At 47.0% G+C, this 144,179-nt stretch overlaps 1 protein-coding gene across 2 annotated transcripts; it reads left to right on the plus strand.

The window, feature by feature from the left end:
• The first annotated feature begins 4,409 nt into the window (after positions 1-4,409).
• On the plus strand, positions 4,410-88,508 carry acss1 (acyl-CoA synthetase short chain family member 1). Of its 2 annotated transcripts, none has more exons than XM_055639940.1 (14): positions 4,410-4,957; positions 21,755-21,851; positions 28,465-28,664; positions 33,168-33,343; positions 38,404-38,556; positions 44,692-44,839; positions 54,939-55,076; positions 56,304-56,396; positions 60,028-60,140; positions 63,734-63,860; positions 66,740-66,867; positions 73,876-73,939; positions 77,508-77,629; positions 88,022-88,508. In XM_055639940.1, the coding sequence occupies exons 1-14, from the start codon at positions 4,597-4,599 to the stop codon at positions 88,034-88,036; spliced, it is 1,935 nt and encodes a 644-aa protein (XP_055495915.1). In that variant the 5' UTR covers positions 4,410-4,596; the 3' UTR covers positions 88,037-88,508. The 2 variants fall into 2 exon arrangements, with proteins under 2 accessions (XP_055495915.1, XP_055495914.1); XM_055639939.1 differs by lacking the exon at positions 88,022-88,508 and adding an exon at positions 82,073-84,272 and having other exon boundaries at positions 4,413-4,957.
• The last annotated feature ends 55,671 nt before the right edge of the window (positions 88,509-144,179 follow it).

Consider the following 144,179-nt stretch of genomic DNA (forward strand, 5'->3'; position numbering starts at 1 on the left):
CGCCATTCAATGTGATCATGGCTGATCATCCCCAATCAGTACCCCGTTCCTGCCTTCTCCCCATATCCCCTGACTCCGCTATTTTTAAGAGCCCCATCTAGCTCTCTCTTGAAAGCATCCAGAGAACCTGCCTCCACCGCCCTCTGAGGCAGAGAAAGGGGACATGGGAATGGCATAGAGGGCTGGGATAGTGGAAGAAATGAGTGTGATGCACAGACAGTTATTGAAAAAGGTAATATGCAAAGTTCATCTGCTGGAAGGCAGAACGGGAGGCCAGGCAATATTTTGGGTCAAGTCCTTGGTTCTTGGTCTCCAAAATATTCCGAATGGAATTGAAACTGGAGGACAGAATGTCACTCACAATAATTCCCTGTGTGTAAAAGACATTCTCATCTCTCCTTGCTTGTCCATCATCCTAAATCTGTGTCCTCTGGTTACTGATTATCTTGCCAGTGTAACACACAATTATCAAAGCTCATTTAATTTGGAGGGGCAACTTCATTGAAACTTACCGAATAGTGAAAGGCCTGGGTAGAGCATACAACATCTTGAACGTTGCAAGCTCGTACAGGAATCCTACTCATCGGGTCACTTACTTCTGAGAAGGCAAGGTAAGCTGGATGGAATTGGGGATGTTTCTCTGGTGTAGACTCTATGTGAACCTGGTTGTGATGTTACCAAAGAACACCACTATGGATCTCAAACGGGGGATTTACCATCACCTGATGCTGAATAAACCAGGATCAGGAGGCACTTGAAAGGGAGTTGACCATATCTCAGTTACGCATGAAACTGCAGGCACTGGAATCTTCAGCAAAACACAAAGTGCTGGAGGAACTCAGTCTGTCAGGTTTACCAATGAGTACAAATACCTGGGAGTGTACCTGGACAGCAAACTGGACTGGTCCAGGAATGCTGAGGCCCTGTACAAGAAGGAACAGAGCCGGCTGTACACTTTGAGATGGCTCCGCTCCTTCAACATCTGCAGTAAGATGCTGCAGATGTTCTACCAATCGGTGGTAGCCAGTACCATCTTCTTCACTGCCGTGTGCCGGGGCAGCAGGGCAAAGGCCACGGATGCCAATAGGATCAACAAACTCATCGGGAAGGCTGGCTCCATCCTGGGGGCGGAGTTGGAGTTGGAATCACGGGAGGTTGGTCTTGGAGGGGAGGGTGCTCCTCAAACTGCGGAGCATCCTGGACAATACAGCTCACCCCCTCCATGACACACTGGTCAACCTGAGGAGCACCTTCAGCAACAGACTGGTTCCCACCAAGATGCAGCACAGAACGCCACAGGAGATCCTTCTTCCCTGTGGCTATCAAACTGTACAACTCTTCTGTCGTAGGTTAGATTGACTCCCCTCCCCAATCTTTGCACATCTCCAATCCTTTCCACTCGTCACTTTAATTTAATGTTTCATGTATTTTGTGTTTTATGACTGTTGGCAGATCAATTTCCCCCCTGGGATAAATAACGTTCTAACGGATCGTATCGTTTCTGTGGAGAGATTGAACAGATGACTTTTCATGACGGGTCCCTTGTTCAATGAATTTATTGAAGTGTGGAAGAGTCCGTGAGGTGTCTTGGATGTTGGTGGTAAGGGACTGGAATAGAGGGACAAGATTGAATGGAAACATAGAAACACAGAAACATAGAAAATAGGTGCAGGAGTAGGCCATTCGGCCCTTCGAGCCTGCACCGCCATTCAATATGATCATGGCTGATCATCCAACTCAGTATCCTGTACCTGCCTTCTCTCCATACCCCCTGATCCCTTTAGCCACAAGGGCCACATCTAACTCCCTCTTAAATATAGCCAACAAACTGGCATCAACTACCTTCTGTGGCAGAGAATTCCAGAGATTCACCAGTCTCTGTGTGAAAAATGTTTTCCTCATCTCGGTCCTAAAAGATTTCCCCCTTATCCTTAAACTGTGACCCCTTGTTCTGGACTTCCCCAACATCGAGAACAATCTTCCTGCATCTAGCCTCCACCATCACAGCTACTGACCTCCCCACCATGGTAGGGATCTACAGGTGGTGTTGCCTCAAAAAGGCAGCCAGCATCATCAAAGACCCACACCCGCCTGGCAACTCTCATCTCACTGCTACCATCGGGAAGAAGGTACAGGAGCCTGAAAACCATGTCCTCCATGTTCAAGAACAGCTTCTTCCCAACAACCATCAGGCTCTTGAACACTGCACACAGCAACTGTGATCTTCTATGGACCGTGGCTTTGGTTGCACTAGGGACTTGGATTTTTGCACCAGTATTATGGTTATTAATTCACTGCATTATTGATCGTTGTATATTTATCTGTGTTATTGTATTTATCGGCATATAAAGTTGCAGCATGTAACAATTTCATTGTTCTATTGTAATACATATGATAATAAACCACACTTGACTCTCTCGAATGCGATATTGCATCAGGAATAAATATTGTCCAGAGAAAGTGTTAATTTGGTTACTTCAGATTTGCACTATTATGGTTACTTAATATTACTGATTATTAATTTTGAGGCATAGAATGTTAGAACCTTACAATGAGGAAACAGACCCTTTGGCCCAACTTGTCCATGCTGACCAAGAAACCCCGTCAAACCTAGTCCCATTTGCCAGCATTTGGTCCATATCGCTCAAAACCTTTCCTATTCATGTACCTGTCCAAGTGTCTTTTAAATATTGTTGTATTATAGATGATTACTATATATTTATCTGTGTGTTGTGTTTACAGGACTGTTATGCTGCAGTAGCTAAGAATTTTGTCGTAATGTAAGACCTAAAGTGCTGGAGTAACTCGGTGGGTCCGGCAGCATCTCAGGTGAAAACATGGATGGGTGACATTTTAGGTAGAGATGCTGCGTTACTCCAGCGTTTCGTGTCTTTTTTGTAAACCAGCATCTGCAGTTCCTTGTGTATACAAAAATGTATTTGTTCCTTTGTCTGTACTTGTGTCAATTATCACTCTTGACTTTGGAAGATGGATTCTGGCCGAAAAGTTACCTATCCATGTTCTCCACAGATGCTGCCTGACTCACTGAGTTACTCCAACCCTCTGTGAAACGTCACCTATCCATGTTCTCCAGAGATGCTGCCTGACCCACTGAGTTACTCCAACACTCTGTGAAACGTCACCTATCCATGTTCTCCAGAGATGCTGGCTGACCCACTGAGTTACTCCAGCACTCTGTGAAACGTCACCTATCCATGTTCTCCACAGATGCTGCCTGACCCACTGAGTTACTCCAGCACTGTGTGAAACGTCACCTATCCAAGTTCTCCACAGATGCTGCCTAACCCACTGAGTTACTCCAGGACTCTGTGAAACGTCACCTATCCAAGTTCTCCACAGATGCTGCCTAACCCACTGAGTTACTCCAGCACTCTGTGAAACGTCACCTATCCATGTTCTCCAGAGAGATGATGCCTGACCCGCTGAGTTACTCCAGCACTCTGTGAAACGTCACCTATCCATGTTCTCCACAGATGCTGCCTGACCCGCTTGACTTTGGAAGATGGATCCTGGCCAAAAAGTTACCTATCCATGTTCTCCACAGATGCTGCCTGACCCACTGAGTTACTCCAACACTCTGTGAAACGTCAACTATCCATGTTCTCCAGAGATGCTGCCTGACCCACTGAGTTACTCCAACACTCTGTGAAACGTCACCTATCCATGTTCTCCAGAGATGCTGGCTGACCCACTGAGTTACTCCAGCACTCTGTGAAACGTCACCTATCCATGTTCTCCACAGATGCTGCCTGACCCACTGAGTTACTCCAGCACTGTGTGAAACGTCACCTATCCAAGTTCTCCACAGATGCTGCCTAACCCACTGAGTTACTCCAGCACTCTGTGAAACGTCACCTATCCATGTTCTCCACAGATGCTGCCTAACCCACTGAGTTACTCCAGGACTCTGTGAAACGTCACCTATCCATGTTCTCCAGAGATGATGCCTGACCCGCTGAGTTACTCCAGCATTTTGTGTCTATCTTCGATTTAAACCAGCATCTGCAGTTCCTTCCTACACATGTCTACATCTTCTGTTGTGCTGCTGCAAGTAAGAATTTCGTTATTCCATCTGGGACAAATGACAATAAAACACTCTCTCTTGAAGTCTACTGCGCCATTCAATCATGGGTGATCTATCTTTTCCTCTCAACCCCATTTTCCTGACTTCCCCTAATTGATACCCAGTGGCTGGACCGCTGCGTTCCTCCAGCACTCTGTGCCTTGTTCTGTAAAAAGCAGCTTCTGCAGTGGCTTGTGTCTCCCTCTCTCTGGGCTTCAGGAGGTGTTTGTGAAGTCACTGTCATTGTGATCCGGCTTCCGGGTGGGGATATCCAAGGCGTGAGTGGGACTTCTCACATTTCAGTAGCTCAGTCATGTTGCATAACGCTGCAGCTCAGCCTGGCCTCTGTAGCCCAGCCTTCTCGCTGTACCGTTTCCTTTTCTGGGTTGGCCACCCTTCAAGACTCGGCGCCTCCTCTTCCACCCAGTGCGGGCTGTGTTTACAAGCAGCGTGAGTGAGGAGACTGTTGGTCGGGGAGTAAACTGCTTGCCTTTCCCCGGGGGAGGGTGGACATGGTGACTGTGGCAGGGTGCAGCCGGGTGCTGAGGAGCGGTGTCAGGCCATGGTTGCTTCCAGCATCATGGGTGGCACAGCGCAGGGCTCCCAAAGCCCAAAGCCCTGGCCGCATCCGACCCTTCCACGTCGCTAGTCCAGCACTCGACATCAGCTCCTTCATGCCCGAAGCCGGCTCCTTCCCCGGGGTCAGGTCGTACGCCGAGCTGCTGGACTACTCCATGGAGAACGCCGACAGCTTCTGGGGCACCCTGGCCAAAGAGAGACTCTCCTGGGACCGGCCCTTCCAACGGGTCGACGACTGTGACTTCAGCAGAGGCTTCAACTCGTGGTTTGTGGGAGGACAACTCAACGTCTCAGGTACCACGGCTGCTGCTGAACCGCTGCTATTCCTTCCCTTCCCTCCATGTTTCACATCACCCATCAATATCTCAACTCTGTCTCACATTGATACTCGTCCAGCTGTACAGCAAGCAAACACGCTGACCAAGTTGGCATTGTGGACCACTCCCATTTGCCTACGTTTGGCCCGTATCCATCTAATATAGCAAAAGGATTTGAGTATAGGAGCAGGGAGGTTCTACTGCAGTTGTACAGGTCCTTGGTGAGACCACACCTGGTGTATTGCATACAGTTTTGGTCTCCAAATCTGAGGAAGGACATTATTGCCCTAGAGGGAGTGCAGAGAAGGTTCACCAGACTGATTCCTGGGATGTCAGGACTTTCATATGAAGAAAGACTGGATAAACTCGGCTTGTACTCGCTAGAATTTAGAAGATTGAGGGGGGATAGAAACATAGAAACAGAAAATAGGTGCAGGAGGAGGCCATTCGGCCCTTCGAGCCAGCACCGCCATTCATTGTGATCATGGCTGATCGTCCCCTATCAATAACCCGTGCCTGCCTTCTCCCCATATCCCTTGCCACCACTAGCCCCTAATCTTATAGAAACTTACAAAATTCTTAAGGGGTTGGACAGGCTAGATGCAGAAAGGTTGTTCCCGATGTTGGGGAAGTCCAGAACAAGGGGTCACAGTTTAAGGATAAGGGGGAAATCTTTTAGGACTGAGATGAGAAAAACATTTTTTACACAGAGAGTGGTGAATCTGTGGAATTCTCTGTCACAGAAGGTAGTTGAGGCCAGTTCATTGGCTATGTTTAAGAGGGAGTTAGATGTGGCCCTTGTGGCTAAAGGGATCAGGGGATGTGGAGAGGAGGCAGGTACAGGATACTGAGTTGGATGATCAGCCATGATCGTATTGAATGGCGGTGCAGGCTCGAAGGGCCAAATGGCCTACTCCTGCACCTATTTTCTATGTTTCTATGTTTCTAAACCTATTCACTGGAATTTACAAGGATGAGAGGATATCTTATCGAAACACATAACATTCTTAAGGGTTTAGACAGGCTAGATGCAGGAAAAATGTTCCCCATGTTGTGGGGTGGGGGAGTCCAGAACCAGGGGTCACAGTTTAAGAATAAGGGGTAGGCCATTTAGGACTGATTGAGGAAAAACCTTTTCACCCAGAGAGTTGTGGAATTTTCTGCCACAGAAGGCAGTGGAGGTCGATTCACTGGATGTTTTCAAGAAAGAGTTCGATTTAGCTCTAAGGGCTAATGGAATCAAGGGGTATGAGGAAAAAGCGGGAACGGGGTACTAATTTTGGATGATCAGCTGTGATCATATTGAATGGTGATGCTGACTCGAATGGCTGCATGGCCTCCTCCTGCACCTATTGTCTATGTTTATATCCATTTATCTGTCCATGTGGGCAATTGTATCCACTTCTATAGCTTCCACTGGCAGCTCTATAGCTCTATAGCATCACTCAGACAGCGCTCCCCCCGCTTTCCCTGTCCCCTGCCTGCATAACGGGCTGGTGAGGGAAGGGATGTGCGTGTGTGTGTGTTCCACTCTGACAGTTGCCATTCCAGTCGCTGGTTTTCCAGCTTCCTGCTACAACTTGACAGCCGTCGGCAGTCGCCTGAAAAATTGCCTAAGTGGGACCGGCCCATAACTCAGTGGGTGAGGCAGCATTTTTCGAAAGAAGGGACAGGCGACATTTTGGGTCGAGACCCTCCTTCAGTCTGAAGAAGGTGCTCGACTCGAAACGTCGCCCATTCCTTCTCTCCAGTGATGCTGCCTCACCCGCTGAGTTACGCCAGCATTTTGTGTCTCCCTTCGATTTAAACCAGCATCTGCAGTTCTTTCTTGCACACCAAAGGATAGATGCCAGACTGGGGCTGTTGGAAGTAGTGGGTGAAGCAACATACGAGATAAACCGACTTGACCCCATTTATTTAATATTTAACCAAAAATAATCTATTCAACTATTTACAATAATATGTACAATACACTGTAGACTGCAGGGAATGTCCACATTACAACAAGCTAGGGTACTATCTGATTCATCTCTATCCCATTGTGGCCATTGCACTGTGTGTCTGGGACTATTTCTCTACAATGCTGCAAACTATATTTTGCACAATGCATCGACCCCTTTACTCTATCTGTTGTACCTGAGCTGTACTAGATTGTACAGTATTTATGTGTATAATTAGAATGATACAGTGTGAAAATGGGTCCTTCAGTCCCAACTTGCCCCAGCTGCACCAGTCCCACCTGCCTGCGTTTGGCCCATATCACTGCAAACTTGTCCTATCCATGTACCTGTCTAACTGTTTATTAGACAGAACTACCTCATCTGGCAGCTTGGAAGGATATATGGATAGGACGGGTTTAGAGAAGCCCATATATTAATTTGATTGCGCGAGACAAGATGGGCCGAAGGGCCTGTTTCCATACAACTCTGTACAACACTGGACAACTCTGTGGCCGCTGAGAGAGAGGTTCCCACGCAAGCTGTCATCTGTCCAATCCCTCCACAGACACTGCCTGATTGACTGAGATCCTCCAGCACTTCTGCTTAGTAATTTGAGCATGGATGATTTCATCAGCCAAAGATAAATAAATGCAAAGCCAAATTCCTCGAAGCCATGAAACTGGAATTGTTTTTAAACCATAACTCAAGGGTTTGTGGAAATGAGACAGATGGAGACATACAGTCCCTCTCATTGTACAATGTGGAAATTATCTTATTACCTTCTCATCAAAACTATTATCTTTAGTTATAGCTATAACTTCTTCACAATGTGAACACTTTAAGTTGCATGATGTTTCACTGTGGAATCACTGGAGTACTTTTCCCAGCATGGTAAAACTCTATAAAATTAGTATATAAAATAATGAGAGGCATAGATAGGGTAGACAGTCAGAACATTTCCCCAGGATGGGCTGCAGCGGTAGAGTTTCTGCCCGCCAGCGCATTCAGTGCCTAAGACGAGGGTTCGATCCCGACTACTAGTGCTGTCTGTCTGTATGGAGTTTATACGTTCTCCCCGTGACCGCGTGGATCTTCGGTTTCCTCCCACACTCCAAGGGTGTACAGGTTTGTAGCTTAATTGGCTTGGTTTAAATGTATGTGTAGGATAGTGTTAGCGTGCGGGGACCGCTGGTCTGTGCGGACCTGGTGGGCCGAAGGGCCTGTTTCCGTTCTGTATCTCTAAACCAAACTAAAGGCCATAGCTTTAAGTTGTGAGAGGGGCAAAGTTAACAGGAGATGCATAGACGTGGCATCGTGTAGGGCACAGACATTGTGGTTGAAGGGCCTGTTCCTGTTCTATGTTGTATGTAACACTACATAGTGCTTTACAACCAATGACCATCTCTGGGACGCATGTTCATTGTTGGTGTGTAGAAAGTGCGGAGTCGGCGAATATCCAGCGAGATCTGCCAGGCTGCCATTTTGGTGCCACCCTCTACTACGTTGAATCTTCAGCAAAACCGATGGCCAAGTCATCGTCTCTCTCTCTACTTGTGGGATCTTGCTCAGCAGAAGTTGCTGCATTTCCTTCCTGAGCAGTGATTATACTTCATGGCTACAAGGTGCTTTGCGATATCCCCTGTGACATGTCTACGGAACTGGTGCGCTACAATGCCGAGATCTGTATTGTGCACGCTGTATAGAAGGGACTGGTTTAAACCCGAAGATGGACACAAAAAGCTGCAGCAACTCAGCGGGACAGGCAGCATCTCTGGAGAGAAGGAATGGGGGACGTTTCGGGTCTGAAGAAGGTTCTCGACCTGAAACGTCACCTATTCCATTTCTCTAGAGATGCTGCCTGTCCCGCTGAGTTACTCCAGCTTTTTCTGTCTATCTTGTGCACTCTTTATCTTCCCCTTTGCTCTAAATCTTTCTCCTCTCACCTTAAACCTACAGGTCAGTACAAACCTCCCGGTCAGTGCTTCATGTTTTTTGTGTATGTGTACGTGTTGTTTTGTGTTTTGTGTACTTACTGTCGGGCGAACAACGCCTACGGCCGGCAGGACCTTCTTAGGATCGGAGCCGGTCGCGAACGGGAGGTTACCGCCGAGTTTGTCCGCTCATATGAGATCCCGGCGGACATAGCAAGGAGCCCCGACTCTCCGTGGATCACCATCCCCGCGGGGAGGAGGCGAAGACGGCGCAGAGACAGAAGGCAAAAGCGAGGCTGCAGGGCCGGCGCGCTAGCGAGGCTACGGAGGCAGCAACTGAAACCACCGCTGCCCAGCCTGTTCCTAACGAACGCCAGATCCCTCGCTAACAAGATGGATGAGCTGAGGCTACAGACTGCAGCAAACAACGTCGTGAAGGACAGCAGTATCCTGTTGATCACGGAAACCTGGCTTCATTCTTTCATTCCGGACTCTGCTATCGAGCTAGCAGGCTACACAGCACAGCGTCATGATAGGACAAGAGACTCTGGTAAGAGCAGAGGTGGAGGGCTCTGTGTGTACGTGAACAACACCTGGTGTACAAACACAGTGATTGTGGACAGTCACTGCTCTCCGAACCTGGAGTATGTGACTGTTAAATGCAGGCCCATTTATCTCCCTAGAGAGTTTACTGTTGTCATGATAACTGCTGTGTACATACCACTGGATGCTAATGCTAACTCGGCTATCGGTCATTTGTATGGTAGCATTAGCAGCCAACAGAGCATATATCCTGACGGTGTTCACATCATAGCAGGGGACTTTAACCACGCGGACTTGAAGAAAATGCTGCCCAAATTCTACCAGCATGTTAAATGTGCTACAAGAGGAGCTAACACCCTGGACAAGGTCTACTCCAACATCAAGCTGGGCTACAGGGCTAGACCACTACCACACCTGGGCCAGTCTGACCATATGTCCCTGCTCTTAATTCCTGCATATGCCCCCCTCAGGAAAACCGCTCCTACTATTACAAAGACCATCACAACCTGGCCTGATGGTGCTTCTCAGCAGCTGCAGGACTGTTTCGACAGGACCAACTGGGAGGTGTTTGAACACCGGGACCTGGAGGTGTTCACAGACAGTGTACTGTGTTACATTAAAAACTGCATGGACACGGTCACAGTGGACAAACGCATCCAGGTCTACCCCAACCAGAAGCCCTGGATGACCCGGGAGGTCCAGCGGCTGTTGAAAGAGAGGAACACCGCTTTTAGGTCTGGCGACAGGGCTTTATACAGCACGGCCCGAGCTAACCTGAAGAGAGGCATCAGAGAGGCCAAATCAAACTACAGGAGGAAGATAGAGGACCACCTGGACAGTAACAACAGCAGGCAGGTGTGGCAGGGGATCCAGTATCTCACCAACTACAAGACCAACCTTGGAGCTGTTGAAGGTGACGCCTCGCTGGCAGAGGAGCTGAACCACTTCTTTGCTCGCTTTGAAGTGGAGCCACCCGAGACAACCACATCACAGCACATGGTCCACAGCAGCCTAACCCTCAAGATAGAGGAGCATGAGGTGAGGCGCAAGCTGCGGGCCATCAATCCAAGGAAGGCTACTGGACCCGACGGCGTCTCTGGACGTGTGCTGAAGGACTGCGCAGACCAGCTGGCTGGAGTCTGTACGAGGATTTTCAACCAGTCTCTGGCCCAGTCCACTGTTCCACCCTCTCTGAAGTCCTCCACCATAGTCCCCTTGCCCAAAAAACCCCACATCTCCAGCCTCAACGACTACCGGCCAGTCGCACTCACACCAGTGGTGATGAAGTGTTTTGAAAAACTGGTCCGGGGTCATATCACATCACTCCTGCCCCGAAGCTTTGACCCCCACCAGTTTGCGTACAGAGCGAATAGATCTACAGAGGACGCTGTAGCCACAGCTCTCCATGCTGCACTGTCCCACCTGGAGCAGCAGGGGAGCTACGTGCGGATGCTCTTTGTGGACTACAGCTCTGCTTTTAATACCATCCTTCCCCACAAACTGGTGGACAAACTGGGGGACTTGGGACTTCCACACTCCACCTGCACGTGGATAAACAGCTTCCTGTCGGGTCGCAGCCAGAGAGTCAGAGTGGGCCATCATACATCCACGGCCCTCAGCCTCAGTACCGGCTCTCCACAGGGCTGCATACTGAGCCCCCTGCTCTACACCATCTACACACATGACCCCCGCCCACCACAGCAACACCATTGTCAAATTTGCGGATGACACTACAGTGGTGGGACTCATCTCCGGGGGGGACGAGTACGCCTACCGGGATGAGGTGGAGCAGCTGACAGTGTGGTGTGAAGAAAATAACCTGCTCCTCAACACCTTAAAGACAAAGGAAGTAATAATAGACTTCAGGAAGAACAAAACGGACATGGTACCATTGACTATCAGAGGGGACTGTGTAGAGAGGGTGGCGGATTTCCGCTTCCTGGGAATCCATATTGAGGAGGACCTGACGTGGAGCGTGAACACCACTGCGCTGCTGAAAAAGGTCCAGCAGAGACTGCACTTCCTGAGGGTGCTCATGAAGAATAACATCACTCAGAGACTGCTGCTGTCCTTTTATCGGTGCTCCATTGAGAGCATACTAACATACTGTGTATGCGTGTGGTACACCAGCTGCACAGCGGCTCAGAGGAAAGCGCTCCAGAGGGCCATTGACAACGCCCAGAGGATTGTCGGCTGCTCTCTCCTTACCTTGGAGGACTTACACAGTTCCCGCTGCACCAAAAAATCCCAGAATATCATAAAGGACATTTCCCACCCCGGACACTCCCTGTTTGAACTGTTGCCGTCAGGCAGACGGTACAGATCTACAAGGACAAGGACAAATAGACTAAAAAACAGTTTTTACCCCACTGCTATAAAAGCACTAAATGTAGCCGCCAAGGAACGCAGGGGCGATACAGACTAAGGGACTGTGGTAACTGTGGAATCGACAGAAGGATGGAGGGTTGGGTGTGTATGCGTGCTTTGTCCGTGATATTTATTTAGTTGTTTATCTTTAATATATATTTAAAATGTTTGAATGCTGCACTGACTGGCTGACATTTTAAATTTCGTTGTACATGGTTCATGTTACAATGACAATAAAGAAACTATTCTATTCTATGTCCTCTGGTTCTCGATTCACCCTACTCCAAGTCTTCATGTGCACTTCGCAAGGAAGAATCTACCAGCATACAATTCACCTCGACACCATTGTCCGATTCACCTCTGCACCATTGAGGGCATTGGACCGTCTATGCTGTAGCACATAATATTCTACACTCTGCATTTTCCCCTTTGCTCAATACAATACGGTTTTATTCGTCACATTGCACATAAAGTGCAAGTGAAATGAATTTGCCAGCAGCGGTACAATGGTAAAGAACACACAAACACACACTAAAAATGTAACACAAACATCCACCACAGCATTCACCACTGTGGTGGAAGGCACAAAGTCTGGCCAGTCCTCCTCCGTTTTCCCCCGTGGTCGGGACCTCAACCCTCCGCAGCCGCCGCTGCGGGCGTCCAGATGTGCAAGACAAGGTAAAAAGTCCAGGCAAGTCCTGAATCGGTGCTTCCCCCACCGGAGACCGCGGCTTCAGGCTGGTGTAGGCCGCAGGCTGGTAGTCGGAGATTTAAAGTCCCCGCCACAGCCAGAAGCACTATCTATTGTACTTGAATTTGAACTGATTGTGTCTGTGTATGGGGTATCTGGTCTGTTTAGATTGCTCTTCACTCTATCGGTACACTTGACTGTAATAAACCTGAACCAAGCCTGCAAAGTTTGGCTAATTGCTTCATGTAACAATCTCCTAACCATGCAACGGACTATAAAACATGTCCGTGATCACAGCTGAAGGTCACAATTTATTCCAGGCCAATTTGCAGAAATAAAGTGTTTAAGAAGGAACTGCAGATGCTGGAAAATCGAAGGTAGATAAAAATGCTGGAGAAACTCAGCGGGTGCAGCAGCATCTATGGAGCGAAGGAAATAGGCAACGTTTCGGCCCGAAACGTTGCCTATTTCCTTCGCTCCATAGATGCTGCTGCACCCGCTGAGTTTCTCCAGCATTTTTGCCTACTAGCAGAAATAAAGTGTTGCCTTGCTTAGCACAATCATCATGTGTCGAGCTGCTGACTAAGCCACCGCCAACAGGATGTGCACATCACAGAGGGAGTGGGAACTGGAGAACATGCAGAAGTATACCAAAGGTCACTGGAGCTGGCACAGTTAATAAGCCAAAGACTGTTCGTAAATGAACAAGTTGTTCTGAAAACAGAAGTAATAATCTCAGCCTACATTTAATTTCTGTTGACTTTAAAGCGGATTTGGAATTGTTTTCGAAAACAAGGGACTGCAGATACTGGTTTACAAAAAAAAGACACAAAGTGCTGGAGTAACTCAGCAGGTCAGACACGGATTGGCGACGTTTTGGGTCAGGACCCTCCTTCAGACCCAACTTTGAAACGTCATCTACCCATGTTCGCCAGAGATGCTGCCTGACCTGCTGAGTTATTCTAGCACTTTGTGGCGTTGTTCAGAATCTATTTCTTCCTTTTACTGTTACAAGTGTGGTGTGAAAAGGAAGAAACTAAATAGAAGAATTTTCCGTCTAACATCTTTCCAGATTCTCCCCATTTGCAGCTGTAGGAGTCTTCCCTTCGCTGTCCTTACTCAGCTGTTCTGCCGCTGAGCCCCTCCTGATCTCAGAGCAGACTTAATCAGCCCAGTGCACACTCTGGTATCACCGTTCAGAAACCTGAGCACATGCTAAATTTGGCAGCTCAGATATTCAGTTCATCTGCTCTAATTGATTTACATATGCTGACACATCAGCTCTCTGCAGAGCTGTTCCATCAGACCTGTTCCACTTGGAGTCAAAGAGGAATAATTATATATAGAGTCACAATTTTGATAGCATGCAACACAAATGCTAATGGGACTGGATGGATTAGAGGATAGCTAATATTATCCCACTTTTCAAGAAAGGAGCAAGAGAGAAATCGGGGAATTACAGACCAGTTAGCCTGACTTCGATGGTGGGAAAGATGCTGGAGTCAATTATTAAGAGGTAATAATGGGGCATGTGGATAGCAGTAAAAGGATTAGTCCAAGTCAACATGGATTTATGAAAGGGAAATCCTGCATGACTAATCTTCGGGAATCTTTTGAGGATGTGACAAGTAAAATGGATGAAGGGGTGCCAGTGGATGTAGTGTATCTAGACTTTCTGAAAGCCTTTGATAAGGTCCCGCATGGGAGACTGGTGACTAACATTAGAGCACATGGTATTGGGGGTAGGGTGGTGATATGGATAGAAAATTGGTTGGCAGACCGGAAGCAAAGAGTAGGAGTGAACGGGCCCTTTTCAGAATGGCAGGCAGTGACGAGTGGAGTGCCGCAAGGCTCGGTGTTGGGGCCGCAACTGTTTACCATATATATTAATGATTTGGAAGAGGGAATTAGGAGCAACGCTAGCAAGTTTGCGGATGACAAAAAGCTGGGTGGCAGTGTGAACTGTGAAGAGGATGTTAGGATGTTAGGGTTAGGTTAGGTAAGGGGGAGGTGCAGCGAGACCTGGGCATCCTTGTACACCAGTCACTGAAAGTTGGCTTACAGGTACAGCAGGCAGTGAAGAAAGCTAATGGAATATTGGCCTTCATAACAAGAGGATTTCAGTATTGGAGTAAAGAGGTTCTTCTGCAGTTGTATAGGGCTCTGATGAGACCACATCTGGAGTATTGTGTACAGTTTTGGTCTCCTAATTTGAGGAAGGACATCCTTGTGATTGAGGCAGTGCAGCGTAGTTTCACGAGATTGATCCCTGGGATGGCGGGACTGTCATATGAGGAAAGATTGAAAAGACTAGGATTGTTTTCACTAGAGTTTAGAAGGATGAGGGGGTTCTTATAGAAATAAATAAATTATGAAAGGACTGGACAAGCTAGATGCAGGAAAAATGTTACCAAATTTGGGCGAGTCCAGAACCAAGGGCCACAGTCTTAGAATAAAGGGGAAGTCATTTAAGACTGAGGTGAGAAAAAACTTTTTCACCCAGAGAGTTGTGAATTTATGGAATTCCCTGCCACAGAGGGCAGTGGAGGCCAAGTCACTGGATGGACTTAAGAGAGAGTTAGATAGAGCTCTAGGGGCTAGTGGAGTCAAGGGATATGGGGAGAAGGCAGGCACGGGTTATTGATAGGGGACGATCAGCCATGATCACAATGAATGGAGGTGCTGGCTCGAAGGGCCGAATGGCCTCCTCCTGCACCTATTTTCCATGTTTCTATGTTAAAGCTTTTCATTGCCCCAAAGGGCATTTGACATATACCAAAACCTAAGCCTAGAGCTCTAAACTACAGGAACAGGCCCTTCAGCCCACCAAGTTGGCTTACTAGGTTAGTCCCATTTGCTGTATTTGACCCATATCCCTCCAAACATTTGCAAAGACTAACCCCTGCTTCCAATTCCTCCGTCTGTGCCGCATCTGCACCCAAGGTGACGTGTTCCATACCAGGACCATCCGAGATATCCTCACTCTCTCATTCTTTAGGGAACGGGGGTTCCTCTCTCCCATCATGGATTAGGCCCTCACACGGGTCTCCTTGGTACCCCGCAGCTCTGCTGGTGCTCCTCCCCCCCCTAGTCGCAACAGGGACACAGTCCCCCTAGTCCTCACCTTTCACCCCATCAGCCGTCGCATACAACACGTAATCCTCCAACATTTTCGCCTCCTCCAACAGGATCCCACCGCGAGTCACATCTTCCCATCTCCATCCCTTTCTGCCTTCCGCAGAGACCATTCCCTCCACAACTCCCTGGTTAACTCATCCCTTCCCACCCAAACCACCCCTTCCCCAGGTACCTTCCTCTGCAACCGCGGGGGATGCAACACCTGTCCCTTTACCTCCTCCCTCAACATTGTCCAGTCCTTTCAGGTGAGTCAGAAGTTACCAAAGGGCCTGTCCCACTTTGCGATTATTTCGGCGACTGCGAGCGTCAGTGACTGACGCACATAAAACCATCAAGTTGTACGACATGCACGCTGACGTATGCTGTTCTGCGGGTGACGCCCGGTTAGGGTTATGGTCAGGGTTAGGGTTAAGGTTAGGGTTAGGGTTAGGGATAGATGTGGGACGACAGATGGCGCAATGGGCTAAGTGTTCGGCTGGCGACCGGAAGGTAGCCGGTTCGAATCCCGCCTGGAAGTGCATACTGTTGTTGTGTCCTTGGGGCAAGACACTTCGCCCACCTTTGCCTGTGTGTAAAATGTAATGTAATTATGTGAAGCACTTTGGGGTCAATGCAAGTTGACTAAAAATGTGCTATATAAATAAGATTATTATTATTATTATTATTATTATTATTATAGAGCTAGGGTTATGGTCAGGGTTAGGGTTAAGGTTAGGGTTAGGGTTAGGGTTACGGTTAGGGTTAGGGTTAGGGACCACAGATGGGCGGTAAAATATTCTTCCTTCAATGCACGGATTTTAAACATTAATAAATTAAAATTAATACAATAAAATCAATTGTGCAAATGAAAAGATGTCTGAGTCGTTCAGTTTTATTTACAGATGTATTGGTCCACTACCAGATCCAATCACTGTCTCTAGCTTTTCACAGGGATGAATTCAGTGAGTGTAGACTGAACTGCCCTATCCTCTCCACCTCCCTCTTCCCCTATAGCTCCTTCCCCGTCCCCCCTACCCTTCTCCCCTCCCCTCTCATCCCCCCCTTCTTCCCTTCCCCTCTTCCTCCCTTGTCCCCCCGCTCCACTCTTCTCCCCCTTCGCCACTCCCCTCTCCCTTCCCTCACATCCCCTTCTCCCATTCTCCAACCCCCCCCCCCCACCCCCACTTTCCCCGATGCCCCCCATTTGTGGACCCAGCCTGCGACTAGCGATCGCACGCACATTATCCCACACACGCTAGGGACAATTTTTGCAAATCTGTGCGTCTCTGGAGCTTGGGAGGAAACCCTAACCCTAGCCTAACCCTAGCCCTAGCCTAACGTTAACGCTAACCCTAACCCTAACTCTAGTCCTAACCCTAGCCCTAGCCTAACCCTAACCCTAACCCTAACCCTAGCCCTAACCCTAACCCTAACCCTAAACGCTAACCCTAACCCTAACCCTAACCCTAACCCTAACCCTAACCCTAACCCTAAACCTAACCCTAACCCTAACCCTAACGCTAACCCTAACCCTATGCTCTCCTCAAAGTCCTCAACGACCTCCTCACCTCTGCTGACACTGGTTCCCTCAACATGCTTATCCTCCTCGACCTGAGCGCAGCCTTCGATACAGTGAACCATAACATCCTTCTCACCAGACTCAAAGACCTCGGCATTGAAGGCTCTGCACTCAGCTGGCTCCGTTCCTACCTTTCCAACAGATCCCACTTCATCTCTCTCCACAACCACACCTCTGCTACAGCCACAGTCACTCAAGGCGTTCCCCAAGGCTCCGTACTCGGCCCCTTCCTCTTCATCATCTACATCCTCCCCCTTGGTCAGATACTCCGCCACTTCAACCTGGACTTCCACTGTTACGCCGATGACACCCAGATCTACCTCGGCACCAAATCCCCCCACAACCCCCCCGCTCTCCCATATCAACTCCTGTTTGTCAGCTATAAAAACCTTGATGCAACATAACTTCCTCAAACTCAACAGCGATAAGACAGAATTCCTCCTCATAGGCTCCAAAGCCACACTCAGCAAAATCAATAACCCCACTCTCACCATCGACGGCACCACTGTCTCCCCATCTCCCCAGGCCCGCAACCTTGGCGCGATCTTTGATTCCACCCTCTCCCTTGAACCTCACATCCCCATATCTCACTGACCTCCTCTCCCCCTACCAACCCTCACGGTCTCTCAGATCCACATCAGCCGGTCTCCTCTCCATCCACAAGTCCAACCTCCGCAGTTTTGGGGACAGAGCCTTCTCCAGGGCAGCTCCCAGTCTCTGGAACTCCCTCCCCCAACTGATCCGCAATTCCGTGTCCCTCACCATCTTCCAGTCCCGCCTCAAGACCCATCTCTTCACCTCTGCCTATCCTTAGCCCCACGTCCCCCTCCCTTTTCATCTGTGCATTAATTGCCTCATATTGTGTTTTGAATTGAATTCTGTCTTCACTTTGTGTACTAGTCATGTCTCTACTATTTATTTCATTCCCCTTACATGTTTTTCCTCTACCTGCTAAATTTTTGTAAGGTGTCCTTGAGACTCTTGAAAGGCGCCCATAAATAAAATTTATTATTATTTTATTATTAAATGTGACACAGGGGCCCCAGGGGTTGGACTCAAAACCCCAATGTTCTGCCTGGTCCTCATGGGAACTAAACCGTTGGCCACGACTTGTCCCAGAGGCAGATCTCTCTTCCAATGGTCTCTCCAAACCCCCAGAGGCAACGGGCTTTTCAACTGGGTACAGGCAATGGTGTCAATGTACCAGTGCCAACCATCTGCTCCGGTCGCGGGGGGGGGGGGGGGGGGGGGGAGGGGGGGGGGGTGGAGGTGGAGGGGGGGGGGGGGGGGGGGGGAGGGGAGGTGGGTGGGGGTGTTATTCCCAAAGTCTTCATTTATCCCATAGTCAATGTTACTAAAACAGAGGATTACCTTAGTGCAGAACTATCAGTGGGATCTAGCTGTCACAGGCTGGGTCCACAAATGGGGGGTGTCACGGAAATGGGGGGGGGGGGTAGTTGGAGAATGGGAGAAGGGAGGGAGAGGGGGAGAAGGGGATTTGAGGGGAGGGGGGGCGAGTGTAAAATGGGGAAAAGCGGGGGGAGAGAGAGGGGGGAAGGGAAGAAGGGGGGGAGAGGGTAGGGGAGAAGGGAATAAGAGGGGGGGAGCAGGAGGGATGGGGGGGGAAAGGGGGAAAGAGGGGGATGGAGGGGAGAGGGGAGTTCAGTCTACACTGAATCCATCCCTGTTAAAAGTTAGAGAAGGTGATTGGATCCGGAAGCGGACCAGTACATCTGTAAATAAAACTGAACGACTCAGACATCATTTGCACAATTGATTTTATTGTATTAATTTCAATATATTAATGTTTAAAATCCGTGCATTGAAGGAATAATATTTTACAGCCCATCTGTGGTCCCTAACCCTAACCCTAACCCTAAGGACCTGTGTCACCCGCAGGACAGCATACGTCAGAGTGTGACAGGGCACACGACACGATGAGAGGCCCAGATATCGCCCCTGGATTCTGAACATTCCAAAATCCAGGGCGACAGGGAGACACCGTGCATCACTACATGCGTCACCCCACATCACGTCACGACCCGACCGCAACACAACAACCTGTTGTCAGGCTGTCCCAAGTGGGACAGGCCCTTTACATCTCCTCCAACCTCATCTACTGTATCCATTGTTCTTTCTATATGCGGACTCTTATACATCGGCGAGACCAAACGCAGATTGCAATTGCTCATTCCGCCTGGACCTACCTGGTCACCCACGCTTTAATTCCCCTTCCCATTCCCACACTGACCTTTCCGTCCTGGGCTTCTTCAATTGTCAGAGTGAGGCCCAGCGCAAATTGAAGGAACAACAAACAGCTCATATTTTGCTTGAGCAGCTGACAGCCCAGTGGTATGAATTTGATTTCTCTAACTTCAAGTAACCCTTGCATCCTGTCTCTCTCCGTCCATCCCCCACCCAAGTAGCACCAGCTTCTCATTGTCACCTAGCAGCTAACAATGGCCTTTCCTTTAATATCATAACTTTTTTGCTTATCTTTCATTCATTTGTTCTATATCTCCCTACATCACTGTCTATGTTTGGACACGCTAGAGGCAGGAAACATGTTCCCGATGTTGGGGGAGTCCAGAACCAGGGGCCACAGTTTAAGAATAAGGGGTAAGCCATTTAGAACGTAGACAAGGGAACACTTTTTCTCACAGAGAGTTGTGAGTCTGTGGAATTCTCTGCCTCAGAGGGCGGTGGAGGCCGGTTCTCTGGATACTTTCAAGAGAGAGTTAGATAGGGCTCTTAAAGATAGTGGAGTCAGGGGATATGGGGAGAAGGCAGGAACGGGGTACAGATTGGGGATGATCAGCCATGATCACATTGAATGGCGGTGCTGGCTCGAAGGGCCGAATGGCCTACTCCTGCACCTATTGTCTATTGTCTCTTGTTTCCCTTTCCCCGACCAGTCTGAAGAAGCGTCTCAACCCGAAACATCACCCATTCCTTCTCTGCAGAGATGCTGCCTGTCTCACTGAGTTACTCCAGGATTTTGTCTATCTTCGGTTGAAACCAGCATCTGCTGTTCCTTCCCAAACATTTCCTATATCTTACCAATAACCTTTGAAATGTCGTAATTGTATCCACTTCTATAGCTTCTCCTGAATTTCCCTGTACTCCACATAATTATTTTTCACATGTTCTATATTAACCTCCGGACTTGAGTATCTTAACTTATAAGTTCAACTTCTTGCTTAGCCTATCTCTGCCATATCTTATAATCACACAGTATGGAAAAAAGCCCTTTGGCCTGACTCGTCCATGCCGACATTCTAAGCTAGTCCCATTTGCCAATGTTTGACCCATATCCCTCTTGATCTTGCCTATCTCTGTAATCTCCAGTAGTCCGACAATAGAACATAGAAAAGTATAGTACAGGAACAGGCCCTTCGGCCCACAATGTTTGTGCCGAACATGATGCCGTTAAACTGATCTCATTTGCTCATATATGATCCACATCACTCTATTCCCTGCACTTCCATGTGCCTATCTAAAAGCCACTTAAACACCACTATCGTATCTGTTTCCACCACCATGCCCAACAGCACGTTCCAGGCACCCTACTCTCTCTGATGTACCCTTGCATTCGGCCCTTCGAGCCAACACCGCCATTCACTGTGATCACGGCTGATCATCCCCAATCAGTACCCCGTTCCTGCCTTCTCCCCATATCCCAAGACTCCACTATTTTTAAGAGCCCTATCTAGCTCTCTCTTGAAAGCATCCAGAGAACCTGCCTCCACCACTCTCTGAGGCAGAGAATTCCACAGACTCACCACTCTCTGTGAGAAAAAGTGTTTCCTCGTCTCCGTTCTAAATGGCTTACTCCTTATTCTTAAACTGTGACCTCTGGTTCTGGACTCCCCCAACATCAGGAACATGTTTCCTGCCTTTAGCGTGTCCAAGCCCTTAACAATCTTATATGTTTCAATGAGATTCCCTCTCATCCTTCTAAACTCCAGAGTATACAAGCCCAGCTGCTCCATTCTCTCAGCATATGACTGTCCCGCCATCCCGGGAATTAACCTTGTAAACCTACGCTGCACTCCCTCAATAGCAAGAATGTCCTTGCTCAAATTAGGGGACCAAAACTGCACACGATACTGCAGGGGTGGTCTCACCTCTTTGCTCCTATATTCGATTCCTCTTGCTATAAAGGCCAACATGCCATTCACTTTCTTCACTGCCTGCTGTATTTGCATGCTTACTTTCATAGACTGATGTACAAGGACCCTCAGATCCCATTGTACTTCCCCTTTTCCCAACTGGGTCAGGCAGCATCTGTGGAGAACATGGATAGGTGACGTTTCACACAGTGCTGGACATTTCACAGAGTGCTGGAGTAACTCAGCGGGTCAGGCAGCATCTGTGGAGAACATGGATGAGTGCAATTTTGGGTTAGGAACCTTCCTCAAATTCACCTTCCTCTCCTCTTTAGGACCTTCTTTCTAATATATTTCTTTGAGTAAGCTTTAGCTCATCATTCCTCATAACACCATTGGTTTGGTGCCAGATTTTGTTTGGTCATTAGTTTATTTTTAATGTTTGTGATTAAGATGCTGCCTCTGATGGTCTATTACTAATTTGCATTTATTCTCAGTGAACTGTCTAGATCGTCATGCTATCCAGTCCCCCAACAAGGTGGCTCTGATCTGGGAGAGGGATGAGCCAGGCACTGAAGTAAGGATCACATACAGGTATGACCTAGAGTGCTTTCATAAGAGCTTAGTTCCTCTCTCAGCTAAGAATCCTACATCTGGTTCAATAAACCTGGTTTAGTTCAGAAATACAGTGCGGAAACACTGCCGAGTCAAGTCGTCAAGTTTATTTGTCACATACACATACAAGATGTACAGTGAAATGAAAGTGGCAATGCCTGCGGGATTGTGCAAAACAACAGAACAACAGAACAGAACCAGTATTTACATTAAAAATAAGACACAACAGTGTTTACGCCCTGGTGAGATCAGAGTTTACAGTCCTGATGGCCTGTGGGAAGAAACTCCGTCTCATCCTCTCTGTTTTCACAGCATGACAGCGGAGGCGTTTGCCTGACCGTAGCAGCTGGAACAGTCCGTTGCTGGGGTGGTAGAGGTCCTTCATGATCTTGCTGGCTCTGGATCTGCACCTCATGGTGTATAGGTCTTGCAGGATGGGGGGGGGGGGGGGGGAGTGTAGTTCCCATGGTGCGTTCGGCCGAACACACAACTCTCTGCAGAGCCTTCCTGTCCTGGGCAGAGCTGTTCCCAAACCAGATTGTGATGTTGCCGGAAAAGATGCTTTCTACAGCCCCAGAGTAGAAGCACTGGAGGATCCTCAGAGAGACTCTGAATTTCCTCAGCTGCCTGAGGTGGTAAAGGCGCTGCCTTGCCTTACTCACCAGTGCGGCAGTGTGTGTTGTCCATGTCAGATCCTCTGTGATGTGGACTCCCAGGGATTTAAGCAGCTCACCCTGTCCACAGTAGCCCCATTTATCTCCAGTGGCGTGTACATCCTCGGATGTTGTGCCCCATCTAAAGTCCACAATCAGCTCCTTAGTTTTACTGACATTCAAGAGGAGGCTGTTGTCCTGACACCAGAGTGCCAGGTCAGCCACCTCCTCCCGGTAGGCCTTCTCATCATTATCGGAGATCAGGCCCACCACCACAGTGTCATCAGCAAACTTGATGATGGAGTTGGAGCTGAACGTGGCCACACAGTCATGTGTGTACAGGGAGTACAGTAGGGGGCTGAGGACACAACCCTGGGGGGATCCTGTGTTCAGGGTGAGGGTGTTGGATGTATGTCTTCCCATCTTGACCACCTGGGGCCTGGCGGTGAGAAAGTCCAGGACTCAGGCACACAGGGGGGTGTTCAGTCCCAGTTCCAGCAGCTTCTCCGCAAGTCTGGCGGGGACTATGGGGTCCATGCCGACCAGTGATCCCCGCACATTAACACTATCCTACACACACTGGGGACAATTTGCACATACACCAAAGCCAATTGACCTACATACCAGTACGATTTTGGAGTGTGGGAGGAAACCGAAGATCTCAGAGAAATCCCACACGGTCACGGGGAGAAGGTACAAACTCCGTACAGACAGCACCTGTAGTCGGGATCGAACCCGGGTCTCCGACGCTGCAAGCGCTATATGGCAGCAACTCCACTGTTACACCACCATGCTGCCCGGTGAAAATTTTGAAAACAAATTCATAGTCATAGCCCATTGGCCCACTGAGTCCATGCTGGCTTTCGTAAGCACCCATTTACACTGATCACAACACGTGGTGGACCCAGTCCATCACACGCACTGACCTTCTTCCCAGCAACCATCAGGCTCTTGAACACAACACAACACAACACTAAACTGTGAGCTATGAACGGCCTTGGTCGTGCTGAAGACTTTGGGATTTTTGCAATAATATGGGGGTTTGGAATTTATTGACTTTGTGTTTTGTTTATTATGTTATCCATGAGTACTCTGTTTGCAGGCCTGTTAAGCTGCAGCAAGAAAGAATTTAATTGCCCCATTTTTAGTAAATACTAGGCCAAGTGCAGACCCGTTGGGTCTGCTTCCCCAACGCAAGATTCCACCACTCACCCGTTCCCCCAACGCAATATTGTACCACTCATGCATGGCCCCCAACTGCGCAGGCACGGCTCATTTCTCCTCATCCCCAGCAATCCCTCCCCTCCCCAATCCCTAGAGAGGGAGGGGGTAGAGAGGGAAAGGGAGGGGAGGGGAGGAGAGAGGGAGGGGGACAGAGAGGGTGAGGGGGGGTAGAGAGGGAGGGGGAGGGGGGAGGAGGCGGAGCGGGGAGGGTTAGAGAGGGAGAGGGAGGTGGAGGGAGTAGAGAGGGAGGGGGCAGAGAGGGTGGGAGTGAGGGTAGATAGGGAGGGCGGAGAGAGCGGGAGGGAAGGTGGAGAGGGAGGGGGTGAGAGAGGGAGTGTAGACATGGCAACTACCCTCCCTTCCCCCCTCCCTCAATCCCCCTACTCTCCCACCTCACCTCCCCAGGATCTTTCCCCTCCCCACCCCATCTCCCTCCTCTTCATTTCCCTCATCCTCCTCCCCTCACTCCCATTCCCTGCCCCAGGACCTACCCGTGTCGTACAGCAGTGCCAGGGCCTGGAACTCGGCCTGGTTCTCGAATTCGGCCTGGCCCTGGCTGTAGACACTTGATCCTACCTGAACCCATCTCATTCTGCCCATTTTCCCATCAACTCACACTCTTTCCCTCACTACAGATTCTGCCACTCCCTTGTACACTGGGGGCAATGAACAGCGACCAGTTATCTATCAAATCCTTTGCACATCTCTGCAATGTGTGAGGGAACCGAAGGCTAAATGATTTCCCCCTTATCCTTAAACTGTGACCCCTTGTTCGGGACTTCCCCAACATCGGGAACAATCTTCCTGCATCTAGCCTGTCCAACCCCTTAAGAATTTTGTAAGTTTCTATAAGATCCCCCCTCAATCTTCTAAATTATAGCGAGTACAAGCCGAGTCTATCCAGTCCTTCTTCATATGAAAGTCCTGACATCCCAGGAATCAGTCTGATGAACCTTCTCTGTACTCCCTCTATGGCAAGAATGTCTTTCCTCAGATTAGGAGACCAAAACTGTACGCAATACTCCAGGTGTGGTCTCACCAAGACCCTGTACAACTGCAGTACAACAACCATCCCCCAGCCTTCTGGCTACTCCTCCTTTTCCCTCTATGGTCAAGACCCAGGTCTTTCCTCAGATTAGTCTGAAGAAGGGTTTCGGCCCGAAACGTTGCCTATTTCAATCGCTCCATAGATGCTGGTGCTCACGCTGAGTTTCTCCAGCTTTTTTGTGTAACCTGCAGTAGAACCTTCCTGCTCCTATACTCAAATCCTTTTGCTATGAATGCTAACATACCATCCGCTTTCTTCACTGCCTGCTGCACCTGCATGCCTACTTTTAATGACTGGTGTACCATGACAACCAGGTCTCGTTGCATCTCCCCCCTTTCCTAATCGGCCACCATTCAGATAATAGTCTGCTTTCCTGTTTTTGCCACCATCGGGAAGAAGGTACAAGAGCCTGAAAACCCTGACCTCCAGGTTCTTCCCAGCAACCATCAGGCTCTTGAACACTGCACAACACTGACCTCAGCAACTGTGATCTGCTATTGTCTTTGTGTTGGTTACAATACAGACTTCGCTTTTGTGCTATAATGGTCCTGTTCCCTATTATTGCTGATTGTTAATTTAGTGTATTATTGGTGATTGTATATTCATTTATGCGTTTGACATTATTGGGGCCATGAAGCTGCAGCAAGTAAGAATTTCATTCTTGTGTTGCCGGTACATTTGACAATCAAACACTCAACCTTGTGCCAGATGAAACCGGAGCAGCCGGAGAAAACTCATGTGGTGATAGGGAGAATGTACAAACTCCATACACACACCAGCCGAGGTCAGGATCGAACCCATATATCTGGTACGGTGAGGCAGCAGGTGTACCAACTGCTCCACTGTGTCACCCCGACCCTGGGAAATTCACTCCTACCTATTCTAATCAAATTGGACCAGGACTGCTATTTAATCCACACCATTTGAACTGCCACCATTTGAAAGTCCAACCCTGGCAGCACCTCCAACACCACCCGCCCTTATTTTTCTTTTCATTTATCTTTTTTAAATTTTATAGCAAAGATAAATGTAATCAATTATTGTAATAATATATACAATACAAAACAATACCAAACAAAGCCCTCTCCATATTGGATTGGATTTGATTGGAGAAAGGCTAACTTTGAGGAGATGCGAAAGGATTTAAAAGGAGTGAACTGGGACATTTTGTTTTATGGGAAGGATGTGGCGGAGAAATGGAGGACATTTAAAGATGACATTTTAAGAGTACAGAATCTTTATGTCCCTGTTCGGTTGAAAGGAAATAGTAAAAATTGGAAAGAGCCATGGTTTTCAAGGGAAATTGGACACTTGGTTCGGAAAAACAGAGAGATCTACAATAATTATAGGCAGCATGGAGTAAATGAGGTGCTTGAGGAGTATAAAGAATGTAAAAAGAATCTTAAGAAAGAAATTAGAAAAGCTAAAAGAAGATATGAGGTTGCTTTGGCAAGTAAGGTGAAAGTAAATCCAAAGGGTTTCTACAGCTATATTAATAGCAAAAGGATAACAAGGGATAAAATTGGGCCATTGGAGAATCAGTGGACAGCTATCTGCAGAGGCAAAAGAGATGGGGGAGATATTGAACAATTTATTTTCTTCGGTATTCACCAAGGAGAAGGATATTGAATAATGTGAGGTAAAGGAAACAAGTAGAGTAGCTATGGAAACTATGAGATTCAAAGAAGAGAAGTACTGACACAATTTTGAAAAATATAAAAGTGGATAAGTCTCCAGGTCCTGACAGGATATTCTCTAGGACATTGAGGGAAGTTAGTGTAGAAATAGCAGGGGCTATAACAGAAATATTTCAATTGTCATTAGAAACGGGATTAGTGCCAGAGGATTGGCGTATTACACATGTTGTTCCATTGTTTAAAAAGGGTTCTAAGAGTAAACCTAGCAATTATGGATCTGTAAGTTTGACGTCAGTGGTGGGCAAATTAATGGAAAGGATACTTAGAGATAATATATATAAGCATCTGGATAAACAGGGTCTGATTCGGAACAGTCAACATAGATTTGTGCCTGGAAGGTCATGTTTGACTAATCTTCTTGAATTTTTTGAAGAGGTTACTCGGGAAATTGACGAGGGTAAAGCAGTGGATGTTGTCTATATGGACTTCAGTAAGGCCTTTGACAAGGTTCTTCATGGAGGGTTGGTTAAGAAAGTTCAATTGTTGGGTATTAATGGTGGAGTAGCAAGATGGATTCAACAGTGGCTGAATGGGAGATGCTAGAGAGTAATGGTAGATGGCTGTTTGTCAGGTTGGAGGCCAGTGATTAGTGGGGTACCACAGGGATCTGTGTTGGGTCCACTGTTGTTTGTCATGTACATCAATGATCTGGATGATGGTGTGGTAATTTGGATTAGTAAGTATGCAGATGATACTAAGATAGGTGGGGTTGTGGATAATGGAGTAGATTTTAAAAGTCTACAGAGAGATTTAGGCCATTTGGAAGAGTGGGCTGAAAGATGGCAGATGAAGTTTAATGCTGATAAGTGTGAGGTGCTACATCTTGGCAGGCCAAATCAAAATAGGACGTACATGGTAAATGATAGTGAGTTGAGGAATGCAGTTGAACAGAGGGATCTAGGAATAACTGTGCACAGTTCCCTGAAGGTGGAATCTCATGTAGATAGAGTGGTAAAGAAAGCTTTTGGTGTGTTGGCCTTTATAAATCAGAGCATTGAGTATAGAAGTTGGGATATAATGTTAAAATTATACAAGGCCTTGGTGAGGCCAATTCTAGAGTATGGTGTACAATTTTGGTCGCCTAATTATAGGAAGGATGTCAACAAAATAGAGAGAGTACAGAGGAGATTTACTAGAATGTTGCCTGGGTTTCAGCACCTAAGTTACAGAGAAAGGTTGAACAAGTTAGGCCTTTATTCTTTGGAGCACAGAAGGTTAAGGGGGGACTTGATAGAGGTCTTTGAAATGATGAGAGGGATAGACAGAGTTGACATGGATAAGCTTTTCCCATTGAGAGTAGGGAAGATTCAAACAAGAGGACATGATTTGAGTATTAAGGGACAGAAGTTTAGGGGTAACATGAGGGGGAACTTCTTTACTCAGAGAGTGGTGGCGGTGTGGAATGAGCTTCCAGTGAAGGTGGTGGAGGCAGGTTCGTTTTTATCATTTAAAAATAAATTGGATAGGTATATGGACGGAAAGGGAATGGAGGGTTATGGTACGAGTGCAGGTAGGTGGGACTAGGGGAGAATAAGTGTTCGGCATGGACTAGAAGGGCCGAGATGGCCTGTTTCCTTGCTGTAATTGTTATATGGTTATATGGTTATATGGTCTGAGTGCAGGTAGATGGGACTAGGTGAGAATAAGTGTTCGGCACGGACTAGAAGGGCCGAGATGGCCTGTTTCCGTGCTGTAATTGTTATATGGTTATATAATACAAAATCACACAAGTTTCTGAACCAATATTCTTCAATGTTACGCTCTTAAACAACTATATTACAATCCTTCTCAAGGTCCCTGAAATCCCCCAGGGTGCCCGTGGACAGCGCGTGGTCCTTCTGAAGTACCATCCGGGCGCGGACGTAACCCCGTAAAGGGGCCGGGCCACCGGTTCGGGCAGAGCCCTCTTCCGCCTGGAGCCGTGACTTCACCACCTCCCTTTATGATTAGTCCATGGTTGTGTGTTACAGGGAGCTTTTGGAGACCACGTGCCGCCTGGCTAATACCTTGAAGCGCTACGGTGTACAGAGAGGAGACAGAGTTGCGGTCTACCTGCCAGTGTCTCCACTGGCCATAGTAACAATGCTGGCGTGCGCTAGGATCGGTGCCGCACACATGGTGGTCTTTGCGGGCTTCAGCGCACAAGCTCTGGCTGGAAGGATCCAAGATGGTACGTGATCTTTCACTCTTTTCATTGCTTATTGGTCTAATTAAGTGTTATGTTAGTTGTCTGTTCGAGCGTTATGTATCCAGTTAGGTTCAGGTTTATTATTGTCAATTGTACTGAGGTACAGTGAAAAGCTTTGGTTCTTACTATCCAAACAGATTAGATTCACCATACATACATACAATCAAGTCCGACTCAAGTACAGCAGATAGAGCAAAGGGGAAGAAAATAGTTCTCAGCATTTGTAGCACATCAGTTCCAGAGACAAAGTCCAATGTCCGCAATGGGGTAGAGGTGAATCAGACAGTACCATAGCTAATGGTAGGACCGTTCAGAAGCCTGATCACAGAGGGGAAGAAGTGGCCAGTTGACTACTCAAACGTTAGGTGTCCACTATTATTGGCTTGGTTTATTTATTGTCATTTGTACAAAAGGGCAGTGAAAAGTTTGTTCTGCATGCTACCCAGTCAAATGTTTATAGATACAAAGCACTGGAGTAATCAATGGGAATGATTCCAATGACATGGATGGGCAACGTTTTGTGTCGTGACCCATCTTCAGAAGAAGGTCGAGAGATCGATACAATCTCTGTAACTGATTGAAACTAAAAAGCTGACATCTATCTATCTACTTAACATAATCCATGTGTCCCATTCTAGTTGTCATTTAATACATAATGAAATCTATGCTATTGTGTGTGGCATAAATAGAGGGAATATGAATTAGGGGATTCTTATGTACTTTAGTCATTGTGAATTAGAGATTGATTTTGGATTGCTAAATCCTTAGTTTTATTATAGAAACATAGAAAATAGGTGCAGGAGTAGGTCATTCGGCCCTTCAAGCCTGCACCACCATTCAATATGATCATGGCTGATCATTCAACTCAGTATCCTGTACCTGCCTTCTCTCCATACCCCCTGATCCCTTTAGCCACAAGGACCACATCTAACTCCCTCTTAAATATAGCCAATGAACTGGCCACAACTGCCTTCTGTGGCAGAGAGTTCCAGAGATTCACCACTCTCTGTGTGAAAAATGTTTTTCTCATCTCGGTCCTAAAGGATTTCCCCTTTATCCTTAAACTGTGACCCCTTGTCCTAGAATTCCCCAACATCGGGAACAATCCTCCTGCATCTAGCCTGTCCAACCCCTTAAGAATTTTGTACGTTTCTATAATATGGGAGAGTATACAATGAACAATTTTCCAAGTGTTGCCCAGAATCTGCTTTCCCTGTCAGGGCAACAAGTTCTATTTAGAAAATAATCAAGTCAAGTTTATGTGTAAATAAGCCAACAATCAGTAATACATTCACATTTTTTTCTGTGAAGGCAAAGGTGGGTTGACAAATGTTCCTCAATGTCCACATGGATATTGCTGTCCGCGGCACCACTGACCTTTCTTGGCATCTCATATCGAGGTCGTAAGGGGGCAAGCTGCCTCAGTCCCAAGGTTTTTAAATAATTAATTGAACTTTTTAGTTTGTTCATTATGTTATTTATGAGTGTTCAAGTAGGAACTGCAGATGCTGGAAAAATGGCAGGAGGAACTCTGCGGGTACGGCAGAATCTATGGAGCGAAGGAAATAGGCACCATTTTCCGGGCCAAAACCTTCCTCCAGAAGGGGTTGGCTACTTTATGATATTTATAAGAATTGTTCTTAGGCAAATGAACTATTTTATCAACATCTATAGAGCGGTCCCAAGTTACTATCTACGTCATTGGAGACTCTTGGACAATCTTTAATTGGATTTAGCTAGATTTTATCTTGCACTAAACGTTATTCCCTTCATCACGCATCAGTTCACTGTGAATGGGTCAATTCTAATTATGTATCATATTTTCACTGACTGGTTAGTACACAACAAAAAGTTTTTCACTGTATCTTGGTGTACGTGACAATAAATAGGCTAAACTAAACTAAACAATGTTTACAGATCTGTTTTGCTACAGCAGGTAAAAGTGTCATTGTTCTGTTTTTGGTACATATGACAATTAATCACCCTCGATTATCTTGACTTGAATTAAGAGTGTTTATTTGTCCTATGTCCTGGCAACAGAACAATGACATTATTATTTGCTGAATTAGCTGAACAGGTCCGTAACTGCAACAAATATATGATAATCAATAATATAATAAATTAATAATGAGTAATACCAGGTAATAAGACGATAATAGCGCAAAGAGTCACTCATACAACAAAAACAAAGTCAATAGAAGATGATAGTTGCCAAGGTAGTGGGTAGTGTTGTGCAGAGGTTGCTTTGAACCTGGAGAGCCCTTCTTTCCAATGTTAGCAGTGAGGCAAGAGTGTGGCCCCTTTTTGAGGCAGCATCTCAATGGTGTAGAGGTCAGTGCCTGTGATGGAGCGGGCATTGTCTATCGCTCCCTGTAATCACCTTCATTCCTGGGCATTCGAGTTGCCGAACCAGACCATGATGCAACCAGAAGTTCACCCAGTGTCACCGATAGAAGTTTGATAGAGTATTTGGCAACACACCAAATCTTCTCTATCTTCTCTGGAACCAGAGGCTCAGAGGAGCCAGATGAGCTCAGATTGCATTGGTGTTCATCAATGTGAAAGGTGATCCCTTTCCATATCTGCAGTTTGCCTGTCAAATGTAAATAAAGCCATGTCTCCCACATCATAGTGAACTAATGCTTGAAACCAGATGTATAAATGTCATCTGTTCTCCAGTGCTCACAAAATGGAGTACGTTTTGAGTACGGTCAAGAAACTCGAGTTGCTGGTTACAAAAAGAGACAAAGAGTGCTAGGGTAACTCAGCGGGTCAGGCAGAATCTCTGAAGGACATGGATCGGTGACGTTCCGGGTTGGGACTCTTCTTCAGACTGATTGCCGTAGAAGGAAGGAAGTTGGAAGAGAGCTAGGGTTAGGACAAAGCCTGGCTCGTGATATTTGGATACAGGTGAGAGGGGTTTCATTGTCAGATTTTTGGACAAAGACCAGCGATGAAAAGACAAAAGGTGGTGAGATAAGTAACGAAGGTGCATCAAATGGGAAGCAATGTGAAGAAAGGAATATGTGGAATGGGACGGGGAAAAGGGAAAAGAAAGAAATGGGTGCGCACCCAGGTGGGGCACAGGGAAGAGAAAGCAAAAATGTGGGGGGTTAGTTAGTTACCGAAATTGGAGAATTCAACCATTGAGTTGTAAGATAGAAACATAGAAAATAGGTGCAGGAGGAGGCCATTCGGCCCTTCGAGCCAGCACCGTCATTCATTGTGATCATGGCTAATCGTCTCCAATCAATAAACCCGTGCCTGCCTTCTCCCCATATCCCTTGATTCCACCAGCCCCTAGAGCTCTATCTAACTCTCTCATAAATCCATCCAGTGACTTGGCCTCCACTGCCCTCTGTGGCAGGGAATTCCATAAGTTCACAACTCTCTGGGTGAAAAAGTTTTTTCTCACCTCAGTCTTAAATGGCCTCCCCTTTATTCTAAGACTGTGGCCCCTGGTTCTGGACTCGCCCAACATTGGGAACATTTTTTCCCTGCATCTAGCTTGTCCAGTCCTTTTATGATTTTATATGTTTCTATAAGATCCACACCTCATCCTTCTAAACTCCAGTGAATACAAGCCTAGTGTTTTCAATCTTTCCTCATATGACAGTCCCGCCATCCCAGGGATCAATGTCGTGAACCTACGCTGCACTGCCTCAATCACAAGGATGTCCTTCCTCAAATTAGGAGACCAAAACTGTACACAAAACTGAAGAAGAATCTTGACCTGAAACAACGTCTGTCAATTCCCTCCACAGATGCTGCCTGACCCACTGAGTTCCACCACTTTATGCTTTAGTGCCTGGTATCAGGTGAGCTAGCCTGAGGAAAGACATTCTTGCCATAGAGGGAGTACAGAGAAGGTTCACCAGACTGATTCCTGGGATGTCAGGACTTTCATATGAAGAAAGACTGGATAGACTCGGCTTGAACTCGCTAGAATTTATAAGATTGAGGGGGGATCTTATAGAAACTTACAAAATTCTTAAGGGGTTGGACAGGCCAGATACAGGAAGATTGTTCCCGATGTTGGGGAAGTCCAGAACAAGGGGTCACAGTTTAAGGATAAGGGGGAAGTCTTTTAGGACCGAGATTAGAAAAACATTTTTTACACAGAGAGTGGTGAATCTGTGGAATTCTCCGCCACAGAATGTATTTGAGGCCAGTTCATTGGCTATATTTAAGAGGGAGTTAGATGTGGCCCTTGTGGCTAAAGGGATCAGGGGGTATGGAGAGAAGGCAGGTACGGGATACCGAGTTGGATGATCAGCCATGATCACATTGAATGGCGGTGCAGGTTCGAAGGACCGAATGGCCTACTCCTGTACCTATTGTCTATGTTTCTATGTTTCTATGAGTCACTCAGTTTCAAGATTTGTTGCAAAGCTTGTGAAACGATCTCGTTTTGCATCTATCTGTTTGCTCGCTGTGGTTTCCTATCCCATTAATATCAACCCACTTTTTATTTTAATGCATTAGCCCAATGCAAGGTGGTTATCACCTGTAACCAAGGAGTCCGTGGTGGACGTGTAATCGAACTGAAGAGGACGGTGGATGAGGCAGTGAAAGAATGCCCCAAGGTGAAACATGTTTTTGTTGGGCAAAGAACAGACAAGGAGGTTCCCATGGGGGAGCTCGACATCCCACTTGAGGAAGTAAGTTAAAACCTCTACCTTGGGCAGCATTTAAATCATCATATTAAACCTGCCGTGATTAGAAATTGCTATTTTGTAAAGGTTTATTACTTCATGTTACATGAAATATCCATATTGTTCGGGCAGTGTTATAGATATCGATGGTAGACAGGTATAAAACACTACAACCTCAAATAAGCTTTGAACTACAATAGACTATTATTGTTATTATTGCACTATTATTATTTGTTGTTTGCATGTACGCATGTGTGTGTATATATGATCTATATATGTGTATTTGTGAATATGTATATATAGACACTGAACTTGTTTTTCTCTCTTGTTTATTATAGTGTTTACAGTGTACTATGTTTACATATCCTGTTGTGCTGCTGCAAGACAGAAATTCATAGAGTCATAGAGTGATACATTGTGGAAACAGGCCCTTCAGCCCAATTTGCCCACACCGGCCAACAATGTCCCAGCCACATTAGTCCCACTTGCCTGCGCTTGGTCCATATCCCTCCAAACCTGTCCTGTCCATGGACCTGTCTAACTGTTTCTTAAACGATGGGATAGTCCCAGCCTCAACTACCTCCTCTGGCAGCTTGTTCCATACACCCACCACCCTTTGTGTGAAAAAATTACCCTTGGATTCCTATTAAATCTTTTCCCCTTCACCTTGAACCCATGTCTTCTGCTCCTCGATTCCACTGCTCTGGGCAAAACACTGTGCATCTACCCGATCTATTCCTCTCACGATTTTGTATGCCTCTATAAGATTTCCCCTCATCCGCCTGCGTTCCATGGAATAGAGTCCCAGCCTACTCAACCTCTCCCTATAGCTCACACCCTCTAATCCTGGCAACATCCTTGTAAATCTTTTCTGAACCATTTCAAGCTTGACAATATCTTTGCTGTAACACGGTGCCCAGAACTGAACACAATATTCTAAATGCGGTCTGCAACATGACCTCCCAGTGGCTCAGCACTTCAACTCCCCCTCCCATTCCCAATCCGACCTCTCTGTCCTGGTTCTCCTCCATTGCCAGAGTGAGCAACACCGGAAATTGGAGGAACAGCACCTCATATTCCGCCTGGGTTGCTTGCGTCCGGATGGCATGAACGTTGAATTCTCCCAGTTTTGCTAGCCCTTGCTGTCTCCTCCCCTTCCTTAACCCTCGAGCTGTCTCCTCCCATCCCCCCGCCCTCGGGCTCCTCCTCCTCCCTTTTTCCTTCCTTCTCCCCCCCACCCCCCATCAGTCTGAAGAAGGGTTTTGGCCCGAAACGTCGCCTATTTCCTTCGCTCCATAGATGCTGCTGCACCCGCTGAGTTTCTCAGGCATTTTTGTGTACCTTCGTTCTTCCAGCATCTGCAGTTCCTTCTTGAACACTTCTATACTCAATACTCTGATGAAGGCCAAAGTGCCAAAAGCATTTTTGACCACCTTACCTACCTTCAAGGAAGGATGCACCTGTGCTCCTAGATCCCTCTGCTCTACAACACTACCCTGAGGCCTACCATTCACTGTGTAGGTCCTGCCTTGTTTGCCTTCCCAAAATGCAACGCCTCGCACTTCTCTCTATTAAATTCCATCAACCATTCCTCCGCCCACCTGGCCAATCGATCCAGATCCGGCTGCAATCTTTCACAACCATCTTCACTATCTGCAAAACCACTAACTTTTGTATCATCAGCAAACTTGCTAATCTTGCCCTGTACGTTCTCATCCAAATCATTGACGTAGATGACAAACAGTAACGGGCCCAGCACCGAACCCTGAGGCACACCACTAGTCACAGGCCTCCAGTCTGAGAAGCAACCTTCCACCATCACCCTCTGCTTCCTTCCATGAAGCCAATTTTCTATCCATTCAGCTATCTCTCCTTGGATCCCATGCGATCTAACATTCCAGAGCAGCCTACCATGTGGAACCTTGTTGAATGCTTTGCCAAGGTCCTTATATATATCTGCAGCTCTGCCCTCATCAACCTTTTCAGTCACATCTTCAAAAATCTCAATCAAATTTGTGAGACACGACCTCCCACATACAAACCTATGCTGACTATCCTTAATCATTCCTTGCCCATCCAAATGCCTGTATATCCTATCCCTCAGAATACTCTCGAGTAACTTACCAACTACAGATGTTAAGGTCACTGGCCTATAGTTCAAAGCATTTTTCGTGCAGCCCTTCTTGAATGGAGGCACAACATTTGCCACCCTTCAATCATCTGTATTTAAGGACAACTCATGAGTTCCAGCCAGGGCTTCCCGCAATTTCCTCTCTAGGTTCCCTCAATGTCTCTGTGGTGGCGTGACTCACCTATTGCAGCAGCCCTTACAGCCTGTCTGTCTTTTTTAATTTTATTGTCTAGTTAAATGTAGTTATTTGTGTTTTTTAATAGTGTTTTTAACTGTATATGTGGGGGGCGGGGGGACGGAAGGGGGAAACTTTAAAAATCTCTTCTCTGTACGGGAGACCCGACCTTTTCTCTGTCGTTGGGGCCTAGCACCGTGGAGCGGCCTCAAGCCTGAACGACCTGGGGGCTCCAGTCACGGAGCTGCGGAGCTGCGGACTTACCATCGTGGGGCTGGCCGGCCTCGGAGCGTGGGGAGCGGTGGTGACTCGCTGCTGCGGCCCGACTGGAGCTCGGAGGCTCCAGCTGCAGCCGCAGGTCCGGTGGACTGGGACATCGGGAGCTCACGGGTCTGGGTGGAGTCCGCTTTCCGGAGTTCCCGCAACGCGACTTCTCCCGTCCGTGTCGCGGGGTTAGAACGACCCGGGGCGGGGCCGTACATCGCCCGGCGCGGCTTCATGGCCGCGGGACATTCCAGCGCCCGCCGGGGGCTCCAACTTCGTGACTTTTAGACCTAGAGTGGGGCCGTACATCGCCCCGCGCGGCCTAAAATGGCCGTGGGACTTATCATCGCCCGCCTGGGGCTTCGACATCGGGAGAAAAAATGGTGCCGGGGAGAGAAAAGACTTTGCCTTCCATCACAGTGGGTTCACTGTGATGGATGTTTTCTGTAAATTGAATTGTGTGTATGTCTGTAGGAAATTGTCTTTGTTTGTATGGCTGTGGAAACGGAGTTTCGTTTGAGCCTCACTGAGGTTCAAATGACATGTAATAAATATTGTATTGTATTGTATGGTATTGTATGTCCTCGGATATATCAGATCAGACCCTGGAGAAAAATGAAGTAAGAAATTAATTGTTCTATGTGGGGCAGATGACAATAGAACACTCTCGTTCTTGAGGTAGTGCAAGAATCTCCTGTGATTATTCCCATATCTATCAGGATGAATGATTGGTACAGTGAAGAGGGCTGTCTAAGGTCACAACAGGATAATGATCAGTTGGGAAAGTGGACAAAGGGATGGGATATGCAATTTAACTTGGACAACTGCAAAGTGAGGCATTTTGGCACAAATAACCAGGCCAAGGGGTGTAAAGGGAATGGTAGAGTCCCGAGGAGTGTGGCTGAACAGAGACACATAGTTAGACAATAGACAATAGGTGCAGGAGTAGGCCATTCGGCCCTTCGAGCCAGCACCGCCATTCAATGTGATCATGGCTGATCATCCCCAATCAGTACCCCGTTCCTGCCTTCTCCCCATATCTCCCTGACTCCGCTATTTTTAAGAGCCCTATCTAGCTCTCTCTTGAAAGCATTCAGAGAACCTGCCTCCACCACTCTCTGAGGCAGAGAATTCCACACTCACCACTCTCTGTGAGAAAAAGTGTTTCCTCGTATCCGATCTAAATGGCTTACTCCTTGTTCTTAAACTGTGGCCCCTGGTTCTGGACTCCCCCAACATCAGGTACATGTTTCCTGCCTCTAGCGTATCCAAGCCCTTAACAATCTTATATGTTTCATATGAAGGATATCCTCTCATCCTTCTAAACTCCAGAGTGTACAAGCCCAGTTTCTCCATTCTCTCAGCATATGACAGTCCCGCCATCCCGGGAATTAACCTTGTAAACCTACGCTGCACCCCCTCAATAGCAAGAATGTCCTTCCTCAAATTAGGGGTCCAAATCTGCACACAATACTCCAGGTGTGGTCTCACTAGGGCTCTGTACAACCGCAGAAGGACCTCTTTGCTCCTATATTTGATTCCTCTTGTTATAAAGGCCAACATGCCATTCGCCTTCTTCACTGCCTGCTGTACCTGCATGCTTACTTTCATAGACTGATGAACAAGGACCCCCAGATCCCGTTCGGACAACCACGTTGTTCCCTGGAAGTGGTAACGGATGATGGAAAAGGATGGTGAAGACTCTGTGACACGTCCTCTTCTGTAATGTGGATCTATTCCAAGTTCCCCAGCATCCATGAAGGTGTCCACTGCCTTCACAGACCAGATACATTGTCAGTGATGCCCCAACTCACTGAACTCACACCCAGTCTCCAGGCATCATTGTTCTACCATTGTTCTCTCCTATTAAAAACAGGGGTTTTAAGAGATGAAAGACATGAACTGCAAGTTTTTTTTTCCTGCTCCCCCCCAACATCAGTCTGAAGAAGGATCTCGACCCAAAACGTCACCAATTCCTTCACCATAGATGCTACCTCACCCGCTGAGTTTCTCCAGCATTTTATTGTCTACCGTCGATTTTTCCAGCATCTGCAGTTCTTTCTCGAACGAATTGAACTGTAAGGTTGTTTTGCATGGATGTAAATGTGCTTTGTGGCTTTGCCTCTGCCGAATGCATATTGTCTGGAATAAAGCACCATTTGAAATGTCAAAGACTAGAGGGCATAGCCTTTCAAGGTGAGGTGGGCCAAGGTGATGTGCGGGGCAGGTTTTGTTAAACAGAGAGTGGCGGGTGCCTGGAACGTGCTGCCAAGGGTGGTGGTGGAGGCAGATACAGAAGTGGCATTTAAGAGGCTTTCATATACAGGCAGGTTGATGTAAATGAAGATAATGAAGGAATAGGGATTGCGTGCAAGCAGAGACGAGTTCAACCTGGCATTGTGTTGGGGGCGGATATTGTGGAGTCTGTTCCTCTGCTCGACTGTTCTGTGTTCTAATGTTCTATTTGTTAATGACAGCCTGCCTTCTCCTCTGTAGGAAATGGATAAGGAGGAGCCTGTGTGCAAGCCTGAATCTATGGACAGTGAGGAAATGCTCTTCCTGCTCTATACCTCGGGGAGTACAGGGCAACCCAAAGGACTGGTACATACACAGGCTGGGTACCTGCTGTACGCATCGCTGACCCACAAGGTATCCATTGAACAGATCGATTAACTCAGTGTTAACCTCCACACCAGTCCCTTCACACAAGCACGGGTCTCTCTCTCTCTCTATCTCTCTCTCTCACACTCACTCACTCTGTGAGGACAGGTGGGCAGAGGCAAGCAGTGTGCCTTGCATGCGTGTGTACCTCTGATACATGGGGCACATCTGAGGAAAGACATTCTTGCCATAGAGGGAGTACAGAGAAGTTCACCAGACTGATTCCTGGGATGGCAGGACTTTCATATGAGGAAAGACTGGATAGACTCGGCTTGTACTCGCTAGAATTTATAAGATTGAGGGGGGATCTTATAGAAACTTACAAAATTCTTAAGGGGTTGGACAGGCTAGATGCAGGAAGATTGTTCCCGATGTTGGGGAAGTCCAGAACAAGGGGTCACAGTTTAAGGATAAGGGGGATATCTTTTAGGACCGAGATGAGACATTTTTTTCACACAGAGAGTGGTAAATCTCTGGAATTTTCTGCCACAGAAAGTAGTTGAGGCCAGTTCATTGGCTATATTTAAGAGGGAGTTAGATGTGGCCCTTGTGGCTAAGGGGATCAGGGGGTATGGGGAGAAGGCAGGTACAGGATACTGTGTTGGATGATCAGCCATGATCATATTGAGTGGCGGTGCAGGCTCGTAGGGCTTTATGGCCTACTCCTGCACCTATTGTCTATGTTTCTATGTTTCTATGATGAGGTTTTCCATGCACCACCCTGCTCTGATCTCCAGCTGCATCCCACACCAGGCTTCAGTGGCCTGGACACCAGACACCTTTGAGATACATGCAGTGGAGTTTAAGGGATGAGTTAAACCAGCCTCCTGAAAAGGCCAGATGTGCGGTGATCCGGAGTATGGGAACGCTGGGAAAGGAGTTCCTCCCCTTCCTTCACCATTACATTGTCCTTCAACGCCAGCAAGTGAAGGGCAGAGGTTGCGTTGCCTCGCTGATCACCAGCCCATCTAGCTGATATAACTCACTCACATGGGAGCTATTTGTCGAAATCCATTTGTCTACTTTTCCTCAATATTCTTTTTCTATTTTGATTATCAAAAAGATTTAAAATTTAAATTTGACCTCTGGGGTCAATGGCTTTTATGGGGCTTGAGTCAAATTGCCCGATTATGCCACTGTCAAATGCCTTAAAGACATACAGCATGGAAACAGGCCCTTCGGCCCAACGTGTCCATGCTGGGCAAGATGTCTAAGCTAGTCCCATTTGCCCGCGTTTGGCCCATATCCCTCTAAACCTTTCCTATCCATGTTCCTGTCCAAATGTCTTTTCAATGTTATTATAGAACCTGCCTCAACTACCTCCTCTGGCAGCTCGTTCCATACACCCACCATCCTCTCAGTGAAAAAGTTGGCCTGTTAGGCTTCCTTTTCCTGTGAGGTTCTTTCCCCTCTCACCTTAAACCTATGCCAATTGATTATTGATTATCCAGTTATTGATTCCCCAATCCTGGGGAAAATACAGAGCGGTTATTTGATGTTTCATCACACTAAATGGGTGATATAAATACAAGTTGTTATTCCTAAATATGTCACAAACCCCTGGGAATGAAACCCAGCTATTCCCGGAGGGGGAGTGGGTGGTAGCTGTCTTCTGCCTTCAGTCTGCAGAAGAGTGGTGTCAGGGGTCATGAACAAGGGTGTCAGGGGTCATGAACAAGGGTGTCAGAGGTCATGAACAAGGATTTCAGAGGTCATGAACAAGGGTGTCAGAGGTCATGAACAAGGGTGTCAGAGGTCATGAACAAGGGTGTCAGAGGTCATGAACTAGGGTGTCAGTGGTCATGAACAAGAGTGTCAGGGGTCATGAACATGGGCGTGTCAGAGGTCATGAACAAGAGCGAGAGGTCAGAGGTCATGAACATGAGTGTCAGAGGTCATGAACATGGGTGTCAGGGGTGATGACAAGGGTGTCGGGTTGCGGGGAGAAGGCAGGAGAACGGGGTTAGGAGAGAGATAGATCAGCCATGATTGAATTGATGGGTCGAATGGCCTAATTCTGCTCCTATCACGTATGACCTTATTGCTTTAAGAGTCTGGATCCGAAATGTCGTCTGTCCATTCCCTCCACAGACGTTGCCTGCCCCGCTGCGTTCCTCCAGCACCGTGTGTTCTGCCTTGTGCAATGTGAATGAACACATAAGTGCTGCAGTCCAATCTGATTACATCGTCTATTATTGTCAGCAGTTCTGCCATCCAGCTGAAATGAATTATAAAGCCTTTGCCAAAAGTGTCCTGCAAAAGCATTCTTTATCCAAAGTGCACTCAGAGCAACTGTGAATTCTGTTCACCGTTCAGTTGTGAGCGGGATATTCCAGTTAGTTCTACTTCTCCATTTATGGTCAGGCTGCTGCAGTTTAGGCCGCTGTGTTTATATACGTGCCTTAGACTTATGTTCAGGACTTGCCATTGTTGGTTATGGGTGGAGCTAATCCAAATGTGGGATTTGAACTTCATGCTTGCCCGATTATGCCACTGTCAAATGCCTTAAAGATATACAGCACGGAAACAGGCCCTTCGGCCCCACGCATCCATGCTGGACAAGATGTCTAAGCTAGTCCCATTTGCCCGCGTTTGGCCCATATCCCTCTAAACCTTTCCTATCCATGTTCCTGTCCAAATGTCTTTTCAATGTTATTATAGAACCTGCCTCAACTACCTCCTCTGGCAGCTCGTTCCATACACCATCCTCTCAGTGAAAAAGTTGGCCTGTTAGGCTTCCTTTTCCTGTGAGGTTCTTTCCCCTCTCACCTTAAACCTATGCCGATTGATTATTGATTATCCAGTTATTGATTCCCCAATCCTGGGGAAAACACAGAGCGGTCATTTGATGTTTCATCACACTAAATGGGTGATATAAATACAAGTTGTTATTCCTAAATATGTCACAAACCCCTGGGAATGAAACCCAGCTATTCCCGTAGGGGGAGTGGATGGTAGCTGTCTTCTGCCTTCAGTCTGCAGAAGAGTGGTGTCAGGGGTCATGAACAAGGGTGTCAGGGGTCATGAACAAGGGTGTCAGAGGTCATGACCAAGAGCTGTGTCAGGGGTCATGAACCCAAAGGATGTCAGGGGGTCATGAACAAGGGTGTCAGCTGAGGTCATGAACAAAACCTTTCCTATCCATGTTCCTGAAATGTCTTTCATGAAACACCTCCTCTGGCAGTCAGAGGTCATGAAAAAGTTGGCCTTTAGGCAGTGAGGTCATTCCCCTCTCACAAGCCAATGATTATTGATTAGAGTTATTGTTCATCCTGAACAAATACAGAGCGGTCAGAGGTCATGACACAAATGGGTGTCAGAGGTTGTTATTCCTAAATAAGGGTGGGAATGAGAGGAGGGGGTAGCTGTCTTCTGCCTTCAGTCTGCAGAAGAGTGGTGTCAGGGGTCATGAACAAGGGTGTCAGGGGTCATGAACAAGGGTGTCAGAGGTCATGAACAAGAGTGTCAGGGGTCATGAACAAAGGTGGAGGTCATGAACATGGGCGTCAGAGGTCATGAACAAGAGTGTCAGAGGTCATGAACATGGGTGTCAGAGGTCATGAACAAGAGTGTCAGAGGTCATGAACATGGGTGTCAGGGGTGATGACAAGGGTGTCAGGGATTGCGGGGAGAAGGCAGGAGAATGGGGTTAGGAGAGAGATAGATCAGCCATGATTGAATTGATGGGTAGAATGGCCTAATTCTGCTCCTATCACTTATGGCCTTATTGCTTTAAGAGTCTGGACCCGAAATGCCGTCTGTCCATTCCCTCCACAGACGCTGCCTGCCCCGCTGCGTTCCTCCAGCACCGTGTGTTCTGCCTTGTGCAATGTGAATAAACACATAAGTGCTGTAGTCCAATCTGATTACATCGTCTATTATTGTCAGCAGTTCTGCCATCCAGCTGAAATGAATTATAAAGCCTTTGCCAAAAGTGTCCTGCAAAAGCATTCTTTATCCACAGTGCACTCAGAGCAACTGTGAATTCTGTTCACCGTTCAGTTGTGAGCGGGATATTCCAGTTAGTTTTACTTCTCCATTTATGGTCAGGCTGCTGCAGTTTAGGCCGCTGTGTTTATATACGTGCCTTAGACTTATGTTCAGGACTTGCCATTGTTGGTTATGGGTGGAGCTAAATTTATCCAAATGTGGGATTTGAACTTCATGCTTGTACGAGTTGACAATCTACCCCGATCTATTCCTCTCATGATTCCGGAAATGTCCTCCGCACCCTCTCCAAAGTTTCTGTCTTCTGTCCCGATCTGCTGAGTTCCTCCAGCACTTTGATACTTGCTCAAGATGACAACAGCTGCACTTTCTCGTGTCTCCATGAGTCAGGAAGTGTACGGACTTTCAGGGCCAAACCAGGAAGCAAGGGCATGTGACAGTTTCTGTCAATGTAGTGGAACTGAGCTTGTAAAACCTGTTTAGCCAGCCGCATAATGGCCGGTAGTTCATCATGTTCCTTTCCTTCCCCAACCACTGCTTACCACTGCCTGCAGGAGCGCAGTGTAGGACAAAGATCATATCGTTAGCAGTTCAACCTTCACCCACCAGCCTAAACATGCACTGTCATTATTGGCAATTTTTGCAAAGAATGTCCTCTATGGAATGCAAGTGCAATTCACCAGGCTGTTTTAACAGCATCTCCACCTAGAGTCATAAAGTCAGAGCTGTACAGCACAAAAACAGGCCCTTCAGCACACCTTGTCCATGCCGACCAAGTTGACAAACTAGGCTAGTCCCATTTGCCTGCATTTGCCCCATATCCCTCTAATCCCTTCCAATTCATAGATCTGTCCAAATGTCTTTTAAACATCGGAATTGTATCTGCATGTATAACTTCCAGATATGGACTATCCTCTTAAGTGAAAAAGTTTATATTAGTTTGAGATATAGCATGGAACCAAGTGACTGAAGAAGGGTCTCGACCTGAAACGTCACCCATTCCTTCTCTCCAGAGATGCTGCCTGTCCCACTGTTACTCCAGCGTTTTGTGTCTATCCTCGGTTTAAACCAGCATCTGCAGTTCCTTCTTATACATGGAAACAAGCCCTTCAGCCGACCAAGTCCACGCCGACCATTCACTCTAATTCAATGTTAGTCCAGCACTTTGTTTTTTATGTAAACCAGCATCTGCAGTTCCCCGCATGTCTAGAGAGCAAGTTCATCCTGTGGTGGTGATCTAATATAGACACAAAAAGATGGAGTAACTCAGCAGGGCAGGCAGCAAGCATCTCTGGAGAGAAGGAATGGGTGACGTTTCGGGTCGAGACCCTTCTTCAGACTGGTTAGGGGTAAGGGAAACGAGAGATATAGATGGTGATGTGGAGAGATAAAGAACAATAGATGAAAGATATGCAAAAAAATAACGATGATAAAGGAAACAGGCCAATGTTAGCTGTTTGTTGGGTGAAAATGAGAAGCTGGTGCGACTTGGGTGGGGGAGGGATAGAGAGAGAGGGAATGCCGGGGCTACCTGAAGTGAGAGGACTCTTAAAGATAGATAAGGCTCTTAAATATAGCAGTCAGGGGATATGGGGAGAAGGCAGGAACGGGGTACTGATTGGGGATGATCAGCCATGATCACATTGAATGGCGGTGCTGGCTCGAAGGGCCGAATGGCCTACTCCTGCACCTATTGTCTATTGTCTATTCTCTATTGAGAGAAATCAATATTCGTACCACTGGGTTGAAAGCTGCCCAAGCGAAATATGAGATGCTGTTCCTCCAATTTATGTTTAGCCTCACTCTGACAATGGAGGGGACTGAGGACAGGAAGTTCAGTGTAGGAATGGGAAGGAGAATTAAAGTGTCCAGTAACCGGGAGATCAGGTTGGTTCACGTGGGCTGAGCCAAGGTGAGCCGCAAAACGATCGCCCAGTCTGCGTTTGGTCTCGCCGATGTATAAGAGTCCACATCCTGAACATTCTTTGCTCAACTTAGTTTTAAAAGGCTTTCACCCATTTGTCAGAAAGATTTGAAATGCATGCATTAACTGTTTATAAAACATTATCCGCGGATGTACTTTCAAGATTATTATGAAGGAAATGTTACAATAAGGCATGAAACAGAAGCCACTGTCCAAGTGTGAAGTAAAATGCAGCAACTTTTATCTTTCAGTACGTCTTCAATTATGAGGAAGGCGATATCTATGGCTGTGTGGCAGATATTGGCTGGATCACAGGACACAGTTATGTGGTCTATGGGCCGCTCGTCAATGGAGGCACCACTGTGTTATTTGAGAGCTCTCCGGTATATCCAGATCCAGGTGCGTGAGACACATCATTACAACACACTGTATTCTCTTTGACCATCATTCGACTGGTCATAAGGTCATGTCATAAGGAATTAGGCCATTCGGCCTATCAACTCTATCCATCTCTGCCTTCAAATATTCACTGAATTGGCCTCCACAGCCTTCTGTGGCAAAGAATTCCACAGATTCACCACCCTCTGACTAAAGACATTTCTCTTCATCTCCTTCCTAAAATAATGTACTTTAATTCTAAGGGTATGACCACTTGTCCTAGACTCTCCCACTAGTGGAAACAACCTCTCCACATCGGGTGCCTAGCAGCCAATTCTTCTGGTTGGATTACGCTAGCTTCCCATTTCAGTGTTGAAGATACAATTGGGATTTGATGACACAAAGTAGTGCCACTGGTAAAACAGCCTCACAGCACCAGAGACCCGGGTTCAATCCTGACCTTGTTTGCTCTCTGTGTGGAGTTTGCACATTCTCCTTGTCACCTTGTGGGTTTCCTCCGGCTGCTCAGGTTTCCTCCCACATCCCAAAAATGTGCAAGTCTGTAGGTTAATTGGCCTCCATAAAACTTAGCACAAACATGTGGGGAGCGGATATGAGGGAGTGAAAAAAATGGAACTAATGTGTTTGGATTCTGGAGTCTGGTGTACAATTTTACTTCGGAGTCACGTGAGTGATTCCGTGAAGAACCCGCTCAGCACGCATGCGCGGCATTACGTCCAGCAGAGCAACAGCGGCACAGCGGGAGTCAGGCGCTCCCGCTATGGAGGTGAAAGAACGGACCGTCAGGTAAGCTGACGTCGGGTTTTCTTTCACAGGGAGCCTTCTGCTGTCCGGCAGAGAAGAAAGGCTCTTGGACAAACCTGTCCCCCGCTCGACTCCACGGAGGAGCGTCCATCTGGGGGGCAGCATCAGGAGGTAGGATCACTTACCGGGCGCTCCGCTATCCCGACACCGTGCCGAGCCCAGCCAGCTAGCACTTAAGCAGCGGGCTGGAAGTAACGCCAAGGAAGAGGCGCCCGGCCGGTGGCTCCGACATCGGATGGGGACGTCTCTCCACCCAGGCGGGGGAGAGACAGCCGCCTGAGCCACATGGAGCGGCTCTTGGAGCAGGAGCTCCAGCGAGGTGCACCCCAGGAGGGGCGCTCTCGCAGAGGGGGGTCAGGCACTCCCTCCACAGTGCCTTGTGCACTGTCCATTGCTTCCTCCTTTCCAGAGGATAGCTTTGGTGACCAGGACTGGGCTGGTCAAGAACAGGGGCAATGGCTGAAGATCTCGGGAGTATGCAAGGGGTGCAGGAACAGGAAGAGCTGCTAGGTGTGGTGGACAGCTACGTGGAAACCCCACGTGCAGGAGGCCGTTAAAAGCCTGACGACAGCCATCACATCGTTTTTTCCTCGTTCCATGGACAAATACGGAGATGACCACAACCTTCGTAAACAAGTCATAAGACCTGCCATAAAATCCTACATTGCGGGGTTGTGCATACCCCAGCCACTGAGCCAGACCCACTGCTCTTTGGCAAAAACCTCACAAAGCATATGAAGGACATGCAAGAGGTTTTACAAAACTTTCGGCTCATGAGGGCAGGGCCGGGACGAGTAACCAAAAACAGTAATTCCTACGCAGCAGCACCCCATCGCATCCATCAGTCAACGTCTACCATATCGGACTGATGAAAGCTCGGGGTCCGCATTCTATCACCGAAAGTCTTCTTTAGACCAGGGCCCAGAGTGGACCCCATGGAAAATGTGCCACCCCCCAACGTCACCGCCACGTCAGACGACGTGCAACACTCGTTGGACCGGCAGGAAACAGAAGAATACCCATAACCATGGAGGTAGGTGGGTCTGGTTCCTACCAGTATATAGAGTAATACTAACACATGGGAGTCTATCACGAGTGATCAGTATATACTCAATGGCATTAGTGAATACAAATACAGTTCATACTAGAAAAATTGCCACCAGGTCAACGTTCACCCAAGAGGGTATTTTTTCCCCTCTCCGTTAAAGAAACAAGAGGGACAAGCTGAACTGGTGAGAATAATTACAAAGGGTATCATGGGAAAACCTGAACCCTTGCAATTCGTATTAAATATCTTCACTAAACCCAAAAAAGATGGTGGATGTCGCATCATCATTGACTTAACTTTACTAAATATGTTTGTTAAGTATATACATTTCAAAATGGAACCGGTTGTTACTGCCAAACAACTAAATTCCAAAGGATACTTCACGGCAAGCATTCATCTTAAAGATGTTTACTATTTAGTACCATTCACAAGGATCATCACAGATACCTGAAATTTACCTGGATGGGGCAGCTATAGCAGTTTAAAGCATTGCCCAATGGGTTCACATCAGCCCAAGAGTGTCACCAAGACACTAAAACTAGCTCTGGCAATATTCAGAAGACAAAAACATATTGTCATGGCATATCTTGATGATATCCTAAATGGTAGGCAAGACCATGAAATTGACTATGTTAGCTGTTCAGCTACCAAACAGTTATTCGAAACCCTGGGGTTGTCTTACATCCAGATAAATCTAAGTTGAAGCCATCCACTATCATGGACTACTTGGGCTTCACAATTAATTCAGTCTACGTGACTGTAACATTGCCAAGAGACAACATAGTTGAATTGGCACAATCATGCAACAATTTAATGGTCAACAAACTACCAACTACTCGACAAGTAACAGAGTAATTGGGAAAATGGTAGCAACATTTCCGGCTACATAATTTGGACCTTTGTACCAAAAACGACATACAGGTCATTATGATCATTTCATGAAGTTACCCACTGAAGTAATATCAGAACTACAGTGGTGGGCAAAAAACGTTTGACATAGTTTCAGCCTATTATCATCACTAACCCTATGTCAGTTATCCAAACAGATGACAGTGCTCAAGGCTGGGGAGCAACTAACTCTATATCCAGCGCAAGTAGTAGATGGACTAACCCAGAATCATCGTTACCACTTACACTGGGCATTAATTATCTAGAGATGTTGGGTGACTTTTATGAGTTTAAAAGCATATGCACAAATATGCATCACTTGCATGTACGGTTTATAAATTATAAATACTACGGTGGCGGCCTACATTAACCATATGGGTGGCATAAAATCGGTATCATGCGACAAGTTGGTCAACACAATTTGGCAATGGTGTGTCCAAAGACATATTTGGCTATCAGTAACTTATCTGCCAGGTAAGCTAAATACAGTGGCAGACACCAGGTCACGTAAATTTAATGACAACATCGAATGGATGTTAAAACCCCCCAAAACATTTTTTCACAAAAGTTATCAAGCAATATGGCACGCCAGATATCGATTAATTTGCATCAAGGCTAAATCACCAGGTAACTATGTATGTCGCTTGGGAACCAGACCCTGAGGCAGCAGCGGTAGATGCATTCGCGCTGGATTGGGGAAATTCTTCTTCTATGCATTTCCTCCCTTCTGCTTCATCAGTCGGGAACTACGCACAGTACAAATGGTCTCTGCTTCAGGTATTTTGATAGTACCCGACTGGCCTACACAGCCATGGTTCCCAATACTCCATGACATGGTTGTTGAAACTCCGATGGTATTCCTAAGTGACCCAGAGTTATTAACACCCAGTGTCGGGCACAAGCAACCCGTGCCATGAAAAAATCAAACTCCTGGGTTGCAGATTCTGCACAAACCACTTCTGGGACTGGGATTATCAGAACAAACCGTCGACACCATGTCAGCATCCCTCTGAACATCCACTAAAAAACAGCACTTGTCCAGCATCAAAATATGGGAGAAGTACTGCTTGGATACAGGGACCACCTACTCAACCGCTACAGTTACCAACGTACTGGAATTCCTGGCGAACCTTCACCACGATGAAGGACTCAGCTACAGAGCCATCAACACAGCTAGAATTGCCCTGCCTGTCTATTTAAAACCAGCTCCAGGACAACAGGCCATGGGGTCCCACCAGCTGGTGGTCAAACTAATGAAGGGTATTTACAACTCTAACCCCATAGACCAAGGTACACCCATATATGGGATGTCAGTGTGATCCTGACATACCTCAGGGGATGGCCACCAGCCAGATCCCTCAACCTGGAACCATCTATGCTCAAAACACTCATGTTGATGGCACTTGTATCTGCACAGAGGGTCCAGTCACTACACCTATTGCGACTGGACACCATGCTCACAGCTCTAGACCAGATCTCTGTCGTTATCCAGAGACTGATCAAACAGAGCAGACCAGGAACACCTAATCCAGTCGTGGAATTCCGGACTTACCCGCCAGAAACACGGTTATGTGCCATGACCCTACTATCCTACATAGACACAACCAAAATGTTCGAGGGAGATGAAAAGCCTTGTGGGTCAGTCGTAAAAAACCTTATGGTCAGGTGACGAGCCATTTCGAGATGGCTCAGGCAGGTGCTAAAAGCTGCTGGGATAAAAACTAACATGTACAAATTTCATTCCACCAGGGCAGCATCCACGTCGACGGCTAAAAGAATGGACGTGCCTATAAACCACATCCTGGCTACAGCAGGAATAGTCGGGGGAAAGACCGTTCAGAAATTTTATAATAAGCCGTTGGCAAAACCTGTTTTATTTGCAGGAAAGATTTTACAGACTGCAAATATTTAATTTAAGCCCAGGGGAGCAATTTAATTTCTTTGTTGTTATTGTTAAAAAATACCATTGTGTTTTTCTACAAACAGATTCATTGGTTGATTACGATAACACACTTCCTCCCTCAAAGACTTTGGCAGTGATGTAGTAATAACTGTGACACAGTTTGAAATCACATAGTTTTGAAATCTTCACGGAATCAGTCACGTGACTCCGAAGTAAAATAGTAAGATTAAACGAGAACTTACCAGTTTGAAGTTTGATCTGTATTTCATGAGGAGTTACGATGAGGGATTACGTGCCCTCCGCTCCCACCCTCAATAATATGGGTCAAATTCATAAACTGATATCTCCTTATCTTTACTATGACTTCAATATACTTCAATAACTGTGTCTATCTGTGATTCCACACCGCTGCTTTAAAGTATGCCGCGCATGCCTGCTGAACGGGTTCTTTACGTAATCCCTCATCGTAACTCCTCATAAAATACAGATCAAACTTCAAACTGGTAAGTTCTCGTTTAATCTTACTATTTTGGTCACCAAATTGTAGGAAAGATGGCAACAAAATAGAGAGAGTACAGAGGAGATTTACTAGAATGTTGCCTGGGTTTCAGCAACTAAGTTACAGAGAAAGGTTGAACAAGATAGGTCTTTATTCTTTGGAGCGCAGAAGGTTAAGGGGGACTTGATAGAGGTCTTTAAAATGATGAGAGGGATAGACAGAGTTGACGTGGATAAGCTTTTCCCACTGAGAGGAGGGAAGATTCAAACAAGGGGACATGATTTGAGAATTAAGGGACAAAAGTTTAGGGGTAATATGAGGGGGATCTTCTTTACTCAGAGAGTGGTAACTGTGTGGAATGAGCTTCCAGTTGAAGTGGTGGAGGCAGGTTCGATTTTGTCATTTAAAAATAAATTGGATAGGTATATGGATGGGAAAGGAATGGAGGGTTATGGTCTGAGTGCAGGTAGATGGGATTAGGCGAGAGAAAGTGTTCGGCACGGACTAGAAGGGCCGAGATGGCCTGTTTCCGTGCTGTAATTGTTATATGGTTGTATGGATGATCAATGGTCAGTGTGGACCCAGTGGGCCGAATAGCCTGTTTCCGAGCTGTATCTCTAAACTAATCTAAACAAAATTGAATTGTGGCTGTAGATTATGATTATGTTGCTTTCAGGCAAGTTGACACTCCACTTAGACAGGTTTAATGGATAGGAATGGTTTAGAGTGATGTGGGCCAAATGCAGGCATATGGGATTAGCTTAGATGGGGCATCTTTGTTGGCATGGATGGGTTGGGCCCAATGTTTGTGTCCACGCTGTCTAACTATGACCTGATTTCACACTGATGTCATCTCTCCAAGAGGTTGTTGAGGCTTTTTTCTTTGGAGTGTAGGAGGGTGAGGGGTGACCTTATTCAGATGTTCAGGACCATGAGGGCAGGGAGAAAGTGACCACTCACAATGAGTGAACCCAGAACCTACAGTAGTACACACCACAGAACTCACACACTCTGCCTCGCCTTTTTAAATCCATTTGGAGGATGTGGTAAAGAATGTATTCCCTCTACTTAATTGCCCTACCGTTTCGGAGCTTGCTTGACCACTTCCGTGTCTCTGGATCATTATATTACATTTGCTAACAACTTGACTTGCAGTCTTAAGCTACAGGGGAAGGTTGGTTAGGCTGGGACTCTTTACTTTGGAGAGTAGGAGGTTGAGGGTGACCTTATTGAGGTGTACAAGGTCATGAGGGACATGGGTACAGTGAACGCCACAGTCTTTTTTCCAGGGCAGATGATTCTAAACAAAAAAGGTCACAGGCTTAAGGTGAGAGGGGTGATATTTAAAAGGGACCTCAGGGGCAACTTTTCACTCAAGAGTAGTCTGTATCTGGAATGAGCTGGCAGAGGAGCCTAAAGAAGTGGATACAATTATCATTTTTTAAATACATTTTGGCAGATTTATGGATAGGAAGTGGTTATAAGGCTGAGAGCTAAATGCAGGCACATGGGACTAGCCCACTATGGGCCTGCATGGACAAGGTGGGCCGAATGGACTGTTTCCAAGTTATAGAACTCCATGACACTGTGACGTCGGTGGACAGTGTGTGCATCTGTTGGCATTGAACGTTGCCACAGAGGCGTACATGCACAATTGATGTTTTGATTCATCGTACACACTTATCTTATCTTAACTCTACACGCTGAAGCCTTCACCCTTAGATATGCTTCATGCAGTTAGCGGAACAGCGAGAAACAGATGTAGCAGGATTCACTGGTGCAATTAGCAACAGGGGTTATTCATGGTTGGGGCCACTGACAGAACATTGTGGTTCGGGCCACTGAGGCAAATGAAGGAAACAGACCCTCTCTCAGTTGGAAGTCAACTAGAAGCTGGAGTGAAGATAAATGATCCAAAGAAAATATAAGAAAAAACGGTTCAGAGGACAGTGATTTTTAAATTGAATAATGACATTTCTGCAGTTTGGCGAGTAAAATAAATACAGATCACTATTGGAATAAAAGCCAACAGCAAAACAGATTAAACTGGGGAATTATTAGGTCACGGTGAATTTTAGGAAACAAACAGTATTGACGTGGATAGGAAAGGCTTAAGGGCCAGTCCCACGAGCATGCGCTTGCATGCGGCGAGCGCGACCTAACGTGGTCGCTTGAGCCGTACGGCCTCGCGGGGCCGGTCCCACTTCGATCGCCGGAGCCATATGGAGTTGTGCGGAGCTGGTCCCGACATTGCGCGGGACTCCGAAAAACTGACACTGTCCAAAAATTCCGCGGCGGCAACGGCCTGCCGACCCGCAGCCGCATTAAGCTGCATTAAGGCGTGCGCAGCGTCTCGACGCCGTACGCAGTGTCTTGACGCCGTATGCCTTCGCTCGAACTTCACGTCAACTCGTACGGGATCACTCGACCTCCGCGCAGTCCCCACTTCCGGTTTGGTCGGGCTCGCCGCATGCTGGTGGGACCGGCCCTGTACGGGGATCACTCAACCTCCGCGCGGCCCCCGCTTCTGGTTTGGACGCGCATGCTCGTGGGACAGGCCCTTTAGAATGTGGACACATGGGGCCAGCTTATGAATTTACCAACATTTTAGTTGGCGTGGTTGAGTTGGCCGTAGAGCCACTTTCCAGGCTGTAAGATGAGACTTAGATTTAGCTCTTAGGGCTAAAAGAATCAAGGGATATGGGGATAAAGTACCAGCAACGGGGTACTGATTTTAGATGATCAGCCATGATCATATTGAATGGCGGTGCTGGCTCAAAGGGCCGAATGGCCTAATCCTGCACCTATTTTTCCATGTATCTATGTTTTTCTATGTTTCTATGACTGAATTGATACAATTGCATCTTTGTTCCATTACCTGAGAGAAATTGATCTAAGATTCTCCTGCTCACTTACAGCAGACTTGGTCAGAGTTACCGATCTATTAGCATATTAGCCAATCATCAAATTGTCAATTGAGAAATAATCAAAAGATACAATAATAATATAGACTGCAATAAGCAGAGTATGTTTTTGTGACACAAATAATTCCACAGATTCACATTCTGACCAAAGAAATTTCTCCTCATCTCCTTCCTAAAAGAACGTCCTTTAATTCTGAGGCTCTGACCTCTAGTCGGATACTCTCCCACTAGTGGAAACATCCTCTCCACATCCACTCTATCCAAGCCTTCAACTATTCTGCATGTTTCAATGAGGTCCTCCCTCATTCATTCTAAACTCCAGCGAGTACAGGCCCAGTGCCGCCAAACGCTCATCATATGTTAACCCACTCATTCCTGGGATCATTCTTGTAAACCTCCTCTGGACCCTCTCCAGAGCCAGCACATCCTTCCTCAGATATGGGGCCAAAATTGCTCACAATATTGGTACGTGGCAATAAACTGACCTTTGAACCTTTGAAATGCGGCCTTACCAGCGCCTTATAGAGCCTCAACATTACCTTCCTGTTTTTGTATACAAGCCGTCTTGTAATAAATGCTTGGAGTAGTGTGTGCAGTTCTGGTTGCTCAGCTATAGGAAAGATGTCATTAAGTTGGAAAAAGGTGCAGAAGAGATTCACCAGCGTGTTACCTGGGCTTGTGGGCTTGGAGAGGCAGGGGGATTTTTTTTGGACCAGAGGAGACTGAGGGATGACCTTATGTACAAGATCATAAGGAACATGGATAAAGTGAATGCTTACAGTCTTTTTTACAGGGTGGAGGATTCTAAACATATAAGATTGTTAAGGGCTTGGACACACTAGAGGCAGGAAACATGTTCCTGATGTTGGGGGAGTCCAGAACCAGGGTGCCATAGTTTAAGAATAAATAATGCCCCTGTCCCACTTAGGAAACCTGAACGGGAACCTCTGGAGACTTTGCGCCCTACCCAAGGTTTCCGTGCGGTTCCCGGAGGTTTTTGTCAGTCTCCCTACCTGCTTCCACTACCTGCAACCACCGGCAACCACCTGCAACCTCCGGGAACCGCACGGAAACCTTGGGTGGGGCGCAAAGTCTCCAGAGGTTTCCATTCAGGTTTCCTAAGTGGGACAGGGGCATAAGGAGTAAGCCATTTAGAACGGAGACAAGGAAACACTTTTTCTCACAGAGAGTGGTGAGTCTGTGGAATTCTCTGCCTCAGAGGGCGGTGGAGGCAGGTTCTCTGGATGCTTTCAAGAGAGAGCTAGATAGGGCTCTTAAAAATAGCGGAGTCAGGGGATATGGGGAGAAGGCAGGAACGGGGTACTGATTGGGGAGGATCAGCCATGATCACATTGATTGGCAGTGCTGGCTCGAAGGGCCAAATGGCCTCCTCCTGCATCTATTGTCTATTGTCTAAAACTACATAGCATAAATGTAAGGTGAGAGGGGAGATTTTTAAGAGGGACAACTTTTTCACTCAGAAGATAGTACAAATGTTGGGACATCACAATGGCTGGTGTAAGCTATAAAAGTGTATATAATTACGACTTTGAAAAGACATTTGGACAGATATTTAGATAGGTAGCGTTTAGAGGGCAGTGGGCCAAATGCAGGCAAATGGGACTAGATCAGTATGCTAACCTGGTTGGTAGGGCAAGGAAGATGAAGGGGGCTCTTGCCATGGTGTACAGCTGTGTGACAATGACTGCAAAGTTGCACCAATCAACACAGAAAACTGCAACAAATGGAGGATGGTGCAATTAAATATAAGCATGCAGTCAATTTCAAATGCATGCAACAGTGTAATCACCACTTGATTTGGAATGGTCCCCCATCTTCTTCACTCTTGTCACTGACATTGGCAATAAAACAGCCTTTAATAAATGGAATTGCGCATAGTTGATTTGCAACAGCTGATGTTCCAGTGTTCTGATACCAAGCAATGCTTTGAGGCAGTTGGATCAGTTGAGGTAGATTTCTAGTGATGTTAAGGTGAAGGGTGCAATTTCCCCCCCTGTGCTTTGTTCACCCAGGTAGATACTGGGAGATGGTGCAGCGGCTGAGAATCAATCAGTTTTATGGGGCCCCGACGGCTATTCGGCAGCTGCTGCAGCATGGAGACACGTGGGTGTCCAAGTATGATCGCTCATCCTTGAAGACACTCGGCACAGGTACATGCCCGTGATTTACAGCTTAACCCTACACACCGGCAACAGGTCAATGGATTGATCGCCCTCCAATTCAGTAATGGGAACCTAGATAAGCGGTGGGCTTGGCAGCTTTTTAGTTCATGGAAGAAATCAAGGCACAGAATTCCCATGGGATTTTCCAATCTGAGGTGAAGCTGGTGATAACGAGGGCCAATTTCATCCCCTCCATGTTTCAGTAAGTCAGAAACCTCTGCTGGGTATGTTGCACTCAATGTATCATTGATTGTTGATCTTGAACTTGGGGAATATGCAGGATTAGTACGTTGCGGACCCGGTTGAGGCTTGTGATGAGATGAAGGTGGGAGAGGGGGGGTGAGACTGGCTAATTAGAACCTTTGGGTGGGAAAAAGCACGTCTGACTTTAGTCAGGAACTGGGATTCAGTGCTGACCTCTTGAATTTCTGGGTGCAAGGTAGTTTAGAATGATTGGATTTAAAAGATTGGGGCCAAGTATTGGGGAGGGAGGCTGAGAATTGGGTTTAGCGTGATGGTGGTGAGGAGATATAACTGAGGCTTATTAATTTGTTTGATGGAAGAGGTTGTTGAACCTGGGTTATTCAAGGCCTGGAGTTGGGGTTGAGGAGGAGGTAGAGGGAGAGGACTAGTAGAGATAAGGACCCCCCCCCAATGGAGAGTTTGGTGGGTCACAGGTTTGGAGGGATCTTGGATGATTAATAGAATTGCATGGGCCTTGAGAATATTAGGAGAATGGGAGAGGCCTAAAAGATATTGGATGGGTTTGCAAGGATTTGATATTTTAGGATTTTGGAAGATTGGGAGGGGTGGCATTGTGAAGATTGGGTCCTGAGGGATATCGAGTGAATGAAAGCATTGGAAGCAATGGGGGAGGTGTGGCTGTGTGGAGCTTGAAAGAGCATTGGGAGGTTGAGGTTTCTGGGAGGGCATTGGGAAGGGTTTTGTCGGGGTTAATTAGTTGGTTAGATTCAAGGGGCTTCAGAGAGGGTGGTGAGGAATATTGGTGAGTTGGAGCTTGGATGGGTGTGAGCAACATTAGGGGCATGTGAGGAAGTGCCATGTCAACAGGGTGTGCCCAGTGGGATAATAGATAAAAGTTGACCACCCACCGCATCAATCAGGTTGTGTGGGAAGGAAGTTTCACCTGATTCTCAAAGCATCTCAGCTGTTTACATGTGCTGTATAGTTCCCTAATGATATTTCTTCTTGCAGTCGGGGAACCTATTAATTACGAGGCCTGGAAGTGGTATCATGATGTTGTGGGGGAAGGCCGATGTGCCATCGTAGATACCTGGTGGCAGACAGGTGAGGACCTCACTCAGCAAACCAAGAAGGTTGGTCACATAGAAGATCCAGTGCTGACATTGGATGCAAACATTCCTTCAATGTTCAGTTTGCCAGCAACCAACATCTGCCACCCACTGTCTGTGGATGGTCCAAATTCTAGACATCCCTTCCTCCACCCCTCCTCCTTAAAGCCTTAAACTGTCCTAATGTTCCTTTTTGTCTTGGTCAGATGAGTTGCCTTCATCCTGTTACAATGCAGAGTCCCTATTGATAATTCATTGTCATCCAATGAGTTTAGTTTAGAGATACAGCGTGAAAGCAGGCCCACCGAATGCGCACCGACCAGAGATCCCCGCACATTAACACTACCCTACTACACACACTAGGAACAATTTTTACATTCATACCAAGCTAATTAACCTATAAACCTGTACGCCTTTGTAGTGTGGAAGGAAACTGAAGATTTTGGAGAAAACCCACGCAGGTCACAGGGAGAAGATACAAACCCGTACAGACAAGCACCCATAGTCGGGTTCAAACCCAGGTCTCTGGCATTGTAAAGGGCCTGTCCCACTTGCATGCAGTTGCGTGCGTTTGGCGTAACCAACCGGAAGCGGAGTCTTGCTAAGTTCGCGCTAAGTTTGTGCTAAAGTTCGCTTGTGACGTCATTTACGTCATGCTTACAAATCAGCTGGGCAGGAGGCGGGCCAACTGAATTTGGGCGTTGCACGGCGTTGGGCAGTGACGTCATCACGCAATGCCACGCCGGGTGGTGACCTCATCACGCAACGCCACGCGCTAGGCGTACGCCGTCAAGACGCTGTATACGCTGTCAAGACGCGTATGACCGCAATGTGCCTGCATGTGTATCCGGGCCGATAGGCCATTGGCGCACAAAGATTTAGGCTATTGCGCGATGTCGGGACCAGCCCCGCACAACTCCGCGCTTTTAAGTGGGACCGGCCCCCTGCGGCCATACGGTGCCCGTACGCCTCAAGCGACCACGAGGTCGCGTAATTTGGGAGCCAAGGTCGCGCAAGTGGGACAGGCCCTTAAGGCAGTAGCTCTACCCCTGCGCCACCGTGCCGCCTTGAATAAGAGGTGAATATGAGAGATGTCATTCTGATCCAGGTTTATAGGGAACGGGATTTTACAGCAAATAGTATGAAAATAATCCCAGGAACATCTCGCAACCTACATGGTGTAATTTTTAGAATCACTCCATCACGTTGTCTTTGTCTTGAAATGATATTTAATTGTTTGCAGCTATTTGGTCACATTGATGAAGCAATACTCAGTGTTTTGTCAGGGAATTTTAGTGATGAGTTATTTATGATTGTTGCCAAAGACAAGGCAACAAAGAGGTCAATTTAAAATACACTTAATTAGATTACTTTAATTTATTATTGACAAGTGATACAGTGAAAAGCTTGTCCTGTGTGCCATCCACACAAATTGTAGTAGACAGGAATACAATCAGACACGAGTAAAGGAATGAAACATGTGTAGGCAGGAGCTGCAGATGCTGGTTTAAACCAGGGACAGACATTAAATCCTGAAGTAACTCAGCGGGATAGGCAGCATCTCTGGAGAGTGAAACAATTGGAAATAGATCCTCTTTAGTTTAGTTTAGAGATAGAGCGCGGAAACAGGCCCTTCAGCCCACCGAGTCCGCACCGACCAGCGATCCCCACACATTAACACTATCCTACGCACGCTAGGGACAATTTACACACACACACCAAGCCAATTAACCTACATACCTATAAGTCTTTGGAGTTTGGGAGGAAACTGAAGATCTCAGAGAAAACCCACGCGGTCACGGGGAGAAGGTACAAACTACATACAGACAGCACCCGGGTCAGGATCGAACCCGGTTCTCTGGTGCTGCAAGCAGCAACTCTACCATGCTCTTCTGGAACAGCACGCAAGGTGTTGATGGAATTTAACTCAGACAAAACCCAATATGTTGCATTTTGTTCAGTTAAAGCAGGGCAGGACGTACACAGTAAAAGGCAGGGCCCTAGAGAGTGTTGTAGAATAGTAAGACCTCATGATACAGGTACAAAGTTCCTTGAACTAGTATTCACGGTGGTGAAGAAGACTCTTGGCACACTCGCCTTCATCAATCAGGGCATTGAGAAAAGGAGTTGGGTTGTCGAGTTCCAACTCTAGAAGTCTCTAAACTTGCATATTGTGTGCAATTCTGGTTGCCCAACTATAGGATGGATGTCTTTAAACTGGAAAGAGTGCAGAAAGGATTAATGATGATGTTCGGCACTGGAGGGCTTGGGGTACATGGAGAGGCCGGATAGAATACGACTTCTTTCTATGGAGCATAGGAAATTGAAGGGTAATCTATAGAAACATAGAAAATAGGTGCAGGAGGAGGCCATTCAGCCCTTCAAGACAGCACCGCCATTCATTGTGATCATGGCTGATCGTCCCCTATCGATAACCCGTGCCTACCTTCTCCCCATATCCCTTGACTCCACTAGCTCCTAGAGCTCTATTCTAACTCTCTCTTAAATCCATCCAGTGACTTGGCCTCCACTGCCCTCTGTGACAGGGAATCCCACAAATTCACAACTCTCTGGGTGAAAAAGTTTTTTCTCACCTCAGTCTTAAAAGACCTCCCCTTTATTCTAAGACTGTGGCCCCTGGTTCTGGACTCGCCCAACATTGGGAACATTTTTCCTGCATCTAGCTTGTCCAGTCCTTTTACAATTTTATATGTTTCTATAAGATCCCCCCTCATCCTTCTAAACTCCACTGAATACAAGCCTAGTCTTTTCAATCTTTCCTCATATGACAGTCCCGCCATCCCAGGATTCAATCTGGTGAACCTACGCTGCACTGCCTCAATCACAAGGATGTCCTTTCTCAAATTAGGAGACCAAAACTGTACACAATACTCCAGATGTGGTCTCACCAGAGCCCTATACAACTGCAGAAGAATGGAGTCATGTGAGGTGTAGATAAGGTGGACGGTTACAATCTTTTTTCCAGGATAGGGGAGTCAATACCCAGCAGTTGTAGATTTAAGGTGAGAGCAAAAAGCTTTCAAGTGGGCCCTGTGTGGCAACATTTCACATTAGGTGTTAGGTAACTGTAAATGGAATGAACTACCAAAGGAAGCTGTGGAAGCAGGTGCTTAAAAGAAGTTTGGACACTTGGATGAATAGCAAAGGTTTGGAGGGATATGGGCTGAGACAGGCAAGTTGGGAGTAGCCCAGCTTGACATCTTGGTCGGCATGGATGAGTTGGGTCGAAGGGCCTGTTTTTATGCTGTACAACTCTATGATCAAAACACCGCGTTCCCCATCATCTTATTCACTTGTGGCCTTGCAACATATCCTCTCCCATGCTCACCAGTTTCCTCCTTTGGTTCCTTTGACATTTACCTGTGTGGAGAAGTAAGTGCCAGAGAACTACTGTCAGAAAGAAAAAGTATTTGCTGTTCTACTGGTGCACAGAAAGTTTGGAAAAATATAATGTCTTTATTGACTGGTTGAAATAATTTGCACTGAATTAGATTTCATAGTGAGACCCAACAGCCGTGGAGGCAATATCAAATTCTCATCATATTCTACAGTACTTTTGTGATTTGCAGTAATAAGATTTTTAACGTATTTCCATTCACAAACAGAAACAGGTGGAATATGCATATCACCACGACCTTCAGAGAAGGGAGCAAAGATTGTGCCTACAATGGCCATGAGACCATTCTTTGGCATTGAGCTTGCCCTGATGGATGAGAAGGTAAGATGTTGATTCATGTTCAATAACATGAATAATTCCAGCGTAACAAAGGAATTCAACCCCAGGTTTCCTCTTAACATAAGTGTCTGTGACTTCTGTCCGAATCACCAGTGGGCGAGGAGGTTGATCATGCAAAGACCTATCCTGTGATGTACAAAAATATCCATTGGCCATCAGTCAAGAACAACATATTAGTAGTGGTGACTACAGGGACAACCTTTCTGTGGTTTAGCAGGATAATTGGATAGGTGCCCAGACTCGCTCCCAAAGAAACAACCTACCATCGGAAAGACAAGAAAGAGTATTTGGTCTTCTGCTGGTGCTCAGAAGGTTTGGGGGAAAAAATTCTGAACTGGTTGAAATGATCCACATTGAATTAGATTTCACAGTCAAATCCTGGACAAAAATCTGACATGGTTGTAAGGCGATGTCAATCTCTCTTCACATTCTGCAGTGCTACTGTGATCTGTAGTAATAAGAGTTTCAGCATCCTCCAAGGGAGTTAGATGTGGCCCTTGTGGCTAAGGGGATCAGAGGGTATGGAGAGAAGGCAGGTACAGGATACTGAGTTGGATGATCAGCCATGATCATATTGAATGGCGGTGCAGGCTCGAAGGGCCGAATGGCCTACTCCTGCACCTAATTTCTATGTTTCTATGTTTCCACTTACAAAGTTCAGTTTAGTTTAGTTTATTGTCTTTGCGTATACCGAGGTACAGTGGAAAGCTTTGTGTTGTGTGCTATCCAGTCAGTGAAAAGACTACACATGATTATAATCAAACCACCCACAGTGAACTGAACAGATATAGAAACTGGTGGAATATGCATATCACCAGGCTCAATGACAGTAGATATTCTTTGGTCAGCAACTTGGCATCAGACAGCAGGAACAGTCACACCCAAGTTCTGTCACCATCCCTGGTTAAATATGTGTAGTTTTGGCAAAGGTTGTGGTGACAATCAGAAGTAACAACCCCTGGTCAAGCCTAAGGGACTGTTGCATCACCACATAAGGTTACTAACTCAGCACTGGTTATCCTCACTGTCTGAAGTGTCAGCTGTATTCAATTGGTAGCACTATCCCCTCTGTGTCAGAAGGTTATGGGTTCAAGGCTCATAACATGAGAACATTCTTGCCATAGAGGGAGCACAGAGAAGGATTTGAGTATAGGAGCAGGGAGGTTCTACTGCAGTTGTACAGGGTCTTAGTGAGACCACACCTGGAGTATTGCATACAGTTTTGGTCTCCTAATCTGAGGAAAGACATTCTTGCCATAGAGGGAGTACAGAGAAGGTTCACCAGACTGATGCCTGGGATGTCAGGACTTTCATATGAAGAAAGACTGGATAGACTCGGCTTGTACTCGCTAGAATTTAGAAGATTGAGGGGGGATCTTATAGAAACTTACAAAATTCTTAAGGGGTTGGACAGGCTAGATGCAGGAAGATTGTTCCCGATGTTGGGGAAGTCCAGAACAAGGGGTCACAGTTTAAGGATAAGGGGGAAATCTGTTAGGACCGAGATGAGAAAAACATTTTTCACACACAGAGTGGTGAATCTCTGGAATTCTCTGCCACAGAAGGTAGTTGATGCCAGTTCATTGACTATATTTAAGAGGGAGTTAGATGTGGCCCTTGTGGCTAAAGGGATCAGGGGGTATGGAGAGAAGGCAGGTACAGGATACAGAGTTGGATGATCAGCCATGATCATATTGAATGGCGGTGCAGGCTCGAAAGGCCGAATGGCCAGTCCTGCACCTATTTTCTATGTTTCTATGTAACTGCAAGTGCTGTATTGCCAAATGTCTATCAGATGACATGTCAAACAGAAGCCTTCTTTAGCTCAAGATTCCAGTATCTGCAGTTTCTTAGAAACATAGAAAATAGGTGTAGGAGTAGGCCATTCAGCCCTTTGAGCCAGCATCGCCATTCAATATGATCATGGCTGATCATCCAAAATCAGTACCCCGTTCCAGCTTGCTCCCCATATCCCTTGATTTCGTTAGCCCAAAGCGCTAAAGCTAAAGGGCTGTCCCATTTACGTGTCTTTGGCACGCAAATTTCGCGACCTCGTGGTCGCGTTGAGGCGCACGGGCATCGTGTGGCCGCGCGAGGCCGGTCCCACTGAGAAGCGCGGAGGGGTATGTAGTTGTGCGCGACATCGCGCGGGGCTCCGAAATTTTTGTAGCGAACAAAATCTTCGCCCGCCAACGGCCTGTCGCGTAACTGACGGCCAAAGTGGGACAGGTGCGAGGCAAAGACCCTGGCGCGATGCAACGTCTCACCTTCAACAGCAGCAGAAGCAGGCAAACCATCGCCGAGCTCGGCCTGGGGCTCACGGCCGTTGCGGTCCGGATCCGCCCCCACTTCTACTCCCAGAGTGGGGCCAAGAAAATTGAAGATAGACACAAAATGCTGGAGTAAGTCAGCGGGACCGGCAGCATCTCTGGAGAGAAACAATGGATGACGTTTCGGGTCAAGACCCTTCTTTCAGTCTGCAGAAGTGTCTCGACACGAAACGTCACCCATTGCTTCTCTCCAGAGATGCTGCCGGTCCCACTGAGTTACTCCAGCTTTGTGTCCATCTACTAATGACGTAACGCGCTCCAGACGGCTGTTCGGGCGCATGAATTCACGCGCGACCTTCGCGGGACCGTCGTGCCTCAACGCGACCACGAAATGAAGAATTTGGAGCAGAAAGAGAAGACTGGCAAGGTAGAACGTTTTTGTTAAGCATAATCATTTGCAATGAATTGATGAATCTCATGGCATGTGTATGTGTGTAACCCCATCAAAATGTTAAAGGCCACAATACATTGTCTAAAAAAAAAATGGCCTCCTGTCTGTGTGTTCTTTTTGATAGCTGTGCTTTATCTTCCTTGAATAATGACGTGTATTGATTCTATTGATGAGCATTTGATGGCTCTGGGCCTGTAGTCGCTGGAGTTTAGAAGGATGAGGGGGTACCTCATTGAAACATACAGTATGATGAACAGCCTGGATTGAGTAGATGTGGAGAAGATGATTCCACGAGTGGGAGAGTCTAGTACCAGAGGGCACAGCCTCAAAATAAAAGGACGTACCTTTAAAAAGGAGATGAGGAAGACATTCTATAGAAAGAGGGTAGTGAATTCATTGTCACAGATGGTTGTAGAGGCCTCATCTTTAGGTATTTTTAAAGCAGAGATTTTGAGATTCTTGATTAGTAATGCCCCTGTTCCACTTAGGAAACCTGAACGGAAACCTCTGGAGACTTTGCGCCCCACCCAAGGTTTCCGTGCAGTTCACGGAGGATCCCGGAGGTTTTTGTCAGTCTCCCTACCTGCTTCCACTACCTGCAACTTCCGGCAACCACCTGCAACCTCCGGGAACCGCACGGATGGTTTGGGTGGGGCGCAAAGTCTCCAGAGGTTTCCGTTCAGGTTTCCTAAGTGGGACGGGGGCATAAGGGTGGCAAAGGTTATGGGAAGAAGGCAGTAGAAAGGGATTGAGAGGGAAAGACAAATTGGCTTTGAATGAATGGCCAATTCTGGTCAATTAGACTTGATGGGCTGAATGGCCTAACTCTATTCCTATGACATGAACTTTTGCAGGGTGATGTACTGGAGGGCAATGGTGTTACTGGTGCCCTGTGTATTACAAAGCCTTGGCCGGGCATGGCCAGAACTATCTATGGGGATCATGAGAGATTCCTGACTACATATTTCAAGAAATATCCAGGTAAGAGACAAATATTTTCAGAGAAATATTTACCCTTCTAATGGATGTAGAACATAAAAATAAATTCATCTTTGATCAATTAGTCTTGGAATCTTAGAGCTGTTTGGCACAGAAACTGAACCTTCGGCCCATCTTGTCCAGTGTTGCAGTGCTCATTTTTTAGGTGCCGGGGCTGTCAAACGGGTGTCATTTCAGGATTTGTGTGTGAGGGGGAGAGGGTCAACACCTTCCGGTTTCTCGGCGTCCATATCGCTGCTGATATCTCCTGGACAGACAACACGACAGCGGTCATCAAGAAGGCTCAGCAGCGGCTGCACTTCCTGAGGGTCCTCAGGAAGCACAACCTGGACTCTAACCTGCTGCTGACCTTCTACCGCTCGTCCATCAAGAGCCTGCTGACATACTGCGTTACAGCATGGTACGGCAGCTGCACCATGGCAGACAGGGAGAGGCTTCAGAGGGTAACTAGGACAGCACAGAAGATCATTGGCTGCCCTCTCCCCTCCCTGATGGATATTTACACCTCCCGCTGCATTAGCAGGGCAAAGAATATCATCAAGGACAGCTCCCATCCTGCGTTTGGACTGTTCGACCTGCTGCCCTCTGGAAGGCGCTATAGGTGCATCAAATCTAGGACAAATAGACTCAGGAATAGTTGTTTTCCGAAAATTATAACTACTCTTAATTCACACATGCACTGACTTCACAGCCCAACACCCGGACTTCCATCTATTATATCCACGTAATGAAATTTGGAACTGTAATGTGTATTGTAACTGTAATTTTTAACATTTTTTAAAAACATTTTTAATATTTAATATAATCTTTAAACATCTCCTTCACCATTTTGTCTTTATAGATATGTATATAGCGCCGCAGAATTGTGCACCTATCCCCCCCCCTCTCCCTTTTGTTTTTGTTTTCTGTTTCTTGTTTTTTGTACTAAATTATATGTATGCACTGAGTACGAGCTGCTTTTAATCTCATTGTACATGTATAGTGACAATAAATGGCATATATCTATATCTTTGCTTGGGGCGGGCCGGAGGGAAACTCCTCTCCCACGAGGGTCAAACAAGATTATAGCCTATCACTACATCCCAGTGTATAGCTAGTACAATGAAACATATAATATTTAATTTAATAATACGACAAAATATTGCACGGTTGCACTCACTAATTATCATGAAATATAAATATCAAACAAGTTAAGATAAAGACGGCCATCATGTATTTTTACAGAGGTGGCGGCACGTCACCAACTTGCCCTGACTCTCCCACAGCTCTGGGCCCTCACACACACACACACACACTCACTCACACACACACACACACACACACACACACACACACACACACACACACACACACACACACACACACACACACACACACACACACACACACACACACTCACACACACACACACACACACACACACAATCAGACACACACACACACACACACAGACACACAGACTCACACACACACAAACTCACTCACTCACTCACTCACACACACTCACACACACACTCACTCACTCACTCACACAATCAGTCACACAAACTCACTCACTCACACTCACTCACACTCACCCACTCACCCACACACACTCACACTCACCATTCACACACACACACACACACACATACACCCACCCGCCCCAGACACTCCCTCCACGGACACTGCTCGCCGTCACCTCACCAGAGATCCAGGCTCAGCACCAGGCCCACAACCTCCGCCATGCAGACGGCACGTGGTCTGGCTCTGCTGGTTCCTGCTGCTCCCCCCCTCCTACAGGGACCCTCAGTAGTGATGGATCTTCCACTTCCCCCTCTTTTAATCAGCTTACCCCGACTACACACCCACTAGTTAAAATTCCCTGCTGTTTATTTTGGCTATTTTTTACCGAGGTGCCGGATCAGTGCTCTGGTGAGCTCCAGCAGTGCTGCACCCCTGATCTTGTCCTTGCCGACCAAGTTTGTACATTGGGCTAGTTCCGATTGCTTGCATTTGACCAATATTCCTCTAAACTCTTCCTATCCAAATATCTTTTAAAAGCTGTGATTGTATCCACTTCTATCCACCTTGATCGGACTTTGCTGGCTTTACCTAGCACTAAACGTTACTCCCGTATCAAGTATCTATACACCGTAAATGGATCGATTGTAATCACGTATTGTCTTTCCGCTGACTGGTTAGCACACAACAAAAGCTTTTCACTGTACCTCGGTACATGTGACAATAAACTAAACTGAACTATAGCTTCCTCTAGCAGCTCATTCCAAGATATAGAATACCCTCCGAGTACAAATGTTGTCCCCGAGGTCCTCTTAAATATCTCCCCTCAAATGTACCCTATGCCATTTAGGTTTAGAATCATCCACCCTGGGGAAAAGTCTGCAGGCTTTGCCCATGTCCCCCATGATCTTGTACAACTCAAACATGTCGCCATTCAGCCTCATACAACCCATTGAAAAAAGTCCCAGCTTAGCCTCCCTCTCCTTATAACTCAAGCTCAGGTAACATCCTGGTGAATCTGAAGAAGGGTTTCGGCCCGAAACGTTGCCTATTTCCTTCGCTCCATAGATGCTGCTGTACCCGCTGAGTTTCTCCAGCTTTTTTGTGTACCTTCGATTTTCCAACATCTGCAGTTCCTCCTTAAACACCTGGTGAAACTCTTCTGCACTGTTTTCAACTTAATGGCATCCTTCCTGAGGCTGGGCGACCAGAACTGTACACAGTGCTCCAAGCGTGGGCTCACCAACAACTTGTTCTCAATGTGTGCCACTGCACTGACTATACTTCCCACTGTGCATTTGCACAGCATACATACCTGGTGGAATGTGGTTATACCCTTCCTTCCCATCATCTTTCAGGATGCTACTTCACTGGCGATGGTGGTCACAGATCAAAGGAAGGCTACTACCAGATTACTGGACGGATGGATGATATTATCAACATCAGTGGACATAGACTGGGCACAGCTGAAGTAGAGAACGCACTGGTAAGTAGACTGTGGGGACACAGGAGGGTGCAGAGACTGTACACCTCCTTGCATGGAAGCATAGAAATCTAATATACTGCAGATGTTCTAATTAGCTTTAACACCAAATGACGAGTTACAAAAATAAATCAAAAATGTCTTCACTTTAAGAAAAGGTGATCAGGGTTTGTAAGCAGATATGAGCAGAGTTTTGAGGATTCTGATCAATGACGGAGGAAGGAGACAGCATATAAATGAATAGAAAGAAATATTTATTAAAACAATAGAACTAAACAAAACTCCAACTGAACAGTAAGTAACAGTAATATTTATTTATATAGCAATTTTAAACAAAATCACTTTGAACCAAAGTGCTTTACAGAGATTGATTAAACTAATTGAATAGATTAAATGTCAATAAATCCATATAAAATAAAAAAGAAAAAGAAAAAAAGACACAGAACAGTACACTATAGAAATCAACAAGAAACGTCCCCCCACAGCAGAATTCACTGTGAGGGAAGGCACTAAAAATATCCAGTTCTCCTCCTCATAGTCCACCCGAGGTCGGGGTCTATATGTGGCCTCCTCAGCCAACCCGGTGTTTTCAGGCCCTCTTGCCGCGAAGCTGGATCATCAGCGTCGGGTGAACATTCTTCAGCGGCTCGGACTGAAGCGCACTGAGTCTCACACATCGTTCAACTGCAAAAGCTGGTCAAAGTTTGTTCGGGAGCTCCTTAACACAACTGTGTCTTAAGATCTGTGCGTCCTGGAATCGTGGCCAGGGGTGAAGTCTGGTGTACAGCATGCACTTACATAATCAATAACCCCGTGATTTTACCCATCTACAAACAACTGATTCTGGAACCAGCTGGTGAGGGTGGCAAAGCTGAAAGCAGATGTGCGGGCAAGTTTTATTTCACACAGCGGGTGGTGAATGCATGGTACGAGCTGCCGGGGGTGGTAGATATGGTAGACTTTTGGTGCTGAAAACAAGGGCTATTTATGACATCAGGCACCGAGCTGATACCAAATGTCTTTGAGAAAGACAGGTTTATTTTATCTTGTCTTTGCAGGTGGTCCCTTGATTTACTAACCAAAGCCGAGCATTTTCTCAAGTATTTATTTATCTCTTTGAGCTTGGTGCTAGTACAGCACAAGAACAGGCCCTTCGGCCCACGATGTCTATGCAGAACATGAAGCTAAGACCATCACTTATCTGCCTGTACCTTTTGCAATTGAGCAGTGCAAGAAGGCCCGCTATGATCTTCACAAAGCCATCGCGGGACAAAACCAGGATATACTTGAGTCCCAGTATAATCACTCGGACTCACGGAGAATGTGGCAAGGTCTGAATAAGATAACTGGCTGCTAAGCGAGGTCAGGCAACATCGTTGGTGACAGTGCGACCCTACCCAATGAACTGAATGCTTTCTATGCTCGCTTTGACCAGGTGACACCTGGCCCTTCAGACTCCAGTGTGCCTCTCCCCAGGGTGACTGTAGCAGAGGTTAGATCGGCCTTGCTGAGGGTAAACCCACGGAAAGCAACTGGCCCAGACAGAGTTCCTGGCCGTGCCCTTAGAAGCCGCGTGGACCAGCTAGTGGGAGTATTCATGGACATCTTTAATCTCTCCCGACTCCGTTCTGAGATACACACTTGCTTCCAGAAGACCACCCTCATCCCAGTGCTGAAGAACAGCAAGACCTCGTGCCTAAACGACTGCCGTCCAGTGGCCTTGACATCCACCATCATGAAATGTTTTGAGAGGCTAGTTATGGAACGCATTAAATCCAGTCTACCCAGCGGCCATGACCCACTGCAGTTCACCTACCGCCACTACAGGTCCCACGGACGATGCCATCGCCCTGACCCTACGCTCATCCCTAGAACATCTGGATAAGAGAGACACCTACACCAGACTCCTATTCATAGACGACAGCTCGGCCTTTAACATCATTATACCATCCAAGCTCATCACCAAACTAGCGGGACTTGGTGTCACCACTCATCTCTGTAACTGGATCCTCGACTTCCTGACCAACAGACCCCAATCAGTGAGGATAGGGGACAAATCATCCTCAACACTGGTGCTCCACAAGGATACGTTCTCAGCCCCTTCTTTACTCCTTGTTCACCCACCACTGTGCAGCCGTGGCCAAATCTAATTCATGTTCAAATTCGCAGATGACACCAACATTGTGGGCCGGATATTAAATAATGATGAGACGAAGTACAGGAGGGAGATTGAGAACCTCGTGTCCTGGTGTGGAGTCAACAACCTTTCTCTCAATGTCAGCAAGACAAAGGAGATAGTGATAGACTTCAGGAAGTGAAGCGGTTCACATTCCCCAGTTTGCATTGACGGTGCCAAAGTAGAGATGGTTGAAATACTTAGGAGTCAATTTCACCACCAACTTCTCCTGGGCCACCTATATTGAAACAACGACCAAAAGCACACCAACACCTCGACTGTATTAGAAGGCTTAGGAAGTTTGCCATGCCCCGTACAACTCTCACCAACTACAGATCCGTTATTGAAAGCATTTTGTCAGGATGCATCACAGCTTGGTTTGGGAATATCTCCATCCAAGACTGCAAGAAATCGTAGTGAATTGTGGACGCAGCCCAGCCCATCACACAAACCAACCTTCCTTCCATTGACTCCATTTAGACCTCACGCTGCCTCGGCAAGGCCAGCAGCACAATCAAGGACGATTCGCACCCTGACCACTGCCTCTTCTCCCATCAGGCACAAGGTAGAGAAGTGTGAAAACGCACACCTCCAGATTCAGGGACAGTTTCTTCCCAGCTGTTATTAGGCAAGTGAATCATCCTACCACAACCAGAGAGCAATCCTGAACTACTATCTACTTCCTTGGTGACCCTCGGACTATCTTTGACAGGACTTTGCTACACACTGTAAATGGTCCGATTGTAATCATGTATTGTCTTTCTGCTGACTGGTTAGCACGCAGCAAAAGCTTTTCACTGTCCCTCAGTACACATGACAGTAAACTAACTAAACCACCGACAGCATGTTGCACGTGCTCACCACCTTCTGTGTGAAAACATTTGTCCAGCGCAACTCTTTTAGTCTTTGCCCCTCACTTTAAATCTGTGCCCTCTAGTTTTTGGTATTTCCATCCTGGGAAAAAGTTTCTGAATGTATGTTTTACAGATAATTCCTTCTTATCTGAAAAGCCTGTTTTAATCTTGACATTACAGGATTCTCTCCCATTTAGATGGTGTAGATAGTGCTCTCTCCTCCATTTACAGACAGCAGGCTGTCACAGTCTGCCCTCTCCTCATTCTCATCCACTTCACCTCCCAGTACTTTTCCACCGGTCCCTCCTTCTCCTCACCTGCCTGCCTGCCACTCCCCTCTCATCAGCCCAACTCTCCTCACCTGTTGCACTCAGTTGCCTCTGATCACCAATTAACCCGGTATCTAGACTCTCCTCACCGTTCACATAGTGCCAGATTGTTCCCAGCGTTCATGCAAGACTCTCCAGCGATTTCCCGACTGACTACACGGATTCGAACCTGCCTGCCCCTGACCATTCCGTCCTGTCGTCTTCCCGGATATCACCTCAGCCTTCTGTCCCCGACCACGGCCTTCATCCCGTACCTCCTGGTTTCTGTCTGCCTCTCTCCTGGGCTGTTTGGTGTATCCCTGCAACGGCTCCTCGACTTCCTGCCTGGCTTCGACTCTCCTTTCGTCTGTCCCTCGCTGGTTTGTTTGCATCATGTGTTGGATCTCCTGGTTACCGGACCTTCCGCTACCCCGACTACGTCTCCTGCCTGCCCCTCTTCGGAACCCTCACTCAATCCTGAGCCTCTGTGTGAGTACGGTATACCCATTCCTGTGTTACTACTCTGTGTTACAGTATCGGAATAAGGTTCATGACCAATTATACCTGCCTGATTCTGTGCTGCTATTGGGTCCAAGCTATACCCGTTACACAGGCACTAGTTGAGCTTGTGACTGTCGTACACACTGACTGCTGCGATGAGAGGAGGAGAAGGGCAAGGGAAGAAAATCTTTAAGTCACTGAAGTGCATGACTCTGCGATGCTCGGATCTGAGTTATAGAGCTACTCAGCACGGAATAGAAACATAGAAATTAGGTGCAAGAGTAGGCCCTTCGACCTGCACCGCCATGATCATGGCTGATCAGAGGGGGAGTATCCCGTACCTGCCTTCTCTCCAAAATCCCCTTAAGCCTGAAGTGCCACATCTAACTCCCTCTTAAATGTAGCCAATGAACTGGCCTCATCTGTGCCAGCTTCCAGTTTGCCATAGAAAAATGTTCTACTCAGCACGGAATCAAGCTGTGACTACTTGTCCATGACTTCCCCAACCGGGAATCGGGGCTACTTGTCCATGTTGGTATACTGGGCTAGCCCCATACCCCTGTAAACATTCCCTATCCAATATCCAGTCAGTGCTAACTGAGAAGAAAGGTCAGCAAATAAAACTGAATGTGGGAAAATAAATGTTTAAAAATAATCCCCTATCTGTGACCCTTTAATTCAGACGAGGTTTATGACTTGCTGCCAGGCTTGCAACTTGTTTTATATTAGTTTAGTTTAGTTCAGTTTACTTTATTGTCATGTGTACCGAGGTACAGTGAAAAGCTTTCTGTTGTGTGCTATCCAGTTAAAAGACTGTACATGATTACAACAAGCCATCCACAGTGTAAGATAAAGTCTGTTCAAAGATCTCCAATGGGCAGTCAGGACTGTATTCTAGCTGGTGAGAGGACGGTTCAATTGCCTAATACGTGCTGGGAAAATCAGGTTGCGCCCCCTCCACACACTCCTGGATCTACTGCCATCAGGCAAGAGATATCGTAGCATCAAAGCCCGGACAATCAGGCTGCTAAACAGCTTCCTGCACAGGCTGTGAGGCTGCTAAACAGTCACTCCACCTGATTCTGCTGCTTTTTTGCACTGACAATTTAATAATTGTCTGAGGAAAGACATCCTTGCCATAGAGGGAGTACAGAGAAGGTTCACCAAACTAATTCCTGGGATGGCAGGACTTTCCTATGAAGAAAGACTGGATAGACTCGGCTTGTACTCGCTAGAATTTAGAAGATTGAGGGGGGATCTTATAAAAACTTACAACATTCTTAAGGGGTTGGACAGGCTGGATGCAGGAAGATTGTTCCCGATGTTGGGGAAGTCCAGAACAAGGTGTCACAGTTTAAGGATAAGGGGGAAATCTTTTAGGACCGAGATGAGAAAAACATTTTTCACACGGAGAGTGGTGAATCTCTGGAATTCTCTGCCACAGAAGGTAGTTGAGGCCAGTTCATTGGCTATATTTAAGAGGGAGTTAGATGTGGCCCTTGTGGGTAAAGGGATCAGGGGGTATGGAGAGAAGGCAGGTACAGGATACCGAGTTGGATGATCAACCATGATCATATTGAATGGCGGTGCAGGCTTGAAGGGCCGAATGGCCTACTCCTGCACCTGTTTTCTATGTTTCTACGTTTCTATAACAACTCTGGCACTGGCCACTTAAATCAGCTGCCCTGGACAATTTATGACTGTTTTTACTTGTATTTTAATGTTGCTGTTTTTTACCTGCACTTTTTAACTATTCGTATTGTTTTTATCAGGGACTGGATTGTTTTTATTGTTTTTATTTATGTGTGAAATGTTTAAGTTTTATATGCGATGCTCTGGTATTCCCTGGGAAACGTCTTCTCATTTTGCAATGTACAATTGTTGCTTTGCAAGATGATAATAAAGGGTTGATTGATTGATTGAAGAAACGGTGCCAGAATCAGAAACAGATCTGAAATGGGCTATGTTCGGCTTGTCCGGTTTGATTTGGAGTGCACGTTCTGTCAGAGAGTAATTATGTGAAGCACTTTGGGGTCAAGTTGACTAAAAATGTGCATAAATAAGATTATTTTTATTATTGTCCTTTGATTCATGTTCTGTCAGAGAGAAAGCAACAAATACATGTGCATGCATGACAGTGGGGAACTGGCAGCTACATGTGCGTGATAGTGTCTGTTACTGATTTTCCAAAAGGCAAGACTTCAACAGGAAATGGGTTGCAAATGTTTTTGAAGTATGCTCCAAATGATTTTCAAAAAGATGCACAGCACAGCAACATGCCCTTCAGCCCAACTTGCCCATGCTGACCATGATGCCCCATCTGCGCTGGTCCCACCTACCAATGTTTGTCCCATATCCTTCTAAACCTCTCCTATCCATGTATCTTCCAAGTGTCTTTTAAATACTGTTCTAGTACCTGCCGCAACTACCCTCTTTGGCAGCTCGTTCCACATACCCACCACTCTCGGAGTGAAAAAGTTGTGCCTCAACTTCCTATTAAATCTTTCCCCTCTCACACTAACTATATTACATTTATTTTTAATCGCCTTACCCTATGTAAAAGACTATGCATTCACCCTATCGATTTCCTTCATGATTTTATACAGCTCTATGAAATCATCCCTCATCCAAACCGTTGACATAAACCAGAAACAGCAATGGGCCCAGCATTGATCCCTGAGATGCACCACTCATTACAGGCCTCAAGTCCAAAACGCACACCTCCATCGCCACCCTCTGCTCCCTTCCATAAAACCAATTATCTATCTACTGTTTAAGAAGGAACTGCAGATGCTGGAAAATGCTTCAAAATACTTCAGTCTGAAGAAGGGTTTCGGCCCAAAACGTCGCCTATTTCCTTCGCTCCATAGATGCTGCTGCACCCGCTCAGTTTCTCCAGCATTTTTCTCTATCTACTGTCATCTGCTTGGAATATCTGACAAGTATTGGGCTTCATTGATTTAAACTGAAGCCTTGACTTTTCAACATGCATACCAATAATTTAGAGGAAGCGAAAGGGAGTTGTAAAACCACGCATTGAGCAGTAAACCTCAAGAAAGATTCAGCAAAATGAAATTGGTAGCACCATCTTTCTGTAGAATAGCTGTTCGTGGTGAATGGTAGGGTGAAGCTCTTTCATGAGATGACATATCTCTGTTTAAATGGCCTTCAGGATGAACACCCTGATGTGCCAGAGACTGCAGTGATTGGCATCCCTCACGAATTGAAAGGAGAAGGTAAGTGAGAGAAATAGCAACTATATTTATGTTTTTTTAAATCCGCCAATGTGCATAGATTCAAGTGCTGGTAGCTTTTGAAATTAAATACAAATTTAATTTGTAAAGAATTTCACTTTGTTTGAAGGTCTCAGGAAGACATATGGGCCACACAGTGGCGCAGCTAGTAGAGCATTAGAGACCTGGTTCAATCCTGACCTTGGGTACTGTGTGTGCGGAGTTTGTGACCGCATTCTCCTTGTGACCGCGCTTTTTCTCCTGCATCCCAAAGACATGCAGGTTTGCAAGTTAATTGGCCTCATAAATTACCCCCAGTGTTCAGAGAAGATAGACACAAAAAGCTGGAGTAACTCAGCGGGACAGGCAGCATGAACTGAAGACTGAAGAAGGGTCTCGACCCGAAACGTCATCCATTCCTTCTCTCCAGAGATGTTGCCTGTCCCACTGAGTTACTCCAGCTTTTTGTGTCTATCTTCGGTTTAAACCAGCATCTGCAGTTCCTTCTTACACAACCAGTGTGCAGTGAGTGGATGAGAAAGTGGGATAGCATAGAACTAGTGTGAACGGGTGATCAATGATGGGCTGAAGGGCCTGTTTTCACGTTAGGTCACTGAACTAAACAAAACAGGAGTACAAAACTCAAAGTGCTGGAGTAACTCAGCGAGTCGTGCAGCATCTCTGGAGAACTGGTATAGACTATGGGAAAATGGTTCTGACTATCTACGCCTCATAATTTTGTACACCTCTACTACTATCAGGTCTCCCCTTAACCTCTGGCTTTCCAGCGAAAACAATCTCTCCAACCTCTCCATGTAGCTCATACCCTCTAATCCAAGCGGCATTCGGGTAAATCTCCTCTGCACCCTCTCCAAAGCCTCCACATCCTTCCTGCAATGGGTCGACCAGAACTGCACACAATACTCCAGATTGTTATGTGTTAAAGAATGTACCCGAGCTTACCTGTGCCTTGTTCATTCATAAGAGAAGCAATCTTGTCATTTTACCCGACCTATTTCTGTCTAGTCCTACACCACTTGGTTGATCTTGAAGTATTCTCTGAAGTAATAATAATAATAATAATAAGCCTTTATTGTCATTGTACTTAGAAATACACAAAATTAGGAGAGCTACTCCTGATCAGTGCAACCAAAACAAGTCCAAACAAGACAAAGGCACATCCAATACATTCAATGCGTTATTTTGCACCGGGAGAATATTACACTTTAAATTTAGTAAATACTTTTAAATAATTTTTTTTTAAAAGAGGAAATATTAACTGAGTGGTCTGTATTTTAGTGGAATTGATGACAGCATCTCTCATGTTGTGTGGATATTTGAGGAATTTAGAGTTCTACATAGAAACATAGAAAATAGGTGCAGGAGGAGGCCATTCGGCCCTTCAAGCCAGCACCGCCATTCATTGCGATCATGGCTGGTCGTCCCCTATCAATAAACCGTGCCTGCCTTCTCCCCATATCCCTTGATTCCACCAGCCCCTAGAGCTCTATCTAACTCTCTCTTAAATCCATCCAGTGACTTGGCCTCCACTGCCCTCTGTGGCAGGGAATTCCATAAATTCACAACTCTCTGGGTGAAAACGTTTTTTCTCACCCGAGTCGTAAATGGCCTCCCCTTTATTCTAAGACTGTGGCCCCTGGTTCTGGATGGCTCGGGGTTCTGGATGGCCCTGGTTCTGATGGCCCAGGGAAAGAAACTGTTCTTGAGTCTGTTTGCCCAGCTTTTGCTGCACCTGTACCACCTACCAGAGGGCAGGAGTTTGAACAGGAACTGTCCAGGATGGGAGGGGTCTTTGATTATATTCCTGGCTCTACAGAGGCATCGAGAGCTGGAGATGTCTTCCAGGGAAGGCAGAGGTCAGCCAATGATTTTCTGGGCAGTTTTGATCACCCTCTGCAGTACTCTCCTGTCTGCTGCTGAGCATACCACACCGTGCCAGCACACTCTCTATGGTGGAGCGGTAGAAGGCCACTAGTAGCTTCTCCTCTAAACTGTTCTTCCTTAGCACTCTCAGTACAGTAGCAAGATAACATTTGTATCATTTGCAGGATAAAGCACAAAGTGCGTAGCAGTTCAGGATGGAGGTTCAACATCAAGGGCAACTAGGAATGGGTGATAAAAAACACAAGCCTTTAGGTCATAAGGTCATGAGGAATAGGAGTAGAATTATGCCATCCGGCCCATTAAGTCTACTTCCCCATTCAATCATGGCTGATCTATCTCTCCCTCCTAACCCCATTCTCCTGCCTTCGTCCCATACCCTCTGACAACCGCTTCAGAGTGATGCAAGCATTTGAAGAATGAATGAAATAAGCTGATGTTAAAGCAAGATTCAAAAGTCAAATAAAGGTTTATTTGTCAAATGCACCAGTAATGGAATAATGAAATTCATACTTGCTGCAGCTTTACTGGCCCATTAACACAGTAACATAGAAATAAATATACAATAATCAATAATACCATAAATTAATCATCAGTAATACTCTGTAACCAGATCATAATAGATCCTGAGGAAGTGTCCCAACCCAAAACATCGCCTGTTCACGTTCTCCACAGATGCTGCCTGACCTGCTGAGTTACTCCACCACCTGGGAGCTTTTTTCATAATAGGGCAAACCTGAAGTCTGCAATGCATCCAAAACAGTCCACAGTAGATCACAGTTGCTGGGGTAGGGTTGTGGTTAGAGTTGTGCCCTGTGCAAGAGACTGATGGCTGCTCGGAAGAAGCTGACCCAAAACGTCACACATTCCTTCTCCCCAGAGATGCTGCCATTCCCGCTGAGTTACTCCAGCTTTTTGTGCCTAAGCTGTTCTTAAACTTGGAGGTCATGATTCTAGAACCTGAAGCACCGTTACTTCCCCCCCCATTAAAAGTCCCGTTGTTCACGCTTGTTCAGGAAATGCGATCAGAAATATTCATGGTAGACAAAAGTGTTGGAGAAACTCAGCGGGTGCGGCAGCATCTATGGATATTCCGCTTGGGCAGTCTGCACCCTAGCAGCATGAACATTGACTTCTCCAATTTTCCGGTAGCCCTTGCTGTGTCCGCCCCTTCTCAGCTCTCCCTCGGCCCTCTTGCTCCTCCTCTTCCATTCTCCTTTCTTCTCCCTTACCCCCCCCCCCCCCCTTACATCAGTCTGAAGAAGTGTTTCGGCCTGAAACGTTGCCTATTTCCTTCACTCCATAGATGCTGCTGCACCCGCTGAGTTTCTCCAGCACTTTTCTCTACCTTCGATTTTCCTTCTTAAAAACGTAGAAATATTTATAATCTCCTCAATGGTTGAATGAAAATAGGTTGTGGTTATGTTGATGTTGATTCTGATTTTCTATGGTTGAACACAAGTTCCCTGGTCTTCCTTTTGTGTAGGAAGGAACTGCAGATGCTAGTTTAAACCGTAGACACAAACAGCTGGAGTAACTCTGTAGGACAGGCAGCATCTCTGGAGAGAAGGAGTGGGTGATGTTTCGGGTCGAGACCCTTCTCCAGACTCGTGTGTCGATGACTCTTTTGACTATTATGTATCTAAGTCTCTTTTGTGATTTGTTTCAGCTGCATTTGCCTTTGTTGTTATGAAAGATTCTGAGGCCATTTCAAAATCAGCCATGGTTAAAGAACTCAAGTCACTCGTGGCATCTAACATCGCCAAATATGCTGTTCCTGACTATATTATGGTGAGTGTTACCTTCAACTCTCAGATCTAGCTCAAACCTCTAAGCACATTTCAGGGATTGTTCAGGGATTTAGTTTATGCGTTGACAACATGCCAATCATCATTATTGTTATTTTGCACTGCTCCTTTGGAAATATCAATGTGAAATAGTAGAAGTATATTCAGCTCAACAGCCAGTTGCAAGATATCATTGTCCATCTCCATCACCTTGCTTCTTTACCCCCGCACGATGCTCTCCTGTCATCAGTTCGGCACAGTGGCGCAGCGGTAGAGCCTTCTAGCGCCAGAGGCCTGGGTTTGATCATGACTACGGGTGCTGTCTGTACAGAGTTTGTACGTTCTTCCCGTGACCTGAGTGGGTTTTCTCCGAGATCTTCGGTTTCCTCCCACACTCCGCACATGTTGGAGATTAATTGGCTTGGTGTAAATGTAAAAATTGTCTCTGTGGTGTGTAGGATAGTGTAAGCCCCTGTCCCACTTAGGAAACCTGAACAGAAAGCTCTGGAGACTTTGTGCCCCACCCAAGGTTTCCGTGCAGTTCCCAGAGGTTGCAGGTGGTTGCCGGAGGTTGCAGGTAGGGAGACTGACAAAAACCTCCGGGAACCGCACAGAAACCTTGGGTGGGGCGCAAAGTCTCCAGAGGTTTCCGTTCAGGTTTCCTAGGTGGGACGGGCATTAATGTGCGGAGATCGCTGGTTGGTGCGAGCTCGGTGGGCCCAAGGCCTGTTTCTGCGCTGTATCTCTAAACACCGTCCATATTCCATTTTATCCCCTCTTTCCTCACCCACCCGTTCCCTTCCACCCAAATCCTTCACTCCAGCTTCATATTTCACTCATCCTCTTCTCTCCTTATCTGATGTCCTTTTGTCCCTTCACCTGACACTTACTCCACCCATCAGCCATTCACTCCCCACCCCCCCCCCCCCCCCCCCCCCCTAACCTCTAACCACCTATCACTTGCCAGACTTTGTCCCACAGCCACGTCTATTTTACAGCCTTCTCCCCCCCTTCTCCATCAGTCTGAAGGTAGATCCTGACCTGAAATGTCACCTGTCCATTCGCTCCACAGATGCTGCCTGACCCACTGAGTTCCTCCAGAACTTCTGTGTTTTGCTCAAGATCACATTATCGTCCGTTTTATTCTTCCTTCTTTAGAAAGTATTATGTTAATTAATGCAGGGATCAACGGAACCGAGGAACATTCTGACTGATTAGAATAGGCGTAGCCATTTTTTAAACTCAAGTTGGACGGAAGGGGGACGGAGGTTACAAGTGTTTGGGTCTCCAATAGCATTCTTGGGAAGCATTCTTCTAAATGTCATTCCTGAATTTGAAATTAGATTAGCAGTCTCTATCTGTGAGATTTGGCTAAAGCAAATGGGACTAGCAATGAGATCCAGGATTATCCATCTGGGTCTGTACGGATGGGTTGGGTTAAAGGGACAATTTTCTGAGCTGTATGACTCAATAAGTTTCCAACCCTGCTTTTTTCTGACAAGAAAAGTATCACTAACCCAATGCATATTTCTGAACCCAGGGCAGTATGGGGGAGGGAAAGGTTGGCAGATTCAGAGAGTACATGGTCAATCAAGTAGGATTTGCAGAGCAAGAAATGTAGCGAGCTGATGTTTAAGGCTTTCAACCTTTCATCAGGACAGGGAAAAGTTAGAAATAAACGAGTTTTGAGAAAAGATGATGCATGGAAAATGATTACAAAAGGGGACTCTGTGATCACAAAGAATTCAGGCAAGATTAAATATTAAAGTATAAAGTGTGAAGCACTTTAAGTGAATGGTAATGGGATATCTTGGCAGGACAAATCAAAATAGGACGTACATGGTAAATGGTAGGGAATTGAGGAATGCAGGTGAACAGAGGGATCTAGGAATAACTGTGCACAGTTCCCTGAAAGTGGAATCTCATGTAGATAGGGTGGTAAAGAAAGCTTTTGGTGTGCTGGCCTTTATAAATCAGAGCATTGAGTATAGAAGTTGGGATGTAATGTTAAAATTGTACAAGGCATTGGTGAGGCCAATTCTGGAGTATGGTGTACAATTTTGGTCGCCCAATTATAGGAAGGATGTCAACAAAATAGAGAGAGTACAGAGGAGATTTACTAGAATGTTGCCTGGGTTTCAGCAACTAAGTTACAGAGAAAGGTTGAACAAGGTGGGGCTTTATTCATTGGAGCGCAGAAGGTTAAGGGGGGACTTGATAGAGGTCTTTAAAATGATGAGAGGGATAGACAGAGTTGACGTGGATAAGCTTTTCCCACTGAGAGGAGGGAAGATTCAAACAAGGGGACATGACTTGAGAATTAAGGGACAGAAGTTTAGGGGTAACATGAGGGGGAACTTCTTTACTCGGAGAGTGGTGGCTGGGTGGAATGAGCTTCCAGTGAAGGTGGTGGAGGGAGGTTCGTTTTTATCATTTAAAAATAAATTGGATAGTTATATGGATGGGAAAGGAATGGAGGGTTATGGTCTGAGCGCAGGAATATGGGACTAGGGGAAAATACGTGTTCGGCACGGACTAGAAGGGTCGAGATGGCCTGTTTCCGTGCTGTAATTGTTATATGGCTATATGTAAAAGTTAAAACATTAGTGCAGGGCAGACTTAAAGGGGAGAAACAGAATTATTGTCGGATATTTCAAACGAAAATACAATGGACACTTGAAATCTGAATCTTTTATTTCATGCAAGAGATGTTGATTATGTGAAGTTGGTGAACATAAGGTTGAATCTGGAATATGCAAAGAGAAGGTTACACACAAAAAGCTGGAGTAACTCAGCAGCTCAGACAGCATCTCTGGAGAAAAGGAATAGGTGATGTTTTGGGTCGAGATCCTTCTTCAGATTACTCAGCATGTTTCTGAGGACGGATCTCAACCTGAAACGTCACCTATTCCTTTTCTCCAGAGATGCGTCTGTCCCTCTGAGTTACTCCAGCACTTGGTGTTCTTTTGTGTAAACCAGCATCTGCAGTTCGTGATTTTCCCTTCTTTATAAACCATTGGTTAAGCCACATCCAAAGTGCTGTTTACAGTTCTGATCGCCGTTCTAGAGCAAAGTATGGATTGCACTTGAGAGGATGCAGAGAAGCCTCATAGTTAGAAGCAGAGATTGGACAGACTGGATGTGTAGGAAGGGACTACAGATGCTGGTTTACACCGAAGATGGACACACAATGCTGGAGTAACTCAGTGGGCCAGGCAGCAACTCTGGATAGAAGGCATGCGTGACGTTTCAGGTCGAGACCCTTCCTCAGACTGAGCATCTCCTACACTTCCTTATCTCTAACTCCCTCTCCCCTGATGCTCAGTCTGAAGAAGGGTCTCGACCCAAAACATCACTCGTTGCTTCTATCCAGAGAAGCTGCCTGTCCTGCTGAGTTACTCCAGCATTTTGTGTCTATTACTGGATAGACTGGGTTTGTTTCCCATGCGTGGTGGTGGAGGCTGAGAGGGGATTTGATGGAGGAGTGGCGGTCCCGGGGGGGGGTAGGCCACTCCTTGGATCATCCCCCTCGCCGATTGAGGGACGGGGCGTTGGTCTGCCATGGGTTTTCCAGACCTTCCTGGGTGTGTGCTCTCGCTGTGTGTGGTGTGCTCTCGCTGGCCTTTTCCTGACCTCGTCCAGGCCACTACACTGGTGACCCCGCCATTCATCCACGTCGTGATGGACAGCAACGCTGTTGCACTTAAGCTCCCTACTCTGTGAACCGAAGAGTCTGACATCTGGTTCCAGCAGGCAGAGGCACAATTTGCTGTGCGAGGTATTACAGCGGATGAAACAAAATACGTTTACGTGGTCAGCGCGCTTGACCAAGCGACTGCGAGGCGAGTTAAGCCTTTCCTTAAAGTCCCCCCCCCCCCCTCGTTCACTAACAAATATAGGGGCCTTAAGAAATTCCTTATCAGGAGGTTTGGCCTTGGTGAATCTGAGCGGGCAGCTCGGATTCTCCGAATGGACGGCCTGGGCAACCGCCGTCCGTCTGCCCTCCTGGAGGACATGCTCGTCCTATTGGGGGACCACGAACCTTGTTTTCTATTTAAATTCGCTTACTTGCAGCAGCTCCCACCCGACATCCGCCCGCACCTCGCCAGGGATCCCTTCGCTGATATGCAGGCGCTGGCCGAGCAGGCCGACGAGCTGTGAATGTCTCGCCAGCGGGACCTGGTAGCGCTGACCGTCCTTCCCGTGACGTTTTGGCGGCTCGGAGCAGGTCGGGGCCGCTATCGACCGCGTCTCCGCTGCTCCCAATCAGCCCCTGCGGCAAAATCCGGCCGTCATCTAAAATTAATAGATAGATAGTAGGAAACCTTTGCCCAGAGCAGTGGTGTCTCAAACTAGAGAGCATAGGTTTAGGGCAAAGGATAAGAGGTTTAGAGCGGTTTCAAATGGTGCGTAAAGTATGAATGACTGTTAATCGTCCAATTTTCAGATTGTGAAGCGACTTCCCAAAACCCGATCCGGGAAGATCATGAGGCGGGTGCTGAAGAAAATAGTCACTGAGGAAACGACAGATCTGGGGGACCTCAGCACACTGGAAGACAAAAGCGTCATCGCAGAGATCATTGCCACCTACCAACAATATAAAAAAGATTCTGTAAGCAGCCAATAGGTTATATCAAGACTCTTATATACGTCCCCTCACTTTGACTCGTACATACAGTGCCTGCCGTTCAGGGTGATTATTCATTGTTGTACGGATAAGCTAATTAAACAGATTCCAATATTTATAAATCATTCCAAAACAAACATGTGACTCTCTTCTAGCCTATATTTGCTCTTCTGACCCATTATCTGAGGCTCAGAGGATTGCCACTCCATGCTGAGTGTGAGTATGTGGATTGATGCTACAGTTGGATCGGGTGGATAGACAATTGTGTTTCTGCTCTTTATTGATTGTAACATTTGGACTCTCACTCACTGAATAGAGATTGGGAAGAATCCCGAGTGGTTTTGTTTGTTCCTTTTCTTAATTTCCTTAAAAAAAAAGACATCAAGTTTCCTCCCAAAACACTGGATGTTCTCCTGCCAACTGATAAAAGCGATCCCTTTTCAGAATTTCCTGACCTTACACAGTTGGTGTTGTTGTTGGTTTATCATTATCATGTGTATCGAGATAAAGTGAAAATGTTTTTGAGTGCTATCTAGTCAAATCAGATCTAGTACAATCAATCTAACAGGTAGTGCAAAGGAACAGATACCAGAGTGCCGAATACAGTGTTAGCAGTATTATGAGTGGTTTTGGGCCCCATATCTGGGAGGGATGTCCTGGATCTGGAGAGGGTCCAGAGGAGGTTTACGAGAATGATTAGTTTAGTTTAGGTTAGTTTTGTTTAGAGATACAGTGCGGAAACCGGCCCTTTGGTCCACACTGACCGCACATTAACACTCCTACACCCATTAGGGACAATTTTAACATTTACCAAGCCAATTAACCTACAAACCTGTACGTCTTTGGAGTGTGGGAGGAAACCAAAGATCTCGGAGAAAACCCACGCAGGACACGGGGAGAACGTACAAACTCCGTACAGACAGCACCCGTAGTCGGGATTGAACCCGGATCTCTGGTGCTGCATTCGCTGTAAGGCAGCAACTCTACCACTGCGCCACCGTGACCGCCTGGGGCTGATTGAGTTAACGTGATGAGGGTTTCATGGCACTGGTCCTGTACTCTCTGGAGTTTAGAAAGTTAAGGGGAGCCTCATTGCAACATACCGAATAGTGAAAGGCATGGACAGTGTGGATGTGGAGAGGATGTTTCTGTTAGTGAGAGAGTCTAGCATCAGAGGGCACAGCCTCGGAATAAAAGGACGTACCTTTAGAATTGAGATGAGGAGGAAATTGTTTAGTCAGAGGGTGGTGAATGTGTAGAATTTGTTGCCACAAATGGCTGTAGAGGCCAAGTCGGTGGATATTTTTAGATAGATCAGCCATGATTGAATAGCGGAGTAGACTCAATGGGCTCTGAGCATTGGTGCATGATACTGGTGTTGCTCTTAAGAAAGGAGCAGAGGCTGGGGCCATCCTCAATTGTTCTCCTTGGGCTAAGATGACTATTGATCTGGAGATGATTCTTGCACACTTTCTTGGTCAATTCCCCTGGATGATACTAGTCGAGGTGAAATAACCCAAAGTGCTGGAGTAACTCAGCAGGCCAGGCAGCATCAGTGGAGGGAATGGACATATGACATGCCTTTTTCAGCGTAGGCATATTTTTTAGGAGATTTCACAACAAAGCAGTAAATGGAGACACAAAGAACTGCTGGAATCCTGGTCAAAACAAGTGCTGGAGGAATTCAGTGGGTTTAGTGTCTCCATACTCCACTCCAATCCAGGCTCAGTGACTGGTTTCTTATGGTGTCAATTTACTTGCAAAGTGTAGCTGCTTGTGTTGCTCAAATGTATTCAGTATTATTGTATATTACCAACAAAGTCTTCAAATAATGAACAGTAAAATACAAACATATACTCCGCAAATAACAGCAATAAATCTGCATTCTGAGACATTTTTAGGATATTTCCAATGATGTTTAATACTTAGAATGAAGGTGACTTTCTTATTTCAAATAAAATACTATGAGTTGTTTTTTCATAATGTTTACCTTCAACAATAAAATGGAATTCCACAAAACTGCAACATGCATGGCTCAGACTTAGTTATTATTCCAGTAAACCACTTTACAACATCCTAAGGCAGGGGTGGGGAACCTACGGCCTTCTAGGCCATTAAGTGCAGCCTTTTGAATGAATCCAAATTTTGTAATTGGACAAATAAAAGATGTCACGAAATGGAGAATCTCTGTATTTACAAAGCCTGCTTGGCCTCTTTCTGTGAAAGTTGCAAGCTGTGAGTCACTGCTCCAAGGAGTCTGGACCCCAGATGGAAGTTGAGGATGAGGTGAGGTCCAGATGTCCTTTCTTTTGTTAATATGTATGAGGGTTTTGCAGAGGAGCTGAGCAGGGGTGCAAATGCATGATTAGGATTGGTCATAGGATGGGGTGTTGAGTATTGTTAATTATGTTGCAGAGTGTTTGTGCCGTTATCTTGTGAAGCCTTGTTAAAAATTGTTTATACTACCTGGGAAAAGGTTTCTTTGGTGAACTGTCTTCCGTGGAAATGATGGAATGGGATACTTTGTGATTGGGTTAGGGAACTGTCAATAACTGTATGTGATTGTTATTTGTGATTGGCTTGTAGGGGCTTTCCCCCCCCCCCCCCCCCCCCCCCCCCCCCCCCCCCCGCGCGCCACAGGTCCGATGCCCTATAAATGAGAGAGCACCACATGGATCGGAGCTGGAAATAATGCTACTGAAGCGACTTATAAAGTAGCTTATATACTCGGGGACAAAAGGGAAGTCATTTAGTGATGTAGAAATTGGAAAATAATGCATTGTCGAAGATGTAGAATGCTTAGACCCCGATAAGGCTTCAAAGTGCAAACAACTGCCTTTCAAGGAGAACTATAACTGATCGGCAGCATGAATTAGCCCTCAACGTAACAGAACAACTTCACGCAATACACCAAAAGGAAAATATATATTATTCAATCGCTTTGGATGAATCAACTGATACTTCTGACTCAGCGCATGTTTTATACTTCATTCGGGCCATGACAGAAGATTTTCTTTGCTACAAAGAGTTACTCGCTTTGGGCACTCTTACGGGTAGAATACGAGGAATAGATTTCAAGATAAATGTTGTGAAGTTGGACTGGATTTGGTTAATTTAGTGAGTGTATGTACAGACGGTGCACCTTCCAATGACAGAAAAACGTGAAGGGTTTATTGCACTGATAAAAAAGGTATCGGATTCAGATGCTCTCACTTTCATTGTACCTTACATCAGCAAAATATCCATGCTAAATCTAAGTGACACTACAACAAGTTATAAGTATTGTTAACTATATTCGTGCAAATGCAACACAGCATCATCAGTTTCGTAATATGCTAAAGTTGGACAATGAGGCATTCAGTGTGGATTTGCCCTATCATTGTTGGCTATCGCAGGGACAGGTGTTAGCTAAAATGTTATCTTTGCGAGAACAGATAGTTAAATTTCATGTAGAACAGAATCAGTAATGTGAATTATTGAAAGAAGATTTCTATAGAAATACTGCATTTCTGTGTGATATCATGTCAAAGCAAAATGACTTGAATGTTTCTTTGCAAGGTAAAACTTAGTCTATATATGATGCTAGACTAAATGGGACCCGTTGGGTCTGGTCCCCCACCGCAATATTCCACCTCTCCACCAATTCCAATATTGGTGGCCAGTGGGGGGGGAGGGGGGCTTTCTGGAGCGCTGGTTTGGATGTTGTGGGCTGAAGGGACTGGTCTCCAGAGGGCTAGTATGGACATTGTGGGCCAAATGGATTCTTGGGGTGGCAGCTCAGTCCCACAAGCCTGATGTGCTGTCACTAATGGCTGGTGGGCTGGCAGTTGACTCACAGCTATTCCTTGAAATTCAATTTCAAGCAGGGTGCAGGGTGCAAGGCCACCAAATTCAAGTGCAGTTTCTTACCACTTCAAGCATATGCAAGGCCTCCAAATTCAAGTGAAGTTTCATACCACTTCAAGCAGGGTGCAAGGCCACCAAATTCAAATGCAGTTTCAAGCCATTTCAAGCAGGGTGAAACCACCATAAAACCACACAAAACACCAGACTCACTGTTCAGTAGACATTCAGTATGTTCAGTTGATTCACAGCTCAGACAGTCGTGACCTCTCCCTCCCCCATCATTCAGAGACTAAGCCACACCCACACTTCCGGGTTCATAATCCCTCCCACTGGAAAAGGTGTGGCCTTCATGGCATGATTGACAGGACAGAGATTCTCAACATTTTTTTAAACACTAATAACACTTTCATTTTTCATGGATGGGAAGAATCCTCTGCACCTGATGAATGGAGGGGGTCTGAGTAAGATGGCCAAAAATCACAGCCACAAGTGGTAGCATTTTATCTAAAATCAATATACAGTGCCAACCAACCATTTGCGGTGCTTTTTATTTCAAGCCAAAACCCCGAACCAACCATTGGCAGTGCTTCTTTACTTCAACCCAAAACTCCAAACCAACCATTTGCAGTGCTTTTACTTCAACCCAACCACATTTTCATTTTCAAACCACATTAAGGGCACTCAAGGTCAGTAAAACCAGATTACAGCTTAGTAAACATGTGTTCAGTGTTATTCACAGCTCGGACTGTGAGACGTGAACCTCTTACTTCCCCCATCTTGCAGAGACTGAGTGAGGCACAACACTTCCAGGTTTTATAGTCCCTCCCCCCTCCCACCAGCAGGGGCAGCAGAGAGAATGTCAACATTTTTTAAACATTAATAACTCTTTTATGTTTCATCAATGGGAAAAATCCTCTTGTCCAGCACAACAGAGGGGGACTGTTGAGTAAACTGGCCAAAAATCACAGCCGTAAGTGTCATTGTTTTTTCTAAAATCACGAAACAGAAAAACAGGAAGTGGTCAAGATCTTACTTTTAGTAATATAAACAATAGCCAGTGCCCTCAGTACGAAAGACCGGAATAGATCAAATCAGATCTCTATACAATAACCAGCGTCCTTCAATATGAAGCCCTGAATTTGGTGAAATTTGAATCACTGTTCCAGATAATAGATTCATCTCCCAATCCCTTCTCAGTGTTGCTTTAAAGTATTTCTCAGCCAATCTATACTCCAACACTGAGTTCCCAGTACTGTTCCGAAGTTCTTAAACTTATCTGAAGTTCTTAAACAGCACACAGTCAGGGACTCAAACCCCCTAGGCAACTCCTTCCCACCTGCTAAATACTGGTCCTCAGCACTTCTCTGCTTCGTGCTGGTCTTTGATGCTGATTTTTAAGTGTCTCTTTCCAATCGCACTCACTGCACTGATACAGTACTTACCCCTCTTAGTACTGTCCCTACAGGGCTCTCACTTAACTTTTTTTCTCTGTTGTTAGCCGGGCAACCCAGGCAGCTTTTCAGGTTGCCAAATGACAGTTTAGGTGGTCATATAAGACGGCTTGCATGATGCGTGCGATAATGTGCTCGAATGAAGTGTGTAGTTACCAATCGGAATTATGGTCAATGAAGCATTCACATATTATTTCTGCTTCAAATAAAGCCACAAACTAAACATATTCACCAATCAAGACATGATATACACCACAATAACATGCAGCAAAATTATAATACAGTATCTCAACTATTTTTAAACGTTGCAATGAATGCAATTTCTATTATTTCTTTCCACTTCCAAACAAAAATGTGGTTGGATTATTCAGCATATGATCAACCTCGGTGAGACCAAGCGTAGGTGTTAGGCGCTTCCCCCTCCTGGTGAATGCTATGTACTTACCTTTCTCTGTTTCTCTCCCGAGTACAGGCCTCGTGGCTGTGAGTCTGGAATCAAGGGGTTAAAGGCTCCTGTACCCGATTGGCCAAGCTGCGTCAGGTGACGGGTGACTCATCTGAAGCTTAAATACCAGAGCTTCCCAGGAATCTCTCTCTTCTTCGTCGACCCTGACTGATGAGCAGACTGCTGGTGTGAGCCGAGGGAGGCCTGGCCACATGGCATAGAACTTTATGTATTTTCCCCATTCCTTGCTAACAAATATTGAATTGGGACGGATAAGGGCTGACCTTAGTGTTTTCGTGTATTTTGTTTCAGGGTTATATCTCTTTAGGCAGGTTTTAGAGTCTCCGGTTTGACGGTCCATCACGTGGCTGGCTGGAGAATTGTTAAATTGTTTGTCAGTTCATCCATTATCCCTGACTGGGTTGTTTAAATCAGGTTTGGGTTTTGTGTTCCATTGAATAATTAAAACTATTTTTGAACTTGAACCTGGTTTTTGCCTTGTGTTACGCGGCTCTGAAGTACCTGCATGCGGGAGTCGTAACAGTAGGCTTGGCCAACACCTCCACTCAGTTCGCAATAACCAACCTGAACTTCCGGTGGCTCAGTACTTCAACCCCCTCTCTTTCTGAATCCGACCTTTCTGAACTGGCCTCCTCCATGGCCAGAGTGAGGCCCACTGCAAATTGGAGGAGCAGCACCTCATATTTCGCTTGGGTAGTTTACACCCCAGTGGTATAAACATTGGCTTCCCCAATTTCCGGGAGTCCTTGCTTTCTCCCTTCTTCCCCTCCCCTTCCCAGCTCTCCCACAGCCTACTGTCTCCACCTCTTCCTTTCTTTTTCCCGCTCCCCCCGACATCAGACTGAAGAAGGGTCTCGACCCGAAACATCGCCTATTCCTTCGCTCCATAGATACTGCCTCACCCGCTGAGTTTCTCCAGCATTTTTGTCTACCCATTCACACGAGTGCTGTTATCCCACTTTCCTCACCCACTCCCTACACATTAGGGGCAATTTTACAGACAAGTTAACCTACAGAGCCAATGCGTCTTTGGGATGTGGGAGGAAACCCACACGCTTGCAGGGAGAATGTGCAAATTCAAAACAAACCGTGCCCGACGACAGGATCGAACACAGATATCTGGCATGTGAGGCAACAAGTCTACCAGCTGTGCCACTATATTTTGTTTTCCAACACACAAAAAATTATACGTTGATAACTTTGGTTACTAAAAAAATGAAAATATCCATTTCAGTCTTATATCTCCAAGTGACGCTATGTCCCCCTTTACAGCTACTGTATGTTTTAATTCAGTTCAAGACTATGGGGCAGTACATTGGCCATAAAGTTGCTGCCTAAAAGTGCCAGAGATTCTGAATATGGTTGCTGTCTGGATGGAGTTTGCTCCTTTTCCCTTTGATCGCATGGGGTTTCTCCAGGTGCTCTTGTTTCCTTCCACATTCCAAAGGTGTGCAGGAACCTTTTTCAGAGAGTGTGTGTGTGTGTGTGTGTGTGTGTGTGTGTGTGTGTGTGTGTGTGTGTGTGTGTGTGTGTGTGTGTGATACACACACACACACAGTGCAAGTAAGGATTTCATTGTTCTAACTGGGACGTGAGAGAATAAAACACTCTTGACTTACTGTAGCTAATGTGTGGGATAGAACTAGTGTACGGGTGATCGGTGGTTGGCGTGGACTCGGTGGGCCGAAGGGCCTGTTTCCACACTGTATCTTTAAATTAACCTAAAAACACTAAAACTAGAGGGAGTCTAAAGAAGAGTCCCTACCCAAAACGTCACCCAATTGCTTCTACCCAGAGATGTTGGCTGCTCCATGGAGTTCCCCCGCACAATTAAAGCATGGAATAGTCTTCACCCTACCATAGTTACCCAACCCGATGCAACTAAATTTAAGGTAGCTCTTTTTCCCCAAAAACCCTTTTTTGCTTAAGTCCAAGTCAAGAGTTTTATTGTCATGTGTCCCAGATAGGACAATGAAATTATTGCTTGCTGCAGCACAACAGAATATGTAAACATAATACAGAACAGGAGATAAAAGTTCAGTATGTTTATATACCATAGACCATATATATATACAATAAATAAACTGATTAGGTGCAATAGGCTGTTATTGTTCAGAGTTTGGAGTTTGGTGGTTGACCCTTTGAAAGAGATAATAGTCAAATCTAATAGTCAAATCTAAAATGGAGTCGTTTCTCTACAAAAGCATGTCCTAGTAGAACAAAAGAATGGCTCGGTGCCAAGTTTGAATCACTTAGTAAATTATATGGAGGACAGGTTGTCTTTTCAATAAAGACATTAAGATGGCAGCCTGCATAATAACATATGCTTCTTTTCAAGGCCATAAAGAAGCCAAGATTGAAAAAATAGCTGACCCTCCAGAAATAAGTAATAACTTGTTATTCGATGAGCTTGATTTGGACCCAGCTTTCTTATATTGTGAAAGGCTACAGAATCTTTCAGTCATGCCATATTCAGACTTGGTAGGAGTGTTTTACTGATAAGAAAAATGTATAATGGTGCTAACTCTCCTTTGTTCTGTGAGTGGGAGCCCAAGAAGCACGGAGCAACGTTTATGCTCATTGTAGATCTTTGCCACTCCCGTTTGACGAATCAATTAAAGATTGCCACAGCTTACCTTTAACAGTTTTTGTTCCTATCTGCTTTTTAAGAAACAAACTTTGACATTTGGCGTAGTCGGCAGGATCTCGCTGGGACCAGCAACAGATGACTGAGTAAGAGGGTGCAGTTGACTGGGGTGTGAAGTGGAGAAAACTGAGCTCTAGTTGGATCCTTTGAGTCTGGCCTCCCGAAGAAGCTCCTGGTAAAAAACTAAGGTCTTATGACTGTCATATGCGGAAAGATTGAAAAGACTAGGCTTGTATTCACTGGAGTTTAGAAGGATTAGGGGGATTCTTATAGACACATATAAAATTATAAAAGGACTGGACAAGCTGTATGCAGGAAAAATGTTCCCAATGTTGGGCGAGTTCAGAACCAGACGCCACAGTCTTAGAATAAATGGGAAGTCATTTAAGACTGAGGTGAGAAAAAACTTTTTCACCCAGAGAGTTGTGAATTTGTGGAATTCCCTGCCACAGAGGGCAGTGGAGGCCAAGTCACTGGATGGATTTAAGAGAGAGTTAGATAGAGCTCTCGGGGCTAGTGGAATCAAGAGATATGGGGAGAAGGCAGGCATGGGTTATTGATTGGGGACGATCAGCCATGATCACAATGAATGGCGGTGCTGGCTCAAAGGGCCAAATGGCCTCCTCCTGCACCTATTTTTCTATGTTTCTATGTCCCTCAGTCTGAGGTTGGCCTGGTTCCAGACAAGATCCTAAGAAGCAGACAGCGAAGGTAAGACCACTTGTATAAAGGATTGGCTTGTGTATTGGAAATGGGTAAAGGATTGGCCACGGCAGACTAAAGAGGTTTTGTCACAATTAAAGGATTGGAGACGGCAGACTACAAAGATTGTTACTAAGGTTACACAAAAAAGCTGGAGAAACTCAGCGGGTGCAGCAGCATCTATGGAGCGAAGGAAATAGGCAACGTTTCGGGACGAAACCCTTCTTCAGACTGATCGGGTGCGGGGACAAGAAAGGGAAAAGGAGGAGTAGCCCGAAGGCTGGGGGATGGGAGGAGACAGCAGGGGGGCTGAGGGAGGGTAGGAGACAGCAAGGACTAACAAAAATGCTGTCTCCTCCCATCCCCCAGCCTTTGGGCTACTCCTCCTTTTCCCTTTCTTGTCCCCACCCACCCCCGCCCCGATCAGTCTGAAGAAGGGTTTCGGCCCGAAACGTTGCCTATTTCCTTCGCTCCATAGATGCTGCTGCACCCGCTGAGTTTCTCCAGCTTTTTTGTGTAACCTTCGATTCTCCAGCATCTGCAGTTCCCTCTTATAGATTGTTACTAATGTGTATTAGAAAGACAAGGTGTCTTGAAAAGAAGTGTATTGAAAAAGACAATTTGTCTTCCAGAGGCAATGTTTTGAAAAGACTTGTGAATTTGCTACCAGAGAGAGCAGCCAGATTAACAGACTGCAAAGTTTTGTTACAAATAAAGGATTGGGTTTAACAGGCTGAAAAAGTTTGTTACAATTTGTGTACTAAGTTGTGTACTAAGAAGTGATTTGGAGATTGGATAAACATAGAAATAATTTGGATAAGAGTGATGGAAAGACGGCTGTATAACACATGTGTTATTTGTTTCATAAGAACATCAAGGATTATAGAATATTGAATTATAAATTGACCAAACGTTTGAGTCAGAGAGAGAGAGAGAGAGACGGGAGATAGTGGTTGGATGAATTATGCTTGTTAAAGAAGAATTGAATTGTGGAATAAAGACAGAACTAAAGGAATGGAAAGTACTTCCGATGGAATGCCAGTGGGCAGAGCAGCCAGAGAAGAGCTAAGGCAGAGAAAGAAAGCTGATAAGAGTTCGGAGAACAATCCCAGTACCAGTAAGTCCTTTTGAGGTCCTCTCTAGACCCTCTCGAGACCCTCTAGGTCTGCAATGGTGACCCTGTCTATAGAAGAAGGGGGAGGTGGCCAATCACAATCTGGATCAGTCCAATAACCGCTCAGACCACTCCCATTTTGAACATTAACCTGCCCACCATTACATTAAACTACTCCCTTTGTTCATTTTAAATTCTCACTCCAACAGAAGACGACTTTTGCAATTTGCAAAGGGATATAAAATTAATACAGAGACACGTCTCTAATGTTTTGCACGATTGTTTGGAAATGAGGGGGCTGCACCATTTTGGCTAACTCTTCTTGGATTAAATTTGTGTATTTTTGCCTGTTTTTTGTTCTCGTTTTCTTTCAATGTTCGAAGGTTAGTATTTGTTAAAACTGAAAATCTATTTCAAATGTAAACAATTTACTGGGTCAGAGTCCAGGGGTCAGGGGGATGAATCACCCCCGTGTGGGAATGGGGGGTCGGGGGGTGAATCAACCTGGTGTGGGGTTCAGGGTCTGGCAGTGCATCGCGGTCAGTGACTCTGGGTGGGGCGGAGGGACCAGACTGTACCCAACTCTGCTGGAGCTGATGGTGACTCTGCCGTGTTTGTGTCCCCGTGTGTCCGCTGCCCGGAGCCGCGGGACCGCTCCACCCGGCCCCGCGTGTGGGCGCTACCGATCCACAGTCCCATCACAGTGCGGCCACACAGGGGGAGACGGGGCGGAGGGCGGCCATGGCGTGACAGCGCTGACTTCAGGGGAGAGTGGGGGCTGTCTCGAGGGATCCGCTCCTTCAGCCGCTTACATCGGGTGTCTGTGTCCCTTGGTGCTCGGGTTCAGAGCGCTTAGTCACCCTCCAGCCCTGGGTGGCGTGGGCTGGGACTTGCCCTCAATCCGCTGGCAAGCTGTTCTTTCGCAGGTCAGTCACGAAAAACGTTTGTATGTTCCCTCTGTCGTGAGCAGCAGTGATGTTGGTGGTTTTTACAGGTAAGTACGTACGTGTTGCGTGTAGGGTACTGCAGAAGTCTTGAGCGACTACATGCATCACGCCCTTTGACCTTATGACCTTCCGTGCAACCCCCCCCCCCTATTTAAATGCGGCCCTCCCACTGACGTCACTCGAAGCTGGTGCCCCCCCTCTATTGTGGGGCTTTGTGATGTCACTTTGGAAGCGGATTGAAAGAGTTTCCGTTTAAAAACTTGCTTTGGGGTATTTTTTAAACGCTGTAACTTGTGAAATAAAGCATGAAATGTGAAGTGAAGCCGTTTATTTTGTTGACGGGGTTAATGTGATTAATAATGTGTGAACATTGATGCGTTAGCGCGTGGCGTTTTGACGAAGGTAGAAGGACACAGAAGACACACACACGTATACATATATCCAAGATGAGACTTTTAATAGTATACTGGACAAAGTGCAGACCCGCCGCAAGATTCCACCACTTACCCATTCCCCCAACGCAAGCCGTTCCCCAACGCAATATTGTACCACTCGTGCATAGCCCCCAACTGTGCAGGCGCGTCTCATTTCTCCTCATCCCCAGCACTCACTCCTCCTCCTCTTCACCCTCTCTCTTCAATCCCTAGAGAAGGAGGGGTGGTAGAGAGGGAGGGGGGTAGAGAGGGAGAGGGGGTAGAGAGGGGATAGGGATAGAGGGGGGGCATAGAGAATGAGGGTGGGTAGAGATAGAGTGGAGTAGAGAGGGAGGGGGGGGAGATGGGGGAGGGAGGGTAGAGAGGGAGTGTGGGCGAGGGAGGGAGAGGGAGGGGGGTAGAGAGGGAGGTGGGGTAGAATGGGGGAGGGAGGGTAGAGAGGGAGAGGGTGAGGGAGGGAGAAGGAGGGGGTAGAGAGGGAGGGTAGAGAGGGTGAGGGAGGGAGAAGGAGGGGGTAGAGAGGGAGGGGGATAGAGAGGGTGGGAGTGTGGATAGATAGGGAGGGGGCATCTCCCTCCTCCATCCTCCCCATCTTCCTCTACCACGCCACTCCCCACCCCATCTCCCTCCTCCTCATTTCCTTCATCCTCCTCCCCTCATTCCCATTGCCTGCCTCATGGAGCAGCGGCAGGGCCTTGAACTCAGCCTGGTTCTCATACTCGGCCTGGCCTAGTCTGTAGACGCCAGCCGTCAGCTCGGCCACCACCTGGGCTCCAGTGCAGGCCCCGACACACACACACACACAGATGTTGATGATGGAAGGTTGCTTTTTGGACAGGAATCTTGTGACTAATGGTGTGCCTCTGGGATCAGTTCTGGGCCCATGGCTGTTTATGGTTTATATCAGCAATTTGGATGATTGCCAAGTTTTCCGATGACACTAAAGTGGGCGGTATCGTAGATAGCAAAGATGGTTATCAAAAATTACAGCAGGATCTTGATCAGCTGTGCGAGTGGGCTGAGGAATGATGGGTAATTGAGTTTAATGTAGATAAGTACAAGATGTTGCATTTTGGCAAGTCTAACATGGGGAGGGGAATCCCAGTGAATAGCAGGGATCTGGGAAGGTTGTAGAGCAAAGGGATCTCGGAGTCTAGGTACATGGTTCCTTGAAATTGGCCGCACACATAGATAGGTTGGTCAAGGAGGCTTTCAACACATTGGCCTTCATCATTTCGAGTATTGAGTATAGAAGTTGGGAGGTCGTTGCAGTTGTATAAGACATTGGTGAGGCCACATTTGAAGTATTGTGTTCTGTTTTGCTCACCCTGCTACAGGAAGGATGTTGGTAAACTGGAAAAAGTGCAGAGAAGATTTACAAGGATGTTGCCAGAACATGAGAGCCTGAGATATTGGGAGAGGTTGGGCAGACTAGGACTTTCTCCAAAGTTTAAAGGAGATATGCAGGGCAAGTATTTTTACATGGAGAGTGGTGGATGTGTGGAATACAAAGCCAGGGTAGGTGGTGAAGGCAGATGGCATAGTGGCATTTAAGAGACGTTTAGATGGCACATGGATATGCAGGGAATGGAGGGATATGGATCATGTGCAAGCAAAAGAGATTGTTTTAACTTGGTATCGTGTTCAGCACGGAGATTGTGGGCTGAAGGGCCTGTTCCTGTGCTTGCTCCAAGGCCATTTTGTGGCTTTGATCTGGAGCCCAACTGACCACAATGAAGCTGTAGCAGTTACAGCCCACAGACAGGCCATTCAGCCCATCAGAGCTGCCCCACCCCACCATAAAATGGAGCTATTTCACCTCCTCTTGCATCTACTCCCCCCCCCCCCTCCCTCCCCAACCTGTATCCACCCATCACTTGCCAGACTTTGTCCCACCCCATCTCTCTTTTCCAGCATTCTCCCCCCACATCAGTCGGAATAAAAGTCCCGACCAGAAACGTTGCCTGTCCATTCCCTCCACAGATGCTGCCTGACCCACTGAGTTACTCCAGCACTCCGTGTTTAGCTGGAGATTCCTGTAATCTTCCACTGTTTAACTTGGTTATCAACCTTGCCCTGAAAACCCAGAATGGCAGCAATCCACACTGACCCATTTCCAGATATTATTTACTGATCAGAGGCAGCTGAGCACTTCAAACCAGTTGATGCAAATCACACCTGTAGAACCACAGCCATGGAAATAATGGCCTAGTTTCCTAGTGTCTTGCAAATTTCCAGATCAGTTTTAAATCCACCCTTTGGCAGAGGATGTTGAGTAGAGCACATTGAGTAGATGAGTTGGCCAGGTGGGCTGAGCAATGATGGATGGAATTTAATACAGAGAAGTGCAAGATGTTACATTTTCTAGTCAAACCAGGGCAGGACTTTCACAGTGAATGGCAGGGCTCTGAGAGTGGTGTAGAGCAGAGGGACCTAGGACAGTAGGTACAATGTTCCCTGAAAGTGGCAACACATATAGGTGGTTATTCTTCAGTCCACTCGCACTTTGATCTTCATCAGTTAGAGTATTAAGTACAGAAGTTAGGATGGTATTGTACAGTTGTATAATACCCCTGTTCCACAGAACAAGCTCATTCCAGGAGCTCTCCCGAGTTAAAAAAAAAAATCAAACTTGTGGTAAGCACAGAGAATGAACATAGTGGGTACGTCGGAGCTCGGGGACGTCTCTTAGCGGCTTGTTACGCTAACGGCAGGTACTCGGGAAAACGCGCTAATGGCAGGTAAGCTCGGGAAGACTCGTGAAGATTTTTCAAAATGTTGAAAAATGTCCACGAGAGCCCTGAGACCGACGAGTGGCCATTACCATAAATCTCCGAGTTCGAATCAGGGCAAACTCGGGAGAGCTCTTGGAATGAACTCGTATCGTGGGACAGGGCTTTAAGACTTTAGTGAGACCATATTTGGAGTATAGTGTTCAGTTTTGGTCACCATGTTATAGGACAGATGAGATTAAGCTGCAGAAGTGTGCAGAAGATTTACAAGGATAGCCAGGACTTGAGGGCTGAGCTATAGGGAGAGGTTGAGCAAGCTAGGAATTTATTCTTAAGAGAGCGCAGGGTGATGAGGAGTGATCTTATAGACGTGTACAAGACATGAGTCTTTAAAGCGGAAATTTTAAGAGTACAGAATCTTTATGTCCCTGCTCGGTTGAAAGGAAATAGTAAAAATTGGAAAGAGCCATGGTTTTCAAGAGAAATTGGACACTTGGTTCGGAAAAAGAGAGATATCTACAATAATTATAGGCAGCATGGAGTGAATGAGGTGCTTGAGGAGTATAAAGAATGTAAAAATAATCTTAACAAAGAAATTAGAAAAGCTAAAAGAAGATATGAGGTTGCTTTGGCAAGTAAGGTGAAAGTAAATCCAAAGGGTTTCTACAGCTATACTAATAGCAAAAGGATAACAAGGGATAAAATTGGTCCATTAGAGAGACAGGGTGGACAGCTATCTGCAGAGCCAAAAGAGATGGGGGAGATATTGAACAATTTATTTTCTTCGGTATTCACCAAGGAGAAGGATATTGAATTATGTGCGGTAAGGGAAACATGTAGAGTAGCTTTGGAAACTATGAAATTCAAAGAAAAAGAAGTACTGACACTTTTGAAAAATATAAAAGTGGTTAAGTCTCCAGGTCCTGACAGGATATTCCCTAGGACATTGAGGGCAGTTAGTGTAGAAATAGCAGGGACTGACAGAAATATTTCAAATTTCATTAGAAACGGGAATAGTGCTGGAGGATTTACATACTGCGCATGTTGTTCCATTGTTTAAAAAGGGTTCTAAGAGTAAACCTAGAAATTATAGACCTGTTAGTTTGACTTCAGTGGTGGGCAAATTAATGGAAAAGATACTTAGAGATAATATATATAAGCATCTGGATAAACAGGGTCTGATTAGGAACAGTCAACATGGATTTGTGCCTGGAAGGTCATGTTTGACTAATCTTCTTGAATTTTTTGAAGAGGTTACTAGGGAAATTGATGAGGGTAAAGCAGTGGATGTTGTCTATATGGACTTTAGTAAGGCCTTTAACAAGGTTCCTCATGGAAGGTTGGTTAAGAAGGTTCAATTGTTGGGTATTAATGCAGGAGTAGCAAGATGGATTCAACAGTGGCTGAATGGGAGATGCCAGAGAGTAATGGTGGATGGCTGTTTGTCAGGTTGGAGGAAGGTGACTAGTTGGGTGCCTCAGGGATCTGTGTTGGGTCCACTGTTGTTTGTCATGTACATCAATGATCTGGATGAAGGTGTGTTAAATTGGATTAGTAGGTATGCTGATGATACTAAGATATGTGGTGTTGTGGATAATGAAGTAGATTTCCAAAGTCTACAGAGAGATTTAGGCCATTTGGAAGAATGGACTGAAAGATGGCAGATGGAGGTTAATGCTGATAAGTGTGAGGTGCTCCATCTTGGCAGGACAAATCAAAATAGGACTTACATGGTAAATGGTAGCGAATTGAAGAATGCAGTTGAACAGAGGGATCTAGGAATAACGGTGCATAGTTCCCTGAAGGTGGAATCTCATGTAGATAGGGTGGTAAAGAAAGCTTTTGGTATGCTAGCCTTTATACATCAAAGCAGTGAGTATAGAAGTTGAGATGTAATGTTAAAATTGTACAAGGCATTGGTGAGACCAATTCTGGAGTATGGTGCACAATTTTGGTTGCCCAATTATAGGAAGGATGTCAACAAAATAGAGAGAGTACAGAGGAGATTTACTAAAATGTTGCCTGGGTTTCAGCAACTAAGTTACAGAGAAAGGTTGAATAAGTTAGGTCTTTATTCTTTGGAGCACAGAAGGTTAAGGGGGGATTTGATAGAGGTCTTTAAAATGATGAGAGACAGAGTTGACGTGGACAAGCTTTTCTCATTGAGAGTAGGGAAGATTCAAACAAGAGGACATGACTTCAGAATTAAGTGACAGAAGTTTAGGGGTAACATGAGGGGAACTTCTTTACTCAGAGAGTGGTAGCTGTGTGGAATGAGCTTCCAATGGCAGTGGTGGAGGCAGGTTCGATTTTATCATTTAAAAATAAATTGGATAGGTATATGGATGGGAAAGGAATGGAAAGTTTATGTTCTGAGTGCAGGTATTGTATTGTATTGTATATCTTTATTGTCATTTCCTGAGTATTCACATACCCAGAGGAAACAAAAAAAAGTTGCTCAACCAGTGTCCATTCAGTGTGCATTAAAAATAAATAGAAATAAAAATACATATATCATGAACAAATTTAACACTCTACTAAACATTCAACAGGCGTTCCGATCGGCAGCGGCACGGCAGTGGTTCTGCTGCAGTGTGTCCAGGTTGGTGGTTGGTGCGCGATACTTTGGCAGGGGGCAAAGTCCATTTAGCAGTCTTATAGCCTGTGGGAAGAAGCTGAGGAGCATCCTGCTGGTTTTGCAGCTAATGCTCCTGTACCTCTTCCCAGATGGCAGGATGGAGAAAATGTCATGCGATGGGTGGTAGGGGTCTTTGATGATGGAGATGGCTATGCTGATACATCTCTTCCTGTATATGTCCAGCAGGAAAGGGAGTGGAGCACCAATAATCCTGCTGGCGGTCTTCACAATCCTGTCTAGTTGGTGCCGTTCGTACGCCTTGCAGCTCCCGAACCAGGAAGTGATGCCGTAGGTCAATGTGCTCTCGATTGTCCCCCTATAAAAAGTATAACCATATAAATGTTCCCCCTAGTCCCAGGTAGATGGGACTAGGGGAAAATAAATGTTCGGCATGGACCTGTAGGGCCGAGATGGCCTGTTTCCGTGCTGTAATTGTTATATGGTTATATGAGTCGAATAGATAAGGTAAATGCACATTTGTAGAAAGGAACTGCAGATGCTGGTTTAAACTGAAGACGCAAAATGCTGGAGTAATTCAGTGGGACAGATAGCATCTCTGGATAGAAGGAATGGGGGATGTTCTGGGTCGAGACCTTCTTCAGACTGAGAATCAGGGGAGAGGGAAACACAGAGATAAGGAAGGGCAAGGTGTGAAAACGAGATCAAAAAAGAGGCAGCTCAAGAATATGTGGAATACATCATTGTTAGCTGGGAAAAGTTGACATTGAAGCATACAGAAATAAAATCTGATTGTTAGACTGGTCAGAGAATTGGGGAGGGGAAGTGATGGAGAGAGAGGGAAAGCAAGGATTACTTGGTTAGAGAAGTCAATATTCATATCGCTGGGCTGTAAGCTGCACAAGCGAAATATAACGTGCTGTTCCTCCAATTTGCATTGGGCCTCACTCTGACAGTGGAGGAGGCCCAGGACAGAAAGGTCAGTGTGGGAATGGGGAGGGGAATTAAAGTGTTTAAGCAACCGGGAGATCAGGTAGGTCCAGGCAGACATGGGGAGGTGGTCACGAAAACGACCGCTAAGCCTGCGCTTGGTCTCACTGATATGTAGAAGTGCCCACCTGGAACAGCGGATACAGTATCCCAGCAATCCACACTGACCCATTTTGTGATATTATTTACTGATCAGAGGCAGCTGAGCACTCCTAACCAGTTGATGCAAATCACACCTGCAGAACCACAGCCATGGAAATAATGGCCTTGTTTCCTAGTGCCTTGCAAATTTCCAGATCAGTTTTAAATCCACCCTTTGCCAGAGGATGTTAAGTAGAGCACATTGAGTAGATGAGTTGACCAGGTGGGCTGAGCAATGATGGATGGAATTTAATACAGAGACGTGCAAGATGTTGCATTTTCTGGTCAAACCAGGGCAGGACTTTCACAGTGAATGGCAGGGCTCTGAGAGTGTTGTGGAGCAGAGGGATCCAGGACTGCAGGTACAATGTTCCCTGAAAGTGGCAACACATATAGATAGGGTGGTCAAGAAGGCTTTCGGCATTTTGACCTTCATCAGTTAGAGTATTGAGTGCAGAAGTTGGGATGGTATCGTACAGTTGTATAATAGCCCTGTCCCACGGTACGAGTTCATTCCAAGAGCTCTCCCGAGTTTAAAAAAAAATCAAACCCGTGGTAAGCACGGAGAATGAACGTAGTGGGTACGTCAGAGATCGGGGACGTCTCTTAGCGGCTCGTAACGCTAACGGCAGGTACTCGGGAAGACTCGCTAACGGCAGGTAAGCTCGGGAAGACTCATGAAGATTTTTCAACATGTTGAAAAATGTCCATGAGAGCCCCGAGTATTGACGAGCGGCCATTACCATAAATCTCCGAGTTCAAATCAGGGCAAACTCGGGAGAGCTCTTGGAATGAACTCGTACCGTGGGACAGCGCTTTAAGACTTTAGTGAGGCCATATTTGGAGTTTAGTGTTCTGTTTTGGTCACCATGTTACAGGAGAGATGAGATTAAGCTGCAAAAGTGTGCAGAAGATTTACAAGGATAGCCAGGACTTGAAGGCTGAGCTATAGGGAGAGGTTGAGCAAGCTAGGTCTTTATTCTTAAGAGCGCGCAGGACGATGAGGAGTGATCTTATAGACGTGTACAAGAGCTTGAGGGGTATAGATAAGGTAAATGCACATTTGTAGAGAGGAACTGCAGATGCTGGTTTAAACCGAAGATAGAAACAAAATGCTGGAGTAATTCAGCGGGACAGATAGCATCTCTGGAGAGAAGGAATGGGTGATGTTTTGGGTCGAGACCCTTCTTCAGACTGAGAGTCAGGGGAGAAAGAAACACAGAGATAAGGAAGGGTAAGGTGTGAAAACGAGACATCAAAAAAGAGGCAGCTCAAGAATATGTGGAATACATCATTGTTAGCTGGAAGAAGTTGACAATGAAGCATACAGAGATAAAATCTAATCAGGAGGACTGTCAGACTGGTCAGAGGACTAGGAAGGGGAAGGGATGGAGAGAGAGGGAAAGCAAGGATTACTTGGTTAGAGAAGTCAATATTCATATCGCTGGGCTGTAAGCTGCACAAGCGAAATATAACGTGCTGTTCCTCCAATTTGCATTGGCCCTACTCTGACAGTGGAGGAGGCCCAGGACAGAAAGGTCAGTGTGGGAATGGGGAGGGGAATTAAAGTGTTTAGCAACCGGGAGATCAGGTAGGTCCAGGCAGACATGGGAGGTGGTCACGAAAACGACCGCTAAGCCTGCGCTTGGTCTCACTGATATGTAGAAGTGCCCACCTGGAACAGCGGATACAGTATCCCAGCAATCCACACTGACCCATTTTGTGATATTATTTACTGATCAGAGGCAGCTGAGCACTTCTAACCAGTTGATGCAAATCACACCTGCAGAACCACAGCCATGGAAATAATGGCCTAGTTTCCTAGTGCCTTGCAAATTTCCAGATCAGTTTTAAATCCACCCTTTGCCAGAGGATGTTGAGTAGAGCATATTGAGTAGATGAGTTGACCAGGTGGGCTGAGCAATGATGGATGGAATTTAATACAGAGACGTGCAAGATGTTGCATTTTCTGGTCAAACCAGGGCAGGACTTTCACAGTGAATGGCAGGGCTCTGAGAGTGTTGTGGAGCAGAGGGATCCAGGACTGCAGGTACAATGTTCCCTGAAAGTGGCAACACATATAGATAGGGTGGTCAAGAAGGCTTTCGGCACTTTGACCTTCATCAGTTAGAGTATTGAGTACAGAAGTTGGGATGGTATCGTACAGTTGTATAATAGCCCTGTCCTACGGTACAAGTTCATTCCAAGAGCTCTCCCGAGTTTAAAAAAAAATCAATCTCGTGGTAAGCACGGAGAATGAACGTAGTGGGTACGTCAGAGCTCGGGGATGTCTCTTAGCGGCTCGTAACGCTAACGGCAGGTACTCGGGAAGACTCGCTAATGGCAGGTAAGCTCGGGAAGACTCGTGAAGATTTTTCAACATGTTGAAAAATGTCCACGAGAGCCCCGAGTATTGACGAGCGGCCATTACCACAAATCTCTGAGTTCGAATCAGGGCAAACTCGGAAGAGCTCTTGGAATGAACTCGTACCATGGGACAGGGCTTTAAGACTTAAGTGAGGCCATATTTGGAGTTTAGTGTTCTGTTTTGGTCACCATGTTACAGGAGAGATGAGATTAAGCTGCAAAAGTGTGCAGAAGATTTACAAGGATAGCCAGGACTTGAGGGCTGAGCTATAGGGAGAGGTTGAGCAAGCTAGGTCTTTATTCTTAAGAGCGCGCAGGACGATGAGGAGTGATCTTATAGACGTGTACAAGAGCTTGAGGGGAATAGATAAGGTAAATGCACATTTGTAGAGAGGAACTGCAGATGCTGGTTTAAACCGAAGATAGAAACAAAATGCTGGAGTAATTCAGCGGGACAGATAGCATCTCTGGAGAGAAGGAATGGGTGATGTTTTGGGTCGAGACCCTTCTTCAGACTGAGAGTCAGGGGAGAAAGAAACACAGAGATAAGGAAGGGTAAGGTGTGAAAACGAGACATCAAAAAAGAGGCAGCTCAAGAATATGTGGAATACATCATTGTTAGCTGGAAGAAGTTGACAATGAAGCATACAGAGATAAAATCTAATCAGGAGGACTGTCAGACTGGTCAGAGGACTAGGAAGGGGAAGGGATGGAGAGAGAGGGAAAGCAAGGATTACTTGGTTAGAGAAGTCAATATTCATATCGCTGGGCTGTAAGCTGCACAAGCGAAATATAACGTGCTGTTCCTCCAATTTGCATTGGCCCTACTCTGACAGTGGAGGAGGCCCAGGACAGAAAGGTCAGTGTGGGAATGGGGAGGGGAATTAAAGTGTTTAGCAACCGGGAGATCAGGTAGGTCCAGGCAGACATGGGAGGTGGTCACGAAAACGACCGCTAAGCCTGCGCTTGGTCTCACTGATATGTAGAAGTGCCCACCTGGAACAGCGGATACAGTATCCCAGCAATCCACACTGACCCATTTTGTGATATTATTTACTGATCAGAGGCAGCTGAGCACTTCTAACCAGTTGATGCAAATCACACCTGCAGAACCACAGCCATGGAAATAATGGCCTAGTTTCCTAGTGCCTTGCAAATTTCCAGATCAGTTTTAAATCCACCCTTTGCCAGAGGATGTTGAGTAGAGCATATTGAGTAGATGAGTTGACCAGGTGGGCTGAGCAATGATGGATGGAATTTAATACAGAGACGTGCAAGATGTTGCATTTTCTGGTCAAACCAGGGCAGGACTTTCACAGTGAATGGCAGGGCTCTGAGAGTGTTGTGGAGCAGAGGGATCCAGGACTGCAGGTACAATGTTCCCTGAAAGTGGCAACACATATAGATAGGGTGGTCAAGAAGGCTTTCGGCACTTTGACCTTCATCAGTTAGAGTATTGAGTACAGAAGTTGGGATGGTATCGTACAGTTGTATAATAGCCCTGTCCTACGGTACAAGTTCATTCCAAGAGCTCTCCCGAGTTTAAAAAAAAATCAAACCCGTGGTAAGCACGGAGAATGAACGTAGTGGGTACGTCAGAGCTCGGGGATGTCTCTTAGCGGCTCGTAACGCTAACGGCAGGTACTCGGGAAGACTCGCTAATGGCAGGTAAGCTCGGGAAGACTCGTGAAGATTTTTCAACATGTTGAAAAATGTCCACGAGAGCCCCGAGTATTGACGAGCGGCCATTACCACAAATCTCTGAGTTCGAATCAGGGCAAACTCGGAAGAGCTCTTGGAATGAACTCGTACCGTGGGACAGGGCTTTAAGACTTAAGTGAGGCCATATTTGGAGTTTAGTGTTCTGTTTTGGTCACCATGTTACAGGAGAGATGAGATTAAGCTGCAAAAGTGTGCAGAATATTTACAAGGATAGCCAGGACTTGAGGGCTGAGCTATAGGGAGAGGTTGAGCAAGCTAGGTCTTTATTCTTAAGAGCGCGCAGGACGATGAGGAGTGATCTTATAGACGTGTACAAGAGCTTGAGGGGAATAGATAAGGTAAATGCACATTTGTAGAGAGGAACTGCAGATGCTGGTTTAAACCGAAGATAGAAACAAAATGCTGGAGTAATTCAGCGGGACAGATTGCATCTCTGGAGAGAAGGAATGGGTGACGTTTTGGGTCGAGACCCTTCTTCAGACTGAGAGTCAGGGGAGAAAGAAACACAGAGATAAGGAAGGGTAAGGTGTGAAAACGAGACATCAAAAAAGAGGCAGCTCAAGAATATGTGGAATACATCATTGTTAGCTGGAAGAAGTTGACAATGAAGCATACAGAGGTAAAATCTAATCAGGAGGACTGTCAGACTGGTCAGAGGACTAGGAAGGGGGAAGGGATGGAGAGAGAGGGAAAGCAAGGATTACTTGGTTAGAGAAGTCAATATTCATATCGCTGGGGTGTAAGCTGCCCAAGCGAAATATAAGGTGCTGTTCCTCCAATTTGCATTGGGCCTCACTCTGACAGTGGAGGAGGCCCAGGACAGAAAGGTCAGTGTGGGAATGGGGAGGGGAGTTAAAGTGTTTAGCAACCGGGAGATCAGGTAGGCCCAGGCAGACATGAGGAGGTGGTCACGAAAACGACCGCCAAGCCTGCGCTTGGTCTCACCGATATATAGAAGTGCCCACCTGGAACAGTGGATACAATAGATGAGGTTGGAGAAGGTACAAGTGAACCTTTGCCTCAAATGAAAAGACTGTTGGGATCCTTGGACGGAGTTGAGGGTGAAGATTTCGGGACAGGTGTTGCATGGGGAGGTTGCGGTTGCGGTTGCAGGGAGAGGTACATGGGAAGGGGGTAGTTTGGGTGGGGTGGGACAAGTTAACCAGGAAGTTGTGGAGCAAACGGTCTCTCTGCTGCTCCCCCTTTCCAACTTTCTTCTCCCCAGCCTCCAATCAGCCTGAAGAAGGGTCTTGACCTGGAATATCACCTGTCCATGCTCTCCATGGACCTGACCCAACCTGCTGAGTTACTCCAGCACTTTGTGTCATTTTGTGTATTAATCAGCATCTGCAGTTCTTTGTTCCTAGATTAGGGATGGTCTTGGCATCATGTTCAGTACCCACATCGTGAGCTGGCAAATTTCCTGATCACGTTACTAATTCCAACCTTTGCCTCATAGTTGAGTTGAGCAAGTCTAGAGAGATCTGGGGGCAGTGGTGGGGGGGGATCCAATGCAGGACTGCGGCAGGTGAGAGGCTGGAAGTCAGTAGGGAAGGTGATGAAAGAGACATCAGTGGACAGAGCGTGGATGGGAGCAGTGGCAGAGGAAGGATTGTTGGATTGAATTGCGTTTATTTTAATGCGAGAGAGATGACGAGTCTGGCAGATGAACTCAGGATGTGTATAGGTGCGTGTGACTGATGCTGGCTTTACGGAGTTTGCACGTTCTTCCTGTGACCACATGGGTTTCCTCCAGGTGCTCCAGTTTCTTCCCACATCCCAGATCTACAAGCTTGTGGGTTCATTGTCCCTCTGCAAATTGCCCCTGGTGTGCAGGGAGTGGATGAGAAAGTGGGATAACATAGAACTAGTGTGAATGGGTGATCGATGGTCGGGTAGACTCGGCCAGCTGAAGGGCCTGTTTTCATGCTGTATCTTTCAATCCAATTCAATTTATCAGCTTGTCGTCCTCGTGAATCTTCTGTGCACTCCTTCCAGCTTTACATTTTTCCCACAGCAAGTTGACCAAAGATGAACACAATAATCCAAGTGTGTTGATGTGCAGACAGTCAATAAATTAAACATGGGTGGTGAGGTGACACTATGTAGGGGAAGGAGGAGCAGCTACAATACAGCACAATGTTATATTATAGTGTAAGGAACATTCCATAACAAAGATTTTCACTGTACCTTGGTACACGTGACAACAATAACCTCCATGCAAATAGCAACTGCTCCCCATTTACAACATAGAATCATGGACTCACACAGGAGAGAAACAGCCACCCCGCACAACTCATCCATGCCGACTAACATGCGCCATCTACACCAATCCCACCTGCCCTCGTTTGCCCCATATTCCTCTAAACATTTCCTATCAATGTACCTGTCCTAATGTCTATTAAATGTTATCATAGCTGCCCCAACTACCTCCTCCGGCATCTCATTCATATACCCACATGTGTGAAACAGTTGCCCCTCAGGTTCTTATTAAATCTTTCTCCCGTCACCATAAACCTCTGTCCCCAGAGTTTTGATTCCCTTAGTCTGGGTAAAAATAACAGTGCATTCACCCTCTCTATTCTTCTATCATGTCTGTTACCGAGATTAAGGGGATTAAGAACCAGTGGACATATTTTTATTTAGTTTAGTTTAGTTTAGAGATACAGCGCGGAAACAGGCCCTACGGCCCACCGAGTCCGCGCCGATCAGTGATCCCCACACATTGACACTATCCCACACACACTAGGGACAATTTTTACATTTATGCCAAGCCAACTAACCAACAAACCTGTACGTCTTTGGAGTGAGGGAGGAATCTGAAGATCTCAGAGAAAACCCACGGTGAGAACGTACAAACTACGTACAGACAGCACCCATCGTCGGGATCAAACCCGGGTCTCTGGTGATGCTTTCGCTATAAGGCAAATAGGTTTAAAGTGGGAAAGGAAAGAGTTAATAGGATCCTGCAGGGCACATGCTATTATTCATTTGTCACTTTGTTGAAAAGGGCACTCTGTATTCAAGTATCATTAGGAGCGATCACTATTTTTGCGCGAGGTATTGGTCCATTTTCCATTTTGGCCTCTGTGTGTTGATTATTGAAGGTAAGTTTGGCTCCCAGTTCAATCAAATGTAAAGATCAGTAAAACAGGGAACCTACTGAGTGGAGTGTGGACCAGTTGTAAGTAAAGTAAGTAAGGCAAGTAAGGTAGTAAATAAGTCAGTCTCTCTCTCCGTCTCTCTCTCTCTCTCTATCTATTTCTCTATGTCTATCTCCTGCATCAAATGCAGAGCAGACATCCAACACCACACCCATGCTGTCCAGGGGGACTGAGCTCACCCCCTCCGCCCGTCCCCTCACTATGTGGATGAGTGTGGCTGATTGCCAGCCTGTGCCTTGCCTCTGTCTCTGTCCCGGTCCAGCTCATTGTGAAGCCTCCATTGGGTGAGGCACAGGCTGGCAATCAGCCAGACTGGCAATCAGCCAGACTTGCCCACATAAAGTTCCGGGACGGGCGGGCGGAGAGGGTGAGTTCAGTCCCCGCGGACAGCATGGGTGTCGTATTGGATGCGATACTGCTCACCGTGTGTCTGCTCTGTGTTCCAGCCCGTTCACAAGGCAAGTATAGACTATTGTGTTCAGCTTTGGTCATCATGATGGAGGAAGAATACTGTTAAATCAGGTAGGGAGCAGCAAAGATTTACGAAGATGTTGCCAGGGCTCGAGGGCCTGAGCTATAGGAAGAGGTCAGGCAGGCTGAAGAAGGGTCTCAACCCGAAACGTCACCCATTCCTTCTCTCCAGAGATGCTGCCTGACCCGCTGTCACTTCAGATTTTGTGTCCATCTTTAGTTTAGGCTTTGGCGCGCAGGAGGATAAGGGTGATATGGATTGAGCTGCCTGAGGAGGTAGACGAGGCAGTTACTATAACAACGTTTAAATAATGTGTGGACAGGTGGATGGATAGGAGGGATGAGACAAAAGACAGTTCACTCACCCTATCGATTCCATGTATGATCTTACACCCCTCAGCCTCCTGCACTCCAAGGAACAAAGTCCTAGCCTGTCCAACCTCTCCCTTTAGCCCAGGCCCTCGAATCCTGGCAACATCCTCTTAAATCTTCTCTGCACTTTTTCCACCTTAATGACATCCTTCCTGTAGCACGATGGCTGAATGTTTCCTGCATCATGTGTTGTTATTCTCTGAGCTCAGGCCCCTGATGCAGTGACGGTAATGGCAGTGGAATCGTTCACACCGACCGTGACTTGTAGATCCGCCCTTGCCCTCTTTCACTGTTGTTGTTTCTTGCAATGTTTCAGAGCCGAGTAAAGATTTTTACATTAATCCACGGAATTCTATCACAGACGCCACTGGTTTAGATGAAGCCGTCAATGCTGCAATCCAAAGATACAACAATGTATCCAATGATATCTACCTGTATACAGCTCGGAAGATAATACAAGCAAAGGTACAAGTAAGGAGAGAGCAGTTCTGGTCGCCCCCTTGCAGGACAGATGTGGAGGCTGGAGAGGGAGCAGAGGTGCTTCACCAGTTTAAAGGAGATGTGCGGGGGAAGTTTTTTACAGGGTGGTGTGGGCTAGGAATGAGCTGCCGGGGGTGGTGGCGGTGGAGGCAGAAACAATAGTGGTGTTTAACAGACTTTTGGATCGGCACATGGATATGCAGGGAATGAAGGGATATAGATCATGTGCAGGCAGAGGTCGCTTTTCCGCCAGGATCAGATTGCCGCGCCACTCCGTTTCCAGTCCGTCCGAGAATTGTGGAGACCTCCGCCGGCCACCCACAGAGTTCTTCAGCTCCAGTAAAGATGCGATGGCGCAGGAAGGGGCGGACTGTCCAGGGGGAGTGACAGGAGAGGAGACCAATCCGCTCGGCACTGACTGGACCAATCGCCGCATGCGTGGTTTTTAAGATTTTTAAACCTAGATAACTTTTAAGATATACCATCGATCGGAACAAAATTTTTGCACTCGTAGCATAGAACGGTGATTGCGATAGCGAAAAATCGTAGTGCTATCTCTTACTAATTTTGCGCAAATAGAAAAACCGTGCAAACTGGAAGATAACAAGATCAGAGTTTTAGTTATGTATAGATAGATGGAAGATAGATGGACCAAACATCAGCATGTTGACTAGGGTAGATGGAGCGTGCTGGTTGGCATGGGCCAGTTGGTCCAAAGTGCCTGTTTCTGCCAGTTTATTCAGCTGAGAAATGATAATAATAACAATAATAATAATACATTTTATTTATGGGCGCCTTTCAAGAGTCTCAAGGACACCTTACAAAAATTTAGCAGGTAGAGGAAAAACATGTAAGGGGAATGAAATAAATAGTAGAGACATGACTAGTACACAAAGTAAAGGCAGAATTAAATACAAAACACAATAATAAGGCAATTAATGCACAGATGAAAAGGGAGGGGGACGTGGGGCTAAGGATAGGCAGAGGTGAAGAGATGGGTCTTGAGGCGGGACTGGAAGATGGTGAGAGACACGGAATTGTGGATCAGTTGGGGGAGGGAGTTCCAGAGCCTGAGAACTGCCCTGGAGAAGGCTCTGTCCCCAAAACTGCGGAGGTTGGACTTGTGGATGGAGAGGAGACCGGCAGATGTGGATCTGAGGGACCGTGAGAGTTGGTACGGGGAGAGGAGGTCAGTGAGATATGTGGGGGCCAGATGGTGGAGGGCTTTGTAGGTGAGGATCAGGATTTTGTAGGTGATCCGGTGGGAGATGGGAAGCCAGTGAAGTTGTTTGAGGGCTGGAGTGATGTGATGCCAGGATTTGATGTGGGTGATGAGTCGGGCGGCTGCGTTCTGGATCAGTTGGAATCGGTTGATGTAGGTGGAGCTGATGCCAAGGAGAAGTGAGTTGCAATAGTCCAGTCGGGAGGAGATGAAGGCATGGATGAGTCTTTCAGCAGCGGGCAGTGTGAGAGAGTGTCTGAGTTTGGCGGAGATTGTTGCGGAGATGAAAGAAGGAAGTTTTAATGACATGGCGGATGTGAGGCTCAAGGGAGAGAGTGGAATCAAAGATCACGCCAAGGTTGCCGGCCTGGGGAGATGGGGAGACAGTGGTGCCGTCGATGGTGAGAGTGGGGTTATTGATTTTGCTGAGTGTGGCTTTGGAGCCTATGAGGAGGAATTCTGTCTTATCGCTGTTGAGTTTGAGGAAATTATGTTGGTTCCAGGTTTTTATAGCTGACAAACAGGAGTTGATATGGGAGAGGGGGGGTTGTGGAGGTAGGTAGATCTGGGTGTCATCGGCGTAACAGTGGAAGTCCAGGTTGAAGTGGCGGAGTATCTGACCAAGGGGGAGGATGTAGATGATGAAGAGGAGGGGGCCGAGTACGGAGCCTTGGGGAACGCCTTGAGTGACTGTGGCTGTAGCAGATATTCCTATGATGTCATTAAAAGAGAAATACTCTTTTTGTTTTGAAGATTGCTGATGAACGGAAATATGCTCTACGCATTGAAGTCACGAGAACAGTATGCCGTAAAGGAGAACCACACATCTTAAAAAACTGCCGCTTTCAATTACCTCGACTGCAAAAGGTTTAAAGATATTTTTTGGTTTGAATATGTCTCTGAATGGCTGTTACCTGGGTTTATGGGCTTGAATTGTAGGGAGAGGTTGGATAGGCTGGGATTTTTTTCTTTGGTTCGTTGTAGTCTGAGGGATGACCTTATTGGGGTATACAATAGGTTTCCCTGGAAGTGATGCCACAGGTGGATAGGGTGACAAGAAGGTTTTCAGCATAATGGCCTTCATCAGTCAGAGTATTGACTGCTGGAGTAATGCCTCTGTCCAACTTAGGAAACCTGAACGGAAACCTCTGGAGACTTTGCTCCCCACCCAAGCTTTCCGTTCGGTTCCCGGAGGTTGCAGGTGGTTGCCGGAGGTTGCAGGTAGTGGAAGCAGGTAGGGAGACTGACAAAAACCTCCGGGAACCGCACGGAAACCTTGGGTGGTGCGCAAAGTCTTCAGAGGTTTCCGTTCAGGTTTCCTAAGTGGGACAGGGGCATACCTCAGCGGGACAGGCAACATCTCTGCAGAGAGGGAATGCGTGATGTTTTGGGTTGAGACTTTTCTTCAGACTATTGTCTAATGTCTGTCTATTGAGTATTGATGTTGGAAGGACATGTTACAGTTGTACGGGACATTGGTGAGGCCACATTTGGAGTATTGTGTTCAATTTTACTTCGGAGTCACGTGAGTGACTACGTGAAGGAGGCCGTCATCCCACTTGGTGCGTTATTACGTTGACTCGCTTTGCGCAAATGAGCCGAATGGCGGCAGCATTCGTGCTGTCCAGCGGTAAGTTTTAACATACAAGGTAAGTTTTTACACTTACCTCTGGAATTGGTTTTTGTTTTGCAGGAAATAAATTTTCAGAGTTTGCCTGCAAAATTGGGGGCTAAGTCAGGACGGGCCGCGGGTAAAACTATGGATCGTGGGAACGCCAGTTACGGTTAGGGAATCCCGGTCATGACCTCGGGGATACCCTGAAATGGACCGCGGGACCTGCTACAGAGACCGCGGCAGTGCGAGTAGCGGGTGGTGGTCAAAATTCGCCTCGCGAATCGCTGGCAGTGGAGCCAGCAGCGTCGGATTGATGCCGACAGCACCAAGGCAGCCGTTGGAGGTTAGTCACGAAAATTGTATCTCCCGCTCTGCGGAGGGGAGTGTAGGGAAGAGGCCCATACATTTAAACATACGGGCCAGGAGTACACAGGCAAACCCAATTAGAGGGTTAGCCATTTAAATTATATCTCCTCTCTGCGGAGGGGAGTGCAGGGAAGAGGCCCATTCATTAAAACAAAATGGGCCACGAGTACCTAGGCAAACCCAATTGGAGGGTTAGCCACAATTTGATATCTCGCTCTGAGGAAGGGAGCGCAAGGAGAAAGCCCGCAAACAAGTCGGGCCAGGAGGACTCCGGATGGAGAGGATTACCTCCTACATGGGTAACGTGTTTAAACGTTCAAACCCACATGGAGCACCTGATGGAGAGGTGCTCCACAATGATATACTCCAAAGGAGGAGGTATCAGCCCGGGTATTATGGAGAACCCACAGGCAGCGGCACCTGTTTCAGGGCTGCACAAATGTCTCCTGCTCTGAGGAGAGGAGCATCCACGGTCAGTTTCAGTCTAACCCAAAGCAAGAAACTGAAATAGGTCTGCTGGAGGGGCCATGTCAGCGCAGGTATCCTCAGGGGCCTGCGGCAGCCGCTGTTTTCAGGGCTGCCTACAAATCTCACTCTTTGTGGAGGGGAGTGCGAGTGATCAGTAGGGAACTGATCTCGAATTTAAAGTATGAACATACTGAAGCACATGCATATGGCCTCAAGAGTACTCGCAAACAAAGGATTGGCTACCGGAAGAGATGGTCTCCATCCGTTGGCAGAATACCCGGAAGAGGCCAGAGTTCTCACGCTACAAGTGCCAGCAAGGGAATAGCGCTATCAGGGTGACATTGGTGAAACCAGCCACCGAATCCTCTCTTCAGGTAAGACCAGAAGAAGGAAGCAAAAGCTGTGGGACTAATCAAGGTACCAACGACAAGCAAAGCTTCATCAGTAGGCGACAACACACCCTACACCTCCATACAGAGTTTTTCACACAGAGAGTGGTGAATCTCTGGAACTCTCTGCCACAGAGGGTAGTTGAGGCCAGTTCATTGGCTATATTTAAGAGGGAGTTAGATGTGGCTCTTGTGGCTAAGGGGATCAGGGGGTATGGAGAGAAGGCAGGTACGGGATACTGAGTTGGATGATCAGCCATGATCATATTGAATGGCGGTGCAGGCTCGAAGGGCCGAATGGCCTACTCCTGCACCTAATTTCTATGTTTCTATAGGGGGTAAGCGGTTCACTGAAGCCGGTGGTAGCTTTAAAGCTGGGCACCGAAATATGATCAGAGTCGTCTTTCAAGGCAGACTCAGAGTTATGGCCAGAATTGTCTAACAAGGCAGGTTCAGTATGATGAGGTTTCAGACCAAGACCCAAGCAGAGGTCAGGAGAAACATGGAATCCACACTCCCTACCAGTCCTACTCCCCAATCAAGGAGAGAAAAGGAACCCGCATCAGCGGCCTTTGGGCTTACCACAAGACCACCGGTAGCCAGGGATGTAGGTTGGTCTGGGTTTACCGAACCAAGGGATTGTGGACCAGTTACATGTTGGTAATTTTTACTCTTGTGTTTTTCTTGTTCAAAATGACAATGGAAAACAACATGAGTTTCAGATCTGGTTTTTAAAAAACAGATAATAACATGTGATTACTTTTACTGCACAACATACATAGGTTCCAAGCAGACTTGAATTGGGACTGGAGTTGTCTTCGAGGCAGGCCCAGTATGATGGGAAGGATTGTGTTTAAGGACAGGTGACAGATGGAGGATGTCACTTCATCCAGGTTTAACTCATATGTGCAGTACAGACTTTCATTATAGTAAGTTTTGTTACGGTCTAACAACTGTTTTATAGGAGCTATATGGCAAGCACCAATCTCAAAGATGCATGCTACGCAGTTCCCATTCACTGGAATAGCCAGAGATATTTGAAATTTACATGGATGGGGCTATAATAACAGTTAAAGCATTGCAAAATAGGCTAACTACAGTTCCCAGGTTTATTTACCAAATTTCCAAACAGCTTGGGCTGCTTAGAGCTCAAGAACATTAGTTATCATTTATCTGGAATTATGTTAAACGCTGGGTTTTGCTAAATTAACTGTTATAGGCCCAAACTATATTTGAAGTATCAGGGTCCCACCCATCCAATTAAATTTAAAGTTGATACCAATCAGAACTACTGATTATTGGGATTAACATTTATCTATCAACTAACAAGGGATTCCGCCCTGGAGCAAGAGATGCAATTAATAGAAGCCTGTAACAACCTTGTTGGTTATTAAGCAGCTTTCTATTTCATCAAGATGTAGTTGACAATATAGCAGCTGTGTATCAGCAGTACAAATTGGGCTTTGCATTTCCTGAAGTTAAAACAAGCAAAGAATTAACCTCTCTAGTGCCATATAGGTCATTACAAATAAACCTATGTTATTCTCAGCTGAAGCTACCGAAATCACGATGGTGGCAGTATTCAGAATTGCTCCAGTATTTTTGGTCAGGTATACTTAGTATTACAATTGATACTAGTGCTCAAAGATGAGAAGTATGGTATGCCATCTCCAGTTCCGGAGGCGGATGCGGGTTGCATAAGTACCAATTTTCAGTAATTGGTATCAACGACCTATAACTCGGGGCATTCTACACGTTAAAGGTTATTGTAAGAACGTGCACAATCTGCATGCTCAACTCCAAGTTGATACACTATGGGGGTGGCATATGTTAGTCACATGGGTGCTATGAAGTTTAAATATCCTGTGATATTTACTTAATCTTATTTTGAAACTACTATCCCATGTGAAATATATGAAACGCAGGATGGATGGTGGACTACAATTATTTAATGTCATTTTGGCTCAATGGAACATCAAATATCGATATATTTGTGGGGTTTGCAATTTACCTAGCAAGACACTGCTTCAGGCCTCGATCTGCCTGACTGACATATGCAGCCATGGTTCCCGCTAATATAGGGAATTATACAGAACCTATATGGTTATTCAAAGCATAAAACTTGCTGGTACAGCCTGAGACTCGGGAGACCAGCGTCTGCATGATACATCAAGTCATTAACTTGAAGACTCCGAGGTGATTTCCAGCGCTGTGGGTTGTCAGACAATCCATGGAGTACTCACTGCAGAATGCAGGATAGCACCAAAAAAGAGGTAGGACATCTCCACTTCAGCAGACGGGGAACAGTTTTAGCTGAATACACATGTTACATGCTATACAGCATGAATAACTGATGTCCTAGAGTTCATTTCATATGAGTTTTTGACAATACCTGTACTCAGTTACAGTGCCATTAAACGGTGCTAACGTGCTTATCATCATATTTGCTGCAGCAAGTGGAACTCACTCGCGGCAGAGGGCTCACCCTCTGATATCCAGAATTATATAGGATATCTTAAACACAAGTTCTCCCAGGCCCAGGAACATGGGAGTATGGGACATGACGTAATGTTAACATTACTTCAGCAGGGGGCTCCAGCTACATCCTTATCTCAAGCCGGCTCTCAAAAGTTAATAATCCTCATGGCACTGGCCTCAGTGCAACGGGTCCAGTCATGATATACATTACGACTGGACAGGGTGGTTACATATGTTAATAACATAATATATTATGTTTGATTTAATAAACCAGAGCTAACCAGGCGTGAGGTACATACAGTTTCATGGCATACCCGTGGACCTTCGGGAATGTGTGGTCACACATTCACAACAACACGTCTAGATCACTTAGAGCCTTAAGGCCCCAAACGAAACAATGTTTTGTGGAAAAAAAATACATATATAAATTTCATAACAAGTTTAGTTTTACCATCTTCAGGTGGTAAAACGGGAGTTTGATGAATGCAGGAGTCAATGCTAATATTTTAACACGCACTCCACTGGGGCTGGTACCACAACAGCTCATAGGATTATGTACATTACTTTGGACCACATCCTAGCAGCTGCAGGATGGTCAAACGAACATACTTTACCAATTTTTAATACAACCCGTTGCCAAATCGGGGGTATTTGCCAACTCTATTGGGGGGGGGGGGGGGGGGGGGGGGGGGAAGAATGCAAGGGTTACTTGAAATTAGAGAAATCAAATTCATACCACTGGGCTGTAAGCTGCCCAAGCAAAATATTAGATACTGTTTCTCCAATTTGCATTTAGCCTCTCTGACAATGGAGAAGACCCAGGACAGAAGGGTCAGTGTGGGAATGGGAATTAGTGTTTAGAAACTACCTGTGGAGGGAGTGGTTTGGGTGGGAAGGAATGAGTTCACCAGGGAGTTGCGGAGGGAATCTTCTCTGTGGAAAAGGGTGGTTAGTAGTGGGATCCCGTTGGAGGTGGCAAAAATGTTGGAGGATTATGTGTTGCATGCGACGGCTGATGGTAGCAATGTTACAAAATTTTGAGATTTTAAAAATCAAGTCTGCAATTTATCCCATCAGATAAAGCATAACAATAAGTTTAATTTGACACCAAATTCACTTTCATATCTCAAGTATTAAAAAAAGTTATGGCCATTTTCATACTCGGAAATTAGCATCTTGTTCCCTATTGATTTTCAATGGACATTACAAAAAAGCTGTGATCTTGGATAGTCAAAAGCCCATTTCTTAAGGAAAGATTAACATTTTTAAATAGCCTAAGTGTCCAAAGATTATTCACAGATAATTCACAATATAACATGATTTTTATATCTAATTTACATTAATTTATAGGCCAAATGGAAGGAATTTAGTGTTCAATTGCTGTAAATAAATGCCCATTTAAATCAGCTTTCTAGTGGGTTCATGTGAACGCGCTGGTTTAGAACGTTGACATCGCGCTGGATTAGTGCCCTCAAATGCCGAGAAAAATACTGCGGGATATAAAAAGCCCAAAATGAACTACTCGCTATAGATAACTTGATATATAGGGTTATATATATGCCCCATTTAATGTAAAAATAAGGTACATACCTTTAATTGTTTGCTCTATAAAACCCTGGGGCTGCGAGAGGTTGCGGAATGAGACAGTAATTTTAAAACTATTATAACTATATTATCGAGGCCTATAAAACTAATAATACCTTTTGCGACCGGGTCTTGCAGCGATTTTTCGTTAATGATTTACTAGGCTGAACATGTGCGATTAGTACAGCCTAGTAAAAATCGCGTTTTAAACCCGCCCCCTCCAAACAGCGCCAAAATCGCGGGACATGGCTGTGGGCAGATTCCCAATGACGATTCAGGTAGGTTTTGTAACATACCTACTGATGGGGTGGAAGGTGAGGACTAGGGGAACTCTGTCTCTGTTGCGACTAGGGGGAGTGGGAGCAAGGGCGGAGCTGCAGGGTACTGAAGAGACGCATGATGGAAGAGGGGATCCCCGTTCCCTAAAGAATTAGGACATCTCTGCATATGTGCCCAAGATGAGGTGTTCCATACCATCTCAGGTGTCCTGATATAGAACACCTCATCTTGGGTGCATAGCGGTGTAGATGGAGGAATTGGCATAGAATCTTTGCAGGAAGCAGGGTGGGATGAAGTGTAGTCGAGATAGTTGTGGGAATCAGTGGGTTTATAATAGACTATCGACTGATGTCTATCTCCTGTGATGGAGACGGTGAGATCAAGAAAGGGGATGGATGGAAATTGGTGGTGAAGTTGATGAAGTCCATGAGTTCTGCATGGAGGTAGCAATGATGCAGTCATCAATGTAACAGAGTTGGGATGGATTTTGGAAATAAGAGACATTTAGATAGGCACGTGGATATGGGGGAATGTAGGGACATGGAACGTGTGCAGATAAGAGTTGGTCTTGGCATCATGTTCGGCACAGACATTGTGCGCTAAAGGGCCGTTTCTGTGCTGTACTGAATCTGCGAATGGAAAGGCTTCTTCCTGTGTTGTACAATCCATTGTTAGACAGGTTTCTGTGAGACGATGTTTGTGTAATGTCTTTGACGGCATCTTCCCTCCCACTCACTTCCTCGTGCTTCTCTTTCAGACACGTTTTTGTCAATTTGAGGTCCTGGCTGATCAACGGGCACAGATGTGGCACGTGACTGTAATGAAATGCTGGTGGAACCTGGCTTCCTTGTTCACTCCTTCTGATCCACTGGTCCTCATAAAACATCCAGAATAGCAACATCACCTTCCTGTAATCTCACTGTAGACAACATGTGATAAAGATGGTTCACTTGTCTCCACAATAAATGAACTCTAACCCATGTGTTGGTTCCCCACAGTTTACCACTGCTGTCTGGCAGTTTCACAACTTCATTCACTCCTCAGAACATTAGGCTTCATAAATTAGACCTGCATTCACATTGCACAATTTCCATTCTCTCCAGCATTGAAACTTTTACAAATAGCCACCAGTAAACTAACTGTCTTAATAATATAAGAGAGAATAGATAAGATGATTGCACCCAGTATTTTAGCAAAGATAAGGAGAGCAAGACCAGGGAATATACGTTTATGGTGAGAGGAGATAGATTTAATAGGAACATGAGGAGTAAAATTTTCACAGAGGGTGGTGGGTATATGGAACGAGCTATCAGATGAGGTAGTTGAGGCAGGTACTATAACATTTAAAAGATATTTGGCCATATACATGGATAGCAAAGGTTTTCAGGGGTACTTAGGTTGTTGCCAATGGAATTCACCGAAGTCAGCACCGGGGACAACCTACGTTAACCTGGCGACAACCTACGACTGCACCTACGTCAGGGGAGTTCAAGCTACGCTCATTGGCGTCAGGCCCACTGTCGCCGACTGACAGCGAAAATGTTTGAAAATGTTGAAAATCCAGTGATGACCAGAAAGACGCTACAATTCTTTGGGTGACTAAGGAGACTACTCATGATCATACAGGTGACACCCCGGCGACCATGTGGCGACAGCTTAGTTGTGTGTAGTCACCTAAAAAAATAGCCTAAAGGTCCTGTCCCACTTGGCCATCATTTGCCCTCCATTTACGTGACCTCCAAAAATGTGGTCATCATGTTGTGATGCACGGGTAGCATGTGGGCAGCGCAGGACGGGCGCATGGAGAGGCATGGAGGAGTGTGGAGTTGCGAGCGATATCGTGCGGCTCTCCAAGATTTCGTACTGCACTAAATCTTCGCGTGCCACCAGCGTGGCGTATTGCTTACGCACGCGGATGTACTGTGGTCGTACGCTGACGTCCTGACCTCGTACGTATAGTGTGTGGTGACGCATGATTACGTCACCGTGCATAACCATGCGCCGCCGCACGCCACACTTACACAGTTAGCCCGTCCTTTATGCATCATGGATATAAGCACGCGCGATACGGTTTCGTAGAGAAAACTACGCAGTGAACACCAAAATACACTAAACAGGAAAGTACAAAAGTGAATTGATGCTTCACTTGCAATGACTACTTAGGTCCCTGGATTGTGGATAAGGAAGAGGTTAAAAAGACAAATGTTGTATCTCCTACAGCTGGATCAACGAATGACATGGGAAGGGATGCAGTTGGTAGAAATATAACATAACATATAACAATTACAGCACGGAAACAGGCCACCTCGACCCTTCTAGTCCGTGCCGAACACGTATTCTCCCCTAGTCCCATATACCTGCGCTCAGACCATAACCCTCCATTCCTTTCCCGTCCATATAACTATCCAATTTATTTTTAAATGATAAAAACGAACCTGCCTCCACCACCTTCACTGGAAGCTCATTCCACACAGCCACCACTCTCTGAGTAAAGAAGTTCCCCCTTATGTTACCCCTAAACTTCTGTTGCTTAATTCTCAAGTTATGTCCCCTTGTTTGAATCTTCCCTACTCTCAGTGGGAAAAGCTTATCCACGTCAACTCTGTCTATCCCTCTCATCATTTTAAAGACCTCTATCAAGTCCCCCCCTTAACCTTCTGCACTCCAAAGAATAAAGCCCTAATTTGTTCAACCTTTCTCTGTAACTTAGTTGCTGAAACCCAGGCAACATTCTAGTAAATCTCCTCTGTACTCTCTCTATTTTGTTGACATCCTTCCTATAATTAGGCGACCAAAATTGCACACCATACTTCAGAATTGGCCTCACCAATGCCTTGTACAATTTTAACATTACATCCCAACTTCTATACTCAATGCTCTGATTTATAAAGGCCAGCACACCAAAAGCTTTCTTTACCACCCTATCTACATGAGATTCCACTTTCAGGTAACTGTGCACAGTTATTCCCAGATCCCTCTGTTCACCTGCATTCTTCAATTCCCTACCATTTACCATGTACGTCCTATTTTGATTTGTCCTGCCAAGATGGAGCACCTCACACTTATCAGCATTAAACTTCATCTGCCATCTTTCAGCCCGCTCTTCCAACTGGCATAAATCTCTCTGTAGACTTTGAAAATCTACTTCATTATCCACAACCCCACCTATCTTAGTATCATCTGCATACTTACTAATCCAATTTACCACACCATCATCCAGATCATTGATGTACATGACAAACAACAGTGGACCCAACACAGATCCCTGTGGCACCCCACTAGTCACTGGCCTCCAACCTGACAAACAACCATCCACCATTACACTGGCATCTCCCATTCAGCCACTGTTGAATCCATCTTGCTACTCCACCATTAATACCCAACAATTGAACCTTCTTAACCAACCTTCCGTGAGGAACCTTGTCAAATGCCTTACTGAAGTCCATATATACACCATCCACTGCTTTACCCTCTTCAATTTCCCTAGTAACCTCTTCAAAAAATTCAAGAAGATTAGTCAAACATGACCTTCCAGGCACAAATCCATGTTGACTGTTCCTAATCAGACCCTGTTTATCCAGATGCTTATATATATTATCTCTAAGTATCCTTTCCATTAATTTGCCCACCACTGACATCAAACTAACCGGTCTATAATTGCTAGGTTTACTCTTAGACCCCTTTTTAAACAATGGAACAACATGCGCAGTACGCCAATCCTCCGGCACTATTCCCGTTTCTAATGACATTTGAAATATTTCTGTCATAGCCCCTGCTATTTCTACACTAACTTCCCTCAATGTCCTAGGGAATATCCTGTCCGGACCTGGAGACTTATCCACTTTTATATTTCTCAAAAGTGTCAGTACTTCCTCTTCTTTGAATCTCATAGTTTCCATTGCTACTCTACTTGTTTCCTTTACCTCACATAATTCAATATCCTTCTCTTTGGTGAATACCGAAGAAAATAAATTGTTCAATATCTCCCCCATCTCTTTTGGCTCTGCACTCTGACTCTCTAATGGACCAATTTTATGTCTCGTTATCCTTTTGCTATTAATATATCTGTAGAAACCCTTTGGATTTACTTTCACCTTACTTGCCAAAGCAACCTCATATCTTCTTTTAGCTTTTCTAATTTCTTTCTTAAGATTCTTTTTACATTCTTTATTCTCCTCAAGCACCTCATTTACTCCATGCTGTCTATAATTATTGTAGATCTCTCTCTTTTTCTGAGCCAAGTGTCCAATTTCCCTTGAAAACCATGGCTCTTTACAATTTTTACTATTTCCTTTCAACCGAACAGGGACATAAAGATTCTGTACGCTTAAAATGTCACCTTTAAATGTCCTCCATTTCTCTTCCACATCTTTCCCATAAAATAAACTGTCCCAATTTACTCCTTTTAAATCCTTTCGCATCTCCTCAAAGTTAGCCTTTCTCCAATCAAAAATCTCAACCCTAGGTCCAGTTCTGACCCTCTCCATAATTATATTGAAACTAATGGTATTGTGATCACTGGTCCTGAACTGTTCGCAAACGCATACCTCTGCCACCTGACCCGTCTCATTTCCTAACAGGAGGTCCAGCACCGCACCTTCTCTAGTAGGTACTTCTATGTATTGCTGCAAAAAACTATCCTGCACAGATTTTACAAACTCCAACCCATCCAGCCCATTTACAGAATGTGTTTCCCAGTATATGTGTGGAAAATTGAAATCTCCCACAATTGCTACCTTGTGCTTACTACTAATATCTGCAATCTCCTTACATATTTGCTCTTCCAATTCTTGCTCCCCATTTGGCGGTCTATAATACACCCCTATAAGTTGCTACCCCTTTGCCATTTCTCAGTTCCACCCAAATAGCCTCCCTAGACGAGCCCTCTAATCTATCCTGCCAAAGCACTGCTGTAATATCTTCCCTGATAAGCAATGCAACACCTCCACCTCTTGCCCCTCCAATTCTATCACACCTGAAGCAACGAAATCCTGGAATATTTAGTTTCCAATCACAGCCCTCTTGCACCATGTTTCACTGATCGCCACAACATCATACTTCCAGGTGTCAATCCAGGATCTAAGTTCATCCACCTTTCTTACAATGCTCCTAGCATTAAAATATACACATTTAAGAAACCCACCCTCTCTTATTCTCTGTTTATTGTCTTTTTTTTCTCTCTCCCCTACATTTTGGGTCAGAGTGCTACCATTCTCTGCCTCCTGCCTCACACACTGACTGCTAGCTTTCCCAATTTGAGTCCCTCCCCCCAACCATACTAGTTTAAAGACTCCCCAGTAGCTTTTGCAAATCTCCCCGCCAGGATATTGGTCCCCCTCGAGTTCAAGTGCAACCCGTCCTTTCTGTACAGGTCGCACCTTCCCCAAAAGAGGTCCCAATGATCCTGAAACTTGAATCTATACCCACTACATCAGTCCCTCATCCACTCATTTATCCTCCACCTCACTCCATTCCTACTCTCACTGTCGCATGGCACAGGCAGTAATCCTGAGATTGTTACCTTTGCAGTCCTTCTCCTTAACTCTCTACCTAACTCCCTAAATTCTTCTTTCAGGACCTGGAAATGGAAGAGCAAACCAGATAAGTGACACAATATGCTGGAATAACTCAGCGGGACAGGCAGCATCTCTGGAGAGAAGCAATGGGTGATGTTTCGGATCGAGACCCTTCTTCAGACTGACGAAGAGTCTCGACCCGAAACATCACCCATTCCTTCTCTCCAGAGATACTGCCTGTCCCGCTGAGTTACTCCTGCATTTTGTTTCTCTGTTCAATTTAAACCAGCATCTGCAGTTTCTTCCTACAGATTAATTTGGTCTGCAGCTTGCTACTTTTCATTCACCTCTTTTTATGAATAGGGCCATTACATCTGCAGTTTTCCAATTGCTAGCACTACTAAAGCAACTGGAACATTTTAGAAAATCACCGTAAATATCATAAACTGGGTAAATATCATAAACTGGGTATTCAAATGACATCACGCGCTCCAGACGGCTGTGCTGACGCATGAAGGCGTGTGATGATGCGCGCGAGAGTCGTGCTTCAGTCACTACCGGCCTGTCACGTAAATGACGGCCAAGTGGGACAGGCCCTTTAGAGTCATCGAGCTGTACAGCACAGAAACAGGCCCTTTGGCCCACCTTGGCCATGCCACCAGGTTGGCATACTGGGCTAGTTCCATTTGCCTGCATTTAGTCCAGATCCTTTTAAACCCTTCCTATCCATAGATCTGTCCAAATGTCCAAAAGTCATAATTGTATTCATTTCTACAGCTTCCTCTGGCAGCTCATTCCAGATATGGACTTCCCTCAAGTGAAAAAGTTGTCCCTGTGGTCCCTTGTTTATCTCTTGTGTCTACACTAACTTTGTCCCTCATCATTTTATATACTTCTACCAATTCTCCCCCAAAGCTGCAGCATTCCAGAGAAAACAACCCAAGTCTGTCCAACCTCTCCCTGTGGCTGGAGCCTTCTAACCCAGGCACACAACCTCACCTGCATCATCTCTACTGTAGGCAGAGTTGACCTATACAAGAGGGATGGGTTGCACCTGAACTGTAGGGGAACCAATATCCTGGCAGGTGTTACACGGGGGTGGGGTGGGGGATTAAACTGGATTGGCTGGGGGTGGGAGTGGTGGGGTGACGATCATGGCAATGGAATTGTTCACACTGCCGGGTTCTCTCACTATTGTTGGTTCTTGCAATGTGTCAGAGAGGTCTGGAAATATCACCACTGGCCCAGTAGTAACCGGCGGCATGTGGGCCCTTCACATCGGGGTGATCAGCTCCTGCATCGGGGGGGGGGGGGGGGGGGGGGGGGAATCTCAGCTCCCCCACGTTGCCAGTCGGATCCCGAGCTGGGGCTGTCGAACCTTCTGCGTTGTTGGAGCTCCTGACACCACAGTCTCTACCTAGGACTGCGAGCTCTCAATGGCCGCGGTTGGAGCGATCCCGGGCAAGGGATCAGCTCTGATGGTAAGTCCATTTCCCTGCAGGGGGCTCAAAGTCAAGCCGAGCAAGGCCTCCAGCTCCACGATGTTAGGCTGTAGTCTAGATGGGTGTGGGAGTCAGTAGGTTTATAATAGACTAGACTAATTGGGACCGACAACCCGTTTCCCCCAACGCAATATTCACTCACTCATAGCCCCTAACTGGGCAGGCGCAGATCATTTCCCCTCATCCTGCAGCACTCCCTCCCCCTCCCCTCCTCTTCATGTGTGGGAGGCGAGGAGGGTAGGGGAGGAGAGAAATGGGGTGTGTGGTGGGGGGGTGGGGGGGGGTGGGGGGGGGGAGTGCGTGGATGGGGAGGCATAGGAGGGGGGGGAGAGGGTGGTGTGGGGGGGAGGAGGGGTGTGAAGGTGAAGGAGGTGTGGGCGGGGGGTTTGTGGGGTGGGGAGGGAGGTGTGTATGTGGGCGGGAGGGGTGTAGCAGGGGGGTGAAGGGATGTAGGTGGGGGGGTGTAGGCGAGGAGGATGTGTGTGTGTGTGGGGGGGGAGTGTGTATGGGTTGGTTTGTGGAGGGGGTATTGTGTGGGGGGAGGGTGTGCGAGCAGGGGGGGGATGTGCGGGGGCGTGGGGGGTGTTTGTGGGGGCGTGGAGGACGGGGTGTTTGCGGGAGGGAGGGTTGTGGGGTGTATGTGGGGGTGTGTGAGAGGGGGTGGGTGTGTGTGTGGGCGGGGCATGTGTGGACGGGGGGGGGCGTTGGGGGAGGGGTTTGTGGGCGGGGGATGTTGTGGGTGGAGGGGATTGTGGGCAGGGGCGTTTTGTGGGGGGAGAGCTGTGAGTGGGCGGGGGGAAATGAGCTTGGAGAAAAGACGGGAAGAGAGAGGGGCATCACGGGGTGGGGTAACCAACGAGGGGGACCAGAGAGGAATTGACGATGCGATGGGAACTCACAGCGGGTGCTGAACGCTGTTGTTCTCCTCGGCCGGGATCTGAGTTTACCTTTTTCGTTTGGCGACATCGGCGAAATCTCCGACTCTGGGCTAGGCTGGGTCTCCGCAAGGCCGGACTTAGGAGGTGCAGGGCCCAATTGGGAACAATTTTCATAGAAATATAAATATATAATTATAAATGAGTCATATTCAGGCACGTTGCGTGAGTAATTACTCAGGGTAGGTAGTCAGTCGGCTTTTAAAAAATCTTAAACCGCGCATGCACAGATTGTTCTCCTCTCTGTAAAAAAAAAGTAACATTTCAATTTGCCCAAGGCTTGCAAATCTCCTTCTTCCTGAATTACTGAATGGGTGGGGCATGGAGGGTGACGGGAGGTGGAAAGATGGTGGGAAAAACGGGAGCATGCGGGGAAAAGTTGAATCAGTTGTGATCTTATTGAATGACAATACTAGTTCAAGGGACCTATCGGAGGGAGAGTTCCTTTTGCAGCATGTCGGGAGTCTGGCCAGGGGTAAAGTTGCAGGGAGGGCAGGAGCGTTGAGAAGGAGGGGGTCGGGGATCATGCCAGTAACCCACTCACTCACTCACCGCTGCCTCGACACTCCAGGCGCGGAGCCACCGCATTGTGGCCAGGGAGGGAAGTAGCTTGCATGGCTACAAGCGGCCGAAGGGACCTCAGTGCCTGCTGCCGGCCTGTTCACCTCTGGCAGTGCTCTCTGTCGGAACAGTGAGGGGACCAGCTCAAGAGCAAACATCATAGAGCGGAGTGGGTCAGCGGGTGATGGATAACAGGACAGCGGGCAACTCCTGTGTCAGCGTGACCAAGGGACCAATTGAGGTTATACGCTGTGAAAGGAACCCCCTCCCCCCCCAGCGGCGCTGTCCTTTTACAGCCGACTCCCACTTTACAGCTGCTTACCAGCAGTTGCTAGCAATGAGGGATAGACTTGGCTATCCCTCAGTGCAGCAACATCGTTCTTGATTTATCTTTCTTGGCTAACAACATAACCTTCGGTCCCCCGTGAGAAATTTTGAAGATAGACTGCTGGACAGGCAGGACTCAGCAGGACAGGCAGCGCAGCGACTCTGGAGAGAAGACCCTTCTTCAGACTGAACTGAACTCTCGTTGGTGAGAGTACTTGTGATTGTCTGAAGAAGGGTCTCGTCCAGAAATGCAACCCTCTCCCCAGAGCCGCTGCCCGTCCTGCTGAGTCACCACAGCCCCCTGCGTCCACCTTCAACTCCATAGCCAAACAAAAAACACAAAGTGCTGGAGAAACTCAGCGGGCAAGGCGGCACCCGCAGATGGAATGGACCAGGAGCTGCCACGGGCCAAGACTCCCCCCCACCACCCAACAGAAAGGAAGCACAGATGCAGCCGTCACCGCAAAAAACGTTAAATGATTCCGGGAATGTCGAGACGACAGGTGAAAGAGAGGGAGTGAGAGAGCGAGAGAGAGACGAGATGGGGAGCGGGAGAGAGCCCGCAAGAGAGAGGGAGGGAAAGAGCGAAAGACACAGTCACAACATGGGTCGAAAGGTGAATGACTTTACCTGCACACCAAGAAGAAGCCCGTGCTCACGGTCCGGAACTCTCAATCATGACAGTGAGTTGTAAGAAATTCTCCATGTGTCATCAATACATCGATCTACAATCCTCACTAACTTGCCAATCACTCTGGCTACTTGTCGAATAGATGGTCGCCCAACGACAACAAGGCTGTTACAGGCCTCTACTAATTCTGCTCCCTTGCCCCCAGGCAGAGTCACAGACATGTGAACAGAGTTAATAGTAAACCCTAAATAATCCATAACCGTGGATGGTATCAATTTAGATTTATCTGGATGGATGAGACATCCCAATTTCTCAAATAAGAGTTTGGTGGCTGAAACAACTAATTTAGCTAATTACAGAGTTTTCCCAACAATTAAGATATCATCCAGGTATGCCATGACAATATATTTCTGTGCTCTGAGAAGTGCGTGCCGGTTTTAGTATTTTGGTAAACAATCTGGGGGCTGATGTTAACCCATTAGGCAACGCCTTAAACTGCCACAGTTGCCCTATCCAGTTAAACTTCAAATACCTTCGTGATCCCTATGATTAGGTACCAAATAGTATGCATCCTTGAGATCGATGCAAGCCATAAAGTATCCTTTTGAAATCAAATGTTTGGCAGTAACAAAAGTTTCCATTTTTAAATGTTTATACTGCACAAATGTATTAAGCTGCGTCAAAGCAATGATGATGCGGCATCTGCCATCTTTCTTTCTTCTTGTAAAAATATTAGATACAAATTTGTGAGTCGTTGGGACCTCTCAATTATCCCTGTTGAATGTAACCTCAAAATTTCTGCATGCACATCCAAACTTTCCTGCTGTGAAAGCACAAACGTCCGGTTAGGTGTATGCTGTGCGGGTGGAAATGAATTGTGAAGGAACTCAATTTCATACCCTTGAATACTGTGCAGTATAAATGGGTCAGATGTTATTGAACTCCATGTATTCCAAAACAAGTGTAATCTTCCACCAACTTGTAAACTGTTTACACACCCCATGTTCCGGAAGAAACCAGACCCACCTACCTCCATGGTTACCAATAGGTTTGTGTATATTTCTTCCGCCCCCGAGTCGTGGGGGTAGAGGTGCTGGAATGTGGGGTTGGCGCATTTTCCAAGAAGGCCGTTCGGGGCCTTGGCCAAAAAAAGACCTTTGTCCAGAAAGTACGGCCTTCGAGCTTTCACCAGCCTCCGGTTACCGTTTTCTGCTGGTGGATGCATAGGGGTGCTGCCGCCGAAGTTGAGAGGTCTTGCTGGTTGACGGCGCCTTTATTAGCCTGACAGCTTTTGCCTCTTCATCCAGGTCCTTGACCTGTTTCAAATAGTAGATTTGGCGGCTGGGTGTTGCTGGCTTTACATAACCCCGCAAACGTAGGGTTCAGGGCAGGTCGGATGGCACTTTTCCTGAAACAATTGATCTCAAACTGAGTGTTCAAGAAGGAACTGCAGATGCTGGAAGATCGAAGGTACACAAAAATGCTGGAGAAACTCAGCGGGTGCAGCAGCATCTATGGAGCGAAGGAAATAGGCGACGTTTCGGTCCGAAACCCTTCTTCGGACTGATGGGGAGTGGGGGGGAGGAAGAAAGAAAGAAAAAGGGAGGAGGAGCCCAAGGGCGGGGGGATGGGAGGAGACAGCTCGAGGGTTAAGGAAGGGGGGGAGACAGCAAGGGCTAGCAAAACTGGGGGAATTCAACGTTCATGCCATCCGGACGCAAGCAACCCAGGCGGAATATGAGGTGCTGTTCCTCCAATTTCCGGTGTTGCTCACTCTGGCAATGCAGGAGACCCAGGACAGAGAGGTCGGATTAGGAATGGGAGGGGGAGTTGAAGTGCTGAGCCACCGGGAGTTCAGGTAGGTTATTGCGGACTGAGCGGAGGTGTTTGGCGAAACGATCGCCCAACCTCCGCTTAGTCTCCCCGATGTAAATCAGCTGACATCTAGAGCAGCGGATGCAGTAGATGAGGTTGGAGGAGATACAGGGGAACCTTTGTCACACCTGGAACGACTGCTTGGGTCCTTGAATGGAGTTGAGGGGGAAGGTGAAGGGACAGGTGTTGCATTTCTTGCGGTTGCAACGGAAAGTGCCTGGGGAGGGGGTGGTACGGGAGGGAAGGGAAGAATTGACAAGGGAGTTGCGGAGGGAGCGGTCTTTGCGGAAGGCAGACATAGGGGGAGATGGGAAGATGTGGCGAGTGGTGGGGTCACGTTGGAGGTGGCGGAAATGGCGGAGGATTATTTGTTGTATTTGCCGGCTGGTGGGGTGAAAGGTGAGGACTAGGGGGACTCTGCCCTTGTTGCGAGTGCCGGGATGGGGAGAGAGAGCAGTGTATGGATGAGACCCTGGTGCGAACCTCATCTATGTTGGCGATGGGGAATCCCCGTTCCCTGAAGAACTAAGACATTTCCGATGCCCTGGTGTGGAACGTCTCATCCTGGGAGCCGATGCGGCGTAGGCGGTGGAATTGGGAGTAGGGGATGGAGTCTTTACAGGGGGCAGGGTGGGAAGACGTGTAGTCCAGATAGCCATGTGAGTCAGTTGGTTTGTAGTGTATGTCGGTCAGAAGTCTGTCTCCTGCGATGGAGATGGTGAGGTCAAGGAATGGTATGGAAGTGTCGGAAATGGTCCAGGTGTATTGGAGTGCCGGATGGAAGTTGGTGGTGAAGTGAATGAAGTCAGTCAGTTGTGTGTGGGTGCAGGAGGTGGCCCCAAAGCAGTCGTCAATGTAACGGAGGTAGAGGTCGGGGATGGGGCCTTGGTACGTATTGAACAAAGAGGCAGGCGTAGCTGGGGCCCATGCATGTGCCCATAACTACGCCTTGTGTTTGGAGGAAATGGGAGGAGTCAAACGTAAAGTTGTTGAGGGTGAGGACCAACTCCGCTAAGCGGAGGAGAGTGTCAGTGGCTGTGTATAGGTTGCTCCTCTGGTCGAGGAAGAACCGGAGGGCTTTGAGGCCATCCTGGTGCGGGATGGAGATGTAGAGTGACTGGACATCCATGGTGAAGATGAGGGGGTGAGGGCCTAGAGAGTGGAATGCGCGGAGGCGGCGGAGAGTGTCTGAGTTGTCTAGAACATAGGTGGGAAAGGATTTGACCAAGGGGGATAGTATGGAGTCAAGGTATGTGGAGATGAGTTCGGTGGGGCACGAACAAGCAGAGACAATGGGTCTGCCGGGAGAGCCGGTTTGTGGATTTTGGGGAGAAGGTAAAAATGGGCCGTGCGGGGCTGGGGAACGATGAGGTAGGAAGCTTGGTCGGGCAGGGCGTGGGAATTGATGAAGTAGGTGATGGTGCTAGATATGGTGGCCTGGTGCTCGTCAGTGGGGTCATGGTCCAAGGGTAAGTAGGAGGAGGTGTCCGAGAGTTGGCGTGTGGCCTCAGCTTTGTAGAGATCGACTTGAGGATGAGGACCAACTCCGCTAGGCAGAGGAGGGTGTCAGTGGCTGGGTATAGGTTGCTCCCCTGGTCGAGGAATCTCAAACTGAGCATTGCTTAATAGTGCTAGAGCATCCTGCTGCTCATCCAACAGTGGTGTTCCATCTACGGACCTGGCAAACGCCGTTATGCCCGAAGCCAGTAACTTGAGGATTCTTTGGATTTTAACTTCTTGGGCACAGATGACCCCGCCAATGTATCCCCAAATTGAATTATTCACCACAGGAACATTCAAAGAAGCAGTTCGCAGGGGCCAAGTATTTGGCAGCTGTATCGGTCATTACCTGCTCCTGCAGCTGGTGGGATGTAAGGTAATTAATGCCTGCAGCCAGCTGTTCCTGTAATGGCTCCCCTGTTTGCGAGGGTATCACAAATTTGGAGACCATGGCAGGCAGATTCTGAGCTTCATGCACCCCAAGCACACTTGATGTTTCTTCAGCCAAACCCCCGAATTCGGAGTCAGCCCAGTACTGACTCCGTACGAGGAGAGGGAGACATTGTGCAGCCCTGTACCAGGCACTGCCGTGGGCGTCTGAGGAGACTCACGCTGACATAAGTCCGACTGCTGGAGCATGTCATGCTGGAGCATTCGCTCCATTAAACGCTCCATACGAGATAAACACCCTAGGGTGCCATCTATCGCAGGAGGTGATTCTTCCCAGCCCGATTCGTCCGAATCCGTGGGCCTGTCTGACTTGCGGCTTTACCCCCTTTCTGTGGAAGCACTGCGGATTCGGAGGAGGTCGCTGACTGCACTGTCAGCGACCCAGGTGGTGAAATCAGCCGCCGCTGACTGCCCGCGTTCCCGCGGTCCAACGCGGCCTGTTTCGTCGCGGTCCATTTGGACTTGGCCCTCGATTTTTCCATCACACTGGAATCCACTGTTCTGTAAATAAATTCTCCAGAAGAAAAAACAACCTCAGAATAAGTGAAACTTACTTGCAGGGCCTTTTTAAACTTACCGTTGGAGGAGAACCCATTCCCAATCTGACCTTTCTGGCCGAGGCCTCCTCCATTGTCAGAGTGAGGCCCAGCGCAAATTGGAGGAACAGCACCTCATATTTTGCTTGGGCAGCTTACACCCCAGCGGTATGAACATTGACTTCTCTAACTTCAGATAGCCCTTGCTTTCCCTTTCTCTCCATCCCTCTCCCTTCACTGTTTTCCCACTAGTCTTACTATCTCAGACTATATTCTATCAATTTCAACTCCCCTAACATCAGTCTGAAGAAGGGTCTCGACCCGAAACGTCGCCCATTTCCTCTCTCCAGAGATGCTGCCTGCCCTGCTGAGTTACACCAGCATTTTATATCTACCTTCTCTCCAGATGAAGTGCGCACATTAGCAGGGCCTTTCCAGAGTGTGCGCATGCGCGGTGTCTCGGTTCGGCGAGGCCTGTGGAATCAGCAATATTTTACAGATGCTTTGAAGTTATGTATTACAGAAATTAGTTGCTTAAAGGTTAAATAAAGTTTAAGTAAATTACGAGTAGCATTAAAGTTTCATTTGCCTCACAACAATTTAAGCTACTCAACCTCAGAAGTTAAGCAGTGTGACATCGCGATGGAGAAACTATTAAAACCACAACGCTTGGATCTGGATCCCAACTCCCCTACTGCTGCAAAGGAATGGAAGCACTGGCTTTGTACACTAAATAACTTATTTGATGAGTGGGGCAACAATGCACCCAACAGATTCAGGACATTAATAAGCTCTGTCTCTTATGATGTATATGATTACAAACAGGAATGTACAACATGATTCTGTTATTGATGTACTGAGCAGACTCTTCGCTAAGACACCCAACGTAATATTTGCTTGACACCTCCTTGCTACTCGGAAACAAAAACCTGGTGAGTCACTTGATGAGTTTATACAAGAACTTCAAAGGCTTAGAAAAGACTGCGCCTTCAAAGCAGTTACAGCTGATCAATATTGACAGGAACTTATTCGAGACTCATTTATCAATGGTTTGGCATCACCTTTAATACGACAGAGACTATTGGAAAGCAAAACCTTGGATCTACAGTCAGCTTATAATCAAGCTTACTTATTAAACTTGGCTGAAAAATTCAGAGGCTTACGGCTCATCTAATGTGTATTGTGCTGCAACTACTACAAAATAATCTCACCAAGGTACTAATATGGAGCAAGCTGATACAATTTCTACTGATAAATATGCCCTTGCTGCAGCATATACTTTTTCGAAAGGAAGTGTTACTTTTGCGGGGGTAATATTCATAAGAGAGACATGTCCTGCTCGAGAGGCAACTTGTAATAGTTGTGGCAAGAAGGGACATTATTCTAGAGTATGCAAGTCCAAAGCAACTACTAAAAGTGTGACTGCTGCCATGTATTTGCCTCTTTACGTGCAATTACAGCTGCATTTCCTCAGAGCTTGTCTCATGCAGCTACAATGTTATCCATCAATGGCCATACACTTAATGTACTACTTGATTCTGGCAGTTCAGAATGTTTTAGAAGTGAGCATGTTGTGTCTCGACTAAATCTAACTATAATTCCTTCAAATAAAATCTCGATGATTCTGACAACTCTCTATACTCAAATTATTGAATCTTGTATTGTAGACTTTATTCTGAACAAAACTAGTTATAAATCTGTATGTCTTGGTATTTTGAAAAATTTGTGTAGCGATATAGTTCTAGGTCAGGATTTTCAGAAACAGCACGGATCACTTCAAACAATGTATGAAGGAACTATGCCTGATCTTGTGTTGTGAAAATCACCAGTATTTTGTGTTTGTTTCTGCTGCATCTGTTGAATGTCCTTCATTATTCACTAATTTATCCCCTAAGTGCAAGCTAACTGCTACAAAATCAATACATTTTAGTAAAGATGACAGTGTGGCGGCTCCTAAGGGTCGTGCCATTATACTGCCGAACCCCTCGGCACAGGAGTGGTGCAGTCCTGAGGCGGTCCTTAGCCGGAGGGTATAAAAGGCAGGGTTTGGGTGCCATCTTTCCCTGGTTTCGTCTTCACCTGAACCGGGAGGAATTAAAGTAAAGTGCTTCTCAAACTTCGGACTACTTGCCTCATTTTGAGACCCACGCACTACATTGGTGACCCCGACGCTCCATTGGCATCATGATGGAGACAGAACAAAGCCCTACCTCCTCACACGCCAGCCCGACCCTGTCTCTGGACGCGGTCTCCGTAAAACTGCCCAGCTTCTGGACCACACGGCCGCTCATCTGGTTCCAGCAGGCGGAGGCCCAGTTCAACCTGCGGGGCATCATGGTCGATGCCACCCGCTTCTATTACCTGGTGGGAGCCCTCGACCAGGATGCGGTGGAAGAACTATAGGACTTCCTCGCAGCCCCCCATGACAATAATAAATACCTCGGCCTGAAACAGCTCCTGCTCCAAATTTACGGACTAAGTAGGATGGAGCGGGCAGGTAGGATCCTGCATATGGGTGGCCTGGGTGACCGGCGGCCATCTACCCTCCTAAAGGAAATGGTGGCGTTATTGGACGGGCACAAGCCGTGCCTGTTGTTCGAGTACACTTACCTGCATCTGCTGCCGGCCTATATTCGGTTGCAACTCACCGGCGCCTCGTTTGATGACCTTCGGGCCCTCGGGAGGCGCGCCGACGCCATGTGGATGGCGCGCACTGATGATGTCAGCGCGCTGGGCGTCAGCAGAGACGAGGTCGCACTGAGGTCGACGCGCCCGGATGACGTCAACGCGCTGGCCGTCGGCAGGCACGCCGATGACGTCAACCCAGCAGCTCCCAATTTCCTCCGGTGGGGCGGGGGAGCTGTGGAAGGAGTGACAGCTCCAGCCCGACGGCCCGCTCGATTACCCCCAGCGGCAGTGAGGGATACTGCACCTGCAGTCCAGCGCCAGCAAGCTGCAGGCACCACCAGCAGGGGCAAGCAAGCTCCAAATAGCACCAACACAAGGAGCTGGTGCTATTTCCATCAGCGCTGGGGTGCTGCAGCACCACAATGCCGCAAGCCATGCACGTTCCCGGGAAACGCCTGGGCCGGCTGCCAATAGTCCCCGCGGTGGCCGGCCAAATTCACCGCCTTTTCACTTGGGATCGGCGCTCCGGGACCCGCTTCCTCGTGGATACAGGAGCAGAGCTCAGCGTCCTGCCCCCTTCGCTGGCCGACATTCGTTCCGGTAAGCGGGGGCCCGTCCTCACCGCGGCGAACGGCAGCCCCATCCGCACATATGGACTGCGCATGGTTCCCATCGTGCTCGGCTCCTGCCATTTTTCATGGAACTTCACCATTGCCGACGTCTCCCAACCATTGCTCGGGGCCGATTTTCTCCGGATGCATTCCCTCATGGTGGACGTCGGGCGTCAGCGTTTGGTCAACGCCACTACAATGGAGCCGATCACGTTGCGCTTGGATCAACCGGTGGGATGGCCACTGGTGTCCGTGGACTCCCGATTCGCACGAATCTTGGCTGCGTTCCCGGACATTCTCACTCCGCAGTTTCATTCAGCAACCCCCAGCCACGGAGTTGTACATTATATCCCGACTACCGGCCCACCACTCCATGCACGAGCACGACGACTGCCTCCAGATAAACTGCGTCTGGCACGGCGGGAATTCCGCACGATGGAGGCCTTGGGGATCGTCCGCCCTTCGAGCAGCCCTTGGGCGTCCCCACTCCACATGGTCCCTAAGTCAAGCGGGGGCAGGCGACCTTGTGGGGATTACCGACGGCTGAACGCTGCAACAACCACGGATCGATACCCCGTACCCCACATCCAGGACTTCACGGCCCATTTGGCTGGGGCCACATTTTTTTCAAAGGTGGATCTGGTACAGGGTTATAATCAGATCCCGGTTCACCCGGATGACGTACCCAAGACGGCTATCATCACGCCATTCGGGCTTTACGAGTTTACTCGGATGCCGTTCGGCCTCAAAAACGCTGCACAGGCCTTTCAGCACCTCATGGACGGGGTTTGTCGTGACCTCGAATTCGTGTTCGTGTACCTGGACGACATCCTGGTGGCCAGCCGCTCACAGCAGGAACACTGCGCTCACCTTCGACAGCTCTGTCAGCGGCTCAGCGAGCATGGTTTGGCCATCAACCTGGACAAGTGCCGTTTTGGGGTCAACAAAATTGACTTTCTCGGCCACCGCGTGACTGCGCAAGGCGCGGTTCCCCTGCCTGACAGGGTTGACGCCATCCGTCGGTTTCCCCGCCCACGCTCGGTGCGTGGCCTGCAGGAATTTGTCGGCATGGTGGCATTCTACCATCGTTTCGTGCCGTCCGCAGCCCACATCATGCGGCCCCAACTTCTGGCGGGTGGGCAGCAGAAGAGTGCTGAGTGGACCCACGAGGCGGAGGCAGCTTTCGACGGCGCGAAGGAGGCCCTTGCTCGGGCCGTGCTGCTGGTGCACCCGCGGGAAGATGCCCCGACTGCTCTCACTGTGGACGCCTCGGTGTCAGCAGTTGGTGCTGTACTGGAGCAGCTGACGGGCGGAGTTTGGCGGCCTCTGGCCTTCTTCAGTCGGCACCTCAACCGCGCGCAGACCAAGTACAGCGCGTTCGATCGTGAGCTCCTGGCTCTGTACCTGGCTGTGCGCCATTTTCGTTACTTCCTGGAGGGCCGCCCGTTCACCGCCTACACCGACCATAAGCCACTCACTTTCGCCCTGCAGAAGGTTTCCGACCCCTGGTCCGCACGTCAGCAGCGGCAGTTGGCTTACATCTCCGAATACACCACAGCAATCCGCTACGTCAAGGGGAAAGAGAACCGGGTGGCCGACGCATTGTCCCGCCCTGCTATAAATGCCGTGTTCCAGGTGGCGCCCGGAATGGACTATTCTGCTCTGGCGGCGGCACAGCTCACGGACGACGAGGTGCCCACCTACCGGACTGCCATCTCCGGCCTCCGTCTTGAGGATGTCCCTCTCGGTCCTGGGGGTGTGACAATCCTGTGCGACGTGTCGTCCGGTCAGCCGCGCCCCATCGTCCCTGCCACCTGGCGCCGGAGAGTGTTCGAGGTCATCCACGGACTGGCTCACCCATCAATCCGGGCGACAACGGCACTGGTGGCAGCTCGTTTCATGTGGCACGGTCTGCGCAAGCAAGTTGCCCATTGGGCTCGCACCTGCATCCCGTGCCAGACGGCAAAAATCCAGCGCCATGTCCGCGCACCTCTCCAGGAGTTCAGTCTACCTCACCGGCGGTTCGACCATCTCCACGTGGACATTGTGGGGCCCCTTCCACCGTTCCGGGGCATCACCCACCTTTTGACCATGGTGGACCGCTTCACGCGGTGGCCGGAGGCCATTCCGTTGGCTGACACCTCATCGGCTACGTGTGCTCGTGCGTTGTCCACGCACTGGATTGCTCGCTTCGGGGTGCCGGCGCACATCTCCTCCGACCGGGGGCCGCAGTTCACCTCCGAGCTGTGGTCAGCCATGGCTCGCTTGCTGGGGGTGCAGCTGCACCACACCACGGCTTACCACCCGCAGGCTAACGGTCTGGTGGAGAGGTTCCACCGGCAGCTGAAGGCGGCATTGAAGGCACGACTCACCGGCCCGGACTGGATGGACGAGTTGCCGTGGGTCATGCTGGGCATCCGGACCGCTCCCAAAGAGGACTTGGCCTCATCATCGGCGGAGCTGGTGTACGGGTCGACACTCACAGTGCCCGGGGAGTTCGTGCCGTCGGCGCCGGAGCAGCAGGAAACACCCTCCTCCACCCTTCAACGCCTTCGCGAGCGAGTTGGCAGGCTCGCACCCGTCCTGATGTCCCGCCATGGGACATTTCGCCCTCACGGACTGCCCATACGTCTTCCTGCGCCGTGATGCCCACCGGACGCCACTCCAGAGGCCGTACGAGGACCCGTTCCGGGTGCTGGAACACGGGCAGTCGACTTTTGTTCTGGACATGGGGGGCCGGCTGGAGGCCGTGTCGATTGACCGTTTAAAGCCGGCGCACCTGGACATTGACCAGCCGGTGCTGGTTGCTCAACCTCGGCCCCGAGGGCGCCCCCCCTCACGACTCCCTCCACCTGTCACTCCACCTGTCCTCCCGCCGGTCCCTCGACCTGTCCCTCCACCTACGCCCCCGCAAGCCCCGGGATCTGCTGACTTCCGCACGCGGGCCGGCCGGGTCGTGCGCCCGCCGGTGCGTTTTGTGCCTCTGGTTCTGGGGGGGGGGGTCCTGTGGCGGCTCCTAAGGGTCGTGCCATTACACTGCCGAACCCCTCGGCACAGGAGTGGTGCAGTCCGGAGGCGGTCCTTAGCCGGAGGGTATAAAAGGCAGGGTTTGGGTGCCATCTTTCCCTGGTTTCGTCTTCCCCTGAACCGGGAGGAATTAAAGTAAAGTGCTTCTCAAACTTCGGACTACTTGCCTCATTTTGAGACCCACGCACTACAACAGAAACTTTATCAACACAGAAGTAACTAATCTTTTACGAGAAGGTATCATAGAACCCAGCTCTTCCCCTAAGAGGGCACAAGTTGTCGTGGTTAAGGACAAAGAAAGAGACTCTGCATTTATTACTCTCAAACTATAAACCAGTTCACGGAACTTGATGCATATCCACTACCACGTATAGAAGAGATGATCAATACTTATCAATATCAATATCAACCCCCTCTCTCATATCAACTCCTGTTTGTCAGCTATAAAAACCTGGATGCAACATCACTTCCTCAAACTCAACAGCAATAAGACAGAATTCCTCCTCATAGGCTCCAAATCCACACTCAGCAAAATCAATAACCCCACTCTCACCATCGACGGCACCACTGTCTCCCCATCTCCCCAGGCCCGCAACCTTGGCGTGATCTTTGATTCCACCCTCTCCCTTGAGCCTCATGTCATTAAAACCTCCTTCTTTCATCTCCGGAACATCGCCAAACTCAGACCCTCTCTCACACCTCCCACTGCTGAAAGACTCATCCATGCCTTCATCTCCTCCCGACTGGACTATTGTAACTCACTTCTCCTTGGCATCAGCTCCACCTACATCAACCGACTCCAACTGGTCCAGAACGCAGCCGCCCGACTCATCACCCACACCAAATCCTGGCATCACATCACTCCAGTCCTCAAACAACTTCACTGGCTTCCCATCTCCCACCAGATCACCTACAAAATCCTGGTCCTCACCTACAAAGCCCTCCACCATCTGCCCCCCCCCATATCTCACTGACCTCCTCTCCCCCTACCAACCCTCACAGTCCCTCAAATGAGGCAAAGTCAATAACATCAGCCGGTCTCCTCTCCATCCACAAGTCCAACCTCTGCAGTTTTTGGGACAGAGCCTTCGCCAGGGCAGCTCCCAGGCTCTGGAACTCCCTCCCCCAACTGATCCGCAATTCCGTGTCCCTCACCATCTTCCAGTCCCGCCTCAAGACCCATCTCTTCACCTCTGCCTATCCTTAGCCCCACGTCCCCCTCCCTTTTCATCTGTGCATGAATTGCCTCATATTGTGTTTTGAATTGATTTCTGTCTTTAATTTGTGTATTAGTCATAGCTCTACTATTTATTTCATTCCCCTTACATGTTTTTCCTCTACTTGCTAAATTTTTGTAAGGTGTCCTTGAGACTCTTGAAAGGTGCCCATAAATAAAATGTATTATTATTATTATTAATACTTTAGCTATGTATAAGATATTCTCTACTTTTGACCTAAAAGTGCTTACTACCAAATTCCTTTGAAAGAATCAGAGAAGAAATACACTGCGTTTGAAGCAAATGGGAAATGATACCACTATTACAGAGTTCCTCTTGGTGTAACTAATGGTATGGCTGTTTTTCAGAGAGAGATGGACAAACATGTTGAACAGGAAAACCTTAAAGATACTTTCCCTTATCTTGATAATATAACTATTGCAGGAAAAGACCAAGCTGAACATGATGAAAATGTACAACGGTTTTTAGAAGTTGTACATTCTAAAAATCTAACATTAAATGAGGCAAAGTCAATAACATCAGTGTCATCAATTAATATTCTTAGTTATTGGGTTGGAAATTATATAATCAAGCCTGATCTAGAAAGACTCCGCCCACTCCAAGAGATACCTATTCCAGCCACATTAAACTCTCCATGAAGGGTTCTTGGTATGTTTGCATACTATGCTAAATGGATACCAAATTTTTCTGACAAAATTCAACCTTTGATTACAGCAAAATCTTTCCCCCTTGACTCAACAGCAATTGGTGCCTTTACTTCTTTAAAGAACCAATTGGAATCTGTGACATTACATGCCATCGATGAGGATCTCCTCTTTGTTGTTGAATGTGATGCCTCTGATTTAGTAGTATCAGCAACATTAAATCAAGGAGGACGACCAGTGGCTTTCATGTCTCGTACTCTCCAAGGTGGTGAATTGCACTACCCACCCGTCAAAAGCAATTATGGAAGCAGTGAGAAAATTGAGTCATTTCCTTGCTCGCCAGCACTTCACTTTGATACCAGATCAGCGTTCAGTAGCTTTTATGCTGGATAATCGGAAAAGAACGAAGATTAAAACCAGTAAAATTCATGAATGGAGGATTGAATTATCTGCATATAGTTATTCAATTGAGTACCGCTCTGGTAAGGATAATGTTGCTCCGGATACATTAACTCGAGCATTTTGTGCCTCTGTTCATTCTTCTGCACTCACTGATCTTCACAATGGCCTGTGCCATCGGGGAGTCACTCGTTTGTTACACTATGTTCGTTCCAAAAACTTACCTTATCTACAGAAGATGTGAAGATGACGTGTGCTTCATGTAGAATCTGTGCTGAATTAAAACCAACGTCCTGAAGAAGGAAGATTGTTCAAAGCTACTCAACCTATGGAACGTTTGAGTATTGACTTCAAAGGGCCTTTAGATAGATAGATAGATCCTTTATTGTCATTCAGACCTTACGGTCTGAACGAAACTATGTTGCCTGCAGTCATACACAGAATCAATAATAACAAAACATACAATAAACACCAATTAAACATCCACCACAGTGAGTTCACCAAGCACATCCTCACTGTGATGGAGGCAAAGTCTTAGTTTCCATCTCTTCCCTCCTTGTTCTCCCTCTGCGCTGAGGCGGTCGATCCAGGCCGGAGATGCCGCTCTCCAGTCCAGCGGACCTCCGTTATGTCAAATGTTTAACGCCATCAACGGCCCGCCACAGTATCAGCTCCGGGCCGCCGCCCCATTCTATGGCCCCATTCGCCGCCCCCCAGCTCCAATCCTGCAGTTATACCGGGCCGCTGCCCCATTCTGATAGGCCGCCGCGCATCTGGTCCCGCATTCATGTCAAAAGCCGTTTCCGCTCCGGGCCGCTGCCCCAGCTCCAGATCCTTTCTAATGCCCCAGCTCCAGGCCGCTGCCCCAATCCGGGCCCCGCTGCAACCGCCGCCGAAAGTAAAACGCCGCACCAGCAAGTCCATATGCTCAGCACCGAAGACGGCCAGCCTTCGTTGGAAGCCCTGGCTGGCTCTGCTTCCGGAGCCTCGGGGTCGGTCGCAGGCTGGAGGCCGCCAGCTCCGCCATTTGGGAGGCAGACGGAGGCACGGAATCATTTGGAAAGCAGTGAAACACAACCCAACAAACTAAAACTAACCAAAACAAGTCAAAAAAAACAACAGAAAAAAGTAAAGACAGACGGACTGCAGGCGAGCCGCAGCTGTTAACAGCGCCGCCACTTCCGGAATCTTTACCATCCTCCTCTCAAAATGTTCATATACTTACCTTAGTTGATGAATATTCAAGGTTTCCATTTGCCTTTCCTTGTCCAAATATGTCGGCTGCAACAGTTATCAAATGTTTAGATCAACAGTTTTCATTCTATGGATTTCAAAGTTATATACATTCTGATAGGGGCATCTCATTCATGTCAAAAGATTTAAAAGACTACCTTTCTAATAGAAGAATTGCAACAAGTAAAACAATACTATCACCTTATCTCATTTGGAAAGCAGTGAAACCGTGCCATCATGGTTGACTAGCCAGTGGTCCTGTGCTGCATTACTCCATCAGATCGTCGTTAACTGTACCAATCTACTCCACATGAGCAAGAATGAGACATTCTTCTAGTGGTACTTTCTCTGCCATCAGTGGTTGACTAGCCATGGTCCTGTGCTGCTTCGTCGTTATGTCCAATCAAATAAGAATGAGCCTTTTGTTGATGAAGTTGAACTGACTGATGTTAACCCTTCTTATGCAACTATCAAGTATCAGGATGGACGTCAATCAACTATCTCACTTTGTGACCTTGCACCATGTCCGTCTTCTCCATCAGCTCCATCATTCCCTGATAACATTAATCGAGCAGTGATGTCGACTGGAATATGTTTGAAGCAAGTTCCAGTGACGTCAGTGAGTCCGCGGAAGCAGTCACGGACTTCATTGCAACAATAACTGACAACATCGTCCCCACGGTAAGGGTAAGCACCTTTCCGAACCAAAAATCCTGGGTGGACAGGTCTGTCCGTGTGGCCCTGAATGCTCGCACCGCTGCCTACAACTCGGGCCTGGCATTAGGAAACATGGACGTCTACAAGGCAGAGTCCTACTGACTGCGAAGGGCGGTGAAGGACGCAAAGAGGAGGTACAGAGACAAGATGGTTACAGATTGAGCAGCAGGATACCAGAAGCCTGTGGCAGGGGTTACGGATTGTAACCAACTACCGGAGCACCCCTCCCTCATCCGCAAGTGCCGGCACCTCCCTAGCTGATGACCTGAACTCCTTTTACGCTCGTTTCGAGAGGGGCAACACCATCTCAGGTCTGCCGACTATTGACAATACCACCAGTGGGCTGGCTACCAAAGCTAAAGGGAGGAATGTGCACACATTCTCGCTGTCCGAGCACAACGTGAGGAGGGCTCTGACACGGGTGAACACGAGAAAAGCTGCAGGCCCCAATGGCATCTCGGGGCGAGTACTCAAGTCCTGTGCTAAGCAGCTAGCTCCAGTGCTCACTACATTATTCAACCTCTCCCTGGACAAGTCCGTGATCCCTGCCTGCTTAAAAAAATCCATCATTATACCGGTACCAAAAAATGCCTCCCCTGCCTGTCTGAATGACTACCATCCGGTGGCCCTTACCTCGGTAGTCATGAAATGCTTTGAGAGGCTGGTGAAGAAACACATCTGCGCCTTCCTCCCTCGGAACATGGACCCGTTGCAGTTCGCATACCGTCCGAACAGATCCACGGACGATGCGGTCTCCCAGGTCTTGCACACCGCTCTCTCCCATCTGGACAGCCAGAAGGGTGGCTACGTGAGGATGCTGTTCATAGACTACAGTTCAGGCATCAACACGATAGTCCCCACCAGACTGGCTGGGAAGCTAATGGAATTGGGACTCAACACCTCCCTGTGTGCCTGGGTCCTGGACTTTCTCACCGCCAGGCCCCAGGTGGTCAAGATGGGAGGGAATACATCGAAGTTCCTCACCCTGAGCACAGGATTGCCCCAGGGTTGCGTCCTCAGCCCCCTATTGTACTCCCTGTACACACATGACTGTGTGGCTAGGTTCAGCTCCAACTCAATAATTAAGTTTGCTGATGATACTGTGGTGGTGGGCCTGATCTCAGACAACGACGAGAAGGCCTACCGGGAGGAGGTGGCTGATCTAGCACTCTGCTGCCAGGATAACAGCCTCCTCTTGAACATCAAAAAAACGAAGGAACTGATCATGGACTTTAGGAGGGCACATCATCCGAGGACGTACACTCCATTGAGGATAAATGGGGATCCTGTGGATAGGGTGAGCTGTTTTAAATATCTGGGAGTCCACATCTCTGAGGATATGACATGGACAGCACACGCCTCAGCACTCGTGCGTAAGGTAAAGCAGCGCCTTTACCACCTCAGGCAATTGAGGAAATTCATAGTGTCTCCGAGGATCCTCCAGTGCATCTACGCAGCGGCGGTGGAAAGCATCTTGTCCGGGAACATTACCATCTGGTTTGGGAATTGCTCTGCCAAGGACAAGAAGGCTCTGCAGAGAGTAGTGCGTTCGGCCGAACGCACTATGGGAACTTCACTTGCCCCCCTGCAGGAACTATACATCAGGAGGTGCAACTCCAGAGCCAACAATATCATGAGAGACCCCTTCCACCCCTGCAACGGACTGTTCCAGCTGCTACGGTCAGGCAAACGCCTCCGTTGCCATGCGGTGAGAACAGAGAGGTTGAGAAGGAGCTTCTTTACAGAGGCCATTCGGACTGTAAACGCCTATTTCACCAGGGACTAACTCTACTGAACGTTTTTCCTTCCATTATTTATTATGTAAAGGTATATGTGTGTTATGATTGTGTTTATAGTTTGTTTTGTTGTTTGTCTTTTGCACAAAAGTCCGCGAGCATTGACACTTTCATTTCACTGCACATCGCGTATGTGTATGTGACAAATAAACTTGACTTGACTTGAGAACTTCCTTCAACACTCCCATCATCCTCTATGGGGATTTCTATAAGTAATTCTAAAATTGAAAATGTAAATAACAATATGAGTGAAGTTGATGACCAAACAATATATGTACCACCAGCTATTGAAACACCATTATCTCCTAATGCTCCAATGCTGCGACGGTCATCAAGACATATTAAACCTCCTGACCGTTTCAACTGATAAATAGGAGGGGAGAATGAAGTGTGCGCATTAGTGGGGCCTATCCACAGTGTGCGCATTAGTTAGGTATGTTACAAAACCTACCTGAATCGTCATTAGGAATCTGCCCTCAGCCATGTTGGCGTTTTGGCGCTGTTTGGAGGGGGCGGGTTTAAAACGCGATTTTTACTAGGCTGTACTAATCGCACATGTTCAGCCTAGTAAATCATTAACGAAAAATCGCTGCAAGACCCGGTCGCAAACAAATTAAAGGTATGTACCTTATTTTTACATTAAATGGGGCATATATATAACCCTGAATATCAAGTTATCTATGGCGAGTAGTTCATTTTGGGCATTTTATATCCCGCAGTATTTTTCTCGGCATTTGAGGGCACTAATCCAGCGCTAT

This window comes from Leucoraja erinacea, chromosome 8, assembly GCF_028641065.1.
Source record: "Leucoraja erinacea ecotype New England chromosome 8, Leri_hhj_1, whole genome shotgun sequence".
Lineage (NCBI taxonomy): Eukaryota > Metazoa > Chordata > Chondrichthyes > Rajiformes > Rajidae > Leucoraja > Leucoraja erinaceus.

Excerpts from the sequence above, each read along its gene's own strand:
- acss1 (XM_055639939.1), top strand. The coding sequence starts at position 4,597 with ATGGTGACTGTGGCAGGGTGCAGCCGGGTGCTGAGGAGCGGTGTCAGG. Across the intron at positions 28,665-33,167 it reads GGCTGGAAGGATCCAAGATG|CCCAATGCAAGGTGGTTATC; the intron begins GTACGTGATCTT and ends TTAATGCATTAG. Across the intron at positions 38,557-44,691 it reads ACGCATCGCTGACCCACAAG|TACGTCTTCAATTATGAGGA; the intron begins GTATCCATTGAA and ends TTTATCTTTCAG.